Source organism: Talpa europaea, assembly GCF_964194135.1.
Source record: "Talpa europaea genome assembly, chromosome: 11".
Classification (NCBI taxonomy): Eukaryota; Metazoa; Chordata; class Mammalia; order Eulipotyphla; family Talpidae; genus Talpa; species Talpa europaea.
In genome coordinates this window covers 96,496,127-96,639,633 of record NC_140078.1, presented here as the reverse complement: position 1 = coordinate 96,639,633, position 143,507 = coordinate 96,496,127, and the positions used below count along the sequence as shown (strand labels likewise).

Genomic DNA, 143,507 nt, shown 5'->3' with positions numbered 1-143,507 from the left:
AGATGGACCCAGTACATGTATTTGTTCACCTACAGAAGGACACCTTGGTTGCTCCCAAGTTTTGGCAAGGAGGAATAAAGCTGCTATAAACATCAGTGTATGGGTTGTTGTGTTTGTTCTTGTTGTTGTGTACAGTTTTTTGTGTGGACATAAGTTTTCAACTCCTTTGGGTAAATACCAAGGAGCATGAGTTCTACAGCATATGACAAGAGTGTATTTAGTTTTATAAGAACCTGCCACACATGTCTTCCAAAGTGGCTTTACCAAAATGGTAAATGGCATTCCTGCCACAGTGAAGGGGTGCCCCCGAGGCTCCACACCGCTGTTAGCATTTGGCGTTGTCAGCATGTGGGGTAGTGCAGTGGTATCTCCTTGTTGATCTTCTTTTCCCTGATGACCTGTGATGTTGAGCCCCTTTCATGCACTTAATTGTCATCTCCTTCTTTTTTAATATTTATTTTGTAGAACAACTGGGGTGTAAGGCCAGAAGTGAGGGGGGGCATGAGAGGATTCACCAGAGACAGAGTGGTGAGCAGAACAGGAAGATCCACCGAAATACACTGCTGAGGGGAGCAACAGGCGAGACTGGAGAGGTCTGCTGAACCATATGTGGGTCAGCTCCTGGGCCAGGGACTGAACTTAAGCCATTGTGGTGATAGCTCTGAGACTTAACCCCTAGGCCACCAGGGAAGCCCTTGAGATCTTCTTTGGTATCAGTTCAGATGTTTTGCCCATTTTTAAAAAAAGTTATCCCTTTCCTTTTTGTTCCTTGTTCCTTTCTGTAGTGCTGAAGAGTTCTTTGTATGTTCAAAATAGTTTAAAATTTCTCTTGAGACTTCTTTCTTGACAAGTGTGTTACTTAGGAGGGGGTTGTTTAATCTCCAAGAATTCTGGGGGCTTTCCAGCTCTTTTCTGTTACTGATTTCCAGTTAGATTCTGGGTGGTCTGCCAGCAGGCTGAGGTTACCCTGCAACCTTGTGTTACAAGTAGAGTTATGGCCGTGAGCACTGACACACGGAATCCGCTGCATCTGAGCAGAGTCTCAGGGTAACTTTGATCTGGAAGGATTAATCATTAGGAAAAAAGTTCTCAATCTCCACCTTTTTACATTTTTCCCCTACCTTTATATGTTAAACAGATTTATTTAAAAAAAAAAAAAAGGCTCAGTGTTCAATAAAGGAAGACTAAGAAGATTTCTGTTTAAAAAACCTGTGTGGATTATGGGCTATGTTCTCTGTCTGACTTTTCGTTATTGTGGTAAAATATACTTAACCTAAAGCTTGCCATCCAGCCATTTTTTAAATGTTTGTTCAGTTCAGTAGCATGAAGCACATTCGCAGGTTATATAACCGTCACTACCTTGCTCTGGTCAACCTTTTCATCTTCCCAAATCAAAACTGTCCCTGTGAACCAATAGTTCCTATGCCCCGGCTCCTGGCCCTGGCATCCTCCACTCCACTCTGTCAGCCTGGCCACTCGAGGGAATCTCACAGAAGCGGAATCACACAGTGTTTGTCTTCTTGTGACATCCTTTCTTCACTTGCCACCGTATCCTCAAGGTTCATCCAAACAAAGCATGTGGCAAAATCTCCTTCTTTTTATTTCTCTTCACTTCTGAACTTTCTCTTTATTTCTGAACTTTCATCTCTTCATTTTGTTTCAAATTAAAACTCCAACAGTATATAAATCAGTCCTGATTTTGCAAGTGAATGTGCCTGTGGAGAGGTGACCTGGGCATGGCCTGAGGAGAGGGCCCTGGGTTGAGAGGGGCCTGAGGTGAGAGGGGTCTGGGGTGAGAGGGGTCTGGGGTGAGAGGAGTCTCAGGTGAGAAGGCCCTGGGGTGAGAGGGGCCGGGGTGAGAGGGGCCTGGGGCACACATGTCTGGCTAGCTCTCTCCAGAGGCTTCCTTTGCAGTGATGATCATTTGGACACAGACCTCAAAGTTCTCTCTATTGACCGTGACTGAGAAATAGCAGAGCATTATTTTGCTCTCTTTGCCAAAAAGGAAATCTAAATTATGCTGAATCAGAGCAACTATAAACATTATTTGCTTTTAGATATTTTACTTTACCTGACTGAGACTCTGAGATAATCAGCCTGTATTCTGGAGCTGTGTTTCTGAGAAACATTGAGTTGATAGAGTTCATCAACAAACTATCTTAGACCTTTCCAATCTAGAATAAGCAATTCATACCAATCATGGGTTGTGCTGCATTATACAAATCTTTATAAAAAAGTATGCATTAACTGGTGCAAGGAAAGTTTAATTGATAACAACATGGCTATATGTAAATATATATATTTACACACACATAACATCTAGTGCTTTATTCTTGTACTTTATGTTAATATTCTACTATATATACTTTCTTCATATAATATTGTCTTAAATACAGTAGTCCTCTTCCTATAGTAAATTTATCAAACTGAAAAGTCAAAGCAACAACTGCTGGCACATCTAAAAAACACTGTTTTCTTAGATGGTGATACTGCAGAGAATGCACAGCAGGTCCGGGGATAACATTCCATTCACCATTCCAGCCAACTTTGAAGGAAAAAGACATTACTTGAGGATCTGCTCTTGTTCTATTTGGTTTCCGTTTCCAAGAAGCTATCAATGACATTGGTTCACAGATCATTTACTATAGTTATAGTGTATATTTATAAGCATATGAAAATATAGTATACTTACATATTTGTAGCACTATAAAGAATGCATATGAATGTACATATATGTAAAACTATATGGTATTTACTGATTTTGAACAAACTTAAAGATTTCCCCCAAATATACAAGTTGTGACAAATAGGGGATGCCTTGATGGTTTTATCAGATTCCACCATAGGCTGAAATTCAAGACAAGATAAATATTGTTTAAACATGAAGAAAATAAATAATAATAATAAACAATGATAATATTTCAAAAGCTTTTAAGACATAAAGCACCCCTAAGATTTGGACATAAAAATTTAAATATAATCTAGTTTTAAGTGCTCACCATCAAACTTGAAGATATCAGAAGTACTCAAAAAATAAACTGGCCCTCCCTGGTGGCACAAGGGGTTAAGATGCAGCCTATGAAGCTGTCTGCAGCCACTGCAGCACAGCATGAGTTTGATCCCTGGCCAGGAAGCTACCCACATGGTGCAGCAGACCATTCCTGTCTCGCCTGCTGCTCCCCTCAGCAGTGTGTTTCAGTCAATCCGCCTATTCTTGTCCCCACTCTGTCTCTGGTGAATCCTCTCACCCCCTGCACCTTTGGCCTGTGCCCCAGTTCTTGTATGCATAAATATATCTTTAAAAAAAAAAAACCCAAAACCCCCAAAAGATAGATAACAGAACTGTGCCCTTTTTTTTCCCCAAGTAGCAAGATAGGCAGTTTTCTGAAAAAAATAACATAGACATCACACATCCCCTAGTCCTCTACAAGACAACAAGCCCAGAAATTTTCAGTGACTAGCAAGTCACAGAGCCAGGACACCAACCTTTTCCCAGAATCCACAGACTCTAATAAGAAAATTTTCAAGGAAGGAAGAAAAAATATAAAGCGGAAATAGGCCTGAATAGGAAGATCTAATCATTTTGCTGAGAATTTTCATATAGTGGGTTATATTAGGGTTAAGGAGAGAGTGGTGATTGCTACAGAATTAAACACTGACACCAAAAAGAAAAGAAACCCTCAGGAGTGGCACTGCAGTAGCCCAGGAATAGGCCGTTTGCAAGGAAGTAACTTCCTAATCCTGGGAGATTAGGTCAGAAGGGATGTGGCTGGGTAAGGTTATCTTATTTCAGCCTTACTCAAAATCTGCCAGTGGAAGGAATGTAAAATGTTAGCAGCCACACTGGAAAATATCTTGATGATTCCTCAAAAAGTTAAATGTAGAATTACCATATGACCCAGGTATATCTACTCCTAGGTATATACCTGAAAGAACTGAAATCACAAACTTAAACGGACACTTGCACACCAATGTTCACTGAAGCATATTTACAATAACCGAAAAGTGAAAACAACTTAAGTGTCCATCTACTGATGAATAAACAAAATATGATATAATAAATTCAATGGACTATTTCATAAAAAGGAATAAAAGCAGAAAATAACATGTATTAGCAAGAGCATGGAGAAATTGGAACCCCCTTGATTGCCGGTGGGAATTTAAAGGGTGTAGTTGCTGTGGAAAGTTTGATGGTTCCTCAAAAAAAATTAAACAGAATTACCTTATGAGCCAGCAATTCCTCCTCTAGGTACATACCCCAAAGAACTGAAAACAAGGAATTGAACAAATATTTGTACGTTGGTGTTCATAGCAGCATTATTTACAACAACCAAAAGGTAGAAACAACCTAAATGTCCAACAATGAATGAACAGATAAACAATATGTTTATTCAGTCTTAATTACAAAGGAAGGAAATTCTGAATTATGCTACACATGAGTCAGTCTTGAAAGCATTATGCAAAGTGAAATAAGCCAGACACACCAGGGCAAATATTGCATACAGTACTGCCACTTATTTGAGTTACCTAGCACACTCAGTCACAGAGACAGAAAGTAGAAGGGTGGTGACTGCCAGAGACTGGGAATAGGGTGAGGAAGGGAATTGTGTTTAATTTGGATCAGTTTCAGTTTGGGATGAGGAAGAAATTCCAGAGATGGAAGGTGGTGATGGTTGTGCAACAATGTTAATGCTTAATGTCACGGAATCGTACACTTAAAAATGGTGAAAACGGCATATTTTGTGGTATGTGTATCTTACCAAAATAAAAGCAAACATGTATATACAAAATCAAAAAAGAGAGAAACTGATAACGTTCTACAACACAGATGCACCTTTAAAACATTTCTAAGTGATATAAGCCAGACTCAAAAGGTCATAGTCCTGTGAAATCTCTATACTAGGCTATTTCACAGAGCAGAAAGCAGATGAGAAGTTACCAAGGGCTAGGACTGGGAAAGAATGAGGAGTTATTGCTTAATAGGTACAAACTTTCTGTTTGGGGTGATGGGAAAGTTTTAGAAACAGATACAAAGCAAATGCCATCCATGCCACTGAAATGTATACTTTAAAATATTTGGTGAAAATGGCAAATTTCATGTTATGTATATTTTACCACTAAAATAAAAAAACAAAAACAGCAAAACATAAAAACCCTTTAGTGGCTCCACAAATTTGCAGAACTGAAAACCCACACCCTGTGGCTTGAGGGCAGGGCTCTCCACTCAGCCTTTCTAGGCTTCCTTTCCCCTAGTCCTTCTAGTATGGCTCCTCAGCTGCTCCTGGCCAACGCCCAGCCCTGGCTCAGCTCCATGGGCTGCCTCCAATTCCAGGTCAGAGTCCCTTCCCTCCTAAGTAACCGGCCACTCCTGCACCACCTACTACTCCACCCTGACCCCTCCTGGGCCTCAACTCTGAGTCATCCAGGCTCACACAGAGCTGTCTGATCAGGAATCATAGGAATAGGAGTGGACGGAGTGCAGAGGCCAGGGCTGGCCCTATAGAAAGTGCAGAAAGGCCACAGGACTTGACATCAGAAGATGGAGGTTCCATGTCACCTCTGCTATCAGCTAACAGGGTGACCACTGACTCCTCTTCTGTAAAATGAAAGGACCAGACTGGGAACTCCAAGGGGGCTCTCAATTCCAGGGTTTGGGGAGTCAACCTGAGTAACAAAGTATAGCAAGAGGGAAGCTCATTAGATGTCAACCTTCTTCAAAGGAGAAAGTTTGCCTCACATTTTCAACTGATAATGTTATTCTCCCTGAGATACCTGGGGCAGGCGAGAGACACATGAAAAAATATTCAGCTGAAGAGTTCATCAATAATTTCAGTGTTCATTATAGTACTGTGATTTTTCACTGCAGAAGTTATGGAAATGAAATAGTAGCTATATTCTCCTTTCCCACAAAGGTAAGCTTAAGATGTCGAGTAGACTCTGGATATTAGTGATACACAGTTAAATGCTGAAGCAACAAAAAAGGAAGTAATCATGAACATGCACTAATCCCAGTTCCCGGCTACCACACAGGCGAGACCTGCAATCTACATGCTGACAACGACCTTGGTGTGAAGTCCAGAGCAGTATTCCAGTTTGGGTTAACAATTTGGTATTTAAATTAAAATTTGTACCAACTGGAAATATACTTAAGATATGATTTTATTGCAGTTCACATTTGGGGATTTATCTTTTTTTTTTTTTAAAAAGATCTATTTATTTATGCATGCAAGAGCTGGGGTACAGGTCAGAGGTGTGGGGAGGGGGTGAGAGGATTTACCAGAGACAGAGTGGGGAACAGAACAGGCAGACTGACTGAACAACACTGCTGAGAGGAGCAGTGGGCGAGTCAGGAGAGGAATGCTGTGCCATGTGAGTTGCTCCCTGGTTGCCTGGGAGATCGAACTCATGCTGCAGAAGCTGCGGAAGCTTCATAGGTTGCGTCTTAACCCCCTGCACCACCAGGGAGGCCCCCTGGGGATTTATCTTAATAAGATAGATAGTCAAAGAAGTGCCCAAGTATTTAGTTGTAAGGATGTCCACTTGAAGGGTTCTTGTGAAGAGTGAAATGCTTGTGCTCCCCCCATTCATATGTTGAAACCCTAATGCCCAGTGTAATGATATTTATAGGGGAGGTCTCTGGGAGGTCATTAGATCACAAGGGTGATGCCCTCATGAAGGGGATCAGTACCCTTATAACAAGAGAACAAAGAACTTGCTTGCTTCCTTTTGGCCATAATGGATACAATGGAAAGAGAAGCACCTGCAAACCAGGAAGCAAGTGTTCACCAGACATTGCATCTGCCAACACCTTGATCTTATACTCCCAGTCTCCAGAACTGTGAGAAACAAAGGCTTGTTGTGTAAGCCACCCAAACTATGGTAATTTGTTAGAGCAGTCTAAATGGACTATTGGTTACAATACGAAAAAAAGAAAAAACTTAAACGTCTAAGAGAAGAAATTAGTTTTACATATACATATATAAAAAAAACATATAACATCTATAATGTTATTATTAAAACATAATAACATCCACCTATAAAGGTCAAGGTACTGTACGTGGCCCTCTACTCCTATGCCATAGAAATCTGCCTGTGTGTGCTATTGTTTTAGCAGGAAGCTTGGGTCAGTTAAGTCCTTTTATATTGTATAAATCTTTTGTTATGTAGGATGATTTTATAATAAATATGGTATTTATACATATATATGCCACTATATCACAATGCATATGCCAGATATAGATGTATAAATGATTTATAAGTGACATGTAAATTTAATTATATAGATAAGTATTTATTTAACATGTCAGTATAGCGATACAATCGAATTCCATACAGCCATTTAAAATTTGGGAGAATATTTAATCACTTAATAATCACAATTAACATTTACTGGGCCCTGCTAAAGCTCTCCATATGTATTGTCGCATTTAATTCTCACAATATAACTGCCTGTGGAAAATTCTATTTTAATTTTTATAGATGACAACACTGGGGGGGGTGTTAAGTCACTTCTCAAGAACCACCTAGTTAGTAATTGGTGAGCCAGGAATATATAGCCATTAATTCATGTTTAAGTGAAAAGTTGTGGGGCAGTACATATAAATGATCTTGTTTTTATTGTGGTAATTTTTGTTTTAATTTTTTCAAACATGTGTCTGCACAGATATATAAAACATAACACGCACACAGGCATGTAACCTCAACAAAATGTTAGCAATAGTAGACTTACAAGAAATGATGACTTTCTTCCTTTTAGTTTATGTGTGCAGAGTGGGTGTGTGTATGAACTACAGCTCCACGTCCCAGTTCCGGGTAGTAGTTTATCAATTACCAACACATGGGGGCTTCTCTCTCTCAGGGGCATCAGCACCTCCTGTCAGCATCAGCATATTGGGATTGTCTGTTTGTGTATTCAGGAGACCTACTGCAGAGCAAAAGGCACTCTAGTCACAGCTGTAACCAGCACCCTGGGGTCTGTTCATTTGTATGTAGCTCATCAGATCAGGACATGGAAGGGAACACCCCTGAAAGATGAGTCTCGCAAAGCTACTTCCCACATCAGAGTACAAGGCCTGAGCCTGCCGAGCTTGATGGCATTTGCGACCACCCACAGAAGTGGCATGCCATCTTCCTGCTCTCCAGCCCATGCAGGTGGCGGGAGTCTCTGGGTGAAGGCTCAAGCCTTCCCCCTGGCAGCCCTGTCCTGGATTCAACCCACCATAAGCAAGTGCCTAGGCAGCTGCAGGGGGAAGAGTCCCTCACATGACATCCACCTATAAAGGTCAAGGTACTGTACGTGGCCCTCTACTCCTATGCCATAGAAATCTGCCTGTGTGTGCTATTGTTTTAGCAGGAAGCTTGGGTCAGTTAAGTCCTTTTATATTGTATAAATCTTTTGTTATGTAGGATGATTTTATAATAAATATGGTATAAGTGATTTGATATAAGTTTCCACATTCATTATTCTATCAAATCCAGTGGCACGAGAGTAATTTAATTCACTAAATAGCTTTGATGGTGACTATTTTCCAAAGTTTTTCTAATGAGTAGCTAAATTTTTTGCAATGATGCTGTTTTTCTTCTTCTTCTTCTTTTTTTTTTTTTATAGAGGCATGTTTTTATTTATTTATTTATTTGTTTGTTCGTTTGTTTCGTTTATACATGCACTGGGTACAGTCAGGAGCGCGGGAGGGTGAGAGAATTCACCAGAGCCAGAGCCGGGAGCAGAGCAGGCAGAAGGACCGAAGTACACTGCTGAGGGGAGCAGCGGGCGGCAGGAGAGGTCTGCGCACCATGTGGGACCCTCCTCCGGTGGCTGGGAAGCAGCCGGGAATCGAACCGGCGCTGCAGAGGCTGCGGGCAGCTTTGCAACCCAGCGCTCAACCGCTGCGCCACCGGGGAGGCCCGCAATGATGTTGTTTTAATCAAAAGTTAATTTAAAAAAATTTTGAAAATATTAAAAATATGTTAAAGCATTGATTCATTTAACCAATGTTTGGGAAGTGACCACAGGCTGAACTACAAAGGAGAAGAGACAAGATTTTTAAGTCAAGCATTTACAGTGTGTACATACTATACCCGCTTTCTTTTATATGAGCCCCTGCAAGAAAGCCCCAAGATTCTGCCTGTGCCTTTGTGGTGTGGGCCCCCTGTCCTCTCAGCAGCCCATCTCCTAGGCCACTGTCCCAGAGTCTGCCCGAGGGCCTGCCTGAGGCCAATGTGAGCTCTCCTGTCTTGGACTAACTTGCATAGTCTTATAACCTAATAGTTAACATATATGTACTGACTGCTCATTATGTGGAAAGCTCTCGCTCCTCCCCGCAACACAATGTAATTCATACCCCAACGTTAAAGCTGAAAATAACTGAGACAGGGAGAAGTCAAATAACTTAGATGAGATCACTCATCAGGATTTAAGCCCGGGGAATTTGAGACCAGCCCTAGAGCCTGTGTACATTCTCAACCACTTCCCTTGCTTTGACAGAGACTCAATCCTGGCCAACCTTACCAGCTCCATTGCTGACCCCCATCCTGGCCCCACAGTAATCTAAATCAGTGAAGGCACTTCCTGCCCTTCTTTGATAACCCATATATTTACATTATGCTTGTTAAGAAATCCAGAAGCTATAAAAGCAAAGATATTCACATTTGACTACTTAACACTTAAAAAGTTTTATGACAAAAAGCACTAATAAAAAAAATCAGAGACAGAGAAATTATAGAGCACAGAAAAATTATACTATGTACAGTTAAAGTTGATATACTATAGTACACAAATTAAATTAAAATTGAAATTCAACAGAATTAATATTAAATTTTAATTCAATAGAAAGATGGATAAATTATATATACAGATAACTCAGAAAACAGGAGACCCAAGAAGCACATCCGCCAGAGTTAGGGAAATACAAATTCAGTAAATAACAAGATACAGTATTCATTCATGAGACTGGCAACAACAACAAAAAATGTGGACACCCAGTGCTTATAAAGATTCAGGGAAAAAGACATTCCTGCTTATTGCTAGTTGGATTGTGATGTTACAACCTTTTGGAAAGTAATTTGGTCCTCTTAAAATTACACTCAGTAACAAAAAGAAAGAAAATACTGATATGAGCAACAAGATGTACAAATCTTAGGCATGATGCCAAGCGAAGAAAGTTAGAGTGAGTGACTATATACAGGATAATTCTGTTTGTTGATCTTGTAATTTTTTTTTTTTTATAGAGGCATGTTTTCTTTCTTTTTTTTTTTTTTTATTTGTTTGTTTTTGTTTATACATGCACTGGGTACAGTCAGAAGCGCGGGAGGGCGAGAGAATTCACCAGAGCCAGAGCGGAGAACAGAGCAGCAGAAGGAGCGAAGTACACTGCTGAGGGGAGCAGCGGGCGGCAGGAGAGGTCTGCGCGCCATGTGGGACCCTCCTCCGGTGGCCGGGGAGCAGCCGGGGATCGAACCGGCGCCGCAGAGGCCGCGGGCAGCTTCGCAACCCAGCGCTCAACCGCTGCGCCACCGGGGAGGCCCTGTTTGTTGATCTTGTAACTGCCATTTTGGATAATCAGGCCCTCAGAAATAAAATCACCAGTATAAAAGAATATATGCAGATGGATGTTTTATTGCAGCACTGTTTTTGAAAATGGAAAACTGGAAACAATAGGAATATTTACCATTAGGGAAAGAGCTGAATAAATTATGGTAGGTCCTTACCACATAGTAACTATGTAAAACAGCACACCTGGTTTGGAAAAAAACAAACTGATTTGCAAAGAAATGTATACAATATACTATTTTCATTAAAAAAGTGTAGATTTGTTTACATATTGTTTTTGTATGGAAGATAAGAGGGTAAAATGGAAAAAGTTATGTGTTGAGCACTCCAGGCTGTTGAGGGGATGAAATTGGTATAGGGGGCCTCCCCTGGTGGCGCAGTGGTTGAGCGCTGGGCTGCGAAGCTGCCCTCAGCCTCTGCAGCACCGGTTCAATCCCCGGCCACCGATGAGGGTCCCACATGGTGTGCAGACCTCTCCTGCCGCCTGCTGCTCCCCTCAGCAGTGTGTTTCGTAAATCTGCCTGCTCCGCTCTCCCCTCTGGCTCTGGTGAATTCTCTCACCCTTCTGCGCTTCTGACTGTACCCAGTGCTTGTATAAACAAATAAATAAATAAATCTTAAAAAAAAAAAAAAAGAAATTGGTATAGGGTATGGGAGGGACACAATTTTATATATATATGAGATATATATATAAATATATATATATATCATTGTTCATTTTTTGTTTGTTTGTTTGCTTTCTCCTCTCAGGTGTAGTCCTGCTAAAATTCCCACCACCAATTAACCTGTGAACCATAGGGTCAGAATAGAATAGGAAAAGCCTCAGAGGAATAAGGAGGCTCCAGAGACAAGGGCAACGAATTCTAAAGGGGACTAATTCAACACCCAGGACTAGGGGCAACAGGATATTCCTGGGCAAGGACGTTGAAGAGAAAGGACTCTCAGATAAAGGCTGGGACACAGGCACTTAGTTCTAGGCACAGAGACATTTAGGCAGTGAGTGAGCCCACCAAGCACTAACCAATCACAGAGACTGGGGGAGCTTTAGAATGATTGGGGAAAGCAGGTGCATACTCCTGAGGCACAGCTCCTCTACCGCTTCCTTGCCCCTTGCGGCCTGTTCCACTGGCCTGCGAGTCCCTCTTTATTTCTGTTCCTTTTCTCCTTAATAAACTTTTTCTTTCTCTAAACAAATTTGCCTCTTCTCGCTCGCTTGCCTGAGCATCAGCGAAGTTCCTGCTGTGGCTTCGTGAGACACTAACCCGTGCTGTCTAGAAGCTGGGACTCAGCGCTGCCCCTGCAGCCTGGGATCTGTTCCTGGCTGGGAGACCAGGCCTGAAAACCTAAAATTACGGTATCACTCTTCTCTCCCCTGTTTTGATTCCTCTCTCTCTCTGTCCCCTGCAGAATGCCTCTGATTATAACTGCCTGCTAATTTTGGTTTTTATTTATTATTATAACGAGATACAATTTTTTCACGAAATTTTGGATTTTTTAAATAACAAGTGTTAATTACTTTTGCAATTCTTTCAAGTCTTAAAGAAAATTTAAGAACTGGCAAAGACTATAAGGAAATGTTAATTTTTTTATACTTAAAAGAACAGAATAAAATATTAAGTTGCATTCATGCTTTGACTACAATTGTAAAAATAAAATATGCATGTGGATAAGGACTAGTAAGGAGACCATCAAACAGGTTTTCATGGATTTTTTTTAGAGCGCTAGGATAATGTATTCTTTTCTTTTTAAACCTGTGAAAGCTTGTGGGCCATAACTGAAATAGTTCTATTATGTAAAATATGCAAAATATGTATGCAGTGAACAAAGTATAGATAGAACTGTAAAATTTAAAGTTGTTTGGTAAGGATGGCAGGCTTATGAGTGCATTTAAAAAAAAATATGTCCAAACTTTATGTAACATTACACCATCTTTAGAATAAAAAGAAACTCCTCCCCTCTCAAGAGCTAGATTTTTTTTTTTTTTTGAATGAATGACATGAGGAGAAAAGACAGAACAAAAAATTGTGTCATGCCACAATTACAACTTTGCCAAAATTACCCTATGTGGACCAGGAGAAGAAGAGACGGATGCTGAGATTGTTAATGGATTTCTAATTTCTGTTTCTTTTATTGTTATAGTTCAAAAACTCAAGTCAAGAGTGGGGGAGGGGCTTGTGTTTTCCCACTTCCCAAAAAGCTCTATCTTCTCTTTCAAATTATAAAAATTATCTATTTTCAATGCAAGCTGAATGGGTCATCCCTGAAACACATTAACTCAAGCGGCTGACCTTTGGAAAGCAAATCAGAGACTATATTGAGAAAGAATTGTAATCAGGCTGAGCCACAGCAAGTTATTTAGGACGAGGCTCTGTCACAATCCCAACCACTGCCAGCGGGGGACACCAGGACATGTGACCACCTCTGTGTTGTGGACACAGGGGGAGAGGATCTTGAGCAGGTTGGCTCTTGGGACACAGGACTTCTGCAGTCTCAGTCAAGCTGGCTGTTATTGCGCAAGTGTGTCTTAGCCTTGTCTAAACACAGACTGCAAATTGAAGGTAATCTAAAGCAAGTCCCTTTCCCTGCAATTTTAAACTCAAAGTCAATCCTTTATTTAATACAGTTCAAATCAGCTAGAACAGAGGGCTTCTCCGAGGTTGAGAGAAGCTTGGGCCACTTCTAATTTGGTTTTTGAATATAAAAAAATGTCAATCAGGTTTTGAAATTGTGGTTTATTTTAAATGTTATAAAAAATACATAAACAATTATATAAACACTTATAAAAATTATAAACTCTGCACTTATAGTAATAGTGCTATTCTAAAGATGACTTTTTATAGAAGAATTTTATATATCTGTGGCAAAGCAAAGACAGAATTTTATATATCTGAATGGAGATACATCTATTTCCTTTTTGGAATATATAGATTTTTTTTACAGTCAGGAAATAGGATGTTTATTTTTAAATAGAGTATTAATTTCATTTCCAAATAACATATTCAATCTTTCTTTAAACTCTAGTGATCTTTTAAGAAAAGAATATGTCAATTTAAAGCAATAGATCTAATTGATCATTTGAAACATAATAAATACACAGGAACACTTTACATATATGTGTACTATCTATCATCCATCTATCTATATCTATATCTACAGCTATCTATCTATCTATCATCCATCTATCTATCTATCTTTCTATCTATCTATCTACCTATCTTTCTATCTATCTATCTATCTACTCATAGTGAACCTTAGGTATTCGGGTTTGATAAAGGGAAACAAATTCAAGGTAATATGAGAAGCATCTTCTTTTAATCCTGCCACTGTGTCTCTGACTCATGCACACCCTAGTATGGAGATGAAGATCTTGGAGAATGCGCAGTCTGGCCACCGGCCCATGGCAGACTCTACTATGAGACAGCTAGAGCCGCAGGGAGTGGAGGAGGCCGTGACTCGGAATTAAAGGACTCAGGTTGGAATTGCAGTTGTGCCATTTCTTGTGTCAGCTTGAATCTATATGAAGAGTTCTCCACTGGAGGTGGAGAGAATAGTAAAATCTTCTCTCCAGAATTGTGGGAAAGATAAACTGAGATCATGCCTGAGATAGCACTTACCATGGGCTTAGCATGAAGGCTGCTCAAATATTTACTTCTCTGGACTGTTGCTCCCTGACTAGACACAAGGATTACATTGAATGATGTATGCGAAAGCAAATGTTGGTTATAATTAGAAAGGGTGACAGGGGCCCTGAGTCTATGTCAAGACAGCGTGTCTGTCAGTTTCCAGCACAAGGATGTCAGTCTCAAACACTCATGAAACCGAAGCTAAATGGTTAATTTGCTTTCCAACTCTAAGAGCACAAAAGAGAAAGAAAAAAAAAACCTGATCTAAACTCTTCTCTGAAACTCTGAGACTTGCTTTTACAGACACAGTAGAGCCTGGAGACTTATTGATTAAATTTGAATTGTGCTTCAAGGCCAGTTGGACTTAGGAGACACAAATACAGAAGAACAGGGGCTGCCTGCAGACGAGGGGGCCACAAACAGAAGTTCAAAACTCCAGTGTGAAAAATAGCTTCTTCATACCGCCCTGTAACTAGCCAATGAACTTCAGCCAAGATCATATTTCTTTCCCCCTAATCTGCTTTTCAGCCAACAAAATTTAACTCCTTTGTTTCCAACCCTGATTCTCCCAAATGTATATATCCTCATTTCCTTTTTTAATCTGGGAAGCTGACTTGACTTTGTCTGCTGCCTTGCCAGTTGATTTATAATAAAGCTGACTTTTCTTTCCAAAAAAGCTTGACATATTCTGAGCATGAGCTGATCCACACATATCAGTCAGCACCCCCATTGCTGGGTAACTTAGAATAATTTTTAACTTCCTTCCAAGAACCCCAGCCCCTTTTTGGCAAACCCCAGATCTAGATACCTTCTCAAGATGGTTCTGGAAATGCAGGGACAAGTTTATGGACAGGGAGCTATGGGTCACAGCTCCTCACATTCAAAACTGCACCCCCGAGGCCTGTTCCCCTGAACTTACCACACTTTCTCCCATATTTTCTTTCACATCAACCAGTCTGGTCTTTCTGTCCCTAAAACATGTCAAGTTGAGTCTTAGTTGAGGTGGATTCCTGCCTCCTTTGCTCTTGTTCCTTCTTCCTAGAACATTCTTTCAAGGCTGGCTCCGTCTCATCATTTAGGTGTTGGCTATGCTATCCCTCTATGGAATGGGTCTCCTGACCTCCTTGGCTAAAGTAGCCATCTCTCAACCCCTAGTGATGCTCTACCCTAGTGTGATACTTAAACACTTATCATCATCTGAAATTATCTTATTTGTGTACTGTACAGAAGGGCTCTATCTTGTCCTTAATCTACAGCTCCTATACACTTAGTAGTTAAATGGATGAATGAATGAATGAATGAATGAAAATAAGTCCATATACATCTTTCTAGCAGAATGAACAGCTGCCTCCTTGGTGTTCCATGGCATTGATTCCTGCATGCATAGCTTGTCTTCCTCGTAGTAGACTAACGCACTGATGGTCTTCAGTGAAACACTGAAGCATTTATGCTCTTTGTAGTCCCTCACAATTTTTTTTAAAAAAAGATTTATTTATTTATGCATACAAGAGTTGGGGTATAGGCCAGAGGTGCGGTGGGGTGAGACGATTCACAAGAGACAGAGTGGGGAGCAGAACAGGCAGACTGACTGAAATACACTGCTGAGGGGAGCACCAGGTGAGACAAGAGAGGTCTGCTGTGCCATGTGGGTCAGCTCCCTGGCCAGGGATTGAACTCATGTTGCAGTAGCTTGTGATAGCTTCATAGTGCTGAGATTTAACCCCTTATACCACCAGGGAGGCCTTGTAATCCCTCACATATTAACTTTGGGGCTGACCATATGACTCGCTTTGACCAAGAGGATGCTTGCAAGTGTGATGCAAGCAGAAGCTTGAAAGAACATGAATACTGGGACATCTTCTCTTGGGATGCTATCCTTAAGATCCCAAGTTACCTTGTAGAGTCCAACTACCCTGGTGAAAACGCCACATAGAGAGTCAGGTAGGACCAGCCAACCCCCACTTTGCCATTCATTCCAGCTGAAGTCCTAGAAAAGTGAGTGAAGAGGCCCTTCTGGATGTTCCAGTCCCAGCAGATACCAGGTAGAATAGAAGAACCACCCAAGGAAGCCCAGTCCAGATTGCAAAACCATGAGAAATAATAAATTATTTAAAAAACAAGTTTGATGTGGCTTATCACAGAACAATTGGTAGTCAAACCACCAGTTTACCTTCCATTACAAATGGTGTATATGTGTCTACCCCTTTTGTGCTACAGACCAGGGGCCCAAGGCTAACTGTTATAATTCTCTTTGTCTTCCCCATTTTGCCTGGCATGCTGCACAAATTAAAGTCAATCCAAGAGTCTAAATCAATAATTCATTGAAATATTTATTGAGCTTCTCTAAATGTTAGCCTCTGTGCGAATTGAGTGGCTAGTTTTATGTGTGTGGGTGTAAAAAGAACAGTGACTATCCATTCTCCAAACATTCCGTGAGGCTCTTTCTTGTGCCCAACTCCTAGCACAGCAGCCCAAGTGCATCCGTGTCAAGAAAGGTCAGGACCAAGGTCTGTGGGAGTTCAGAGAGGGACTGGCTAACTGCCTCCAGAGATGTGGGGCAGGCTCTGCTGATACAGGGGACAGAGGCTAGCTGATACAGGCAGGCTAGCTGCTGTCTGAAAGTTCGGGGGTCAGGGTTCGCAAAGCAATTGCAGTTATTTTCTCATGTGATCTTTTAGACCATTAGTGAGCTGTCATTAGGGTCGTTTCACAGCTTGCCATAGTCACACGGCTGTGAACAGGTGGACTAAACGAGTGTGCCTTCTGTCAATCTTGAAGCCAACTTCACTGTCCTCTCCCTGGTCTTTGAGGTTCAGGGGCCACGCCCCTAGCCCCTGGGCCCTGAGCAGGCACACACCCCCCCTTACCACTAGGCCTCCTCTCCCATGGTGCAGGCTGCTCCCTGGGAGAGAGAGAATGGGGTAGGTCTGCCTAACCTTGCTGCTCATTCATGTCTCAGAAAACAAACAAAACTACTCTGCACTACTTCTAAGTGTAAGAAGAAAGAATTATTTCTTTTTCCTTTGTTTTTCCCTTTTGGATGGAATCAAGTAAATTTAAAATGCTGACACATTGTGACTAATTAAAAAAAATAAATGAAATGATGACACTATCTTGAGTAGATTAGAAGCTATAATTGGTTATTTAAGAGCAAGGAATTAGTTGAGAGTTAAAAAAATTTTACAGTAAAAAATAGGTCCATAAAAAATTTTAAAGTGGGGAAAGTGGTGATTCTTTTTATTGTAAAACTTTTTATTATAAAACAAATCAAATATACAGAAAAGCTAAAAGACTCAACACTTAGTACATTGCCATATGTAGTCTGTGTGTGTGCATGTATGTTTCCTAGAAGTGGAGGCAACTTTAGTTCTCCTGAAAAACCACTGCAGCATCGTCACACCTAAGACTATTAACTATTGTTAACTCTAATTAGACAGAAGCTCTGAACACGGGACTTAGTGGAAGGAGATAACACCTATATTCTATTTGGGATATGTCTATTTAGGACCCACACCCATGTCTATTTCTTATCTGGGAGCACAGGAAAGTTGGCCGGGGTGGTGGACCAAATGTGGGGGGCTTTGTGATCCTCAAAGGCCAGGACAAGTACATGAAGTTGGCATCATTCAAAAGTGTGTTTAAAACCATTTATGGCAGCTCCTTCGCTGCCTGGATCCTGAGCACACGTAATGAACTGTCTGGGCATTAGCAGGCCCCGCGAAGGCCTCACCACTCAGCAGCATGGAAACAGCATGAAACATAGGAGGGAATGGGGGGTCTTGGAGCGTTGAAAAAAACTGGTCACAAGTCATCTTCACAACCATGGAGGAGCAGAGGGCAGGGGGAAGCAAGAAGATTCGGCGCAGACAATATGAGCTGTGAATGAATCTAGGTTTCCCGGGAGAGATTGGGGTGGGGACAACTTGACTGAGGAAGGAAATAAGGCTCCAGGCAGCAGGAAATCCCTTGCTGTGTTAAGTTAATAAAGAATGTCCTGAACCAATACCTCATTCTTCCCACCTCTGCTGGCTTTGACCACAGGAGAGTCTTCCTGGCCTGGAAGGTTTTTTGCAGGACTCTTCCGTGCATTCTAGGACAGGATGAATCTGGAGTCTCGCTTCCTTCCCCCCACCTCTCTCCCTCTGCAGCGGCCACAGACTGTTCTCACGGAGGCCCTAATATCCTCATGCATATAATGGAGCTGGTGGTGTCTGCTTGCACGGCAGGTCCGCATGGGTGGCGTGTTAAATTAACAGTGAATGTGTCTGGCACAGTGTCAGGCACATTAGAACAGGCCCTAAGTATATGATGTGAGAATCATTTCCTGGGGAGCCCCACCCTTGTAAAACACACACACACACACACACACACACACACACGCACACGCGCGCTCGCACGAACCTGCATTTCCCAGGCTCCCTGGCCAACTGGCTTTTGGCTGGGTTTAGCCAATAAGAGGAGTAAGTGGGGTACTGGCAGGTAGGAGAAAGGCAGGAGTAAGTGTATTTCTCTCTTTCTCCCTTTGCTTGGGGGTGGGAGGGGGGCTGGCTCTCCTCTGTAATTGTGGCTTTGAGCATCCCTCCTCTCTGGCCCCAGTGCCACCAGGTGGCCCCCACACACCAGTCCCCACAGATGACTACAGCTTCAGGGTTTTGGTAACACCACCTCTAATGATTTTGGATTCCCTCACTGTCTCCTGCTTAACTTCCCAGTTTCTCTACCACCTGTATAACCAACTCCTATATTCAATCTGTGTTTTGATTTTCCTGACTGACTAGACCTGGCTAATCTACATGGTAATGACTCAGACCTAGTGTGCAATAAAGAGGTAACATGGCAGGCTTGGGTGGTCAAACCCTACACATTCCAAACAAAGCATTGTCTTTTGACTCCTCTACCCCTTGGAAGATCCTGTCTGATAAGACCGTCTTTGTTTACCTGGGGCCAGGGGACCTGCCAGAGAGTTCGTGCTAACAACATGATTGATGGTCAATGCTTGTTTCATTAGCTTGAGTCTTGGGTCACCTGTGTCAGTCTGACTTGGTTGGGGAGTGTTAGTGGAGACTGAACACCTGTGGTCAGTCATGCCAGAGCTCCATGCTCACATGACTGACCCACGATAAAAGGCCTAAACACTAAGGCTCCAGGGCGCCTCCCTCGTTGGTGACCTTGTGCACATGGTCACACAGTGTTGCTGGGAGAAGGAAGCAGTGTCTGTAGGACTCTTCTAACTCAGGACAACTGGAAGCTTACACCTGGTCTCTCCCCCTTGGACTTTTTCCTTTGCTGATTTTAATCTCTGTTCTTTTGCTATAATAAACTGTAGCCACGAGTATAACAGCTTTTCTGAGTTGTATGAGTCCTCCTAGCAAATCATTGAAACTGAAGGTGGTCTGGGGACTCACAGCACACCAATAAAAAAGTTAAACCTCTTTATTTCCCCCCAGACAAAATGTCTAGGGTCCCTAGAAGTAAATTATCCGAACTGAAAGCAGGTTCTCCCTGACTCCCATCATGCCACACTGTCTTTCATAAGGACAGAGCATGGAGGTGAGCAGACAGAACCTTTGACTGAGACTATGAAGTCAATGGCTGTTAAGACCCCTTTCTAGCTCCAGCAGCTTATAAATCGGTAAGTCAATAAGCACCTATTGAACTCTTAGACTAAGCACGTATTTGTTTGCCAGGGAGTGACTGGAGAAGGTTTGCATGGGCAAGGCCTCTGTAGCTGCAGAATGGAGGAAGGAATGGAGAGAAATGCAACAGGTTGGAGACTGTTGCAAAAGTCCAATGAGACAGGCTAGGGGTGGTGTTAGAAGAGGGAAGGACAGGGTAGATTCAGGAAATGGGCTATTGGACATCTCTAGTGGGAATCTTGTTTTCCACTCCTTTCCCATACTGGGTAGTGTCCTGGCTTCCCCATTTCAATAATTGATATTGGCTTATGAAAATCAGAAACACGGGTGTCATCTCTTTTTTTTCTCTTGCTTTACCCAACCACAGCCAATTTTAATTCGACTTCCAAATACATATCTGATACAAATGCTCCATGTTTTCTCCCTCCTCTACCTTGGTACAGACCAGTATCACCTTTACTTTGTATTGGTTGTTCTCTCCCCCATGCTGGCCTGTCTGGTCCCCTCTCATCCTTCCAGTTTCAGCCAAAATGTCGCCTCCTCTGAGAAGTCTTCCCTGCCCACTCCAATATGTTCTCTTCCACAGTGTCAACTGGCATTTATTAAGCACACCTACTGTGAGCCTGATACTACTGTAAGCACCTTATGTTATATTAACTTATTCAGTCCTCATTTATTTAACTCTGTTGGGTAAGTCCTATTTTAAATTAATTTTACAATCAAACAAGTAAAACCATCACCTCTGCTAGATCATGGACTCTAGGAGGACAGAGATCTTATCTGTCCTGTTTATTTATGATCCCCAGAAGCAAGCATGTAGGCCGGTTCGAGCTAAAAAGAAACTTCTCCAAAGAGGAAATGCAAATGGTCAACAGGCACATGAAAAAATGTTCAACATCACTTGTAATCAGGGAAATGCAAATCAAAACTACAATGAGATACCATCTCACACCAGTGAGAATGGCACATATTAAAAAAACTAGCAACAGGGCCTCCCCGGTGGCGCAGCGGTTGAGCGCTGGGTTGCGAAGCTGCCCGCGGCCTCTGCAGCGCCGGTTCCATCCCCGGCTGCTCCCCGGCCACCAGAGGAGGGTCCCACATGGCGCGCAGACCTCTCCTGCCGCCCGCTGCTCCCCTCAGCAGTGTACTTCGGTCCTTCTGCCTGCTCTGCTCCCCGCTCTGGCTCTGGTGGGTTCTCTCACCCTCCCGTGCTTCTGACTGTACCCAGTGCATGTATAAACAAAACAAACAAACAAACAAATAAATAAATAAAACATGCCTCTATTAAAAAAAAAAATTAAAAAAAACTGTTAAAAAAAAAAAAAAAAACCTAGCAACAACAAATGTTGGCAAGGATGTGGAGAAAAAGGAACTCTCCTGCATTGCTGGTGGGAGTGCAAACTGGTCCAAACCACTATGGAGAACTGTGTGGAGATTCCTCAACCTACTAAAGATAGAGCTTCCATATGATCCAGCAATTCCACTCCTAGTTATTTACCCAAATGACAGAGAAACATTAATTCAAAAGGGCACCTGCACCTCTGTGTTTATAGCAGCACTATTTACAATAGCTAAGTTATGGAAACAACCCAAATGCCCCAAAATAAATGGCTGGATCAAACAGATGTGGTATACATACACAATGGAATATTACTCAACAATCAAAAAAGATAAACTCATGCAATTTGCAGCAACATGGATGGAGCTGGAAGGGATCATGCTCAGCGAAATAAGCCAGAAAGAAAAAGAAAAATACCAGATGGTCTCACTCATAGCAGGAATTTAGAAAACCTAAATAAGGAACCAAGAAAAAGACTGACTATAATAAAGAAAAAATCAAAATCAACAAGCAACTATAAACCAGAGACACACTACGGCGGGGGTGGGGGAGAGGGAAGAGGAAGGATTAGTGTCAAAATAAGAGGGAGTGCAATTGTATGGGGAATATAACCAAAATGAAAATGCATACATTGTGCAAAAATGAAAAATGATGTAAGAATTATATAAAATATTAAAAAAAGAACAACTCTGGATTTATTTGCTGAAGAGACAAAGAGGAATGTAGATGGATTGGCTGTAGAAAATGAAGGGAAAGATATCAAGGATGGTGCCAGGCTTTGACGGATTATGCAACTAGGTGGTGCCATTAATTGAGGTGAGGAAATCTGTGGAAGGAGTTGATGGGTGGGCTGGAGACAAAGTCATGAGTTAGGTTAGGGAAATGTGTGGTTAAAAGTCAGTTATTATGTTGCATGGGTCTGGAGCGCATTCTTGGATGGTGGATCTAGAGTTAGAAGTTGTCAATACGTAGGCAGGGAAGTAAGTAAGTGGAATGAGAAGAGGTCTGGGGTAGAGACCTAATGTTATAATGTTATAAGTAAGGATTTGCAAATCAGTGTGAGAAGCAGCAGTCAAAAAGTGAATGGAAACCAGGGCAGTGTGGCCTCCGTACAAGTCAAGGGAAAAGATGGGTGTGACTCAGGGCTGGCACATCCTCTTTCTGATCTGTGTATTCTTGGCCTGCACTATATTTTAAAATACTTGGAGTTAATTACTGAACTTAAAAAAGTCTCTATTTCTAATATTCTGGTTTCTCTGGAAAAATCTGAAGATTGGCCACTCTGGGCCTGAGCTCTTAGATGCTAACATGGTGAGTCATGGTTGCCCGAAAAGGCTGAGGTGGATGCTCTTCTATTTGCCCTAGACCCCACCTCTCTCTTTAGCATCTCTTACACTACAGGCCTGTCAGATGTCATTTGCCATCTGTCTCAGTGTGGACTGCTATAATAAAATGCCATAGACTGGGTGGCTTCAACAACAGACATTTATGTCTCACACTTCTGGAGGCTGGGAAGATGCCAGCAGATTTAGTTCCTAGTGAGGGACCCCTTTTCTGGCTTACAGACAGCTGCCTTCTTGTTGGATATTCACATGGCTTGTGTGCCTGGGCATGGAAAAAGAGAGGTTGGTCTCTTCCTCTGCTTTACAGTCATTAATCCCACCACAAGGACTCCACCCTTATTACCTTGTCTAAACTTCCTAACACCATCACAGTGGGCTGCTAGGGTTTTAACACATGAATCTTGAAACATTCAGCCTGTGATACTATCTCAAGTGCATCATCACTTTTCTTCTAGTAGAGTTAAAAGAAAGGAGAGGATTCCCTAAGGTGATGTTTCTATTGAAAGTAGGGAGATGAAAGATAGACAAATGGTCAGGCATTTCTTGAAAAATCAAAGGGAGCGTATTTCTTAGTGAACATGAAGAATACTCCTATAAACATACTCCTTTGCCTTCTCTGCCTAAGAGATTTCTGTGATGGCCCCCACTGATCTTGCCTTCTGACATTCATGTCCATGAGTAATCTCCTCCCTCTGGGTCTGGGCAGGATCTGGTTACTCAGTTCTACCCAGTAAGGTATGATAAAGGTAATGGGATGTCAGTTTTAGATTTAGATTTGTTAGCAGATGCTTTCTGTTGCTTTCCTGACTGGCACACTTTAAAGAAGTAAACTGCCACATGGAAGAGGTCCACATGGCAAGGGGCTAAGGGTGGCCTCTGCACAATACCTAGTGAGCCACTGAAGCCCTCAAGCCAATAGCACACAAGGGAGTGAATCCTGCCAACCATCACATAATTCTGGAAGATCTCTTCTCCCCCCACCCGCGTTGAAACTTCAGATGAGACCCACCCTTGTGCAGCCTCCTGAGAGAATCTAAAGCAGCGTACCCAGCCAAACTCTACCTGGACACCAGATCCACAGAAACTGTGAGCTAATATGTGGTTCCAATTTTTATTGTAGTAAAAAGCATATAACATAAAATTTACTATCTCAACTTTGTAGGCATATAGTTCAATATTGTTAGATATCTTGCACCACAGGTCTCTACATCTTCATCTTGTAAACTAAAACAGTGTACCCACTGAACAAGGACTTCCCATTTCCCCCTCACCCTAGACCCTGGTAGCCACAATTTTACTTTTTATGTTTATAAAATTATCTACTGTAGATCCCTTATAGAAGCGGAATCATGCAGTATTTGTATTTTGGTAACTGGCTTATTTCACTTGCCATAATGTTCTCAAGGTTCATCCACGTTGTAGCATGAGTCAGAATTTCCTTCCTTTTAAAGGCTAAATAGTATTCCTTTGTATGTCTAAACAATATTTTGTTTATCCATTCATCTGTCAACAGACACTTGGGTTGCCGCTACCTTCTGGCTATTGTGAATGGTGCTGCCATAAACACGGGTATGCAAATACTTATTCAAGACCCTGATTTCCACTCTCTGGGGTACATACCCAGAAGAGGATTTGCTGATCATGTGGCAGTTCTTTTTAAATTTCTGATGTACAGCCACACTGTTTTCCATAGTGCTTGCACTATTTGTACACTCCTACCAACAATGCATAGGAGTTCCAATTTCTCGACATCCTCACCAACACTTGTTTTCTGCTTTGTTTTGTTTGTTTTGATAGTGAGCATCCCAAAGAGGTGGTATCTCATTAAATGTGTTGTTTATAATGGTTAAGTTTTGGGGTGATTTTTAGATAACAATACATTATTTCATTTTGTGAGTTATAAGCAGGGGATGGTTTCAAATACTCTTGAAAAGTTGAGCAAGAGGACACAGAAACAAAAGTCCCTGGAGTCATCAAAGAGTGAAGGCCATGGACCTCGGACAGAACAGATTTAGTGGGGGTGCAGGGACAGTGGCAAGCTTGTCAGCGAAAGTAGCTGAAATGGAATAAAGGCAACTTTTAAAAAAGATATTGTCTGTATTTTCATGGGTTGTCATGTACTTTCTTGCAAATGGAAAGGGGGAGTGGTCTGAGGGAGGGTTTTTTATTCTCTGCATTTTAAAGACAGGAAAGAATTGATCACGTTTAAAGATCTGTGGGACCCGGGCCTCCCCGGTGGCACAGGGGTTAAAGTCTCAGAACGATGAAGCTATCACAGCCACTGCAGCACAAATCCGATCCCTGTCAGAGAGCTGACCCACATGGCACAGCAGACCTCTCCTGTCTTGCCACTGTTCCCCTCAGCAGTATATTTCAGTAAATTCCCCTGTTCTGCTCCCCACTCTGTCTCTGATGAATCTGCTCACCCCTGCACCTCAGGCCTATACCTGTTCTTGTATGCATAAATGAAAAAATAAATCTTTAAAAAAAAATAAAGATCTAGGGCCTCCCCTGCTGGTGCAGCGGTTGAACGCTGGGCTGCGAAGCTGCCCGCAGCCTCTGCAGCGCCGGTTCGATCCCCAGCCACTGGCAAGGGTCCCACATGGCACACAGACCTCTCCTGCCACTTGCTGCTCCCCTCAGCAGTGTACTTCGGTCCTTCTGCCTGTTCTGTTCCCCACTCTGGCTCTGGTGAATTCTTTCACCCTCCTGTGCTTCTGATTGTACCCAGTGTTTGTTTAAACAAATAAATAAATAAATCTTTAAAAAAAAAAAAAGATCTATGGGACTTATGGCAGGGCTAGAGCAGAACCTAGGTGGAATGGCTCCCATTGCACTTTGCCAGAAGGCTTTGCCAAATTCTATAGCAAAATTAAAAGACATATATATATACCAGTGATGTTCTGATATTTCTTCTGTGATGGACACTGAGTCTTTTTTAGGGGCTAAATATCACATATTTAATTTTTTCAAGTATCTTCTTTCTCCTTCTCTCTCTCCCCGGTGCCCTGGTTGCCTAGGTTGGTACAAATGCAAGCTTACACTGCATCCTGGGCAATCCAGGTATAAGCCTTTCTCCCCACCCACAAGCTCCCAATTCTGGTTTATGTCTTTTCTGAGCGAAGCATAATGTATAGTAGGTCCCTGATGACGTTATTTGAAAAATAAAATCACCCATATGGCTGAGCTTCCTAGGGATTTCTAAATCACACTATAAACAATCTTGGGGGTGGGGGGTACTGCAACTTGGTCCTTGCACAGGAAATGTGCTCCTGATTTACTCCCACAGGCCAGATTCATGTACATTCCAGATAGCATGTGTGTGTATTTTAGCTGTTTCTGTAAAGGCAGATTTGTCAGGGGGTCTTCTGAGTACAAAGTCCTCAGACCTGGGCACGACTCAACATTGACTGCACCTGTGTTATGGTTTGTATATGGATGCTCGCCGAGGGGTGGGTGCAGGCCACACAGCTCATCACAGACACTCCCTGTGGGGTTACTGGACAGTCATTATTCTTCATTCTGCTGGTGGGTGGAGATGTTCTAAACCCTTTTTATTCATTGTCACCAGCTCTGAGTGAGTCACTAATAACTACACAGCTATGCCACCCCTCCTGGAGGGTGGAAGAACCTAGAGATGGCTGGTTCTCCTCCTACTTAGCAGTGACAGGAAAACTGTCTCAGTAACCTTGAAGCTTTGTGGCAGGCTCTTTGGTTTACAGTCACACACTCAGAGAAGAGCAGGTGGGTGTTAATTTTTTTGCTTGGGAACCAAAGATCTGTAAGAAGCCGAGTAGTGCCCTCAGATTCACAGTCCAGCATGCTTTTATCACAAGAAAAGGAAATCACACATTTGTACACAGATATCGATTTGACTTTAGATGTCACATTAGGTTTTTCTTTTTGATGAATAGTGATCAATATGAAGGAATTTCTTATTGCTGATAAAGAATATACATGGAGTTGCTTAGACTTGGGCTGGAATCTGGGTTCTGTCATTCATTCACTCAACTGTTATTTACTGAGCATCTACTGTATGCCAGTGCTGGGGATATGGCAGACAAGCAGCTGCCTTAGTAGCTAAGGGGAGAGAGATGACAATAAACAAATGAGAATGGTTAATTTCATATGACTGGGCCATGGGGGTGCCCAGATATTTGGTCAAGCAGTATGCTGTGAGAGTTTTTATGACTCAGCTATCATTTAAATCATCAGACTGAGTAAAGCAGATTGTGCACTTCAAAATGGGTGGGCATCACCCAATTAGTTGAAGATCTAAATAAAACAAAAGAGCTGACTCCTCCTGCCTGACTGCCTTCAAACTGAGACATCAGCTTTTTCCCTGTCTTTGAACTTGAAAATCCTGAAACATTGGATTTTTCTGGATGATGAGCTTGCTAGTCTTCAGATGGAACTATACTATCAGCTCTCTTGGTTTTCAGACCTGTGGGCTCACACTGGCATTAAATTAAGAATCCAGATTACTGACTCATCCTGCAGATTTTAAGACTTGCCCACTTTTATTACTATGTGTAAAAATTATAATCAATCAATTGGTCAATCTGTCTTTCTCTCCACACCTCTCCCCATTGTTTCTGTTTCTCTGGGAAAGCCCAATTAACACAATAAATGATCAATTTGAAGAGTGATAACTTCCCACGAGGAAAATAAAACAAGATTATGGAAAAGAGAGGGGTATTACTTTAGCTGTGGTAGTAAGGATGGCCCCACTGAAGGTGGGGTGATCTTTCAGCAGAGCAAGAACAGAAATCAACAGCCACATAAAAGATGCGGAAAATGATTGGGCAAAGGCTCTGCACTGGGCAGGATTGTGAGTAGTTGGAGGGAGAGAAAAAATAGCAATGTGGGGCCTCCCTGGTGGTGCAGGCAGTTGAGCACTGCACTGTGAAGCTGTCTGCAGCCTCTGCAGTGTGGGTTCGATTCCAGCTGGCTGGTAAGAATCCCACATGGCACCGCAGACCTCTCCTGTCTTGCCCGCTGCACCCCTCAGCAGTGTATTTCATCAGTCTGCCTGTTCTGTTCCCCGCTGTCTCTAGTGAAGCTTCTCACCCTCCTGAACATCTGGTCTGTACCCCGGTTCTTATATAAAAATAAATCACTCTTTAAATATATATATATATATATATATATATAAAAGAATAGCAGTGTGGCTAGATGGAGGTAGAGGGAGAAAGAGATGGGATACAGGTCATTAGGGCCTCACAGGCCATAGGGAAGAGTTTGGATTTTATTCTGAGCACCAGGGGAATCCTTTGGAAGGACTTGAGGAGGTGTGTAACACCCTGCTTGCTTTGTATTCCTATCTCGCTATGTGATCTTGGGTAAATGAGTAAGTATACCTCCGTGAGCCTTGGTTTCCTGATGCTGTCATGAGATCAAGAAATCATATAAGAGAATGAGTTAATACTACGTCTAGCCCAAAGGAGAGACTCTAGAAATGTCAGTTTCCCTCCCTGGTTGTTAACTAGGGACAATGATTGGTAAATGCTGATACCAAAACAAGCTGGGGAAGTGGAGCTGACATGAACTTTCTGAAGACAGTCTCAAAAATGTTCATATCTGGTAGGACTGTAGCCTAGGAAAACAATGGGAAATGGGAATGTATGCTCAAGATAGTCATCACAATGTCACTTACACATGGGAAAACGGGAAACATCTAATTATTTGGGATAAGGGATGATTTCAACACACTTTGGTAATCGAGTCACAGTTTTGAAGTCAAACAGACTTGGGCTCAAACTCTGACTTTTCAAGTTTGTTTCCTGGGTGACTTTTGCAAGTAAATTCTAGTTTATTTGGAATGAGGATAACAACAGCACCCCCACACATATGCCACTCAGGGTTGTGCGACTTAAACACAGTGCCTAGCACCCATCAGTCCTCTAATACAAGAAAATTCTGTAAGTATATAATTTAGTATACATTATATTGTATAATTACAATTATATAGAATAGATATAAATATGTACATATATAAATGATGGTTATGCTAAAGATTGCCTCAGTTGATCTACTGATTTAATACAATTCTAATTAAAATTTCACAAATTTGTTTATGGAACAAGCTTTATCTGGAGGATTTGTATAGTGGCACAAAGGCCAAGAAGAAGTAAGAATGTCACAAGAAGAATAAGATGGATATCAAGACCTATTCTAAGATTATGATAATGAAGACTGTGAAACTGACACAGGGAGAGACTGATTGACATAATACAGAATAGGCAGTCCATATAAATGGGTCTTTGATATATAACATATAAACAGAATATAAATGGAAGTTTAATATAGGACAAAATTGGCACTATCAGTATGGAAAGAGGATTATTCAATAAATAGTGTTGGGGCCATAGATAATCCATACAGAATAAAACCTAAGAAATTGGCTCCTTACCAAAAAAAGCATAAAAACTGCACTGATCAATACAATAGGTACTAGTTACATATGGCTATTCAATATAATTCTGAAGTAATTAAATAAAGCTTAAAATTCAGTACCTAAAGTCACACTAGCCACATTTCATGTGTTCAATAGTCACATGTGGACAGTCAGATGGGGAACATTTTCAATACTGTAGAAAGTCCTACTGCATAGCACTGATGTAAAAGAATATTTCTTACCTCAAAATAGCGAAATATTTATTTAAAAATACACACAAAAATGCTTTCAACAGAAGGAAATATTGGTAATTCAATACTACATTTTTAAAATTCCACTTATCAAAACATACCATAAGGAAGATGAAAAGACAACTTATGAACTGGGAGAAGAAACAAATATAATCGACAAAGATTTGTACTCGCAATATAGAGAAAATGCCTACATACTGGGTACCAAAGAAAACAACTAAAGACATGAATGGACATTTCAGAGACGGATCATGATTGTCTAATATCCAGATGAACGTTTTCAACTTAGAAATTAAACCCAAATGAGATTCCACTTACATGTAAACTAGATGGGTAAAATCTAAACAGCAAACTGGAAAGGCTGTGGATCTTCTCCATAGTGGGAGTACAAACTGGTACAAAAACTTTGGCAAACAGTTGGCACTGTCTTGTAGGGTTTACTATTCTGGGCAACATCATCCCTAATGTATAACTGAGAGGCATTCCTGCATAGAAGCATCAGAAGACAGGCACAGGAATGTTCATAGCAATATTTTCTTTGTAATTAAAAAATATTGGCGACAAACTAAATGCTTGTAATAAGAAAGCAGATAAGTATGTAATGGTAAATCCACACTGGAATATTATACAGCAGTTAAAAGGATAAACCACAGCTACATTACCACAAAAAGAATTTTAGATGAATGCTGAGTACAGCAAAAGCTAGAATGCCACGTAAGGTGTAATGTCACTTATACAAAGCCCCCAAACGTGGGTGTACAAGGCTCCTTTCAAATTAGACAAGAACAGGACACTTGATGGCCCTGGGATAATAGATATAAATCACAAGGTATGACCAGGAATGCCTAGGGGGGGAGGGGAAGGCTTGACTGATGTACTCTGTGACTGATCAATGGAATGCCTTGTTAATGAGATTGGAGCCATGGGTGGGAATTGGGAGTATATCAGTGGACTCACTCTCCCTAAAGCCCAAAATCCAGTATTCAGTTTAACCTGCCCTTTTCTCTGTCAATAAAAAGGTCAGGATCTTGCTCCCGAGCAGCATCCTGCATTACATAGCCTGCTTCACGACTCCTGTTTTCTTTATCAGTGCAGTGTTTCTAACGCAACACCCAAACGAGCAAAAACCACAAAGTTCATTATTTAAGCATACATATATATGTTTTGTTTTGTTCCAAAAGGCAGGGAGACAATAAGCTAAAAATCTGGGAAGGTAGGGTTGGACAGGGTATGATAGTTTAGGGAGACTATGCCATTGGTAATGCTCTCAATTTGAAATTCATGAGATGAATTCCTGAGTGTTTATTGAATTATGCTTGGGAACACAAGCATTTTTCATATATACTTTTGTATGCATCAAATCTAAATAAAAATGTAGTAATGGGGAAAATTATTTTCTCCTTTTCTTTTTGATATATTATTCTAAAATACCCTCCTCCATACCACCCCCCAATATATGGTATTTTTATGATCAGGAAAAAAAAATAACCTGGGAAACATCTCTTACTAAATTCAGGAACACTTACAGTTGTGCCTGGGTGCTCAGAAGAAACTATGTAAGGAGAGCAGGTTTACGAGTGTAGGGACAGGGCGACCACAGAGCAGGTTTTCTGATCCAGCAGACCGGGTAAAGGAGGAGTGAGAGAGTCCTGGAGCCCTCAGTGGCTTTTGCGGGCTTTTATTGGGATTACCAGGTACACGGCAGGCAGGAGTGCTGGGGGGCCGGGAGACTGGCAGGCCTCCCAGCCCCCAGCAAGTCTTCACTCTGGGCTCTCTGGCCTTCTCTCATGTTCTCTCTGTTCTTCCCATGGCTCTGCTTCTCTCTCCGTTTCTCTGCTCCTCCTCTCTCAACTTCTGCTGGCGTTCCCGTGACACCGCCCTTAAAAGCCCAGTGTTAGCCCAGGTGAATCCCCTCTACATAGGCCCACACCCTACTCCAGCTGCCCGCCATCAGGCATGCATTCGGGATCACAGGGTTCCCTCATCTATCCTAATGGCGGGAGGGCAGAAAAGCCTGATACTTTTACCTTACCCTACAACGAGGCTCACCCAATTTCCCAGGTCATCTGATAAAAATATGTTCAGCTCAAATCCTCCTGTAGGTGCCTTCACTCTGAGATTTCCTTTCTGTTAATGGCTCAGGGTTCAAGAGAAGCAGCAGTCTTTGGAAACCCAAGAACAATTTTTGAATGTCAACTCTGTTGCCCAGCAGCTGTGGGAACTCTGGCAACGTATATAACATCCCTGAGATTCAGTTTTTATGACCGTAAAAGGACAGTGATGTTTACTCTGAACTTTCTTTTTTATATTTTGAAAGGACAAGTTTATTAGGAAAAGGAGAAAGAAAAGAGAGGTACCTGTATAGTCACAGGTGGGCAGGAGAGCTGCCACTACTGTTTTGCAAAGGGAAAAAAAATTGTGACAAGAAACACCTGCTTAGTCACACATGGGCAGGAGAGATTCATCTTTATTCAGAACTTTCTTTGGGTGAGTTAAGGATAAAATCCATGAAGCATCTGTTTCCAGGTAAGGGTCCTTGAAAAAGCCGGCACTTGCAATGTGACCCTGCCCCTCCTCTGACAATGATCATACCTTCACATGGTAGCCCTTTACAGTTTGTAAATGTATGTGTGTGGGATTACACTGATGATCTTGTCCTCAAAAGACATAATTTTTATTAATAATAGTAGCTTATAAGTGAAGTACTTGCCATGCTTAGATATTTTACGTAGCAGTGGATACTCAAAAAGAGCTGATTAAATGAATGAATGCTTTCAAAGGTTGAAGGAGAGATGTGGGTCTGCTAAATATAGCATGCCAGACCCTACAATGCTCCTTTCAAGTTAAACAAGAGGAGGACACTTGATCGCCCAGGGGCAATGGGTATGCATCATGACGTATGGCCAGGAACATGGTGGGGGGAGGAAGGGGAGAAGGGAGGAGGGGTGAGGGGAGAAGAGGGGTGGGGGGGTTGTTGACTGATGTACTTTGCATCCCAGACTCATCAGTGGAATGCCTTGTTAATAAGATTGGAACCATGGGTCTGGGGTCAGGATTATGATTTATCTGATCAGCAGACTCACCCTCCCTAAAGCCCTAAATAACATAATCATATTTCCAGTATGACCTACTCTTATCAATAAAAAGGCCAGGATCTTGCTCTTCTGAGCAGCATCCTGCATTGTATAGCATGCTCCATAACTCTGGTTTCTTTCTTTTATCAGTGCGGTGTTGCTAACACAGTAGAGATAAGAAAGAGGGACTGCTTCTTTGACTGGAGAACACAGTTTATGAGGTTAAAAGCTGTTTCTAAAGCAAAGGTAGCCCTGACTCTCTGCTACACTAGGGATCCTTACGGTAGGCCCAGGACTCTGAAACTGCCCTGAGTCATTCTGGCAGCCAGGACGTGGCAAAGGGCCCTGTTTCTGGCAAGAGGCACTTGTAGAGAGAGCCTCTTCCTGCTCTTGTTTCTGAAAAGCTAGAGGCAGGGAGAGACAGTTGGTGCCACCTGGAGGCCAAGAGTGAGTACCTCAGAAGAAGGCCACAAACTTCATAGATCAAAACAGTTATTTTAGTCCCTGGGCAATGGAAAAGGGTGGTAGTGAGAAGGTATTATAAAAATAATCTTTACTTTTTAAAATGAAATTTTTGAGATTATTATACATTCATGTGTAGTTGTAAGAAATAATAAGAGTTTTAGATAGAGACTTTCCACAAGCCTGCAATGTAAGTAATCCCTGCCTCTTCTCCAGGCCCAAATGCCTGCATGCCCACTGGGGTTCTGGCACCAATGTTGCAAGGGGAGAAGAAGGGGATGTACCAAGATAAGGTGCGCAGGTACTGTGGCCAGGCAGGAATGACAAGAGGCAGGCCCCTGGCATCCTCCACTCCTGAGGTATACGACAAGTTGAAAAGAGTGGTGATGCCACCTTCACCAGCTGGTGCAGCACACCCTTAGTGCCCCAGCCCTCTCTCTCTCCTCTGGCAGTCAGGGTTGTGGATAATAGGGAGGAGAAGGCACCATCTATGGTGTCTTATCCCTCCTGGCTGGCTCATGGCTGGCTCCTCCTCAGGCCTAGGAGGTCCAAGTTCAAGGGTAAGCAGCCAGCTGGACTCAGCCTGGAGGACCAAGGCGGACTACCTGGTTGGAACGGTCTTAGCCTGAAAGCTCCTGAAGTCCACCAATTGGCTAGACTTGAGCTCAGTCTGAGTCTCCTGAAGTGAGGTGTTGCTGATACAGTAGAGATAAGAAAGAGGGACTACTGATCAATCTCATCAGCATCCAGGCTGAGCTCAGCCCTGCCTGCTGGTCGGCCTCAGCCACCTCCAACCAAAGCCCCGACTGGTCAATTGTTGGTCCAAAGCCTTCAGGCTGCATCTGTCGTGGACTGAACTGCCTGCCAGACCCACACCCAGACATGATACAGCCTGGAAGCTCCTGAGCTCCACCAGCTGGCTGGGCAGGTTAAGCCTGTAGGTTCTTAAGGTCAACAGCTGGCTGGACCTGGCCCAGCCTTCAGGTTCCAGAAGTCTACTGCCGACCAGATCCAAAGAAAGACATGAACCTAAACGTACCAGGAAGGCTTCTGAGGTCAAAGTGCCAGACCAAACTGAAAATGATGTGTAATCAGATAGAAGGATACCCTAGTTGAAAATTGTCCTGATATGGGCCAGCATGGTGGCTTCCAAGATCATCAGACAGTGCGAACCAACCCACAGCAGATGCAACCTGAAGGCTTTGGACCAACATTTGATCAGTTGGGGCTTCGGTTGGAGGCGACTGAGGCTGACCAGCAGGCAGGGCTGAGATCAGCCTGGATGCTGATGAGACTGATCAGTAGGCTGAAACCCACTAATCATGGAGGCTGCCAAGATCAACCAGCAGCACAACAGTGGCCAAGCCTGGAGGATGCTACAGTTGACCAGTATTCCAGCCCTTCATTTTGGCTACAGGTTACCAGAGTTGACCAGCAGGCCTGACTGGGACTCAGCACGGAGACTTCCTAGGTTGACCAGTAGCGCAGCACTGGCATTGGCTGGAGGCTGATGAGGTCAACCAGCAAGATGGCCCTGGGATCAACCTGGAGCTGCTGAGGTGGACAAGTAGCCTGGCCTCTGGTTCAGCCTGGCGGCTGCTGAAGTGAATAACACCCCAGCCCCAGCATTGCAGGCTGCCTAGGCCGACCGAGACCAGCCACAGGCAAGGGCGGAGGCTCCTGAAGTTGACCAGAAGAATGGCCGAGGGTTTGCCTGAGGGCCCCAAAGTTTAACAACCAGTGGGTCCTAGACCTTAACTCACCTAGAAGCTGCTAAAGTGGAATACCAAGACTGCTACAGCTCAATCTGGAAGCCCAGGATTTATTTATTTTTTTTTAAAAAGATTTATTTATTTATTATTTATACAAGCACTGGGTACAGTCAGAAGCGCGGGAGGGTGAGAGAATTCACCAGAGCCAAAGCGGGGAGCAGAGCAGGCAGAAGGACCGAAGTACACTGCTGAGGGGAGCAGCGGGCGGCAGGAGAGGTCTGCGCGCCATGTGGGACCCTCCTCTGGTGGCCGGGGAGCAGCCGGGGATCGAACCAGTGCTGCAGAGGCTGCGGCTTCGCAACCCAGTGCTCAACCACTGCGCCACCGGGGAGGCAGCCCAGGATTTAGAAGCTTGTATGACCCCCGGCTCAGCTTACAGACTGGGAAGGTCTACCAGCAGGCAAGACCCAGCCTAAGCCTGGAGGCTATTGAGGACAACAAGCAGACCAGCACTGGGCTAAGCCTGGAGGCTGCAGAGGTGGACCAATGGGCCAGCCCAGGGATGAGCCTGGAGGCTGACGAAGTCAACGAGCACACAGTATTGCCAATACTGTGCTACAGTTAAAGATTCCGGAGGTTAAATGGCAGGCCGGCCCAAGGCTCAGTCTGGAGGATGCAGATGTCGTGAACAGGCTGGCCACAGACTCAAAGAGAAGGCTGGACCCTGAGGATATGGGAGAGCCCCAAGGGAACAGTCAGCTGGTCCTAGATGCTAACTCACCTAGAAGCACCTAAATGTTAACAGCTGAGACCTAGCTCAACAACAATAAAACAGGAGCTCAATAAGCTATATGCCCCCAGTCTCAGCTGAGAGGATAGGAGGTTGACCATGAGGCAAGGCCCGCCCAGAATCAGCCAGAGGCTGATTAGGTGGACCTGCAATCTAGGCGCCCTCTCAGCCCGGAGGCTGCCAGGGTCAAGCTGCAAGTTGGGCCGAGTCAGCCAGGAGGCTGCTGGGGTCAAGCTGCAGGCACAACCCATGTCAGCCTCGAGGGGGCTCATGTACCAGAAAGCTGGCTCCAGGCAGCCTGGAGGAGGCTAAGGTTGATCAGAAGGCGGGTTCCAGGCAGCCTGGGGGGGGGCGGGTGAGGGCAGCTGGGGTCACCAGAAGGCCGGCCCCAGTCAGCTTGGAGGAGGCTCAGATTGACCAGAAAGCTGCTCTGGTCTAGGCTGTAGGCTGCTGAGGTTAGATAGCAACAGACCCCAGCTTCAGGCTGTAGGTTGCCTCAAGCTCAGCCTGGAGGGTGCTAAGGTTGATCAGAAGGCCAGCTTCAGTGAGCCTGGAGGGTGCTGACGTCGACCAGAAAGCCAGTTCCAGTGAGACTAGAGGGTGCTAAGGTCCACCAGAAGGACAGACCAGTATCAGCTGGATTGCAAACTAAGGCTGACCCCTGAGGAGATGGAAGAGCCCCAACAGAACAGCCCACGGGTCCTAGACCCTAACTCACATAGAAGCTCCGAAATGGTAACAGCTGACAGACCCAGATCAACCTCAAAGCCAGGAACTCAACAAGCATCCCCTGGTCTTGGCCAAGAGACCGGGAGGTCGATCCATCAGGCCTGGTCCAAAACCAGTCACAGGCTGAATAGGTGGACCTGCATCTAGGCATACTCTCAGCTGCAAGCTGGGCCCACTTAGGCAGAGGCTGCCAGGGCCGAACAGAAGGCCACACTCATCTAGCCTCAAGGGGGCTCATCGATCAGAAAGCTGGCCCCAGGCAGCCTGTAGGAAGCTGAAGTGCACCAGAAGGCTGGTCCAAGACAGCATGGGGGTACTGGGGTCAAGCAGTAGCTGGGCCCTGATTCACCTTGGAGGCTGGAGAAGTCAACCAGCAGGCCAGCCCTGAGTCATATTGGAAGCTGTGGAGGTGGACCAGCAGCCTGGCCCAGGCCTCAGAATGGAGGTAACGGAGGCTGACCACAGGATGATCCCCAATCAGCTAGGAGGCTGGGGGGCTCCACCAGCAGCCTAGAACAGATTCAGCCTGGAGGCTGGGGAGATCGACCAGCAGGCTAGACACATCCCAGTCTGCAGCCTGGGGAGGTTGACCAGCGCTGGCCAGAGGTCCAATAGAGCACCACCAAATGAAGGGCAGGTGCGTCATAGACTCAAACTGAAATAGAAGTTCCCAAACCAAACAGCAGAATGTACCAGTTCAATTAGGGAATGGGAGTCCAATGAGCTCGAAGCACTAGGAACAGATTGGAGTCAGGACAGGGTACCAGCAAACCAAGCAAGAATTCAGGTTGGAAGCTGCTGAAAATGAACACGAGGCCAGTGATTGGCTCAGCCTGCAGACTGGGGAGGTTGACCAGCAGGCCTGCACCATTGTCAGACCGCAACAAAGAGGGCGACCAGCACAAGCACCATCCTCAGCCTGAAGGTTGGGGAGATCTTCCATAGAGGGGATGCCAGATCTGCATGCAGCCTGGGGAGGTCAAACTGTATGGGGAACATCCTCAGTCTGCTGCTTGGTAAGATGGACCAAGAGGCCGGCCCAGTTTCAGCCCAGAACCTGGGGGGTCGACGAGCAGGCTGGCCATTAGTCAGCATGCAGACTGGGAGTTCGACCAGCAGTCCGGCCTCATCCTCAGCCTGGAGCCCGGGGAGGTCGACCAGTGGTAAGGCCTCCTCCTCAGCCTGCAGACTGGGGAGGTGGACCAGCAGGCCGGCCGACAACCAGCCTGGAGGAGCTGAGGTCGGTCAGCACTCCCGGCACCGATTCAGGGGAGTGGCCTGGGTTGACCGGCCATCCCGGAGCACTCCACCATGAAGACTGCCACAGTCAACCACAGGCTGGACCCAGTCTCGACCTGGAGGATGCTGAAGTGGACCAGCACTCCGGCCCCAGGCCCAGCCTAGAGGCTGGGCAGGTCGAACCTCTGGCCGATCCCTGTATAGCCAGGAGGCTGTGGAGGTTGACCAGAAGCCTGGCCCAGGCCCAGGCCCCAGCCTAGAGGCACGGTAGGTCGACCAGGAGGCTGGTGCCCATTCAGCCTGGAGGCTGGGGGACTCCATAGCAAAGCACCCCTGATTCAAGCTGGAGGCTGCGGAGGTAACCAGCAGGACAGCCACAGGGGAGAGAGCACCCCCACTTGCACAGCCGGCAGGTCATGGGCCCTCAACTGAATTAGAAGTTCCCTAACCAAATATCAGGATGGTGCCAGTCCAATTTGGTACCTGGAGCATGATGAGCACCAAGCCCCAAGACAGGCTGCACACAGTGTCAGATCGGCACATGGACCATGGATCCAGATTGGAGGCTGCTGAGGTGCACCAGCAGGCAGCCCCAGACTCAGCCTGGAGGCTGGTAAGGAAGACCAGAAGGCTGGACCCAAGTCACCCACTAGGCAGGCTGTCTCGATCAACAGGCTAGAACCGAGTCAGCTTGCAGCTGGAGGAAGTCGACCAGCAGGCCGGCCTCACCCTCAGCCTGCAGCACGGGGAGGTCGACCAGTGGGTCAGACTCATCATCAGCGAGCCTGCAGGACGAGGAGGTCCACATGCAGGCCGACCTGCCGCGGACCAGCACAGCAGTAGACAATGAGGCCGTCTCAGGGTTGAGAAACTGCGCAGGGTGGTCAGGGATTCGGTTAAAGAAATGACAAACAGACACACTTCAAGAGAGACCAGCTGGGAGACTGAGGAGATGGACCTGCAGGACGGCCACAGTCCTCCCTAATGATAAGGAGGTAGAACACCAGGCGGGCCCCAGCACAGTCTGGAAACTAAAGAGGTTGACATTCAAACTGCCAAAGCCCACCCCTGAGGCTTAGGAGGTGGACGAACAGACCAGTAAGAGCCCGGCATGAAGGCTAAAGAGGACGGCATGAAGGCTGAAGAAGATGACGTGCAGGCCAGCCTCGGCTGAGCCTGGGGGCTGAGGAGGTTGACTTGCTGGCTGGCGCCAGTCCAGCCTGGGGGCTAAGGAGGTTGACCTGTTGGCCTGCCCCAGCCCAGCCTGGGGACTGAGGAAGTCGACCTGCTGGCTGGCCCCAGCCCAGAATGGTGGCTGACGAGGTCGACCTGCTGGCTGCCTAAGCCCAGCCTGGGGGCTGAGGAGGTCGACCACCCTGGTCCAGCCTGGGGGCTGAAGAGGACAACCAGCAGGCCGTCCCCAGCCCAGACAGTGGGGTAAAGAGTTCGACTGGTTCCAGGCCCCAGTCCAGACTGCGAGCTGAGGAGGTCCACCGGGAGGCTGAACCTAGCCCAGCCTGGCGGCTGAGAACTACAGGTCGTCCCCAGCCACCCTGGAGGCTGAGGAGGTCAACCTGCTGGCCGGCCCCAGCCCAGCCTGATGGCTGAGGAGGTCGACCTGGTGGCCGGCCCCAACCCACCTTGAGGGCTAAGGAGTTCCACCTGCTGGCTGGCCCCAGCCCAGCCTGGGGGCTGAGAAGGTCATATTACAGGTTGTCCCCAGCCAGCCTTGGGGCGGAGGAGGTCCACCTGCTGGCCTGCCCCGGCCCAGCTTGTGAGGTGAGGAGGTCGACCTGCTGGCCAGCCCCAGCCCAGAACGGGGCTGAGGAGGTTGACCTGCTGGCCGCCCCAGTTCAGTCTGGGGACTGAGGAGGTCGATCTGCTGGCCGGCCCCGGCCCAGCCTGGGGGCTGAGGAGGATGACCAGCAGGCTGTCCCCAGCCCAGCCTGCGAGCTGAGGAGGTCCACCGGGAGGCCGAACCTAGCCCTGCCTGGGGGCTGAGAAGGTCCTACTACAGGTTGTCCCTGCCAGCCTGGGGGTCGAGGAGGTCAACCTGCTGACCGGCCCCAGCCCAGCCTGAGGGCTGAGGAGGTCTACCTGCTGGCCTGCCCCAGCCCAGAATGGTGGCTGAGGAGGTGGACCTGCTGGCCGGCCCCAGCCCAGCCTGGGGGCTGAGGAGGTCCACCGGGAGCCCAAACCTAGCCCAGCCTGGGGGCTGAGAAGGTCGTACTACAGGTTGTCCCCAGCCAGCCTGGGGGCTGAGGAGGTCAACCTGCTGGCCGGCCCGGGCCCAGATCGGGGGCTTAGGAGGTTAACCTGCTGGCCGTCCCCAGCCCAGACAGGGGCTGAAGACTTCGACCAGCTAGCAGGCCCCAGCGCAGCCTGGGTGCTGAGGAGGTCGACCTGCTGGCCGGCCCCAACCCATCTTGGGGGCTGAGGAGTTAGACCTGCTGGCCGGCCCCAGCCCAGCCTGGGGGCTGAAGAGGTTGACCAGCATGCCGGCCCCAGCCCAGCCTAGGGGCTGAGGAGGTTGACCGGCTGGTCGGCCCCAGGCCAGCCTGGAGGCTTAGAAGGTCGACCTGCTGGCCGGTCCCAGCCCAGCCTTGGGGCTGAGGAGGTCCACCTGCTGGCCGGCCCCGGTCCAGCCTGGGGGCTGAGGAGGTCCACCTGCTGGCCGGCCCCAGCCCAGCCTGGGGGCTGAGGAGGACGACCAGCAGGCCGTCCCCAGCCCAGACACTGGGGTAAAGAGTTCGACCGGTTTCTGGACCCAGCCCAGCCTGCGGGCTGAGGAGGTCCACCAGGAGGCCGAACCTAGCCCAGCCTGGGGGCTGAGAAGGTCATACTACAGGTCGTCCCCACACAGCCTGGGGGCTGAGGAGGTTCACCTGCTGGCGGCCCCAGCCCAGCCTGATGGCTGAGGAGGTCGACCTGCTGGCCGGCCCCAGCCCAGAATGGGGGGGGGGGGGCGGTCTGAGGAGGTTGACCTGCTGGCCGGTCCCAGCCCAGCCTGGGGGCTGTTGGTGTCGACTGGCAGGCCGACCCCAGCCCAGAAAGCATGCTGAAGAGTTCGACCTGCTGGCCGGCCGAGCCCAGCCTGGGGGTTGAGGAGGTCAACTGGCTGGCCGGCTGCAGCCCAGCCTGGGGCTTAGGAGATCGACCAGCTGTCCAACCCCAGCGTAGTCTGGGGGCTGAGGAGGTCGACCGGTAGGCAGTCGCCAGCCCAGCCTGGGGGCTGAAGAGGTCACCTGCTGGCCGGCCCCAGCCCAGCCTGGGGGTTGAGGAGGTGGACCTGATGGCCAGCCCTGGCCCAGCCTGTGGGCTGGGCTGCACATGGTGTCGGGCTAGCACATGGACCATGGATCCAGGTAAGAGGCTGTGGAGGTGCAATAGCAGACAGGTCCCGGGCTCAGCTGGAGGTTGGTGATTTAGACCAGCAGGCCTGGCCCAAGTCACCAGGCAGGCTGGCCAGCTCCACCAGCTGGTTGGCCCCCAGTCAGCTTCCAGCCAGAGGAAGTCAACCAGTGGGCTGGCCTCACCCTCAGCCAGCATCCCTGGGTGGACGACCAGTGGGCCGGCCTCACCCTCAGCCTGCAACCCGGGGAGGTCGACCAGCAGGACGGCCTCATCCTCAGCCTGCAGCCTGGGGAGATCGACAGTGGGCCAGCACCATCTTCGGCCTTTCTGCTGGGGAGGTCAACCAGCAGGCCAGCCGCCAAACAGCTTGGAGGAGCTGACTTTGGTCATCAGTCCTGGCCCCAATTCAGGAGGGAGTGGCCTGGGGTGACCAGCCATCCCGGCACACTCCACAGTGAAGATTGCCACAGTCAACCACTGGCTGGGCCCAGTCCCGGCCTGGAGGCTGCTGAAGTGGACCAGCATTCCGGCCCCGGGCCCAGCTCAGAGGCTTGGTAGGCCTAACCTCTGGCCGATCCCTGTTCAGCCAGGCGGTTGTAGAGGTCGACTAGCAGCCTGACCCAGGCCTCAGGCTGGAGGCTGGGGGGCTCCTCAGTAAAGCGGCCCTGATTCAGCCAGGAGCCTGTGTAGGTAACCAGCAGGACAGCCACACATGTGAGAGAGCCCCCACTTGAACTGCCGGTGGGTCATGGGCCCTAACTGAAGTAGAAGTTCCCTAAACAAACATCAGGACAGTGCCAGTTCAGTTTGAGACCTGGAACCCGATGAGCTCCAATCTCCTGGGACAGGCTGCATACATGATCGGGTATGAGCAGACGGGCCACAGCTCCCATTTGAAGGCTGCTGAGATGCACCAGCAGGCGGGTCCGAGGCTCAGCCTGGAGGTTAGGGAGGACGACCAGCAGGCCATCCCCGAGTCAGTCTGTAGCCTGGGATGGTCGACCAGTACCGACACCATCCTTAGCCTGCAGGCTGGGGAGTTCGTCCAGCAGATCTGCACCATCCTTAGTCTGCAGTCAGGTGATGTGTACCAGCAGGGCAGCACCATCCTCAGCATGCAGGCAGAGGGTTGAATCAGCTGGCCGGCCCTGAGTTGGACTGGAGGCTCGGCGGCCACTTGGGTCGACCATAAGACTGGTTCCAGTCAGTCTGGGGCTTGGGCAGGTGTACCAGCAGTCAGGCCCTGAGTCAGCCCGGAGGCTGGGCAAGTCGACCTGCAGACTGGCCCCAGGTCAGCCTGCCTCCTGGGGAGTTGAACCAGCAGGCTGGCCCCATCCTCAGCCTGCAGCCTGGGGAGGTGGACCAAGAGGCCAGGCCCAAGTCAGCCTGGAGGCTGGCCGACTTGACCATCAGGCTGCCCCAAGTCAGCCTGAAGCCTGGGGACATCAACCAGCATGCTGGTCCCATCCTCAGCCTGCACCCTGGGGAGGTGGACCAGCAAGCTGGGCCTGAGTCAGCCTGAAGCCTGGGAAGGTCGACCAGCAGGCCAGCCTCATCTTTAGCCTGCAGCCTGGGGAATTTGAACAGCAGGCCGGCACCATCTTTCACTTGCTTGCTGGGGAGGTGGACCAGCAGTCCAGCCCCGAGTCAGCCTGGAGGCTGGGTAGGTGCTGGGGTCAACCAGAAGGCTGGTCCCTGTCAGTTGGGTGGGGTGGAAAAACACACACACACACATACACACACACACACGGGCTGGTGGAGCAGAAGGCCGACTCCAGTCAGTTTGGAGGGGGCTGAGGTTGACCGGAAGGCCGTCCCCGGTCACCCTGTTTGGTGCTGAGGATGACCATCAGATTGCTCCAGGATAGGATTTGAGCTGAGGAGGTCAACCAGAAATCGGCCCCAGTTTCAGGCTAGAGCTGCCAAGGTTGGCCAGCAGGCCTCCCCAGGCTCAGCCTGGCAGGTTTTCAGGGGGACCAGAATGCCAGACCCAGTATCAGAGGCAGCCAATTGCAAAGAGAATGCTGGCTATGGGGGATCTGGGGAGCTCCAAAGTGAACAGCCATTGGTTTGTACATCTTAACTCAACTAGAGCTCCTTAACATTAACAACTGACATTACCAGCTCAATCTCAATGCCAGCAGCTCAATCTGGATGGCCCTGGGCACAGCCTAGAGACTGGGAAGTTGACCAGTAGACTGGCCCCCGATTTAGCTTGGAGGTTGCCTAGGTGGACCTGTAAGGCAGCAGGAGTTCCAGCCTGGAGACTGCCTGGGTCAACTTGCAAGCCAGGCCCAGTCAGACTAGAGGCTGCTGAGGTGCACCAGAAGGCCGGACACAATCTCAGACTGAAGGGGGCTGAGGGCGACCAATAGGAAGAATCCAATCAACCTGGTGGGGGCTGAGTTCAACCAGAAGGCCGGTCCCAGGTTCTTCCTGGAGGCTGTCTATGTCAAACAGTATCCCAGCCCTACGCTAGGGTTAATGGATTCCAAGTTTGACCAGCTGGCAGAACCGGGGTTAGCCTGAAGGCTGCCTACGTTGACCAGCAGGTAAGCCCTGGCTCCGCCTGGAGGCCGCTTACATTGACTAGTAGGCTATCCTTGGATTCAGCCTGGAGGCTGCCATGGTTGAATAGTAGTCATGCTCCGGGCTGTGGCTAAAGACTCCCGAGGTCGAAGGAGGCCATACTGGGCTCAGCTTGGAAGCCACCTATATGGACCAAGTAGCCATAGATGGACTGAAGCCTTTTGGCTTCCACTATTAGTTCGACCATCTACTGGCCAGCTCCTCTGTTTTTGGCCTGGATACTACACACATCAGTAGTCAGCAGTTTGCAAGTAGCAGGCAGGGTGTTGCACGCATTGTACATATTGAGTCTAGGATTGCCGACATTGTAAAGATACATGCTCTCTCTTGTCTGGGAGGAAATCAGACAGGGTGGTCAACCCTGGGAAGATACCTGAGGTTTCTCTGGCAAAGAGTAAGACCTGCTGTACTCCTTGAGTGTTCTCTAGGCTATGGTTCAGGCTCCCCAGGGTGTGCTCACTTATCTGGGAAGCCCAAAGTGGCTTTTTTCTCTCCCATGCTCTCTCGCTCACTTTCAGGGCCTCAGTGAAAGATACTTACACCAGCTGTCCCAGGATCCCCACCCCCACAAAGAGGAACTAAATGGCTCAAGAAAGGTCTCCCCATTTGTATTACAAGTGCTGTGAAATTGACAAAAAAAAAAAAAAAAAAGAACTAATACAGATATCTTTTGTACTCTTTGCCTATTCTCCCGAAAGCAAAAGTACTGTATACAAATCAGTGAACTAGAGTTGAGAATCCAGAAACAAACTCTTACATTTACAGTCAAATGGTTTTTTTTTGTGTGTGTGTGACAACACAATTCAATGGGGAAAAGAATAGTCCTTTCAACAAATGGGGCTGGGAAAATTGGATGAGCACACACAAAAGACTAGAGTTGGGGCCTCCCTAGTGGTGCAAGGGGTTAAGTCTCAGCACTATGAAACTATCAGTAGCCACTGCAGCACAAGTTCAATCCCCGGCCAGGAAGCTAACCCAAATGGCACCGCAGGCCTCTCTTGGCTCACCCACAACTCCCTTCAGCAGTGTATTTCAGTCAATACACCTGTTCTGATCCCCTCTGTCTCTGGTGAATCCTCTCACCACACCCCCACCACTGCACCTCTGGCCTACACCCCAGCTCTTGCTTTATTTATTTGTGGATAAATAAATCTTCAACAACAAAAAAAAAGAAATTGTATCTCTACCTCACATCATTTACAAAAACTAACTAAAAATTCAGAGTAAAAATTTTTTTTTTTTTTTTTTTGTATAGAGGCATGCTTTATTTATTTGTTTGCTGGTCTGTTTGTTTGTTTTGTTTATACATGCACTGGGTACAGTCAGAAGCGCGGGAGGGTGAGAGAATTCACCAGAGCCAGAGCGGGGAGCAGAGCAGGCAGAAGGACCGAAGTACACTGCTGAGGGGAGCAGCGGGCGGCAGGAGAGGTCTGCGCGCCATGTGGGACCCTCCTCCGGTGGCCGGGGAGCAGCCGGGGATCGAACCGGCGCCGCAGAGGCCGCGGGCAGCTTCGCAACCCAGCGCTCAACCGCTGCGCCACCGGGGAGGCCCCAGAGTAAAAATTTAAATCTAAAAGATAAAACTATAAATCTCTTGGAAGAAAATACATGGATAAATCTTCATTATCTTGGGTAAGCAATGAGTTCTTACATTTGACACCAAAAGCCGATATGACAAGAGAAAAATAATTTGAACCTCATCAAAATTAAAAGGCACTGTCTAGAAAATGAAAAGGCAACCCATAGAATGGTACACAGGTACACAATGGCCATATATTGTATGATACCATTTATATAAAATATCCAAGATGGATAAATCCATGGACACAAAAAGTAGATCAATGGTTGCCAGGTACTATAGGGAGGGTGGAAACGAGAATGACAACTCACATGGGCCTTTTGGGAGTGACAAAAACATTCTGGTACTAGTCGTGCTATGTACAAAATTAATATACTACAAACCACTTTATTTTAAATTTGAAAGGGCAAATTTTATGGTATATGGATTATATCTCAACTTTCAAAAACAAATGCCATAAAAATAATATCAAACCAGGCTACAATCTACCAAACTCATTAATATTGCCCTAGTTTCTCTTGTGCTTTCAATACTGTTTCTACAACGGACCTAGCAATTATTTTTTTTAAAGATTTATTTATTTATGCATACAAGAGCTGGGATGTAGGCCAGATGCGGGGGGTGAAAGGATTCACCAGAGACAGAGTGGGGAACAGAACAGGCAGACTGACCGAAGTGCACTGCTGAGTGGAGCAGCGGGCGAGACAGGAGAGGTCTGCTGCACCATGTGGGTTGCTCCCTGGCCGGCTGGGGATAAAACTCGTGCTGCAGAGGCTGTGGATTGTTTCATAGTGAGGTGCTTAACTCCTTGTGCCACCAGAGAGGCCATGGACCTAGCAATTATTGAGTCCAAGGGCCAATTAGGGTTAATTAGGCAGCTTCAGGGACAATGCTGATAGGGACTTCTGAAGGGTTAAAAAGGTGCTAACCAAAACATACTCCAGAGATAAGGACAGAAAATTCTAAGACATGCTAACCAAACATACTCCAGAGATGAGGTCAGAAATCCAGGAGGGGGCCTCCCTGGTGGCACAAGGGATTAAGATGCAAACTATGAAGCTATCCGCAGCCACTGCAGCACGAGTTCGATCTCCATCCAGGGAGCTACCCTCATGGTGCAGCAGATCTCTCCTGTCTCTCCCGCTGCTCCCCTCAGCTGTGTATTTCAGTCAATCCACCTGTTCTGTTCCCCACTGTCTCTGGTGAATCCGTTCACTCTTCCTCCCCACCCCCCCTACACCCCTCTGGCCTGTACCACACAGTTTTTGTATGCATAAATAAATAAATCTTAAAAAAAAAAAAAACCCAGGAGGGCTAACGGGGGCAGTAGATTTTAAGGCTAAACTTTAAGGCTAATGGGGGCAGTAAAGTTTAAGAGACCTTGGGGCAGGGGGAGGTAAACTCTAGATAAGAGCTGAGAAATTGGGCAAATCTGCCTGGATGAGTATGGTCACTAAGAGAAAGCCAATCACAAAGTAGTATGATGACATTTTAGAATAGAGAAAAAAAGGTTTAAATATCCCCTAGGCACAGCACACCTGGAAGTCCTTGCTTTTGTTCTTTTTTCCTTTAAATAAACTTTACTTTCTTGAACAAAGTTTGTGTCTCTCTGTTTACTCATCTAAAATGTCTGTAATTCCCTTTTTATAACTTTATGGGACAAGAACTGTAGCGGTTTAAGGGCTACTGGTGTGAAAAGCAGAAGCAACATCTATAATCACAGTAACAGCGCACACTGGCTTCATTATCTAAATCCATATTTAGAGCTGATCACAACCCATAATTCTCATACTTCGAAAGGCACTGTAAAACAACTGTCTTTGGTATATAGTTTTATATACTTAATACAGAATAAAAGATTTTAATCCAACACAATTCATCTGTATCTCGCCATCTTTAATACAACAACCCAATCTCTGGTGTTCTTTTTCTGGTTTTAAACATGAGGCATATTAATTTCACCTTAACTATGAATACAGTTACACCCTGTTTTTCTCTTTGCATGTCTCACTTATTATAAAAAGTTTGCTTATTGGCTCCCAAGTCATCAGAACGGGTTTGAGGATGCATGCCAATTATCTCATCTGATGGATGTACCTTTATTGCTGGACATTTAGGATATTTCCATTTATCTCCCTGCAAACTGCTGCAGTGGGAAACTTAAATTTTCTTTTTTTGGACGATTTTCTTCGAATAAGGGATGGGGTTACCGGTGAAAGAATTTTGAACATCTCTCTAGCTCTGGACAATCTTCGCACAAGAAAGTTTCTGTTCTCTGCCCTGCTTCTGCCTAGATCACAGCGGAGCTGCCACAAAGCCGGATGTTTAAAGCCTGGTCCCCTCCCCATCATCCCTACCTGCACACTAGGCTGTCACCCCCTCCCCCATCTTCACTATAGGGCCTGTGCCTCAACCCCCAGCCACTCGACTTCACTTCTGGTTCACCAGGGTTCCTCCCCTCCGGGCTTCCGGCAGTTGCAGCGCTTCACCACCTGGACCTGTCTCTGTCGTAGCAGTTTGTCACAGTGGGACACACCATTCTTACCTTGGCCTCAGGGTGTCCGGTGGAGGTCCCCAGTAAGGTAAATCCTGGGTGATATTTTGTTTCCCCTTTCCAGTTCCTTCCTGCCCCCGCCGTTAGGCGGCGCATCTAGAAGGCGCTGGATATAAATATCCAAAGCACTTAAAAAGCAACACGGAGATTTCTCTGCTGATCTTCTACTTCAGTAGAACCCTGAAAGTTAATAAAGTACAAAAGTTTGCACCAGGAGCAAATGTGATAGGGGCTAGGAAAGTACGAATTATAAAGCAGTTTCATGCATTAATTCAATCAACAGCAATTTACTGAGGGCCTCTGTAGGGGCAGGAAGGGCAAGGAGCAGGTTTTCTATGATCCCATGCAAACCCGGTAAAGGAGGAGTCAGAGTCCTCAGTGGCTTCTGCAGGTCTCTTATTTAGATTTACCAGGCATATGGCAGGCAGGGGTGCTGGGGGGCCGGGAGGCTGGCAGTACTCCCAGCCCCCAGCAAATTCTCACTCTGTCTGGGCTCTCTCTGGTGTTCTCTCTGCTTCTCTTCTTCTTTTGGCTTTCATTCATTCTTAGCTTCTGCTGGCATCCCTGCGACGCTGCCCTTATAAACTCAGTCTCTCAGCCCAGGTGTACCCACTTCAGGTGCCCGCCATCAGGCATGCATTCAGGACCACAGGGTTCCCTCATCTATCCTAAGGGCGGGAGGGCAGGAAAGCCTGATACTTTTTACCTTACCCTACAGCCTCCCAGGTGGGGTAGGGGTTAAGTCTCAGCTTTATCGCGTTATCATCCATGGCCGAGGTCTGAGCTCTATCCTCAGCCAGGGAGCTAACCCACACATGGCAGCAGCAGACCTCTCCAGTCTCCAGGGCTGCTCCCCTCAGCAGTGTATTTCAGTCAATCCGCCTGTTCTGCTCCCCACTCTGTCTCTGGTGAATCCTCTCAGCTCCCCCCACCCGTCACCTCTCACCCCACCTCTGCCTCACACCCCAATTCTTGCATGCATACATTTTTAAAAAATTAACTGAGCACCTACTATTGCTAACATTACCCACATAGTGAGTAAACAATAAAAATACAGTATGCTAGATGGTGATTCCAACTAGGGAGAAAAATCAGGTTGGGAAGGGGACTGGGAGTGAGGAATGGTCAGCGAGGCCTCCCCGGGCAGGTGACGCTAACAGCATTAGCAACAGGTAAGGTTAACTGGGTGACTACAGCGGGCACCGGCCTCACCTCCGAAGCCTGTTTAAACTCAGGGCTTAAAAGCACTGAGCAGGGACTGCTAGTCCTCCCGTAGCACAGACAGGAGGGTGCAAGGCGCAGAGCTGGGAGCGCCGGTCACCCGGGTCTCAGTCCTCAGCTCGCCCCGCGACCCGCCATCTCCCCGCCCCTCACGGCGGGGACAGAGTTAACGACGGACGCCGCGGAGCCGCCCGAGTGTGCGCAGGCGCAGAGCGCAGAGCGCGCCTGCGCAGAGCGCTGGGCGACGTGGCCGGCCGGAAGTAGCCTGCGCGGAGCCGCCGGGGGGTCCCCGCAGCCAGCCGCGCCCGTCCCGCACCCGACCCGCACCCGACCGCCGCCTTACGACCCTGCAGGTGTCACCATGCTGAAGAAATTCGACAAGAAGGACGAGGAATCGGGTAAGGTAGCCCAAACCTGGGCGTTGGCGTAGCTCTCAGCGCCCTCCTTAGGAGCCTTTCTTCGGGGCCTCTGTCTAGACCCGAATCCGAGTCCAAATGAGGGGCCGGGGCTCGTGGGAAGGTTGACAGCTGGTCGGTGGTTGGCTTCGGAGTGCCCCAGCTTGCAGCACTGCCTCCCCTACTTGTCCACTCTGCCCGCTTCGCTGATTGACCTTGGTGGGTCACCTGCTTTTCTGGGCCTCAGTTTCCTCGTCTGTCTGGGAGGGGGACCGGCCAGATGCTCTTTTGTTACCTTCTCGGTGCCACCTGTTGCCTGCGTTGGTGATGTTTTGATAGGGACATAGTCTGTAGAGCAAGGGCCCAGTAGCTGAGAACCCTGTCTCCGTTCATTTATTCAGCAGACATATATTGAGCTATGAATGTATGTCAGGTATTGTACTGTGTCTTGGTATTGCAGTATTGTAAATGAGATACTTGGTACCTGATCTGAGAATATTGGATCAGTCGCAGGTATAGTGGAGGAGACAGACATCAAGGGTATCACACATACAATTTCTTTAAAATGTGACATCCACTGTGAAGGAAACCTAGTGATGGGGCAACTGTGGTCCTCCCACATAGTAGGAGCTCACTTGAGTATGCATTGCATAAATGAATATAAGACACCATGAAAGTCACAAAAGGACTGTACTAGGGCTACTGACTGATGAGTGAGTAGTTTGAGATTGAGTGGAGCCCTCTTGCAGAAGAATGGCATGATCTATAGACAGATTTTTGTCTGTAGAGGCATCATTACCATTCCTGAGGAGTTTGAACTTGACCAGTTAGACAATGGGGGCATCTTTCTGAAATCCAGGCTCTACTTAGTTTTCTCTGTTTTCTAACTGTAGGTGGAGGCTCCAATCCATTCCAGCACCTTGAGAAGAGTGCAGTACTCCAGGAGGCAAGTGTCATTTGTGCCCCTCTCTCTTCCATCATAAATGTTCATTATGAGCACCATTAAAATGGACACATCCAAAATGCTGATTTAAAGAACAATAGGGGAGAAAAATCTGTTCCTGAAAGGACAGGAAAATATTTGTTGGTGGTAGTAACATACGTTTGCTAAGTAAGTATATGAGAATCAATAGGTCAGCACATCGCCAACTACCGTTTAGGGACTTCTTTAGGACTTAATGGATGAATTAAGGAAATAAACAAAACACTTTTCCGGAAGAAGACAAGCTTGTCTAGGCAAGTGTATTTTTTTATCCTGGGACTTCTCAAACCCCGAATGTGCTAGAGAGTAGTCGACAGAGGAAAAATTGAGCTAGAAGCTAATATCCTTCGTTGCTTCTTCGTAGGCTCGTGTATTTAACGAAACTCCCATCAACCCTCGTAAATGTGCCCACATCCTCACCAAGATCCTTTACCTCATAAACCAGGTAACCAGGAGAGACTTGGAGGTGGGGAAACCATTGCTGGGGAGTTTAGGGGTGGGTGGTACATCAGCTTATGTGTGGTTGTAGCTAGTGGCCCCTCTAGCTATCCAACTCTAGCTTTGGCTCCTCTTAGCACCCAACTCTGATGGGTGGGCCTGGATGGAGCCACTGTAGTATCCAAAGATCTGGTCTGGGCTCATCTGACAAGAAGAGCCTTCTGACCTCTCTGTCCCATGCTGAGGATTCTTTCTTGATTAAATTTAGGGGGAGCACCTGGGAACCACTGAAGCAACTGAGGCCTTCTTTGCTATGACCAAACTATTTCAGTCCAATGACGTAAGTGCCCTACCCCCAACTTTCTCGAGGCGGAGCAGCTGTGGCAGGTTCATGGGAGGGCTAGGGAAGCTGGTCCTCCAATCCATGTGGACTACCTTTGTGATACTACTTTTTCTTCTTGGCTGTCACTCTGAGCCAGGGGTGAAAGAGGTCTTCCCATCTCTTTCCTAGCCCACACTCCGTCGGATGTGCTATTTGACCATCAAGGAGATGTCTAGCATTGCAGAGGATGTCATCATTGTCACCAGCAGGCAAGTCTTGGATCTGTGGATGGCTCCTCTGATAAGTGTTGATACAGAGGCCAGTTTTTCTCGTGTACCAGCTGTGGTGACTTCTGTTGGACATACTGCCAGGCGCCCATTCCTTTTCTATCTCTCTCATTCTTCAGTTGCTGCTGCCCATCCAGGGAAGTCCCGAATGTGTGCAGTTTCCCTTTAATTCTCTGGCCTTAGCTTAGGCCCAAATCCTTTCTTCCCTTGATTCCTCTTAGTCAACCAAGCAAGCCTGGAACTTTCACAAAGATGTTAGTGAGTGCCAAGTGAGTAGACGTAGAGAATGCAAGAGGTTTAGGAAGAGACTTGCTTACTAAGTACTAGTGTCTGCTTTAGGTTGAGGGATTGATTTAAGGGATGGAGGTGACTAAGATATAATCATTGGCTTTTGGAACTGGGGCTTGGGTGTCTGATTTCTTGTCAGAGCTTTGGGGAGAATGTATTATATATTCCTTTGAAGATTCATTTAGAAAATATTTATTGAATGCCTATCAGCCTGTGTGTGTAGCTCTGAGGGTGTAGCATGAAACCACAGATAGATACAGCTTCTGCAGTCCCAGAATTTATAGAGAATAACCAGGCAGGGCCTGGCCATTAAGATAAATGCAACACAGTTTATCATGGGAGTAGGATTGGCAGTGAGAGCAGACAAGAAGGGCACCTACCTTGAATTTGAATCAGGAAAGGCCTCCCAGAAGAACTGCCTGGCTTCCTAAAGGAGGTATGGAAAATAGTGGGACCAAGGTAAGGGATGGGGAATGCTCCAGGCTGGGGAAACTGCAGGGCCTGTTTTGAGGGGGGCTTCTCTGTTAAGGTTATACTTGATGGTAATAGTAGTAGGAAACCTCAGAAATGTTTTAGTAAAAGCAGGGGAGTTACCTGGTCAGCTTTTAGAGTCTTATGAAAAAATCCCTTTGGCTGCTGTGTGGAGTTTGGCTTGGAAGGGGCAAAAATAGGGAGAATGCGAGTAAGGAGACTCATTAGTGATCCAGGCAAGGTGGTAGTGGGGGCCACAGGAGTAGAGAAGAGCAGGCAGAGATATGGGCTTGGGGAGGGCAGGCCAGGCTCCTCCTTGTGCACAGCACCTTCTACCCCTACAGCCTGACGAAGGACATGACTGGAAAAGAAGACAACTACCGGGGCCCAGCCGTGCGCGCCCTCTGCCAGATCACAGATGTGAGTCTGCCACACTCCCTTACTTCTCTGGAGCCTGCGTCTCATCCTTTGCATGCTTTGGGTCAGCTCCTGTCTCCTGGGCAAAGCCCTGAGCCAGTTGAGTGGGGGCGAGAGGTGAGGTACAGGAATGCAGGAAACATATTTCATCCTTCTTCCTCGTTCTCCTCTTCTTCCTGTCCCCTGCACTCCTGAGGGTTGTTCAGGACTGACTGGAACCCCTCCACCATCCCCTTGTCCCTGCAGAGCACCATGCTACAGGCTATTGAGCGCTACATGAAACAGGCCATTGTGGACAAGGTGTCCAGCGTCTCCAGTTCTGCCCTGGTGTCTTCCCTGGTACGTAGTCGGGGCCCTGTGGGAGGTGAAGGGTGGGGGCAAAGATTAGGAAACCGAAGAAAATACCAAAATTGTTTTCCGATAGAGAAAACATTAAGTCTCACCAGATCAGAGCTTCCCACCCATCTTCTCAGTGGAGAGAGCACTGGGAACTATGGGTTGATTAAGGAGGGACTAACTGGACAACCTCCCTCTCTTGAGGTGAAAGATGCTTAAGAGTTTGAGCCAGGGCAGGGAGAGTGAGTACCCTGTCTCAGAGGACCAGAAAGCACGGGCCTGGGCTGTGTCTGGGGGAGACCCAAAGCTTGGTTGCACTGTGAGCAGGCCCATGAGGTGTGATAGGGGAGCACCCTGCCTGCCCTATAATGTGCCTTGTTGCCCACAGCACCTGCTGAAATGCAGCTTTGATGTCGTGAAGCGCTGGGTGAATGAGGCCCAGGAGGCAGCCTCCAGCGATAACATCATGGTCCAGGTGAGGTGTGAACTGAACAGTGATATTTAAAGGACTCAGGCAGATGGCCTGGTACTGGCCAGTCAGCACAGACACTTGCCACAGCGATCCTGGCAGCCCCTAGCCAACAGGATTTATTTAGTCCTTTTGTCATAAGATTGTGGGGAGGTTTGGGGGGTTTGGAGAAAAAAATCTGAGCCCCTGATTGGAGGACTTGGGTTAAAGACTGCTTACCAGGTGGTGCTGAGATATTCAAGTAATTTGATAGATAACCAGCTAAGTTTTGCTTAGGCGTATGTGATAGGCAGAGGGCCTTTGCTGGTTTTTGTAAGTGATGTGTGGAAATACCTTGGTGGATTTTTATCTAACTCTTTACTTAACCCTTCTTCAGTGACCTAGCCAGGAATTCCTTTTATCTCTCTGAGTCTCAGTTTCCTCATCTGAAAAATGGGAAGCAGAGTTACTGCCTTGCAAAGCTGTGGGGATAGAATGAGGCAGCATTTGTAAGAGCTTACCTGTCTGTGGTGTACCTTGTGTGTTTTATTTTGTCTCTACCTCCTCACCTTTGTCCTGATGCTGTGGCTCCTGGAAACACTTTCTAGGGTCAGAGACGCTTCCCACATAGAAAGCACCTGCAGCCCTCTTGTCTTAGCACTTGATTGCCCTCTGGGAAGGAAACAGGAAGAGCCAAGAGAACAGGAAGTAACTCCGTTCACCTTACATTCCCAGAGGCGGACTCCCTGTGCTTTCAGCCCTTCCGACCAGCTCTGCCAGTGCCAGCCTTGAGGCCCTGGGCAGGTCAGGGCTGTCCTAAGTTTTGACGTTGTAAGGTCTTGGGGCTGGCCTGTCCGGCGTGGCACCTGAGCCCATATGTCCGTGCTCAGGCTTCCCTTTCCCTCCTCTTCCTGTTGGAAAGGCTCTGTGCCTGCTCCTGCATTTTTGTCTCTGGTGCCCCTGTCCCCCCAACACACCTGTACTCATGGTGCCTGTCGAACCTTTGTCAAAACTGGGAGCAGGAATGAGAACCACAGAAACACGCACGCAGTTTGTGGCACATGGTTACCAGGGGGTTGTCATGGCCACTGTGGGTTGGATGCCACGATGCCCATTTGAGAAGTGAGAGGATTAACCCAGAGAGACAGTGTGCCAGGGCCCCTGGCTCGTGCCCTGCCCTGACTCACCTGTCTCCTGCTCTCCAGTACCACGCGCTGGGGCTCCTGTACCATGTGCGGAAGAATGACCGCCTGGCTGTCAGCAAGATGATCAGCAAGTTCACCCGGCACGGCCTCAAGTCCCCCTTCGCCTACTGCCTGATGATCCGCGTGGCCAGCAAGCAGCTGGAGGAGGAGGACGGCAGGTACTGCCCTCCGTGGCCTGGCTGGACGCCGCCACCCTCACCCCCATGCGGCCGTCCCAGCTTCTTGTTACTTCTGGTTCTTTTATAGCCGCGACAGTCCACTCTTTGACTTCATCGAGAGCTGCTTACGCAACAAGCATGAGATGGTGGTGTATGAAGCTGCCTCGGCCATCGTCAACCTGCCAGGCTGCAGCGCCAAAGAGTTGGCCCCCGCGGTGTCAGGTATCAGACATCCCACACCCCATCCTTACCCTCTGGCTAGGTGGGGATAAGCCCTGGAGCTGAGTCAGGAGTGAAAGAACATGCCCTCAGTCTGGTGTTGACGAAAGGAATCAGACCCAGCAACTCCGATGCCAGGGCTTCTCACAATGTTACTCTTAGTCACATCCTGCCATGGAGGAGGGTAGGGCTCTTTAAGTGGCAGAGATGAAGCTCAAACCTCTGCAGCCTATTGGGCTCGCTGCCACAGCAAGAGGGCCCGGGGATGGAACCCAGGGTGTATAACACCAGTGCAAGCTCCTTGGGGCTGAGCTGTCTCAGATGAAGGAGAAGGCAGTGCAGAGGGGCCACTGCATTGCTGGACTCTGGAGCCTGGTCAGTGTCCCTCCTCTGCCACTGAGCCGCCCAGAAAGCCTGGGCAGTCACCCCTCTGCTCCCTTCCTCACTTTCTTCTCTACAACATGAATAGTTGTAGGATTATGGTTGTTCCATAGGGTTACGGTTGGCAGTGAGCTGTGTCATCTATACAGGTGGCTTGGATAGGGCCCAGCATCTTGATGAACACAACAGAAGTGTTCTTTGTGGTTAGTAAGGAGACTCCACCGCCATTAGGTAATCAGTGCCTTGTTTGCGCAGGAGCCTGCCCGAGGTGTTGTCAGTAGAAAGCCCATGATGATCCACTCAGTGGTTGGTACTAGAAAGTTGGGTACATCAAGAGGTTAGAAAAAGAGAGGCTCTTAGGGGTGCGAAATCTCAAAGTGTGGGAGAATGTTCTAGAAGAACAAACCCAATGAAAGCCAAAGATAATATAGCAGGAGACTTCGAGATGCAGATTTTTAGGAATGATTGGACCTCCTCTTTTTCTACTTATTTCCTTGATAAAGGTGTAAACCTGGAGAGGCGGAAGATGGAGTTCATGTGTAGAGAGAGAAATCTCCCTCCCTCCTTAGAAATAGAATTTCAAGAACTAACTGAAGTAATTCACTGACTTGGGTATTTATTCATTCTCACTGCATTCCCCATAGTTCCAAAATAATGAGAAATGTGTGAGATGGAGCCTTCAAAACTAAGGCAATCTTAGTTTAGAAAACAAAAAATAAACATTCAAAAGGCATTAGGGAGTAAAACTCAAGATCTAAAGAGGGGATTGTGGATACTCCAGAAAGCAGCATCCATGCAACGGCTACGAATTGTCCCTGACCTTTTGGACTACCGGGGCCCAGGGGGAGATAAGCTGCCTGATGTTGCAGCCAGGACCCTGCTGTTGTCTGTACAGGCCCTGGTGCAGGGTGGAATTTTATTTCCCAGTGGGCCAGCAGCTCAGGCTTCAGCTGCAGGCAGTCTGGAACTTCAGACCTGGTTCTGCTGCCTACTGCCTGCTCACCTATTATCTGTTACTTCAGTTCTTGACCTTGACTGCCTCAGTCTCTGTCAAGTGGGGTTGAGGATAGGGTGCCAGCAGGGACTTAAACTCAGCAAAGGTTTGAATCTGAGCAGCCTCAGAGCTCTGGCATGCCCCTCAACCCCCAGGGGACTCTTGGGTTTCCCCACAGCCAAGCTGTGAGGGCAGCCTGGCATCTATCTCCCTACAGTGCTCCAGCTTTTCTGCAGCTCACCCAAGGCCGCTCTCCGCTATGCTGCTGTCCGCACCCTCAATAAGGTAAGAGTTTAGTAGGTGGGCTAAGATGGGGGGGTGTGCCTAAGCCAGCAGGAGCCTTGCTTTCCTCTGCATGGTGACATGAGCTCATGCAGAGGACTCTGACTGGGCCAAACCCCTCCAGAGAAATGATAGGAGTCTTTTTTTATCACTCATCCCAGTCTTCCCAAAACAGGTTGCTATGAAGCATCCGTCAGCTGTGACTGCTTGTAATCTGGACCTGGAGAACCTGGTTACAGATTCAAACCGCAGCATTGCCACGCTGGCCATCACCACACTCCTCAAGACTGGCAGTGAGAGCAGCATTGACCGCCTCATGAAGCAGATCTCCTCCTTTATGTCAGAGATCTCTGATGAATTCAAGGTATCTGGCACCTTGGACATGCCCAATCCCAGAGTCAGGAAGACATTGCTGTGCTGGCTCTCCATGTCCCCAGCCCCAGGTTGCGATAGTTCTGAGGGCTGGGCAGGCTGTGACTCCAGGAGAAGAAAGGCGGGTCTGGCCTTGGGATATACACACAGTCCTGTCTATGGGCCTGTGTCCTCAGTACTCCTCTGTACTGCAAGACCGGTAGCTTCTAGACCAGTGGGATTCATTTATCAGTTCCTTAAATATCTATTATGCACTTGCTAAAAACTAAAGTTTCAGGAGAGGAAAAGATTTGCATATAGAAAGATCTGGAACAGCTTGCAGGATCACTGGAGAGAGGCTGTGGAAGCAGGAGAGGAGGGAAGGAGTGTCTGAGCTGTCTTGGAGGAGCAGAGCTGCCTCCCCGGGTGTGGTTGAGAGCAAGGAGCAAATGTCAGAGATGATGCTCTTCTAGTTTGAGTTGATGATGGCTCCATTGATCAGTCTGGGGAAGGAGGGAGTCTTGGATGAGGGAAAAGGACAGGTGGTGATGGTGATTGCAGATGCCTTGACTTTGCGTTGTCTAGTAGATATTTGGAAACCCCAGTCTTAAGCTCATACAAGGGAGAACATAGCGCCTAGAGGAGGTGGCTTGCCATGGAGATGACATGGCCAGAGGGACTGTGTAAGGGGGAGCCCACGCAGCAGATATCCAAAGAGACAGGTTTGGCAAGAGGAGTCAGGAAAGCTAAAGGTGGTAATCTCGAGGGAGGGCAGGAAGAGAAGTAGGATAAGTGGGTGGAATTGAAGTCGTTTTTGGAGATGTTGGGTTTGGAGAGTGGGGTCCTTGGGTTCACTCTGGGAAAAGTTTCACCAGAGCTCCCCCGCAGCACCGGCAGGTTTTCCCAAGCGCATTCTCCACAAGACAGACATTAGTTATAGCCAAAAGAGCAGGTTTATTATGAAAAGGGAGAAAAGGAAAGGACACGTGCAGAGACACAAGTGGGGAGAGCTGCCCCCGATAGGAACAGGTTTGCTAAAAGAGAGGCCTGCATGGTCACAGACCTTGGGAGAAGAGCTGCCTCTGCTGGGGGAGGTCAGAGAAGAGAGGCACTGGCATGGTACAGCCACAGACCGGTGGGGGGGGCTGCTGCCCTGCAGAAGGAAAAGGTTGGTGAAAAAAAACACCTGCATAGGCACAGGTGGGCAAAAGAACTGCTGCCCCTTGCCAGTGCAGAAATTACGCTGATAATCTTTTCTTTGGGAGGGGCTCATTCCTTTGTGGGATTGTTTACTCCTGTTAAATTAATTCTTTCCAGGGTTGGTGCCTAGGGAGTCTTTTCTCTGTTTGCTTTGACTAGGTCAATTGGGAAGGGCCGGGGATTCTTTTACAATAGCCCTCAGTCTCCATATCCCCACCTCCAGTCTTCACCGCAGGGCATTCTTTACTTTTCTGTATGGCTTGTTTAATGACTATGTTAATTATTTTTACCCCTATCTCCAGCTTCTGGCCTTGTGATGCCTCCTTTCCAAATTTTCAATTCTTACCCTCCATGGGGATGAAGAGACAGCTTATAGACTGCCATGAGGTCTGAGCATAAAAGCAGAGTTTGGGGAACCCAGAGTCTAGAACTGAGTCTATTTTATGGCACAAAGGAAACTTAGATACCAGGGCTAACAAGTTTAATTGCACCAGTGCTGACTCAGCGGATTTGCAACTGAAGGCTGAGCCCTGTTTGTAGGAAGTCAGGGACTTATGTACACTCAGTTTCTACACGGTTGCAGGTGGGTTTGCTTTGGCAGCTGTACATGGTCAGGTATGATGTGGCTATATACCAAGAAGTGAGTTGTATGGTTGCATACAAAGGAGTGAGTAAAGGGTTAGTAGTCATGGGACCTCCCCAGGTCCATTCTGCTTCATGGCTAACATCTGACAAGATTCCTACCAGAGGGCCTCCCTGGTGGCACAAGGGGTTGAATCTCAGCACTATTAGGCAATCACCAGCCACTGCAGCACAAGTTCAATCCCAGAAAGGGAGCTGACCCACATGGCACAGCAGACCTCTTTTGTCTCGCCTGCTGCTCCCCTCAGCAGTGTATTTCAGTCAGTCTGCCTCCTCTCACCTCGCCACACCTCTGGCCTACACCTCAGCTCTTGTATACATAAATAAATAAATTTTTTAAAAATTCCTATCAGAAATTAAGTTGCATACCAGGAACTGAGCAAAAGGCCATTACTAAGACCCCCCAAGCTTATCTCAGGTCACCATGCTTCAGGTCTATGCAGGCCACTCTGCCATGCAGGCCACCCCATCCTGGGTTGGCTCAGGGATGATGTACTCCCTGAGGGTGGGGCAGAGTTCCAGTTTCCTTGCTCACATCACATCCAGGGCTTGGCCTGGCTAAAGAAAGAAAGTACTCTGCTCGCACTTAGTGAACTAAGTTAGGTGACCCTGGTGGCAGGAGCTGCTGCTCACATGTCTACTTGTCTCAGGTGGTGGTTGTCCAGGCCATCAGTGCCCTTTGTCAGAAGTATCCTCGAAAACATGCTGTCCTTATGAACTTCCTGTTCTCCATGCTGCGGGAAGAGGTAAGAATAGGGCATGGGACATGCCAAGTCTCTTGGGGTGGGGAGTGACCTGGCTGCTGGCTCCATGCTCTGTTTTTGACCCAAAAACCACCTCTTAGGTGTACCCAGATCATCCTGTTAACCGCACAGATTTACTGGTGCCTGGGGCCCTTTAAAACGCTTAGAGACTGACAATATAAACAAGCGCCAATTACAATAAGCAGTAATAGCCATAATGACTCACCACTCTGACTTTAAAGACAGCAGATGCCCCGAGGCAATGCTTGTGCAGAAGCTGGGGAAATGAGTTCTGTACTGTAAAGTAGAAATATTCTGGATCGCTCCAGGGGTAGTTTCTTATAATTCACGCTGATAATGTGACATTGGTTCTATTTTTGTTCCTGCCTTGAATTAGTGATTCACTTATGCCCTCTTTCTTGGACATCTAAGCAAAACTGATTAGTTCAGACGAACAGAGGCAGAATGTTCATAGAGTATATTTGGTCCTGAATATTTGGTGTCCCCCACCCTGCAGTGGTCTTTGAAGTGGTAAAGGAGCCTTTGCCTGGGGTATATTTTGCTAGAACATGAGCATACAGGTATTTCCTTGAGACCCTGCTTTCAGTTCTTTTGGTCATACACCCGGAAGTGCAGTTGCCACATCACATGGTAATTCTTGTTTTAATTTTTTGAGGAACTGCCATAGCATCTGTGCCACGCATTCTGCCTTTTACCTGAAAGTTTGGCATTAAAATAAGGCCCTTAATGTTTCTGTTAAGCCATCCACTGTTAGAACTACTAGGACCCCAGGGAGCATTCAGTATACACCTTTTGTTTTACACAAAAGCTAGAGGCCCAGGGAGCTGGGTCCCTTACCTCTAGGATCTGTGTTTGGACCACTGACCCTGGTCCTGGTTAGACTCGGGGCCTCACAACTCATTTCTGGAGAGAGCAGCCTGCTTTGCTCAGCTCAACCCCTCCCACCACAGGGTGGCTTTGAGTACAAGCGAGCCATCGTGGACTGCATCATCAGCATCATCGAGGAGAACTCGGAGAGCAAGGAGACAGGGTTGTCCCACCTCTGCGAATTCATCGAGGACTGCGAGTTCACTGTGTTGGCTACACGCATCCTGCACCTCCTGGGCCAGGAGGGGCCCAGGACCAACAATCCCTCCAAGTACATTCGCTTCATCTATAATAGGGTCGTCTTGGAGCATGAGGAAGTCCGAGCAGGTGGGTCTGAGCCGGGATTGAACCTGGACTCATCTTTTTGAGTAGCCCACCTTGATAGGCGCCTGAGTCCCTGGTGGGGGCACAGGTAGGTGCTTGGTGTTCTTGCCTCAGGAGCGCAGTGTTTTGCGTTACTTAAAAAGGGCCTCAGTTGCTTAGGTGTCATCTGGTTACATGGTTCTTACTGATGTTTTGTATTTTCCTTCTATGTTGTTTGTGCTGAAGTTTCTTCGTGTGTTTAGCTATTTGTTTTTATTAACAGCCTTATTGATCTATAATTCACATACTGTAAGCTGACACTGAACCAAATACAATTTTGCTTTCAATTTACTCTTCTCAAGGCCCTGCAAGGCAGACTTTCCTCTTTTGGTGACTGATATTCTTTAAGAAATAGTTGGTTTTCTCATTTATATTAACCTATAGCTTAACTGTAAACTGAAGCCATTTGGATACAGAGACTGATATGCCTCACATTGTGACCAGCTCTAGCCAGCTCAACATAGATAATGCTTGAATGACTCCTAGACCCCTCAGTGAAGGTTTCCTACAGTCAATGTGAAGGTTAGGCTGGGGTGGAGCCAAGACTACCCACAGTCACAGGTAGCAGGTTTGTGCCTGCTGTCTGGGGACTGCTTGGCTCCGGGGCTCTTTTGCCTGAATCCCCTGTCTGAGCACTGGAAGTGCACCAGTGGTGAGCTGGCAGGTGTGTCAGGTCAATGCTATGTGCTTCATAAACACAGGTGCTGTGAGTGCTCTGGCCAAGTTTGGAGCCCAGAATGAGGAGATGTTACCCAGTATCCTGGTGCTGCTGAAAAGGTAAGTCTAGGCTTGTGGGCCCTTGTGAATAACAGTGCTCCTTTGGACCCGCATGACTTTCCTTTGTTTCTTTTTAGCTGCAAAGGGGGAGAAAAATTAACTGGATTGTAGGGAAAATATAGACAGCATAGGAAAGCATGAAAAAAAAAATCATGTAAAAATCCCTCTATCCAGAGGTAACCATTGTAGTTATTTTCTTTTCTTAAAAACAGCTTTATTGATTTATAGTTTATGAACCAAATGGTTAACCCATTTAAAATGTTTGATATAGAGTTATTTTACACAGTTACAGAGTTACACAGCCATCACCATAGTCTAAGTTTAAAACATCTTTATCACCCCAAAATGAAACCCCGTGTTCTTTATAATCAGACCTCCCCACAGACAAAATCCCCCCATGCCCTTTGGACAACCGAGTTGCCTACTTTGGACATTTTATAAAAACATTCATTCAGCACGTGGCACTTTGTGTGTATCTGGCTTCTTCCTGGTGTTTTTGTGGCTCATCCAGCTGCAGCATGTACCAGGACTTCTGCCTTTTTATTGCCAGATAGTATTTCATTGTGTGGCTAGATCACATTTTGTTTATTCATGGGCTAATAGACACTTGCCTTTTGTCAACTTTCTGGCGCTGATGATTACTGCTACCCATTCATGAGGCTGGTTTATAACTAGTTCTCTTGCTGATATGCCTAGGAGTGGAATTGTTGGGTCTTACTAAATTCTGTGCATTGAATACTATCTCTGGGGATGGGCTCTCATAGCCATGAGATATTTGCTTCCTCTCACGAACCTCTGGTGAAGCCCTGCCCTCCTGCCACCTCCAAGAGGCCCCCATCAGGAGTACTTTGTGTCCTGGCTGCAGGTGTGTAATGGACGATGACAATGAAGTAAGAGACCGTGCTACCTTCTATCTCAATGTCTTGGAGCAGAAGCAGAAGGCTCTCAATGCAGGCTATATCCTAAATGGTGAGTCTTTGACCTGCCCCTTTCTCTTCATTCCAGGCAAGTTCACAACAATTCTATGGACCCAGGAGTCCCAGGGTCATATGGATTACACTTGTGTGGGTGGAAACAGCCCTATGAATGAAAACCCTAGTTTTTAATTATAAAAACTTCTAATTTCATAGTACTTTACCCTTTTTAAGTCACTCTTATACATATATTTATTCCCCACATCAATCCCATGAAGGAGGATGTAGACGAGAAAGCAGACGCTCAGAGGGTTAAGTGATTTTTTTTCCTCAGCATGCTACAATATAGACCCCAGGGCCTCAGGCTTCTATGTGGGGGTTGGGGGGGTTGGGTGGTGGGGCCTTCTGCCCTTGGTCTGTTGAGCATTTCAAGCAGTGACCTCTGCTCCACTGGCCTCTAGGTCTGACAGTGTCCATCCCTGGTTTGGAGAGGGCTCTGCAACAGTATACACTAGAGCCGTCAGAAAAACCTTTTGACCTCAAGTCTGTGCCCCTGGCCACCACACCCATGGCAGAGCAAAGAACAGGTAAGTCACACCTGTACTCCTTTCAGAGGCCCTCAGATCCAGGGCTGTGTTGGAGGGTCACATGGGCTGCAAAATCACTAAACCTAGCCAGGATACTTGGGGAGGAGGGATAAGCCTTTCTGCACTGACTCCCGGAAGTAGACACACAAACACTCATTCTCTTTCTCACATGCCCTCTGCTTTCACATTCTCTTGGGAAGCTTGGAAATTATAACCCCTAGGTAATAACACTTGCTAACAGAATGTTGCTGTTCACTGGGGCTGTTGGTCATCATACATGTTTATGCTCCTTCAGAAAACACCCCTGTCACAGCAGCCAAGCAGCCTGAGAAAGTGGCAGCGACCCGGCAGGAGATCTTCCAGGGTGAGTGGCAGTGCTCAGGGGTGTTCAGTATCAGACTTGGTCTCCTTAGCTTGGGGTAATTGCTTTTCTCTGGCCCCAGATCCAGAGATTCTGATGGAACAGATTTGGGATGGGGCTAGGAATATCTCTTTTTAGCAAGCACCCACCCCCAGGTAATTCTGACCCTGAGGACCCATTACCAGAGTTTGGGGAATCCTTCCCCTACCATAGAGACGAGAGGAGCCATAATGGCCATCATTGGCATGTGCAGACATCTGCCAGGTGCTTCATTCACCTGCAAGAAGTACCAGAACAGGTCAGGATGGGGGCCCACAGCCTGGGGCTAGAGCATCCAACCTAGTGCTGGTTTTGGATTGTAAGGTAGACCTTGCCACCACCCATGGATCATTTGAAGTTGGGTTTTCTGCAACACTCTGAATCTGAAACATGTCTTTATTGGACATTTGTCTTAGTCATCAATGTATAGGATTGTTTGTTCTGTTGCCTGATTGTGTAGCTATAACAGGATTTATCTCATTGTCTAAGTCTTTTCCTAATTCTCCTTTTAAGAATTCTTGCTGAGCTTCTAAAGTTGAGTCTAATGCACATGGATTAGGCCCAGAACATTGGGGTCTCCCAGTTTATTGCTTCCAAGATCTTTTATAGAACAGAGGGGAGGAGATTACCCATAGTGGAGACTATTCCTGCTGGGTGGTACAACTTGAGCAAAGTTAGGGAGATAAATGCATCAATATATTTAGGAAATAATGAGTTAACCAGTTAGTTAAATAAATAGCCATCCATCTCAGTGGGGTCCAAAGACCTTAAGATTTTTTGAGCATGTGCATTAGAAACCATCACAGGTTGATCTGGGAATTGAGAAGCTAAGTGACTGTGTGGCTTGTGGGTTTTAGAACAGTTGGCAGCAGTGCCAGAGTTCCATGGGCTGGGGCCCCTCTTCAAGTCTTCGCCTGAGCCTGTCGCCCTCACTGAGTCAGAGACAGAGTATGTCATCCGCTGCACCAAGCACACCTTCACTGACCACATGGTATTCCAGGTGAGCATGGAGAACTGAGGCCCTACGGGGGGATGGGCCCAGGGAGTGGTCCTATAGGGTGATGGTACCCCTTGAAATGAGCTGGCTAGGAACCTAGAACCAAATTACAGGATTTACCATCAGCAGGTATGTCTCTTACATGCTTAATGCGGGGTCACAGTGGCTCTTGAGTGTCAGCTTGGAAAACGGGGTACCTGGGACAGAGGGCCTGGGACGGGAGTCATCTGGCCCACAGATTGAGAAGTAGGATTTCCTGACTCTTCTGCAGCCAGGCCTGGTTCTCTAATAGTTTCTGAGTAACCCCTCTCCTCCCTGTCCAGTTTGACTGCACGAACACACTCAATGATCAGACTTTGGAGAATGTCACAGTGCAGATGGAGCCCACTGAGGCCTATGAGGTACTCTGTCATGTGCCTGCCCGAAGCCTACCCTACAACCAGCCTGGGACCTGCTATACCCTGGTGGCACTGCCCAAGGAAGACCCCACAACTGGTAGGCCCCTCTCCAGAGACCACCCTGGCCTCTTGGGGAGCTCATGGGATCAGAGTCGGGTGGGCCACTTGTGCACCAGTGTTTATCTTTTTTTAACACTTCAACACCTTGATTTCAGTTCTACAAATAATAGTAATGACCAAGTCCAGGATACTTCTTGTGCATTATCTTTTTTTATCTGCGTGGAAGACCTGGGGGAATGATATTTTTTTCCTTTTCTTAAATGAGGCAACTGGGTCAGGTTAAATGACTTGTCTAAGTCCATACAACTTTTTAGAGGCAGAACCTAGGTCTATGTGGCCGTTAAACCAAAGAGCGCAAGCACCAAAACACCCCAAATCCACTCCTCCCACAGAAACCACCAGCTTCCTTTTCTAGGCCTCAGGCAGTGGACCTGTGACTATTACCTTCCTATAGTATCTCTACTTTCCTCTTTTTCCCCGTGAGGGGGCTCCTCGGACCTGTGACCTGCTGCCCCTTCTCCAAGGTGATGCCCTCTGTCCAGATTCATGGGGGTGGTTAACGTGTTGCCACTACTGATAACATAGCAAAGGCCTAGACAGTGGGTTCTATCCTGTGGAGGAGCTCATGCCCCGGTGGCTTTTCAGCAAGCCTTTCTTCTCGGCAGTGGCCTGCACATTCAGCTGCGTGATGAAGTTCACTGTCAAGGACTGTGACCCCAACACTGGGGAGACCGACGAGGAAGGCTATGAGGACGAATATGTGGTATGAAGTTGGCATCAGGAAGCTCATTTTTGTGCATGAGACTGCAGAGCAGCCCCCTCCAGGAGCTGACAGCCACGCTTACAGCATTTTCTTGCTGGTTTTGGCTGTAATTTATAGCTCTCTTTGAAAGAAATTTTCTTTTCAACTTGTAAAAAAATGAAAAGAAAACTCGGGAGAGCTGGGTCTGAGGCATTGCTTTTGATGTAGGAGCTGAGTTCTACTTGTATACCCCTTAAACATCCACAGGAGTAGGGGCTCAGTGAAGACCTGTTGGGTGAACAAATGGGGAACATTTATGTACAGTTAGTACAAGGCTAGGAGGGAAGGTATGTGTCAAGTTCAGGGAGGACCCAACTGAGGGAGGGGGAGGGATCTGCTGTTACGTTATGAGTGACAGCCACAGGAGGCTGACCTCTGTGAGTGCTCCTGGACAGTCCCCGGATCCTTGAGGCACTGGCTCTAGGCAGGTTTCAGAGGGCAGTGACCCTGCAGCTGACACCCTAAGGTGAATACTTGAGTCAAGATGTTTTCTGCTTAAGGGACACAACTTGACTGCGAGCACTTTGGGGACAGGACGCTGGTCAAGTTACCATGTCCCCTGAGCCTCACATACTGCTTGGTACCTAGTAAACACCTAAACATCAGGCCTTCCTGCACGGCGAGTTCAGAGCAGAGGCTCTGAGGTGGGCAGAGCTAGGAATCTCCTGGAAGTGTGTGCCTAACTTCCACCCCTGCCTCCCCAGCTGGAAGATCTGGAAGTCACTGTAGCTGATCACATCCAAAAGGTCATGAAGGTGAACTTTGAGGCTGCCTGGGATGAGGTCGGAGATGAGTTTGAGAAAGAGGAAACATTCACTTTGTCTACCATCAAGACACTTGACGGTAAAGTCCCGGGGGTGCCACTTCCAGCCTGCTTGCCTTTTATCCCCTTCCGCCTTCCTGCCCTGTGCCCACAAGGGTCCAGGGCCGTTTCTAGAGGACATATTTCAGACACCACTTCATTAAAAGCCTCTCAGAGTGGGGTAGGGGATGGGGGAATGGGGCTGGCACAAAGAGAAGACAAGATGAATGACCCTGGGATTTCTGCCTACAGAGGCTGTGGGCAATATTGTGAAGTTCCTGGGAATGCACCCTTGTGAGAGGTCGGACAAAGTGCCAGATAACAAGAACACCCACACCTTGCTCCTGGCTGGTAAGCAGCATCTCCTGGTGGGAAGCATCTCCTGGGTAGGCTGTACCATTGCATCTGGGCTCCCACTGGGAACATACAGGCATTCAAAATTTAGGTATAAAAAGACCTTCAGTGAAAAGTCTCTGCCAGGCTTTGTGACCCGTCAGTCCTCCGGTTCCCTTTTGACAGCCAGTATTAATTACTTTTACAAATTATGCCAATATAGCCTTCCAGTGGTCTTGTGGAAATAAAAACGGCTATGTACACATTGCCCTTCTTCTTTTACTTTTTTTAAAGATTTTATTTATTTATACAGACAAGAACTAGGGTGTAGGCCAGAGGTGCAGGGGTTGAAAGGATTCACCAGAGACAGAGTGGGGAGCAGAACAGGCAGATCTACTGAAATACACTGCTGAGGGGAGCAGCGGGCGAGACAGGAGATGTCTGCTGTGCCATGTGGGTCACCTCCCTTGCCAGGGATCGATCTCATGCTGCAGTGGCTGGCGATAGCTTGGTAGTGCTGAGGCTTTAACCCCTTGCACCACTAGGGAGGCCCCACATTCCCCTTTTTGAACTCAAATGTTTAGGTACAATAATATGTACATTGTCTGCACTTTCCTTTTCGCTTGACTTCACCTATTCTTGGAGATCTTCCCTGACAATCAGTAAAGCTTCCTTCCTTCCTTTTATTTTTTAATTGCAGTAAATGAAATTTACCATTTTAACCATTTTTAGGTGTACAGTTCAATGGCTTTAAATATATTCAGGGTAGGGCCTCCCCGGTGGTGCAGCGGTTGAGCGCTGGGTTGCGAAGCTGCCTGCAGCCTCTGCAGCGCCAGTTCGATCCCCGGCTGCTCCCCGGCCACCGGAGGAGGGTCCCACATGGCGCGCAGACCTCTCCTGCCACCCGCTGCTCCCCTCAGCAGTATACTTCGGTCCTTCTGCCTGCTCTGCTCTCTGCTCTGGTTCTGGTGAATTCTCTCACCTTCCCGTGCTTCTGACTGTACCCAGTGCTTGTATAAATAAATAAACAAGCAAACAAATTAATTAATTAATTAAAAATAAATAAATAAATTCAGGGTAAAAATAAATCTTTAAAAATAAATAAATAGGGCCTCCCTGGTGGCGCAGCGGTTGAGTGCTGGGTTGCGAAGCTGCCCGCTGCGTCTGCGGTGCCGGTTCGATCCCCGGCTGCTCCCCGGCCACCGGAGGAGGGTCCCACATGGCACGCAGACCCCTCCTGCCGCCCGCTGCTCCCCTCAGCAGTGTACTTCGGTCCGTCTGCCTGCTCTGCTCCCCTCTCTGGCTCTGGTGAATTCTCTCACCCTCCCGCGCTTCTGACTGTACCCAGTGCTTGTATAAATAAATAAATAAATAAAATAAATAATAAATAAATGAATAAATCTTTAAAAATAAATAAATAAATAAATAAATAAATAAATAAATAAATACATTCAGTGTCAGTACAACCCTTACCACCATCCACCTGTCAAACTTTGTAATCATCCCAAACTGAATCTTCATTATCTTAATCTTCATTCTGTTTTAGCTGCCTCATTCATATTCAGTGTGCATGTGCCTCAGAACCCAGCCCCTACTGATGAGCATTTATTCTGTGACAGTGAATGCCATAGTGAATGATCACACACACGTACATACAGGAAGTCCTCACTTAACACTGTTGATAGTTTCTTGGCCAATTTTTTCCTTCTCTGAATTGTTTTCATCTTTTGTCTAACTTTCTACTGGGTTGGTTGGTCTTTTTTAATAAAAATGGAATTTCCTATTCTCTTCTAATAGTAATACACAAAAGTTGACTAATATAATGAACCCACTGATCTTCCAGTTTCCACAACTAACAGCATTTATACTCACCCAGATCACTTTAAAGGAAAGTCCAGATAAATTTTTGTACACAATTTTCTGTAACTGTATATTTCTCTAAGAGGTGATCAGCCTTTGTTAGAACAGGGTAATACAGTTATCACAACAGAAACCATGAGCCAACTGAACTATGAGGGTTCTTTTTTTTTTTTTTTTTTTTTGCTGCGTATTTATAAACAGAGTTTAGCTCTGCTTCAGTGCCTTGTTTATAGCTGACAGCCCACAAACCCATCATTTCTGGCCACACTGAGGCGACCCGGTCCCCTGGGTCTTGCAGACACCTGCTCTGCGGTTTTGTTGTGGTGGGCCTGTCAGCTGTGCTCTTAGATTCAACCAACATGTGTGAGAGCCTTGAGCTGTAAGGCACAAGCCTTATATGTCTATTAGTTCAGTTAGGCTTGACAGAAAATTGAAATATCGTTAGTATATTACCTCCTCACATGATGGTTGATACTGCAGCTGAGAGGCAGAGTGGCCTGCACAGACCTCACTTGGGTATTGCAGCCCAGCTCCCCTAGTGTCAGGCTCACTTGCCTTCCACAACACCTGAGTTGTTTTCATCAGTTGCTGCACACTCCACCCTCAACTTCTGCTGCCCCTCCGCCTAACACACCTGTGCTTTTCTTCTAGGTGTGTTCCGGGGTGGCCATGACATCCTGGTGCGCTCCCGGTTGCTGCTTTTGGACACAGTAACAATGCAGGTGACAGCCAGAAGTTCGGAGGAGCTGCCAGTAGATATCATCTTGGCTTCTGTGGGCTAAGAGGCCAGCCTGCATAGGCTCCACTCTACCCTTTCTCCCCAACACAACGTAGAAGTTGCGACTTCCTCCTAACCCAGTGGAAAATCCTTCCCATGCCACTACATTCAAAAACCATTAGAAATCATTGGGGACTTGTTGTTGTTGTTAAATTCCACCCCTACCCCTGGACTGTGAGGGGGGAACCTTTTTCATTTTAAATAGGGGTTGACTTTAATCTTTAATTTGTCCTACAACTTGCTGCCCTGCCTGCCAGGGAAGGAACAATGCAAATAAAATGTTGACACCTCCTCATGAATTTATCCCCAGAAGAAACCATCTTCTCCCTATAAATAAATCAGCATGTATTTATTGAATGACTGCTACTTCTTTATACTCATCATGTGCTCAGGGGCTCTACCTCACCTTGGAAGCCTCCCCAACTCCAAGAAGAGCACCTCCGCTGGGGTCTCTGCACATGTGGCCCTTTGATAAATTAAGGGAGGCAGGACCCTCTCCCACATGTCTGTGTCCAAACCCCATGTCCACAGGAGGGGTAAGGTAGCTAAGACCAGCAGTTGACAGGCACTGAGTTCATGCTCTAACTGTGGCATTCCCATGACTACACTCCTTTTCTGAGAGATAGTGGAGGCCCCAGAGGGTCCGGGTCCATTACCTGGGCTTTCCCTTGCAGGTCTGAGGTGGAGTGTGTGTCGTAGGGTTTACCTCCCTGTTCACTGGATGCACAGAGAACGGCCCTTCCAGAGCATTCTCTGCGAGCTGCAGATGCAGAGAGCTCTGGTTTATGCTGCAACAGGCTCAGAGGCCACCTCAGCTGCGCTGTTAAACCAGCCAGGTGGTTTTATCAACTTTGTGGCTGAAGCGCGTCTGTTTTAAAAAACCTAGATCTCACCCGCAGAGGTTCTGGCTTGGGCTCGGAAAGCGGGCTGAGCGCTGGAGTATCTTACTCTGCGACCCACTGGAACGTGGAGGGTGACTCAGGTAGTTCATGCACGTTTTCCTCATGATTTTGCAATTTTTGCCCGAAACAGTGAAGCAGTTTTGACATCATTCCTACAGCGACCTGGTGCGTGGGCATCACAGCATTCCGGGTCCCTGGGGCGCACCTGGGGTTTCGGGGCCTCCGCTGGCGCCGCGGGGGGGAGCTGGCCCGGCCGGGTCCCGCGCCTGCCCGGGTCGGGGTGAGCCCCGCCGGGGCCCAGGCAGATGTGGAGGCGCGTGGAGCTCCGAGAAAGCCCGAGGCCGTCGTGGTGTCCCGGGCGCCTGGGGAAGCGGCAGCTTCGGCCTCCTCCGCGGCCACCGCGCGGGGACGGGGACGTCGGGGCCCGGGCGCAGGGGCCGGGGCGGGCCGGGGCGGGCCGGGGCGGGGCGGGGCGGGCCGGGGCGGGGCCCGCGGAGTCCGGCGGGCGCGCAGCGGCGCGGAGCGGGGCGGCAGCCGGCGAGGTGGGGTCGGGGGTCAGGAGGGGGCGAGGTGGGGTCGGGGGTCAGGAGGGGGCGAGGTGGGGTCGGGGGTCAGGAGGGGGCGAGGTGGGGGCGGGGGTCAGGAGGGGGCGAGGTGGGGGCGGGGGTCAGGAGGGGGCGAGGCGGGGCCGGGGCGCGCGGCCCGGGCGAGGAGTCGGGGCTGCCGAGGGCGGGGGGCGCGTGGGGACCGTGCCCAGAGCCGGGGGCGCCGTCGCGGGCCCAGACGCCCCCCTGCCGCGGCCCCGTCGGGGCTCTGTCGACCCGCCGGGGAGGCGCCGCCCGGCCCCGCGGCGTCCCTGCGCGGGGGGGGGGGGGGCCGCGGCGGGCGGGGAGCGGCGCGCGGGCGCTTCCGCGGAGGCGGGGCCGGGGCGGAGGCCGCGCGGCGCGGCGGCTGGAGCCCGGGGCGGGGGTCCTTGCGACGCTGGAGCGGTGCCGTGACTAGCGGGCGAGACCGGCCCCTGCGGACGAGCTGACTCCCGCCCTGCGTCCCGCTAGGAGGGCGAGAGCCGCGCCGGGATGTGCGGGCGCACGTCCTGCCACCTGCCCCGGGACGCGCTCACCAGGGCCTGCGCCTACCGCGACCGGCAGGGCCGCCGGCGCCTCCCGGAGTGGAGGGACGCGGAGAAGTACCGGCCCTCGTACAACCAGAGCCCGCAGGCCACCAGCCCCGTGCTCCTGTCCCGCCTGCACTTCGAGAAGGTACGGCCCCACCTGCGCGCTGCTCCGGCCTCCCCCAGGCCACCTGCCTCCGCTGGCGTGCGCGTGCTGAGCCTCCGAGCTGACGTTAAAGTCAGCCTCTACGAAGTAATATATTCTTTTTGTTTTCTCAAAGATTTATTTATTCATGCATACAAGAGCTGGGGTACAGGCCAGAGGTGCGGGGGCAGGGGGAGAGGATTCACCAGAGACAGAGTGGGGGACAGAACAGGCAGAAGGACTGAAATACACTGCTGAGGGGAGCAGCGGGAGAGACAGGAGGGGTCTGCTGTGCCGTGTGGGTAGCTCCCTGGCCCGGGATTGAACTCCCGCCGCAGTGGCTGTGGACAGCTTCATAGTGTTGACGCTTTTAATCCCTCGTGCGACCAGAGAGGCCCCAAAGTAATATATGCTTAAATCACTCTAGAAAAAAATGCATGTCTCCTCCCTTTCTGTGGCTATGCAGATCTCTCTTTTCTTTCTTTTTCTAATAAACCTGACCTTTAAAACATAAAAAAAGATAAAAATCACTTTATAAAGTTGATCATACCCTATATTCTCCTCAGAACTCTTGCAATAATTTGGTAATCAAAACAATCTTCTCTACATGACAAAGATCACATTATTTGAAATAAAAATACCAAATAACATTGATCTTTTTGGGCGAATGAAGCTGTTTACATGAGGTTTTTTTTTCTTCTTGTGCCATTTAAATAGATACATAGTTCCTTCTTGGAACAAAAAAGTAAAAGAAAAAATCAACCTTTTAATGAGAGAAATCAAAATGACATGGGGGGCTTTGACTGGGAAAGAGAAAATAAAACATGTTTCAAAGGAAAGCAAATTCTTTTCACTTTAAAGTGAAAAGAGAGAGAAGGATTAAGTGTATGAGCTGTATTCTGTTTTTGCCTTGGTTCCTTTAATACCAGCTCTTCAGAATTATGGAGTGAATGTTAGCTGAAAGAAAATTTTGTGTAACAAGTATAAAGATGGAAATGCAGAAAGATTATGACTTATCCTGAATTACCCATTAGTGAGGGACTGAACTGGGACTGACTTCCAGAACACTGTCCCACTCCAGTGGATACTTCTGGGCACTAGGAGTGGGGGAGGTAGAGCCCCTGGCAAATGGAGCCCTTCTTTTCTGTCAGTGGTATGAATTTGTTGATGTAGTGTTTTGAGTCTACAACTTTAGTACATTTTGTTCAGATTACTAGGGTTTCCTAATTTTAATAAATATTTGAGGTATCATTTTTCTCAAACCTGTAAATTGTAAAGCAAAATTAAAGTTAGTACATCACAGGAGCTCATTAATCCGTATCATCAACGGCCAGCACATGTGTATAGATTGCAACATTTGCATTTGAAACCACTGATTAGCAAATTACTTCCTTTTTCATTTATCTGCCCCAGTGCTTCCAGCTGTTCTGGTCGCAAATCCAAAAGGGTAAAGATGACTAATATTGAGCAATTATTTTTAGTATTTTGGCTTTTCAGTCACTTTCTGTTCATCATTCCCACTAGGGGGCAGTCACACATTTGGGTTTGGTTTACAGTTGTCCAATGAACACTCAAGTTAAAGATCAGTGGGATTTGTTAAGAGTAGTATTTCTCAATCCCTGCACTGTTGCCATTTTGGGTGGAATAATTCTTTGTTGTGGAAAGCCGTCCTGTGCACTGTAGACTGTTTCGCAGCATCACTGCCTTTACCCAGTAGATGCTGCTAACACCCACCTTCAAATGTGCCTTCCATGCAGAAGGGCCCGCAGTACAAAGCATTAAATGAAGAGAGAGAATATTATATAATGGCCAACTAAATGTTTCACCAGAAATTTGCAAGACAATAATACTCTAAGGTTATCAACATGAGGTGATTTTAACACCCATCCACACCAACCCTAAGACCAGGGGCAAGAAATGGACCTGGGTGCTGCTGGCATATAGTGGGTAGGTTAGGCAATATCAGAAGACATTCTTGGTTGAAATAACATTGGGGGGTGCTACTGGCATTTAGTTGGTAGAGGCTAGAGATCTGGCCCACTGCCTGTTTTTTCGTAAAGAAAGTTTTAGTAGAATAAAACCATGCTCATTCTTTGGGTACTTTCACACAACCAGTGGTGGCAGAGTTGAGGTGCTTGAGTCATTGTGACAGAAACTGTATGGATTCACAAAACTGAAACTATTTACTGGCTGGCCTTTTACAGAGAAGGTTTGTTGACCTATTTTCTCATTATCATGCTGCCTCCTAAGTTTTAATTCCACATCTCTGAGTGCTTGTTGGACATAGTAAGCAGCACCACTTGGATTTTATTCTAGTAAATTAAAACAACCTTTCTATTATGTTTACCAGTGAGAAATTAGGATAAGGCATTACAGGTATGATTTGTTTCTCCCCTGAATTCTAGGGCCTCAGCAGAAGATAGTTGGCCTCTGGAACTCAAGTCCATCTAGAGCATGAATCAGAAAACTAGGTCCCTTTACATTTTGTAATTTTCTGGAACACAACAACATCCATGGCTGCGTTGTCCCTGTAACAGCAGCTGTAATGCAACAGAGACTGTATGGCCTACAAAGTCTGTAACGCTTAACATCTGGCCTTTTACAGAGAAGCTTGCCATCCTTTGCTCTAGAGGCACCTTCACACTCACTCGTCTGACAGTTGATGTTGCCTCTCAGCTGCAGCTGTTGATCAGAGCATGTGCATCTCCACGCAGCGTGGGCGCCTCCCAGCAGGGCAGCCTTAGAGTAGCTGGATTTCCTATCTGGCAACTCAGAGCCCTGGAAGCAGGGCTCAGCAAATAAGGAAGAAGCCAAAACACCTTTTCTGACCTAGCCTTAGAAATCATACATTGTCATTTGCGCTCCATTCTCTTAGCTACAAACAAGTGACAAGCACATCCTGAGTCAAGGGAAGGGAACATAGGCTCCCAGTTCTCAGTGGAAAGAATGTCAAAGATTGTCCAGCCATTTAAACTCCCATAGATTTCCTGTTACTGTCTGAGAGTCAACATTTCCTCTTTCCCCAAATCAAATCCCTCTTCACATTTTTCTCTTTTGTCTAGTAGTACCATCGTTATGGTACTCTTCTAGGCCTGAAAATTTTATCACTCTTTTCTTTTTCCATTCACCACAATAATTGAATTTTTTTCTGATCTTTTGGATACATTTTATTCTCATTACTATCATCAGGCTCATGAACCCTGGTAAAAGCACCCAAGTCTATTCTGCTCATTGGTCTCTTCCAACCCATAATGTGCTATGCAGAATAGTGTGTATATGCATTTCAATATAGATTTCATCAAATTACCAAATTTTCACCAATTATTAACTGGTCAAATTAGACCAGTTACCCAAAAGAAATTTAATGACTATGTTAAACTACCCCCACACTTGGAGATTTTTTTTTTATTTTTTTTATTTTTTTTAGAGGCATGTTTTATTTATTTGTTTGTTTGTTTGTTTGCTTGTTTTGTTTTATACATGCACTAGGTACAGTCAGAAGCACGGGAGGGTGAGAGAATTCACCAGAGCCAGAGCGGGGAGCAGAGCAGGCAGAAGGACCGAAGTACACTGCTGAGGGGAGCAGCGGGAGGCAGGAGAGGTCTGCGCGCCATGTGGGACCCTCCTCCGGTGGCCGGGGAGCAGCCGGGGATCGAACCGGCGTCCCAGAGGCCGCGGGCAGCTTCGCAACCCAGCGCTCAACCGCTGCGCCACCGGGGAGGTCCTTCTTTTTTTTTTTTTTTTTTTAAGATTTATTTATTTATTTAAACAAGTACTGGGTACAGTCAGAAGCGCGGGAGGGTGAGAGAATTCACCAGAGCCAGAGTAGGGAGCAGAGCAGGCAGAAGGACCGAAGTACACTGCTGAGGGGAGCAGCGGGCGGCAGGAGAGGTCTGCGCGCCATGTGGGACCCTCCTCCGGTGGCCGGGGAGCAGCCGGGGATCGAACCAGCACTGCAGAGGCTGCGGGCAGCTTCGCAACCTAGCGCTCAACCGCTGCGCCACCGGGGAGGCCCCACACTTGGAGATTTTTTAGGAACCTTCGGCATAGAAAGCATATCATGGCTAAGGTTTGAAACAGTAGAAGGACACAGAATAAAATCAGCAAGATGGAAAGAGCAGGTCGAAAACTGGAAAAATCCATAACAGGCTTCTTGATGCTCTCTTCTTTCTATGGGGGGACACGCCAAACATATTCCTTTTCCTGAAAGAAAAATAGGAACACATGTAGGTCCTATACACAGGACAGCCTTGACTTCCTAAACCTGGCATCCACGGGCTTGTTGTTAACTCTTTCTACTTCCTACACATTCTCCTTACTCATCTAATTTTGTACCTGATCTTCCCTCCCATCTCTTGTCTGAATCCTGTGCCTCTTACAGAATACAGTTCAAGAACCACTCCCAAGGGCCTCCCCTGGTGGCTCAGTGGTTGAACGCTAGGCTGCAAAGCTGCCTGCAGCCTCTGCGGCCCCGGTTCGATCACCTGGCGAGGGTCCCACATGGCGCGCAGACCTCTCCTGCGCACAGCAGTGTATTTCGTCTGTCTGCCTGTTCTGTTCCCCGTTCTGGCTGTGGTGAATTCTCTTACCCTCCCACGCTTCTGACTGTACCCAGTGCTTGTATAAATAAATAAATAAATCTTAAAAAAAACCAAAACACTCCCAAGCGCAGGCAGTTGAGCGCCACACTGTGAAGCTGTCCACAGCCACTGCCCCATGGGTTCGATCCCAGCCAGCCATTGAGAATCCCACATGGCGAGGCAGACCTCTCCTGTCTTGCCAGCTGCTCCCCTCAGCAGTGTATTTCCTCACTCTGCCTGTTCTATTCCCTGTTCTGTCTCTGGTGAATCCTCTTACCCTCCCGCACATCTGGCCTGTACCCCAGTTCTTGTATAAATAAATAAATCTTTAAAAAAAAAAAAAGAACCACTCCCCAGCCACCCCCACCCCCTCTACTCCTTCTAAGGAGCTGATACTTCTCCATTACATTCTTTAGATCACTCTCCACTGACCTCCTTTAACGTTGTACGTACTGCTTATGGCCTTTCGCATGTGGTATCTTACATTTTTCATTTGCATGGCCTCACATTATAGCACAATCCTTTGAGGTTGTATACCCCAATAGCACCCTGTTTATCCCTGATCATAGCAAATACCCTGCTTTATTATGGTCTATCCTTTCTCTGTGGCAGGGCGCAGACTCATCTGAGCGTATCATTGCTCCCATGCGATGGGGCTTAATTCCATTTTGGTTCAGAGAATGTGATCCTTCCAAACTGAAGTTCAACATGTCCAACTGTCGTAGTGATACCATAATGGAGAAACGGTCATTCAAGGTAGGTAGCTGCTCTAGGGGAAAGCACATATTCTCTTCTTTTTCCTAACAGAGCTGTTAGTATGTTCCCATTTATTAATACTGAGTGCTGTTCTGTTATGTGCCAAACAACTTAGTGGTTTAAAACAAAGCAGTTTTTTATCTCTCATCTATGGGTTGACTGGACTCAACTTCACAGTTTCTACTTGGAGGTGCTCATGCAGTAAGAAACAGATGACAGCTGGGCCAAAATGCCTTCTTCACCCACGTGTCGAACTCCTTATCTGGGATGGCCAGAACTGGAACATAAGCCTAACTGGGAGGAGGCAGTGTGGTCAGGCTTCTTACGTGATGTCTGGCTTACCCTCCAGCCCATGATCCAAGGGAGCAGAGCAAAAGCTTCAAGGCTTTGTGGCGAAGCCCTGGCAGTCACGCAGTATCATTTCTGCTGCTTTCTACCAGAGCCAGCCCAGAGCTGGTGTGGACAGGACTGCGTAGGGTATGACTGCTGGGAGGTGTGGTGGTGGGGCCACCAGCTTTGGAGACTGTCACAAGAGCTGATTTGTTAACGAGCTGGTGCGCTAATGTACACTAATCTTTCAACATTTGTGTGAGTGGTGACTTTATACATAAGTTTGGTAAGATAAATGAAATATTGTATGGCCACACGTTAGTGCACCTGAGATTTTAACTTACATCCAAGGAACATGATTCTATCACTAAAACTGTATCTTGCCCACATTTTCCCTCAGGTGCCTCTGGGAAAGGGAAGACGCTGCGTGGTTTTAGCAGATGGATTCTATGAGTGGCAGCGAATTCAACTTTCAAGCCAGAGGCAGCCGTACTTTATCTACTTCCCCCAAACCAATACAAAAAAGGTATTGTCATCAGCATTCAGTTGATACTTGGAAAGGTACAAAGAAACTGATCCAAACAGGGGCATTTTTTTCTTCCCTCATAGTTTTTTTTTTTAAGTATATTCTAAATTGTACAACCACCATCACTATCTAATTTTGGAACATTACTTATCCCCCAAAAAAGAAACCCTGTATCCATGAGCAGTCACTCTTCATTCCCTGTTCCCCAGAACCCTCTCAACCACTAATCTACTGTCTATTGATTTGCCGGTTTTGGATATTTCACATTATGGAATCATACAACATGTGGTCTTCTGTATCTGCCTTCTTATGCTTAGCATAATGTTTTCAACTTCATGCTTTTAAAGACTGTAGCATTACTTCAGACACATTTTATTCATTCACCAGTTGATAGAAGCTTAAGCTATTTGTACTTTTTGACTGTTGTGAATAATGCTGCCAAGGATAATCATGTACACTCATTGTTGTGCCTATGTGTTTTAATTCCTCTTGGGCTTATGCATAGGAGGAGAGTTGCTAGGTTATTACATGGCAACTTTATGTGTAATGTCCCTCAGAAAGCTTTCATTTTCAGACATAATTTGACTTGTCCATATAACATTAGAGGGACATTGAAAGCAAAACAGGCAGGCCGGTATCATGCTTTCTCTTTAGAATTGTTACTCTTTGACAATGCTAAAATTTTGCTTCCTTATCACAGTTTACTTTGTTAAAATTGGGAGTTGTTTGCTCTTCAGATTACGGCATCACATTTTGGGGACTTCTCAGTCAAGAATGTTTGTACCATCATCAAAAGATCCCCTCTCTAGCCAAATCACACAAAAAATGAAAATAAACATCAATCGTACTAGTTAAATACTTACTGTGAGCCACGTACTCTTTCTTGGAACTTAGAGTGTATTAATTAAGTATTGTAATAACCCTGTGAAAAAAGTACTGGTCTTCTCAGTTACAGATGAAGAAGCAGAGATGACAGGAAATGTAAGAACTCTTGTTCTCCCAAACTTTAACTTACCTAATGACCATTCATTCACCACACAACAGTTACTAAAACCTTTAATTCTGAGTGGTTTGGGCAAGAACCAGATTTGTACTATTTTTTTAAGACTTATTTATTTATGCACACAAGAGCTGGGATGTAGGCCAGGTGCGGGGGGTGACAGGATTCACCAGAGACAGAATGGAGAGCAGAACAGGCGGATCCACTGAAATACGCTGCTGAGGGGAGCAGCAGGCGAGACAGGAGAGGTCTGCTGCGCCATGTGAGTTGCTCCTTTGCTGGCTGGGAATCGAACTTTGTGCTGCAGTGGCTGGCGATAGCCTGATAACGCTGTCTTTAACCCCTGTACCACCAGGTAGGCCCGGGTAAGGGCTGATTTTTCCAGAGGGTTTTTCTCAGTAGCCCTGTTCCCTTCCACTGTGTCTTTCAAGAGGATCTCTCCATGCTCTTGCTCCTTCCCCAGAGGGGACTGCTGCTGCTTGTTACTTGGTGCTTGCTGATCTGAGAGGCGGGGGGATAGTGGGGGGAGTTCTCTGTTGTCTTGCTTCAGTCTTGGTCTCAGATACAACTCTGTGCCCGGCTTTCAGGCTTAACTTTCTCAGCAGTTCTGTACCTTCCCCAGGGAAACAAAAGGGTTTTTTTCTTTTTCCCCTTCTTAGTCTCTAAGGGACTTCAGTATCTCTGGGTGAGAGAATATATTACTCTTTTCCAGATCCCTTAAGGCTTTTGTCCCTTAAGAGAAGTGATCAGGTAAAGCTTTATGCTTTTCCTGAAGCAGATGAGCTCCTCCTCTCTAGGCACCAACAAAGAAGGCTTTCTGCATCTCTTACCCCATCCACTGTCTTCTGAGCAGCTGGGGAGGTCTCCTGGGGAAGAATCTGCCAGCTCATGCAAATTCTCCTGGTGTCTCCAGCTCCCAGGGATTTTGAACCTCCAGGCTAGCCCGCACTCTGCTTTTAGTAATATGATCATTTTATCTGATTTTCTTACTTGCTGTCTGATTCCTTTATCTACCAGTAAGCCAGGACTCGTGTTTCATCTTCCCTTAGAGGCCCCTTTTTTCCATAAAGCTCTAATTGGTAGCCCTGTGACCTCAGTGCATTCATGTAACCTCACCATTCATGCAACATAGTACAATGAAAACCACAGAACTTACGGAAAAAGTGGGGTTAAGGGGACAGTACTTAAAAGCTTCAGTGACACACTAAAAATAGTAGAGATTGAATAAAATGAGAAAAGTTATGATTTTATAGATTATCTAGGTTTTTCTTACTATTGGGGTAGAGGTAACACTTTCAAACTTTCTGTATTCTAGGCCTTGAACCGAATCTTAAGTGGTAAGTAGGAGTTGTGTGATGGAAAAGGGTAGGGAGGACATTTTGAGTTCAAGAATGCTGCTTGGCAAGACTAAGGAGCATGGAATTGCATAAGGACTTAATTTTCCAAAAGCTGGGTCTGGTTCATAGTAACCTTATTAAGTGAAAGCTGGAATGATAGAAGTGAATGTCCAGTGAAGGTGATAAATTGTATTCTGAAAGCATTAAGAAACCATAAATATATAGCTTCACTTGGTATTGGCCACCAAGCCTCTTCTCTTTGGTGATAGTGGATGAAGGGTGTTAATAAGCCTGGGCTAAATGACTTCTGAAATGGTTGCCATGCTCTTAGCCTGTGTGTACCCAGCCTGTGTGCAGAAGGCAGCTACCAAGTATCTCATGTCTGCTCACATTATTTTGCTCCCAGTCAGGCAACACTGAGACTGCAGACAGTCCTGAAGATTGGGAGAAAGTCTGGGACAACTGGAGGCTGCTGACAATGGCCGGGATCTTTGACTGCTGGGAGCCCCCAGAGGGAGGAGACTGCCTGTATTCCTACACCATCATCACGGTGGATTCTTGCAAAGGCTTGAATGACATCCACCCCAGGCAAGTCACACTTCTTATCCCTCGGTCCAGAAGAATTCAGAGCAAGTAGCTAGATGAGATGGTTTTCAGAATTCGGAGTTTCCATATGCACACAGCTAGAAGATAGATCATTCACAAAATGTAGTTAGAGTCGGTTCAGATGGTACATAGCTTGCATTCCTAAAATATCACCATTCATGTGATATAGTATAATGAAAACCACAGAACTTATGGAAAAAGTGGGGTTGAGGGACAGTACTTAAAAGCTGTCAGTGACATGCTAAAAATAATAGGGATTGAATAAAAACTACCATAGTTTTATACATTAAATGATTAATTCATAGATTCTGCAATAAATATGGCACTTTACCTTAAAAAGGCCCAAAGTTTGCTTGTGGAAGTGAATGTCAGAAGAGTTGCAACTTGTGAGTTATTGTGCAGTGGTGGGAGGAAAGCTATAAAAAATTTATGACCTTTTGAGGTCTTTAATCCTTGGGATGTTTTTCCGCATTTGAAATATATTTTCTTTGAGGCATGCATTTATAATAGATGCATATTTCATCAAAGTTGGAACATTTTAATCCAATACGTAGCCTCTGTCAGTTAATTTCTGTATCACTGCTGGAAGTTCTTTGGCAGCATTTTCATCTGTATTCATCCTGTCTCTTTGGCTGTCATCTGACAGCCAAAAGCTTTGGAAATTGCAGCAGTGTTTGAAAAGGAGTTCACTTCTGTAATATTTCAGATATTTATCTATAGATGTACTTCCTTGTGAGGAAAGTTTCCCATTTTCCCACTATTTGGCATTCAGTCCATATGCTAAAGAATCTAATTCCATTTCTTTAGGTCTGATTGGCATTGACTTCACAACACTTCTTAAGGTTGTTCCAACCATGGACATTCTTTTTATTTTTAGTGTCGTCACTAACATGGATTCCTACCATATGTTCTCTTTTTACTTTCAAGATTTTCTTTTGCTTCAAACTTCTGAGTACTTAAAAGTTTTCCATTTGCATGTACTGCTTAGCATATTTTGATCTGGGAAACTGATATGTTGAGATGTTTAAGTGTTTTGTTTTTTTTTTTTAATAGCAAGTCTCAGCTTGGTAGGATAATATGCAGTGAGTGGAGGTAGCTGTCACGTTTGAGGTGTGTGCACGTGTACATTTTGTATACTCCTACAAGGTTCACCTCAGCTGATTGCAGTTCTCTGTGTTCACCTTGTTCTTCTCATAGACAAAACTAGTTATACATTGTCACTGTCTGTGCCATGAATCTCTAAACTCAATCTCTGGCTGTGGAATTTTGTGCCATTTCAAGTTGTGCAGGGAGCACAGGGCAACAGTCAGCATGGTGGTGCAGAGGGAGGGTCAGCTTCCCCTTGTGCTGATTTGTACCATCTGCTGACTCAAGTCTGTCTCCCCGCTCGCCCTATCTTTCCTAACCAATGGCTTGACCCGGCCAGGATGCCTGCCATATTAGACGGCGAGGAGGCAGTCTCTAAATGGCTTGACTTCGGTGAGGTCTCAACCCAGGAAGCGCTGAAGTTAATCCACCCCACAGAGAACATCACCTTCCACCCAGTCTCTCTCGTAGTGAACAACTCTCGAAACAACACACCAGAGTGCGTGACTCCTGTTGACTTACTGGACAAAAAGGTAGGGGTCTGTGACCTGACCCTCCATTTTGAGTTTCCTGTCTTGTCAAGATGGCCTTTTCTTTTAGGATGTGACTGTTTACCCTCAGACCTCTAATTTAAGCCACCAAATACTCATTCCTTGTGCATGGCAAGTCAAGCAGGACAGTGACTGTCCTAGCTGTCTGTGACCGGAGCCCTTTCAGAATGTGAGTGCTGGACCCTCTCTAGGCCTGCTGAGTCAGGTAGACAGGGCGAGGTATGCAGGGCTGGCTTGGGCTTCTGTGTTATTGAGAGTCTGATAATAAGCCAGATTTGGGGCTAATCCAGAGGGTGATTGTGAGAGAGACAAAAGAGCCCTTGACCATAATTGTATCTCCACAACCAATGATGTGATTTTTTGGTCTCTTTTCCATACCTCTGCTTTCCCAACTGCAAGTTAGAGGAGTTCTTCTCCTCACTCTCCTTGAAAAGGGCTTGAGCATTTTCTTGACATGAACTTTAACTTAGAAATGGCAGGAATCCAGAAGATGTAATTTGAAAGAAAGCAGAACAGGCAAAAGGTTTGCATTGGGGAGAGAGGTTCCAGAGCAGAAGGTGGCCCCTACCAACGTTTAGGGATGAAGGTTTGGGAGCAGCCTAAAGTAGGACATGGGTGAGTGCCCCACGAATAGGCATCTCAGAATGCCTATTGGCATTCTTGGCACAGGTAAAGGGTGGTGATTGCAAAAACACCTCCCCCTCCCCCATTTTCCTTAAAGATTTCCACCCCCACAGTCAATGGCCTCTTTTCCTGTTGTCTTGGTTCTCTGAAAACTCCTGTAACTCTGACATATTTTCATTAGCTGCTTCTTAAAACATAATCATCTACATTCATTTTGCACTAGACACTGCCCTGTTTCTACCATGGTCTTTATTCCAAAAGTATTCACATTTTGGGGCCTCCCTGGTGCTGTAGGTGTTATCAAGCTATCATCAGCCACTGTGGTATGAGTTCGATCCCCGGCCAGGGTGCTGACCCATACATGGCGCAGCAGACCTCTCCTGTCTCACCCGCTGCTCCCCTCAGCAGTGTATTTCATTAGGGCCGCCTGTTCTGCTCCCTTCTCTGTCTCTGGTGAATCCCCTCATCCCCAGCACCTCTGCCTATACCCCAGTTCTTGCATGCATTAAAAAAAATAAATCTTTAAAAAAAAAAGAATTCACATTTTGGGGAGGCAGCATTATGTGAATTCAGACCTTCAGTTCAGGTTCAGGCTGTCAGGTGTGAGGGAAGTACAAGGGAGCAGTGCCAGTCAGGGAGAGGCTGGTGGAGGGCTGCGCAGGAGGGAGGCAGTTCCTTCAGCCCGGGGCTGGATCCCCCATCACTGTCTTGAAGCCATACCTCTCCATCTTCACTTCCCAACACCCTGCTGTCACATTGAATGTCTCTTTTCCCTGAAGAGCCTTCATTCTCAGCATGTTTGGAATGCCCGTCTACTCTCTTCTCTGACTGTCCCACACACCTCCGTGAAGCCTGGGACTCTGAGAGTTACGCCCTAGCCCTGCGGAGCACACTCAGTTGTTCCTCTCTCCCTGCTTGGATTAATTGGCTCCATCGGCCCTTGGTAACACTTTCCAAGCCTGGGTCAGTCAGTACCTAATACCTTCACCCTGTTACTTCCTTGAAGTTGACCTTTTTCCAAAAGCTTGAGCTGGGTGGTTTGAGCTTTTTCTCTTTCCTCTAGGAAGTCAAAGCAAGTGGGAGCAGCCAGAAAATGTTGCAATGGCTGGCCACCAAGTCACCCAAAAAGGAGGAACCAAAGACACCTGAAAAGGCAGAGTCAGATGTGCCCCAGTGGTCCAGTCAGTTCCTGCAGAAGAGCCCCCTTCCCAGCAAGAGGAGCAGTGCAGGACTCCTGGAGCGATGGTTGAAGCAGGAGAAGGAGGAGGAGCCCGTGGCCAAGCGGCCTCACTGCCAGTAAAGCAGGACTTTTCCAGATCAAGCCGTGATTTACTGCGGAAATACGATCGTCGAGAAAGGTTCTTGCTCTGTATGTGTGTGGGTTTGCTTTGGGAGGAAATGGGACAGTGCTAGTTGGCAGCTGTGGGTTCACGGAGGGAGCGGCTGTGCTGGGGCCACTGGCATCCCTGCATCCTGGCCATGCTGGCGGAGCCTTCCCTCAAAGCCTGAGCCGGTGCTGCTAGTACAGGGCTGTTTTCTGCTCAGCCTTTGGGCTTTTTCAGTCTTTTAAAATTAAGTTCTAAAAAACATTGTATTTTCTCTGGATATAGTTAATAAACTGTCTACCTTTCAGAAAAAGCTGCTGGTGGGCGGAGTTCCGGGTCATGTTTTCTCTTAGCATCAGCCGTAGGAGTGGATTTGCTACACACAGGGCGCTGGGGCTTACTGTGGACAAAAGCATTTTTGGAAATAGTAATAAGGTTTGCTGGGGGGACACTTTGTCAATCTCTTTTCATTCTGAATTCCTGGAAGTTTGAATCCTTTAGCTTCGAAGCAGCCTGACTACCTGCCAAACACAAGGGGCTGGGTGGAGAATAGGGTGCGGAAGCCAAGACCTTGTCCTCAGCAAGGCTCTGGGTGAGAAGCCTCAGTTCCCGCCCACAGGCCCTCTCTGGACTTCCAGGGTAGAACTGGGAATGGGGCTAATGGGGCAGGTGGGGTGGGGGCAAGGAGCAAGGCTGCCCCAACCTGGCCACAGCTCCTGAGTTGTGCTCTGTAGGCCTCTCCTGGCACTGAGTCGTTTTATTAGGTATTCGGGGTGGTTATCTGTTTTCTGCTCTCCTCCCAGATCATTAGCTCTGTGAAAGCAGGGACCACTTTTCACCATTATTTTTTTTTCCAGTGTTAATAGTCGATGTGCAAGTATATTAATGAATCTAAGAACTTACTACGGGCCCACCCTGTGCTACCACGGGAGGCCACAGGCATCAATCAGATACCGCACCTAACAATTGAGTACGTACTCATAAGTGCGCCCCAAAGGATACCATGAGCAAGAGGGCCGCTGTGGGTACTGGTACTCCAGCAAGGCCAAAGCCACGTCCCTAAAGGTCAAGCTCGTAGAGGCCCAGAGGCAGAGGAGAGGATGCAGGGGACGGAACTGAATCTTCAGATGTGCCACAGTCGGTCAGCTCCTCCTTCTTTGTGGAGTCCAGGAGACGGGAACCTGCAAAATGAGTCCCAGGTGGCTGGACTCAAAGGGGCTCTGAGGCGACCGGGGAGGACTGGGCTTTGGCCCCAGACTGCAGCTGTTCTGCCACCACACAGCACCAGGCAGCCCATGGCCCCTTGGGCCCATTCTGGGCCTGGTGCAGAAGCTGCCAGCCCAGTTGGGGGCCTGGCCTTGGCCCTATGCAAATGAGGGATGCAATTTCCACCAGTCAGGGAAGATGGGTGCTGTGACTGCTAAAGCACTCCCCACAGCTGGGGGTGGGGTGGGGGTTGCAGAGCCAGGGGTCCCAGCATGGATCCTGCAGTAGCTCCTCCGGGCCACCTCTGTGTTCCTCTGTCAGCTCCCTCCCTGTCGGTTGAGGCGGTAGCGTTGGCCCACAGCAGCTGCCTACCCAGTCACTCTGCACTGTGGCTCTAGTTTTGTCTGGACTGATTAGAGAGAGGCTTGGTGTGTGGTCATGGAAAAGAGAGAGAGCAAGAGTTGGCCTTGACTCCTAGGTCCCACTTGGGCCTGCACACCCTCTCTCCTGCTTCTCTACCAGAGTGAGCAGCAGGTGACGGGAAAGGTAGAAACGCATTCCCTGGGGAAAGAAGCTTTGACTCAGGCTGTTTGGATGTCCCCAGTCCATGCAAACCTTTGAACAGGTCCTTTGTCCTCTCTGGGAGACTTGGTTTGCCCAGTTCTGAATCCAGAGAAGGGATACTCACAGCTGAACTCCCAGGAGCCAGAGGGCCAGATGCTGCTTGTCAGAGACCCAGAACTGACCTCTGGGCTGGTGTTCCTCTTGTGGAGATGGGCGGGCATATCCCCCCTCCCCTGGTGTTGCGGGGACTCCTGGGAGAAGAGGCTGCAGGCAACACCACCAGTGGGCAGCAGAAGGCAGAGGACAGTTTAGAGGAATTGGGGGTATCAGTGAAAGGAGTTCAGTCAAGCTGAACAATATAAAACATTTTCAAGGGCAGCCAGGCTGGCAAGGGCCCCAGTTGCACACTTCTAGTCACCTGCAGAGGCAGCCAGAAGCTAGGAGCTGGGAGAGCTAAGAGGAGGTGGGGCCTCCTGGGAGGACATGTCTGCTGGGTGTACGGGGCAAGGAGATCCGTGAAGTCCCAGGTAGAGAGGTGGCTGCCATGGTGCAGACACAGTCAGGGACTTTCTCCAGTTTATGGCTTCCTTTGGTTCCGTTTCCTTCAGGACACCAGCATACAAGGCCCCATATGAGATCAAAGGCAACCGCAGGTCACATTGAGCTCACATATGATTTTATTTGACCCAAATGGTATTTATTTATTTTAAAGATTTTTTTTGTTTATGCATACAAGAACTGGGGTACAGGCCAGAGGTGTAGGGGGTGAGAGGAGTGGGGAACCGGACAGGTAGATTGACTGAAATACACTGCTGAGGGGAGCAGCGGGTGCGACAGGAGAGGTCTGCTGTGCCATGTGGGTAGCTCCCTGGCCGGCCCTGGATTGAATTCATGCTGCAGAGGCTACATATAGCTTCACAGTGCTGTGCCTAACCCCTTGTACCACCAGGGAGGCCCGGTATTTATTTTTAACCATAGTAAATGCACATCAAAACCACCATCTTAACCATTTTGAAGTGCATGGCTCAGTAGGTTATGCATCTCCACCTACTTGTGCATCCAAACTCCAGAACATTTTCATCTTGCAAAACTGAATTTCCCCCTCCCTCAACAACTGTCCAGTCTGCCCCCCCACTAGCCCCTGGCCACCACCATTCTACTTTTGGTCTGTGAATTTGACTATTCTAGATATTTCATATAAGTGGAATCATACAGTACTTATCTTTTTGTGACTAGCTCATTTCACCTGGCGCGGTATTTTCAAGGTTCAGCCACACTGTAGTGAAAGTTAGAATTCCTTCTGTTTTAAGGCAGAATGAGGATGCACTGCCGGGCCCACCCCACGTTTTGTTTATCCATTCATGTGGTGATGGACACAGGTGTCTTCCACCTTCTGGCTGTCGTGAATAGTGCTGCTGTGAACATGAGTGTTCCTGTCCTGACCTTCAGTTCTCTGGGGCATATACCCAGCTGGCCGCATCACAGGATAATTCTATGTTTTCTTTTTTAAGGAACTTCATATTTTTCACAGCAGCTGCCCCTTCTTAGATTCCCACTAGCAGTGCACGAGCGTTTCCATTCCTCGTCCTCACCAACAAGTTCCATTCCTTCTTCTGCTGTTTGGTTTTTATAGCAGCTCTCTGGAGTAGGTGTGTAGAGGAATATTTCTTTTTTAAAGCCCACCTTTTGGAAGTGACATGTTTCATAAAAAGTTTGTAGTATCCGTATAAAAAATTCTCAGTAGGTGCCTCTGACGATATAGCCCCAAGTGGGAGTACGGCCAGGCTGAGGCAGGCTCCAAGGGCACCTGGCATGGCCCAACCCACTTCCCTCAGGAAGGAGCCACAAAAACACTTTTAGGAAATGCTTCTGACAGGAGCTGAACAAGCAGGCGCTCTGGCCATGCTGAGCCCACAGTCGGCAGAGTGGGCCCTTCCGGCTGCACAAGGGCTGTGGCCCATTGGTCAGCCCAGTCTGACCCGGCGCCTGTCCCACTCGGGTATGAGCCCCTCCTCACCCTCATCCCCCACATACCCGTAATTATGGGAACCTGGGGTGGCTTTGCTGTGTCAACTTGGCTAGGCTGATCTACATTTCCCGCATTACCTTGTGTGTTTCTGCTGAGGCAGATTCTTGTCACATTTGGAAAGAAGTGACCATCTGGTTGATGATTTGCTGCTCTACCTCCTGGGGTGAAGCAGCACCTGGGTCCCCAGAGACTACAGTCGCTGCATCCATTTCTCAGTTCCTGGGTCAGACGTGCACATAGTCTCAGTGACTGCAGGATGTCTTCATCCCTGAGGTCAGAGGCAACAAGAACAGACTCGGTTTTCAGTCTGCCCTGCAGTCCAGCTTGTGCTGATGGGGTTCCAGCCTTATAGAAATGGCTTCATCAGCCCCACAAGTGTGCAGGCCAGTTCCCTGTCACCACCCAATACACAGGGGTGGATATGCGTTGCCCTCTCTTCTGACTCTGCCTCTCCCTCAACTCTGACACGGACACATGAGGGCTGGTTCCTGCTCACTATTCTGGCCTCCCACCACATCAGTCTCCTTGTTTTCACCATGCCCTGCCTTGGGAGCTTTTTATATACCCAGTGGCCTGTGTTAGTGCTGCTCCAGTCTGGAGTGCTCCTCTCAGGAAGCCACAGGTGTTTCCATGTGCCTCTTGCACACAGATGGGAACAGGGAGCTGGTCTGACAGCGACAGCCCTGGCTCTGCTCAGCCAGTGTGTCCTCAGCGAAGGAATGTGCGCTAGGCCTTTGATGTTGCAGGTCAAAGGGTTAAAAACTCAGTCTTTCTTGCCTTGCAGACCAGGATTGGAAGTCTTAAACAGACAAGGGGATTTGCAGAAGTTGCCTTGGCCCCTGAGAACTTGGGCAGATAAAGGAATCCAAATGATTGTTACTGAGCCAGGGCTTTAAGGCCCATCTGTGGCCTTTAAAGGGCCTCCCCTGGTGGCGCAGCGGTTGAGCGCTGGGCTGTGAGGCTGCCTGCAGCATCTGCAGCGCCATCGTTCCCTGGCCGCCAGCGAGGGTCCCACAAAAAAAAAAAAAAAGGCTAATGTAAAATCTAAAGGAATGCAGGGTCTGATCTCGGCCTGCCATTCGAGAGGATAACAGCCCGCACAGACATGTGTCCTAAAGGTAGAAAGCCCACAAGTTGAGAGTATAAAAAGTGCTTCAAACTTCCTGCCAGCACAGACACTGAATTCTTTCACCCCCGCATCCCCTCACGGACATTGTTTTCTTCACACGGTGCTTGACACACAAGATCTCAGTCCGTTCTGATACTTCTGCAAGTATCTGCCCCCATTTTGCAAGTGCCAGTGGCTCCCATCTCAGCTGCTGTGGAAAGAACTAGGTCCTCTCAGCTACCTCCTTGGAGCAGCCAGGACAGCCTGTGGCCCTGGGCCACATCCCCCAAGGTCGGATGGCTGGGAGAAAGAGCAGTCAGTGCCCCTGGTAATGAGTGTGCAGACCTTCCCAGCAGGCCCTGTGCTCAGGATAAGCCCTGCCATAGCCAAGGAACAGGTTCAGTTTGGGGCCCGGCGGGAGGTAGCAAGGGGCCCTCTGCAGTGTCTGCAGGACTATGCTGGAGCCAGGGAGAAGTGGGAGCTAGGGAGCTAGGAGGAGGCTCACCAGGAGGCAGGTTCCATGACCTGGGGGTGTAAGGGACCCTGCCTAGTTAGCAGTTAGTTACATGAGGGAAAACGCTTTCTTGGCTCTACTTAAAGATGAGGAAACTGAGGCGTGGGGAGAATAATCTTGTCCCAGACCAAAAGACCATGATGGAATCAGGCCCAGAACCTTGACCTCAGCCTCTGTGGGCCTGGCCCACCTAAAGCCCCTCCTGATCAATGGGTGCAGACAAGAGCCCCAGCCCGGACCAAGCCTACAAGCTTTCCTCCTGGGCATTGCAGTTCACCTGGAATTATGGATCCTCAATGCCAATTACAAGACACAGGGAGAAAATGGTGGATCTTGGACTCCCCAGGCTAGTGCAGAGGCTGAGTGGGGTGCCAGAGCAGAAGATGGGTGGGCTTCTGTTTTGGCCACGTGTTGGCTGCAAGACCTCTTCCCCATCTCAGCACCAGCACCAGCCAGGTGACAAGCTAGAGCGGTCTCGAACCTGAGGCGGCCCAAGCAGCCCTCAGAGTGCGTAGCACACGTCAAGTATTCACATGTTTTGGTTAAGCCATCCATTCTTCAGCTCAGGGGACTGCATCAGGGATTTGGGACCCACCCCAGAGGAGCTGCTCAGCCGAAGGGTCTGAGTAAGAAAGCTGGGGAGAGAGAAGGGCCTCTGGGTAGTGGGATACTGAAGAAGGATTTCCAAGAAAGAGCAATTTGAAGGGCTGGCGAGACCCAGGATGTGAGCATGGGAGGGTAAAGTATGTCAGAGGAGTGAGAGACCAGATTGCAAATGACAGAAACCCAACTCAAACTGATGAAATGTGATTCATCAATTCACAGGACAGTCTGGTCTCTCTAGCTCCAGGCATGGCCGGATCCAGGAGCGCCATCATTGTTCTCAGGCCTCTGGCTCTCCAGGCCTTGGTTCCAACTTTGTCTTGGCTTCTTTTTCAGCTTCTTTTCCTCCCTATTTGATGACAAAGGTGGCCCTGGTGTCTCAGTATCTAGTGATGCCAGGGAGAGGGTGCCTTTTCTCGGTAGTTTCAGGCAAAAGTCCCAGGATTAACTCTCATTAAAACCTTTGAGGGTCAAGAAACCATTTCTGACCCAATCATTGTGGCCAAGTGAACAACTAACAGACCCCACCCTGGGACTGAAGGGGTTAGACCCCCCCCACCCCCGAACCACATGGCATGAGAGTGGGATGTGGGGAGGTTTGGCTTCCTGGATGGAGACTAAAGTGCTCTTAATATTAACACAAGAGTGGGAGGCTGCACTCTGGGAGCTGGTCCACTGGGGAACCCCATGCTTCTGGAGGAGGCAGGCCATAGCACAAAGACAGGATCCAAGTCTTCAAGGGGTGACAGGAGATGGTTGTGGTGGTGGGGGCAGTAGGATCAGCACAGGAGGCTGCTGGGAGAGCCAGGTTATATGAGCAGCAAAGGGCACATTTGGGTGGGATACGGATGATCGGGAGGGCACTTCGCAGCCCTGGAACTCAAGGGATGTCCTTTAAAAACGGTGACTGGGGGGTCCTTGCTTAGGGAGGGCTCAGGCAAAGAGTTGAGCGTCCATGTGGAGAGCGGAGTAGGAAGGAGCAATGTCCATTTGCCCAGTGCCCAGTCACCAGATAGCACCCCTTCCCTGCCCTCTCTCAACTTCAGAGCCTCCTGGGAGCACGTTAGAAAGTCAGGCCCCAGGCCCCAGCCTCGGCTTCCCATTTAGGCAGCTGGGCTGAAGCCAGGTCGCATCTGGGCTCAGCCTTCTTGTTTAGGGAAGGAGGATGAAATATGGGGGGGTCACATTTAGGGGGTCAGGAGGACCCACCCACCCCAAATCCTGGATAGACTAGGGACTCTCAAAACTGCTAACTGCTGGTGGACTGTAGGCTGGCCCTGCTGGTAGTGCGACAGGGCCTAGGCTGCATGAGAGCATTGGGTACAAAGCCCCCCAATCAAAACTGCCTAAGTAGATGAAGTCGTTAATGATCAGCGAGTGCCGGGACACGGGCTATCAGCCCTGGCCCACCACATGGTGCGATCCCTAGCCTAGGCCACCTGTCTGCCTCCTGGATGCCTAGTTCCCCAGACCCCAAAGAGCCACTGAATTTGCTCCTTTGCCCTCAGATCGGTGCCATCACTCAGGTCAGGGCCCCATCTTGCTCTCCAACAGCTCTCTGAATTCCAGCCTACAGGGCACTCCTGTGCTGAGGAATGGGTTTGTCTCCCCCACCTGCTGGGAAATTTGGACGGGGGATGCCTGGCCTATTGCACCAGCACAAGACAGTGCAGGTTAAACACTGGCATCTGGCCCTGCAGGTACCTTAGGCAGGAGTGGCAGGGGGAGCCTCCAGCAGGGTATCAGGTGACGTGAGGGACCACTCACCCAGTGTGAAAGGGTCTACAAGGCTGGTAACCTCACCCGGAGTGTTGGGGGTAGTGGTTGCCATGCTCGTGTCAGCGAGCCCTGCCAACCAGGGCCTCTTCTCCAGCAGCACTGTCCACCCACCTCTGCCCAGTAGTTCCACACACAGGGATCAAGAGATTCCTTGTATTTTTCATCTAACCCCAGACCCCAGCCCAGGCTTGCCCAGTCTAGCAGATGTACATACCCACTGTTCTAGAGCATTCCTCGGCTCCCACTGCCCCAGGGTGCTCGGTTTTGCAGAATTGCCCTTTCATAGGAACTTCTGTGGACATCTGCCCAACCAAAAATCAATTTGATAAACTGGACAATGTGCCCCAGGACTGAGGGGCTTCTCCGTTTTGCCCCAGTAACACCCCCCCCCATCTGCGCCCCCTACTAACCAACACATCGGGGCAGGCCACACCGGGTTGTGGGCTTCTAAACCCCGGGTCTCCGCTCTTCTTGCCACATCATTCTCCTCGGAGTCGGAGTCACCTCTACAAGGAACTAAGGGGGCCCTGGCCGGTCAAGACGAAAAGCCCCCGCCCCTGCTCTTTGCCCGCGCTGGGGGCCATGCCCAGACCCGACAAGCCCACTCCCCCGCATCCCCCCCCTCAGAAGCCGGGTCCCGCAAGAGGCCACCCCCTCCCCCGGGGTTCGCAGCCCTGCAGAGAACCCCAGGCCCCGGCCCCTCCCCCCCAACGCCGAGGCGCGCGCCCCCCGGGGCCCCTCCCGCCGCCCCGCCCCAGTGGCACGACGACCGCGCCCACCAGTCCCGCCGGGAAGAAAACGAGAGCGGCTCCAAGGTTCAAACAATTTATTGTGCCCCCAAAGGCCGGCGGGACGCCGCGAGCGCCGCGCAGCCCGCGCCCCGGGCGGCCGCTCCCCGGAGTGGGGGGTGGGGGCGGGGAGCCGGGGGCGCGTCCCGCGCGGGCGGGCGAGGCCGCGGCCATTGGCGCCCGGGGGGCGGTAACCATGGCGACAGCCGTTGCCAGGGGCGAGAGCCAATAGGGGCGTCGCCGGGGCCGTTTCAAAAATCTAAAGCAAACAACAACAAAAACGCTACGGGGTCGGGGAGGCCCCGGGCGGGGCCGGCGGGCGGGCGGGCGGGCGGCGTGGGGGGGCCGGGCGGGCGCGCGCTCACTTGCGGCCCTTGGGCACTTTGGGGACGCTCGGCTTGGCCGCCTTCTTCACCTTCTTGCCCCCCGCCGCCGCCTTCTTGGCCCGGCCGCCTTTGTCCCGCGCGGGCGCGGCGCCCTTCTTGTGCGGGCGCGCCTCGGGCTGCGGGCCCCTGGGCGGCTTCTTGTCCGCGCGCCGGGGCGCGGCCGCGCCCGGGGCCGCCTTCTTGGCCTTGTGCGCGGCGGGCGCGGGCGCGGGGGCGGCCGTCGAGGCCCCGCGCCGCTCGCCGCCCTCCAGCTTCTTGCGGTTGAGCTTGAAGGAGCCGTTGGCGCCGGTGCCCTTCACCTGCAGCAGCGTGTCGTTCTGCACCAGCGCCTTGATGGAGTACTTGAGGTAGGTGCGGCCGTTCTGCTGGTCGAACCACGCCACCTTCTTGGCCTCCGCGTAGATGCGCGCGAGCGACGAGCCGCCGCGCTCGCCCAGCCGGCGGATGGTCTCCACCACCAGCTGGCTGTACTTGCCCGGCTGGTTCTTCTTCTTGCTGCTCTTGCGCTTCTTGGCCGGGGCCGGCGCCGCCGCGCCGCCCGCCTTGGCCGCCCTCCGGGCCGCCCCCTCGGCGGTGGTGGGCGGCAGGGCCTCCTCGAGCTCCACGGACATGGTGGCGAGCGGGTTGGCGGCGGGCGGGGCGCGGAAGCCCGGGGGCCGCGCCGGGAAGAGGAAGGCGAGGGGCCGCGGGGCCGCCGGGGGGCTGGGGGCGCGCGGCGGCTCCAGGCGGGAGCGGCCGCGGCCGGGCCTGGGGCCGGGCGGCAGGGCTGGGGCGGGGGCCGGGCCGGCTGGAGCGAGAGTCCCGGGCCGGGCCTGGCCGCGCGGCGGGGCCGGGCGGGAGGGCCGAGCGCGGAGCGGCCGGCGGGCGCCGCTGCTGCGGGGGTGGGCGGGTGGACGGGCTGGGCCGCTGCTCCCGCTCCGCTCCGCGCCGGCTCCGGCTCGTGGGCGCGCGCGCTGCGCTCTGGCGGGGAGGGCGCCCCGCGCGGCTTTTATGGCTCCGCGGCGGACCACGTTGAGAACAACAACAGCCTGGTCCGGAGCCAGCGCCGACTTGTGCTTCTTGGAGCCCCTTCCCCGGGCCCTGGCGGCCCGGCCGCGCCTCCCCGCGGCCCCCGCGCCCGCGGCCCGACGCCCCGGGCGGAGCGCGAGCCCGCGGCGCGGCGCAGGGGGGGCCCGCGCCCCGAAAGCGCTCGGCAGAGGGGAACGGAGGGGCGCACCCTAGCCTACGGGAGCGCGAGCGGAGGGGGCACCCCGTTTGGGGGCGAATAGCTCTGGTTCTGGGGGGAACCCCACGGCCCGGAGCTCCGAGGCCGGCAGCCGAGAGTGCGCCGCGGGCACCCGCGCCCGGCCCGCGGCCGGGGGACGCCAGGCCCGCCCGCGGGGCGAGTTTTAATTTGTTCGAACTAACACAGGGCACGCCCTCCCGCGGCCGGCCGGGGCGCTGTGCGGCGAGCAGGAGCCCGCGGGGGCTTCCGCGCCGGGGGGATGGGGGCGCCCGCGGCCCCGCATCCGGGGTCTGGCGCGTCTCGGGGGCCGGGGCACCGCGCGGGAGGCGGCGGGGGACGCCTGCAGGGGCCTCTCTGGGGACACTCCCCCACCCCCCCGGCGCTGATGCTGCTGTTGTAGAACTAAATTCTGGCCTTTTCCCCAGGCAGAGGGAGAACGAGCGGCGCTCCGGGAATGGGGCGGTCGGGCGGAGCTTTGTTACTCAGGTGAGGGCCCGGGCCCGGATGGTCCCGTAAGGTCTGAGCACCCGTTTAAAGACCAAGGGTTCCTTCTATACACAACCGCGTCCCTCTCTGCTACATTGATAACGTCGTTTTTCAGCAGGCGAAGGCCCCAGGCATGGGGGGCAAGGCAAGGGGGGCAAGATGCAGGCATTCGGGGTGGCCTTGGAGGGAGAGGCCAGCTTGGCCGGCTGCCCGACCTTGTAGATAAGAGTGCGGAAGCCCCGGCCATGAATTTTGGAAGGGAAGGAGCTGCGAGTAAGCAAACTTGTTGATGATGCCTGCATTGGAGTGTTCATTGCACCTGGGCTGGAAGTTATTCTGGAATCTTTATTATATTCATTTGCTCAGTAATCTATTTTCTCATCACCCCAAGTGCCCTATTTTATGCCGTCCCAAGGAACCACCACAGTTACTCGCACAGCCGAAGGGCGGCTCCAGGCTGGGCGATTGTAAGGATTGTGGGATGGAGACCCTCGGAGGAGTCCCAGAGTCCTCTCCAGAGGCTCGAGCAAGTCGGGCAGTCCTGTGCTTTTGCGGGTCCATTATTGGTGGCTTAGGGGAGGGGCCTGACAGTCTTTCTCAAAGCCAAAGAAGCCTGGATTTGGGGAAGCTGAGACCACGAGACACACCCAGGGAGGAGAGCAGGTCCCTTTGGGTGAGTGATTTTTGACCCAGACCGTGTGCAGGTCCCAGCACCAGAGTGATGGAGAGGTGAGGGTTGGGCAGTAAGGGAAGCTACAGAACTGGGGTTCCAGGAATGGGGAGAACCAGGAATTGTGAGCTCCCAAACAGGGCGGGAGATTCTGTGGCCTTGCACCCCAGCGGGCCCTCTTAGGAGTGCAGTCACTGTGCTTGCGCAGACCTCCCTTTTACCACCAACAAGCCCCAGGAGGGAAGGAAATTGCTGCTGGGAAATTGAGACTGGGTGTGCCTTTGGGAAGGAATTGGGGGGCTAGTGTGTGTCAGGCAAGGGGTTGGGCCCCAGAGCAGTGAGTCCACCCCATAGAAGGAAGAGAGATAACCCAGACCCCCGCCAAAAATGCCAAGTACCAGTCCCAGGAAGAAGAACGTCGGAGTGGACTGTCTGCGAGGTCTGGAGAACTTGCCCGTGACTTACGACAATCTGAATCTCCTAACAGAGTGGGGAGTGGGCTCTGAGAGTGCTGCTGGGCCGCTCCTGGCTCTGGGGAGGGGGGCTGGGGGTTCTTGCAGAGACTGCACAGCTTGAGCAAAGACCTGAGGTGTTCTGAAGATTCCAGGGCGCGAGGCTGGTGTGTGGAGGATGCAGTGCCGTGAGAGAGAAGCAGCAATGTGGAGATGCTGTGGCTACTGAGGGTGCCTCTCAGGAGCAGAAAGGCCAGCCAAGGAGTAATGGGGCACTTGGGGTAGGGGACAGTGGCTCTGCAGGAGGCGATCAGGGTACATGAACAAGGGATGGGAACAGGGAGACCCAGGAAAGCGACAGTCCAGGTAAACCAGGAAGAGGGGAGACAGCCAGGTGAGCAGCGAGCAGCCGAGAGGGACTGGGGCATGGGTCTCTGAAAGGTCAAAGGGAGACTGGCTGATGCCCCTGATAGAAGCCCAGCCTGGGTAGCAAGGGCATCCCTCAGATTGACACTTGTTGGGCTGCTGCAGGAGAGAAGGTCGCTGGAAATGTGAATCTGGAGCTGGTTGCAGCAGCAGGCTGGGGGTGGGATGCAATGGTGGAGAGAAAACGAAGGACAGGGCAACGGTAGCAAAGAGGCGGCTCCCTTAGCGACAAAGTAAGAACCGTCAGAGTGGGAGGAGGCAGCCCGCAGGGCAGGCCTGGTGTCATGGAAGCTAAGGAGGAGAGAGTTTCAAGAAAGAAGGGGGACGGGGTGTCACATGCAGCTTGACCATCAGAGCAGAGGACAGGTCAGCAGAACTGAGGAGACTGGCAGCTTCGAGCCACTGGCCACCTGTGCCCTGACCTTCCTCTGGACTCTGTTTCACCCAGTGTTTTACAAAACCTTAATCTCTTCGAGAATTAACTAATCCGGCGAATCCGGGCAAAAGTGTAGTTCAGATTTCCCTGGGGAGAAAAATCTGAAGGTTGGCCCTGGGTGGGGATTGATGGGGTGGGGCCTGAGTGGCAGCTCTGCCCCACCCCCCTACATCCCCCCTCCCCGCCACAGGCTGGACTCCCAGCATTGGGCAGTGAGGGCGTGTGGCCCTTGTGAGGCTGAGCAAAGGTTCTCCATCCTGGAGGTAGCTTGTTCATGTGTGGGGAGGAGAAATCGGAGGAGTCAGCCGAGGAGCCCAGGCCCTCGGGGAGGACGGAAGACATGAGTCTGCGTCCACCCAGCCCTCGTGGGCTCCTCGACCTGCCTGGGGAGGGGGGTGGCTTTTGCCAGGATTGAGAGTGGCTTGTGGACCGTAGGGCCTGGGTCTGGGAAGACTAATTCTAGGTTTTGGGAGCTGGCAGGGATCGAGTGGTTTCATCCCACTGGCCTCATTATACAGATGAGGAAACTGAGGCTTAGGAGAGGAGCCAGCCAGGGCTCGAGGCCAGCAGTCAGGAATGTTTTCAGACTCCACCCTCCCTGGTAACTCCTTACCCCCTTCTCGGGGAGCCAGAGGTGCGAAAGGACTCAAAAGGCCAATGACAAATGACAAAATACAAAAGGAGTACTGGGTGTGGCCAGGGCCGAGGAGAGACCCTGCTTCCCAGGACAGGCCTTTCAGGGGAAGCTTGGGGATATAGGAAGCCTACAGGTGTGGGCTCGGGGTGGGTCCTCCAAGGGGTGCCCTTCCAGTCCTGGGGCTCCAGACACCATCCATATGTCAATGATACCCTGCTTCCACCCCGGCTCTGACTGCTCTCTTCTGACCTGCAGACTCACCCATCTGGCTGCAGCTCCCCTGGGATATCTGAAAACACTGCTCTTGGCTAAAAGTCAACTCCCCTTGCAAACCTGCTCCTCCTCAAACTTTTAACAGGTCTAGCCAGATAGTGCATGCTCCTTGATTTCTTTTTCCTCTACCCTCTTATTCATCCCATCAGTTCTTGTCAAATCTATTCACAAATGTGTCGCGGATTCACCAGTTCTCTTCCCCAAGCCTGGAGCTATGCTCTCCACGTTTCCGCTCTGGCCTCTTCTCACAGCAGCAGAGGAAGCGTCTAACACAGAAGTCCAGTCTGTGTGTCCTGCCACGGCCCTGGCCACAGCTCCCGGGCTCTGCCTCAGCCATGTTGGTCTTTTTGTTCTTCACACATGCACCGCGGGTGCCCGCCTGAGCACCTCTGCGCTGTGTGTAGCTGGCTTCTTGACTTCTGGTCTCATCCATAAATATGTCTTTCAGAGCAGACATACCACCCAGGCCTAGACTTGCTATTTTAGGCTTGTCAGAATACCCCGCTAGAATTCCTATCATATCACCCTACTTTATTTTCTTGGTGGCACTTAACAACACCTGACCCTATTTTGCCTATTTACTCTGATACTGGGAGCTTTCTGAGAGCAGGGCCCGCGGGATCTGCCACACTCCCTGCCTGGCTGACGTGCGCCTGCTCACTGCGGCCTGGAACACCCAGGTCTCTTGAAGCAGCAGCAGCAGCATGAAGGTGAACTGGGAGTCAGCTCCTGGTTTGGCTGGGGCCCTGGTACTGCCACACATTCCATGTGAGACCCACCTCTGCTCCCCTCACACTGCCCAGCCTTGGCTCCCCAGTTTGTATACAGGGGCTGGATGTGTGGAGTTTGAATGACCCTTCCAGGTGGGACAGTCTTGGCTCTGGACTTCTGAGCTGAGAAGTCATTCCCTCAAGAATATAGCCTGGCTGGAAGGGGAGATGCACAATGGAGGCCCAGGTGTCAGGGAAGAATTGGCTTGGCCTCCGGGCCTAGTATCATTATCTGGAAGAGCAGCACATGCACCACCAATGGAAGCACCTCCACCTCAGGGTTCTGAAGGCCTGGGCTGGAGCCCATGCCAGGGAGCCTGGAGGGGCTGCAGGGGTCACCAGCCTGGGAGGGTGGGGGGAGGTTTAGAGACCCAATTTTGAAGGCCCAAATGGCTGGGTGTGCTGCTAAGGGTTAAGCGTTGAGATGGGCCAGCATCTGTCTCTCCCAAATGTGTTTTAAACAGAGATTGGCTCCAGTTTTGGGATTTTAAATGTAAACTTTTTTTTTTTTTTTAAGATTTATTTATATGTGGAGGGTGAGAGGATTCATCAGAGACAGAGTGGGGAACAGAACAGGCAGGTTGACTGAAATACACTGCTGAGGGGAGCAGCGGGCGAGACAGGAGAGGTCTGCTGTGCCATGTGGGTTGCTCCCTGGCCAGGGATCGAACTCATGCTGCAGTGGCTGCAGATAGCTTCATAGGTTGAGTCTTAACCCCTTGCAGCCACCAGGGAGGCCCTTAAATGTAAACACTTTTTAAAATGCTTTCCAGCATTTAAAGGGAAGCAAAGTCTTCAGGAGACTGGGAGACTTAGGGGAAGGTTGCCTTTAAGATGCAAATGTGTATTGTGATGCCCTGAATGGGAACTCTGTTTAGGGCCCTGGCCACTCCCTGCTGTGAGCTCTGAGGGGCCTGTGGGTCTGACCCGAGGGTCAGAGGGTGGGCAGTGGAGGCCGCTAGATGAGGGGACTGAGATAAAACAGTTCCCACAGATTCCAGTGGGACAGTCCGTCTAGCCCGGTGGGGACAGCAGCTCCGCAGAAGGGACCACAAGCTCCCTGCCCCCTACCCCTTGGTTGTGATGTGTTTAATATGCATTTTTTTTTTTTTTTTTTGCAAAGAATGAATTCAAGTAGTTCCCGTTATCATAGAACCAGGCCCGCCTTGACCTTCGCGGAGCACCAGTGCCATTTCTACTGGGCATCACTGGGAGAGGGTCAACTCCCCCAGTCTGGAGCTGCTGCCACCCACATGCACAGATCTGCATCAGGCCTCAAGGGAGACCCACCCGCCCCACACCCCACGGGAGTTCAGTAAGAATCCCCAACCCACTGATAGAGCCCAAAAAGCTGAAAGAGTTGCAGGCGATTCAGAGATTTGAACCTGTCGCCTTGAATCTGTACGGTTTTTCATCTCCAGAAAGACATGAGGCACCTCCCTCTGTCAGTTCTCCAAGGGCTGTGAAGGTTGCTGGCCCAGTAACGTGGAGCAGGAAGAAAAAGTGGGAGTAACGCAGACCCTATTTATAACGGGCAGGTTTGGGGGTTCTGGGGTGCCTCTCACCATGCCCTGTAACAGGGGCGCCTGTGCGGGAGCCGGGCTCAGGCCTGCTGTAAGTCACACAGTGCCCTCGGCCCTCCCCCCTCCCCCCTTTCTTTAAAAACCAGTTCGTTTTAAAAGTTTTTCATGGTCTAAAACCCAAACTGTGTAGAAGGAAGTGAGCCCCACCCCCGCCCTTAGCGCCACGGCCTGGCTGCGGCCCTGGCTCACACCAGGCATCTTCTGGGACCTTCTGTAAAAGGCATCGTGTGTTTCTTCCGGCGGGATGGCTCTCAGCTCTGCCGGCCGGGGGTTTCACTCTGGATCTCTAAGCCAGCACGTCCGGCCGCGCGACCTGTTGGTCTCCGCGCCGCTGCAGTGTCGCAGGGCCTTAACCAGGCCGCGCAAGGGTGCGCAGTGTTACCTCAGTGGGGCCGTGACTGTTCATCAGCTGGGGGGAGACCATAGGGTCCACACTCACACCTGGGGTGGAACTGTCCCATCTGGACAGCTCGGGACCCGGGGACCCCTACCCACATTCTTTGTGCCTGTGCCCCCGCTGGGGCTGTTTTCCACACACCTTTGCCCCCCTGGCGTGAGCACCCCCTGGATCTCCAAATAGTTTTTTCACCTCTTTCATGTTCTTCATGAAAGGCCAATTTGGTCTGAGTGTGTCCTCCTGGACCCCCATTTGAGGCCCTGCCGTCACTTTCCCAAACCCCCAGTGACTTGGCCTCTCTGGGCCGCGGCCACCAGCCTTTCTCAGATCTAGAAAAGGGGTGACTTCCCCATCCCTTCTGAGTCTGGCTCCTGCCTGCTTTTCTTCCTTCTGCTTCCATTCTTCATTCCCTTCATAAGTCTCTGCCTCTGGCCTGCCTGAGACTGCCCTGACCCCATGTCTCTCTCACCAAGACTTGCTTCCCCCTGACCGGGGCCTCCTGGGGTTCCTAATGGGGTCTTTTCATCTCTTTCATGGTTTTCAACTTCCTAATGGTCTCCCCGGGCATCCGAATGGGGGGTCTTTGCCTCCAGCCTGAGGACGGCCTCGGCCAGTGCCCTGGCTCCAGGGCAGAAATAGGGCTGGGGCGGAAATGAGCAGCAGAAACCAGAGAATGACTTTTCCAGGCCCTGACTTCAAGAACTGCCTGGCGAGGAGCTGGCAGAGAAGCTCTGCCCAGGTTCCTTCTGGGTGGGAGCCGTGGCGAGAGGAGCTCTTTGAGGAGACTTTTAGGGAGTTAAGCTTCGTGAGCAGAGGCTAGAGCCTTCAGTCCCGACCCCGATGCCAGTTTCCAGGATTAGAGAGCGCGTGCTCACTGGCACGAGTCCCCTGCCCCACGGCTTGTCCCTGTCCCTCTCTGGGAAGTGCTGACCCTGTGGGAGTCTCCTTCAGGGCCTTGGTCCACGTTGGGCAAGGCTAGAATTTTCTTCCAGCCTCAGACCTGTAGCAGAGCTTGACATCTCTTCTCCAGAAGCCCTGTGGTTTGAGGCCCAAAGTGCCAAACAAGATCAAGAGATGATTCTAGAAGGGGGCTCTGGGCCACCAGGACAAACCCCGAGAGAGAAACGATCTTCCAGTATCTGCCTTTGTGGGCGGCCCTGTCCACAGCTGGACCCCGCCTGGCCGAGGTGCAAGTGCGGGCGATCTGGCTCTCTTTCCCTTTTCTTAGCAAACAGCCTGTTTGTGGGGACATTCTTGGTAGGGAAGGACTGACCACCATAAGCGGGGAGGGGCTGCAGAGCCGGGTGCCAGGCAGCATGGTCCACCCATCAGCAATTCAACACTCCCATGGAGAGCAGGGGTATTTCCACCTTCACTGACCACACATGGAAACAGGCTTCAGAGAGATCAGGTAATAATCTCAACATCCGGCCAGGAAAAGATGGCAAAGCATTGGCTGTTTACCCCATTCCAAGTGGCTCCCTGCCACCCTTCGTCACTCTAGTTAATATTTTATACCACTTATCATTTTCTGAAATCCTGTTGCGCGCCTGTTACCCCCACTACAGCAGGGCAGCAGGGGCCCGATCCAATTTGCTGCTGCTCAGGACCTGGCACACAGTAGGCCCTCAATAAATATTTGTTGAATGAATGAGATGGGGTTCAAACCTAGACTGGCCTGGCTGCCCGTTGCAGCACTAACCTCTGTGGTTAGTGTGCGCCCTGGACCCTCCGGGAGAGCAGGCAGGGCTCACAGGGACTGTGGCACCTTTAAAAAACCCAGTGGAAAGCCTACTGTGACCTTTGCAAGGCTCTCAGAATTTTCTTTCAACTCTTAATTGCTTGTCCGGTCTCGGGGGCCTGAAATTCTCTACTAGTCAAGAGCAGGTTAACAGCTGCCTGGAGACTTTCTTCCTGAGGTGAGGTGCAGAACCTCCAAGTTAGGGAGACTCTGCTCCCTAACTGTCATTATCCAAGGCGGGGGGCTACTCAGACTGGGCAGTGGCTGAAGGACTGGCTACTGCAGATGACCACCTGCCCTCAGGCCCAGCCACCACCTTCTCCTGTCTGGCCTGCTGCTGCCTCCCCACAGTTCAATGCGGTACGTTCCCCACTTCGAGGCACCAAGGGTAGCCCTTTAAAAGGTGCCCCAGAGCTTGTGACTCTCTTGCTCAAAACCCCTCAGGCTCCCATCCCCCAGGCCCTGAAGCCCTGCTGACCTCTTCGACTTTATCTCCCCACACCCCACCCTCCCTTCAGCCTCCCGGCAGGCACCCACCCTGGCAGGCACCCACCCTGCGTGGATACACTGGGTGCCGGTGCCGCTAGTCTGCCAGCCTGAACCCCCGTCCCAACTCGTCGACTCTTGATCTCCACTAGGCTCCTTGAAGCCTGTCATCCTGATTCCTTTTCTCCTAAGTTTCTCTAAGTGTCTTTTATTATATCTGTCCCCTGTCTCCAAGACCTTGTCTGTCTCATGTAGCCCTGACTGATGAGGATGTAGGAACTGGAATCTAACTCTTGGCTTCTTCAGGACTCATGTGCATTTGTAAAAGGAAACAAAAAAAATCCAACCAAATGGACCCCTAATCTGGAGCCTGACATAAGTGGTTCTCAAAAAATGCGTTCCTTTCCTTTCTTCCCCTCTAATAACTTGAAAGAGGTGGCCCTTGAGGAGTGTGGGATGGGGTGCAAAGGGTCCTTATACCCTGCTGTGTCCTCTTGTCTGTTCTGCCCCCCTCCCCCCTTACACGAAGAAGCCGAGGTCCAAAGAGGCTAGACCTCATCTGTCCAGAGGGGGCTCTTGCACGGGAAGGGGATAGAAGGCTGTTGGTCCCCCAGAGCCTCAGCCCCAGCCCTAGGCAGAGGCCTGACATCTAACTGCATTCTGGACCTGCCCATTTTGCACCTGCAGCCCACAGAAAATCAAAAAAGCCTCAGAGGGGGTCTCCCTGTTGCTAGATCTTTACAGTCCACTGTTTTCACAGAAACTCTATGGGGGTCCTACCATCCCTGCTGAAACAGTCCAGGGTTTCCCATTACACTTAGAATAAAATCCCGGTATCTCTCTGGCCCAGAGACCCAGTGTGATGTGGGTGGTGCCAGTCTCATCCCCCTTCACTGCTGGCTGGCCGGCCCCACTGCAGCCCTTGCTCCACTGTCCCCTCTCTTCGGAGACTTTCACGGCCCTGTGCCTTCTTGCCAATATTACCTCCTCAGGGGAGCCTTCCCTAAAACATCCAATTTTAAGAGGGTACCCCCCCCCCATTGTTCACCATCACTTTTCCATGTTTTTCTTCATAGCACTTATCACCACCTGGAGTTTTTGCATTTCTGTCTTAGTCTCTGGCCCACCCAAGAAGGTCAGCTTGTCTGACTTAGGTATCGAGTGCCCTCTCTGTAACTGGCACACAGTAGATGCTCAATAAACGTTTGAATAAATGCAAAAGGCCCTCAGGGAGAACAGAGAACAGAGACTTGGCTTGGTCTTTCCTACCCAAGGTAGTAAAGTCCGTGTCTGGAGAGGCCCGGGGTGAGGAAAGAGCATCTCTGCTTAGACAGCACCTTTCCCAGCCCTCCCGCGCGCGAGCTTCGCATTTCTGAGGCCACTTCACCGTCGTGAGGGAGCAGCCTTGGCAAGAGGGAGCCTGTGCTGTGGGAGCCTCTCCACACCCCAGCTGCGCGCTCCCCCAGGAGAGGGCACAACGCGCTCCAGCCGTGGTCTTGGGGCCTCTTTTGTGTCGGGGAGCAGGGGCGGCCCCCCGGAAAGGGGGGAATTTTCAGCCCCGGGTTAAAAAGGCCCCAAGAGGACGCTGCGAAGGCCGGGTAAGTGAAGAGCGCGGCGGGGCTGGCGGTCCTGGGAGCCGTGGAGGAGAAGGGGCCCCGGCGTCCTCCCGGGAGTTACTCGGTGCTCGCCCCGGGAGCTTTCGGACCTTCTCTAAGTCAGGGGGACGCAGAGGTCGGGTCCCCGCTCTTGCCACTGCCAGCTCAGCCCCCGCCCCCCGAGGACGGGAGCGGGGCAGCCCGCGATCCCGCCGGCCTCCGGGCGGTGCTCCCGGCTCCGCGGCACAGCCCGTCCGCCCGGCGCCCCTCGCGCCCGCCCCGCGGCTCCCCAACGGTCGGCGCCGCCGGGCGGGCAGGGCGCGCGGGCAGAGCGCACGCGGCGGCGGCGCGGGGGGAACTGCCGGCCCGGCCGTTGGGAGTTGGGCGCGCGCCCCGCCCCGCCCCGCATCCCCATGGAGACGCGCCCCGCGCCCCGCAGGGGCGGCTCCAGCTTCTCGCGCCTTTTCTGGGCTCGGAGGGTGGGGGGTGGGCAGCGTCCCCAGCACTGGCAGACGATGGAGCCGCCACACACCGACGGGCTGCCAGGCTCCCTCTCATGGAGGGTAAATCGGGCTCCCTGGTGGCGCAAGGGGTCGTCCGGCACCGTCAAGCCAGCGCCGGCCCGGCCCGGCCCGGGAGCCGACCCCGAGGCGCAGGCCTCTCCGGCCCCGCCCGCTGCGCCCCTCAGCGTGTTCCCGGGGGTCTGTTCCGCCTCCCCCGCGCGCTCTGGTGAATCCCTTCACGTTCCCCGCCCCCCGCCCCGGCCCCCATCCCAGGCCTTGTGTGCGTGAATAATCTTCAAGACAAATGCACGACTGACCGTGAGGAAGCACGCGATGCGGCGGCACTGAGTGTTGTACACCACCATTTCCAGAACCTTCCATCATTCTCAAGCTGTGCCAACTAAACAGTAACCCTCGAGTCCCCTCTCCTTACCTCGACTCTACATTTGGTCTCTGATTTTTCCTCTAAGGGGTACTTCATATAAGTGGAATCATACAACATTTAAACCTGGGTCAGGCACATCTTTGAGTAGCTCACGGAGTCCCAGCTTTCAGCTCTTTTGAGCATCCACCTAGGAGTGTAGTTGCTGGATCACATGGTAACTTTAACTTTTTGAGGAATGGCCGAACTACCGTCCACAAGTTGCACACACTTTACATTCCCTTCAGCAAGGCACAGGGTTCCAATTTCCCTACATCCAATAATTTTTTTTTTAAGATTGATTTATTTATGCACACAAGAGCTGGGATACAGGCCAGAGGTGCGGGGGGTGAGAGGATTCACCAGAGACAGAGTGGGGAACAGAACAGGCAGATCGACTGAAATACACTGCTGAGGGGAGCATCGGGCGAGACAGGAGAGGTCTGCTGCGCCATGTGGGTTGCACCCTGGCCGGCCAGGGATCAAACTAGTGCAGCAGACTGTGGATTGCTTCATAGTGAGGTGCTTAACCCCTTGTGCCACCAGGGAGGCCCGCCAATAATATTTTGTTTGCATAACAGACATGCTAATGGATAGTGAAGAGGTTTGGATTTACATTCCCCAGATGACATAAGGAGCATCTTTCCATGTGCGAGCATCTTTCCATGTGCGTATTGACCACATGTGTATGTTCTTTGGAGAAATGCCTATTCAAGTCCTTTGAACATTTTTGAATTACATGTGTTACTGAGTTATATAGATCTTTATATATTCTGGTATTAATCCCTTACAGATAACGATTTACAGGTATTCCCTCCCATTCTGTGGGTCATATTTTCATTCTTGACAGTGTCCTTTGGTACTTTTGATAGGGTCCAGTTTACCTACTTTTTCCTTTTGATACCTGTACTTTTGGTGTCATATTTTAAAAAAATGCTAAATCTAGTCTCATAAAGCTTTCCTGCTGTTTTCTTTGAAGGGCTTTTATAATTTTAACTTAGAATGGGGGCAAAATTAGGCATCCTTAGAGTGATTGCCTGAGCATATTAGCCAGGTAAATTCAGCCATAAACATTCAAGTAAGCAAGTGCTTACTGAGAGTTTGGGCAAGTTAGGATGAGTCTAATTTGTGGTAATGAATATATCTTAGTGTAAGCTTAGTCACAATCACTTGATTTATGTAAGTCCTAATTACATGTTAGTGTAAACAAAGATGGACTTAAGCAGTGCTAAGTATATCTCTAGGGCACATCCTTAATGTGAGGCAGAGTGAATTAGCATGAATCTAATTAGTGCTATTGGAAAGCATTGTTACTATGCAAACAAAGTCACTTTCAGGCATTCTACTCAAAGGGAAACCTCACTGCTGGTTAGTGTTAACTAATGTGGAAATCTGCAATGCAACACACATAAATCTCAAAGATAATTTTACTGAGAGGTAGAAACTTGGATCAACCTGAATAGGAGTTTGGATAAGTATTCTTACTACTGCAGCAAACTCAGTCCTGAGCAACTTTTAGCTTGTTGGAGCAAATTGAGATAAAGCATAGCAATACACGTTCACACAGTGAGACAGAACAAGTTTGGATCAAACTAAGAAATACTGTGGAAACAAATTTGTTACTGCAACAAATTCACACCTTCTCAAAAGTAACTTGCTGTTAGAACAACCTAGGGAGTACTGAAAAGAATGCTTTAGTGCAAACAAACTCAATCCCAGACATTCTTTTCAAAAGCAAATCCTTATTGCTTATTGGAGAAATTGACTTGTTTCTCTCAAAAGCACATGCTTAAGGTGAATCGAAGTAGGAATTAAATTAAAAAAAGGTACCTGGTTAGTGAAAAGGTTCAGTTTCAGTCATTATTTGCTGTGGATAAAGCAAATCTAGACATGGTGTGTACATAATTCCAGGTGTATAAGATAGAAATCAAGCTCAGACACTGGGCTGGGATATTGTTTGTTGGAGAGTAAGGATGTCAAGGTAGGGTTATGCTACCCTGAAGGGCTTCTAAGTAGGGTCAAATTTAAGGTCATCTCAGGGGAACCAAGCGACAAGATGAGGGTGAAGTTCAAGTCCAGGTTTAAAATCAGGCCAAGCTATGAATTAGATTAGATCATGGTGGCTTACAAGGTGTTATTCAAGCTCATCAGATGAGACAGGCCAATGTCAGGATGATCATCAGCTTTAGGATCAGGGTAGAGAGAGATCAGAGGTCAAGGTCCACTTCCATGTCATACTCAAGGCTGGGACCAGAGGAACACAAGCTAGTATGTAAAGATGAGCATCACAGAGGGTCCACAAACCATGGCCTAGTCCCTGGGCCCCCTGTTGGAGAGGACTCCACACTGCTGGAGACCAAACATGAAATGGATTAAGCCCAGCCTACGGAGTTGGGTCAGATTCTTAAAGCCATCCCCACAACCAGTGGTGAAGCTGAGGTTGTGAGCTTCCAAGAATGCTATTTTTTAAAAAACATTAAATATGAGTTAAGAGCAGGCACAAGAAACCAATGGAGAATCCTGACAAATGGAAATGTAGAAAAGCATAGCAAAGCAGGACTCAAGAGCCAATCAAAGAGGTACTTTTGCAAAACCTACTCACACCGACTGAAACAATTTTATAAAATGGGTTCTAGGTAGCAGCTATTCAGTTCCAGCTAGTGACTTTTAATACTGGAATACAAGACCCCACTGCTAAGTCTCTCTTGTGTGAAAAACCAGAAATCCACAACTATGTGATATCTAACTGTGAGCAACTAGATCTATTAAAAATCAAAATAACACAAGGGCTAAGTTACAGTTATACTTACAGGCTACGCATAGCCCATAGGTCACCAGCAGTTTGTGGCTGCTCCTCTATGAGGACAATGCTTTCTGTTTGGGGTTCCTATTTACCTCCCCCAACACTTCATTCAAAAAAAACAGTAACTAGGGACAGGTTTTTGTGCTGATTTTTCACGTGAGAGAGACTTAGCAGTGGGGCCTTGTATTCCAGTATATAAGTCACTAGCTGGAAATGAATAGGTGCGACCTAGAACCAATTTTATAAAATTTGTTTCAGTCAAAAACCAAAAACTATGGGGCTATGAGAAGCCTTTCTGCCTCAAAGCCCCGCACCTGCCCAGTTATGAAGGGCTCTTCTGCTTGATGAAGCATGGCTCTGATTACCTAACATGGTCTCTACTGAGCCAAGGGTCTGGAAGAAGGAAAAAAGACAGGGCAAAAGCAGATCATCTTTGTTCTTGTTACATTTTATTGGCATCACGCTCATCTCTTTACAGAAGAACTCGGCCCACACCCTAGAATGCAGACCTCTGGAAAAGGGGAAGTGCTCCATTAAGCAAGCTACAATGTAGGGGCAGATCCTAGGGAGGCGGCAAAACTGCTGCCGGATTCCATACCAAAGAAACAGGTTAATCAATGAGGCGCAATCCTGGGCCATCGAGGGGAAAAAGAGAAAAAGGTTTGCTAACCTAAGGATACCACAACCTTGAAAAGGAGTGCCTTCTAGAACAAAGGTAAAATCACTAAGGACAGGTCTGTTAGGAGTTTCCTTTCCCGCTTACAAGTAGGATGCTGATCTAACAGGGGTGTTTTGAAGTGTGGAGCAGGAAAAAAAAAAAAAGAAAAATGAATTTTAATTTCTGAAACAACAGCCATTTATCCATTGCACATACCACTGTATTATGCAAATCAACCTTCTGGAAAATTTAGATACAGCAGGGAACTAGACAGTTTCCCCCCTGGAGAGATGAAAAGCTTTTTGGCTCTTAAGTCTTTGATAAAAGGCGTACATAATTCTTGTGTCTACTGTACAGAATACTGCCTCTAGCTGGATTTCTGAATTCTGAGTTGCTAACAATCTGCAATCCAGTCAGGGTTCAACCCTCCATCTTATATGCCTGCATTATAGGACTTAAACACATAATCCAAGAATTTCTTACACTAATTTATACATTTTTAATTGGTTGCATATATTAACATGTACTATAAGATTTTTTTCTAAGAAGCATTACATAATAAATGGATACTGTAAAAAGATCTGATTAGTTAAAAGTAACAAGCATTAACAGATACATACAAAACTCAGCCTGATCAGACTGGGTGTGAGCCTGTAATGAAGCATGGGGCACCAGCCTTCCCAAGTGGCAGCCTTCACGGTGGGGGGGGGGGGTCGGGGGAAGGGGTAAAAAGATCACAAGACCGTTAAAAAAATCAGGTAACTAATCAGACACAGATTAACTGTAAACAGTTCTCTCTCTCCAGTGGACAAAAAGAATAAGCTTCTGATGCCAACTCCACACCAGAGCGATTTCTACAGTGGGCTGTCCTGCCGCATGCCAGGCCGACGTGGTGGACAGACCCCAACGGAGCCATCGTGGGTATGGACTGGAGTCTGTCTGCTTGTGTCAGGTCTGTGTGTGTGCACTGTGTGTGTGCTGTGTGGAGGGGTTTCTTTTGGCAACTGGAAAGGAGAGATCACTTTATGTTCTGTTTGGAAGAGGAGAGGGGCTTGTGTTGGAAGGCCTAAGTGTGTTCTTGGTCTGTGAAGGACTCTGTGCTCTGCTTTCACTGCCCCTTCAGCAACTGCAGCTCTCCGTGGAGGCCTTGGCCCGGTCATTCTTATCCAGTTTGATGGGTTCAGGGAATTCATTGTACAGCTCCACCTCCGTTTCCTGGACAGGGAGAGAAAGGGTCATTACTCAAGGCATGGAAGCATTCCTACACTCCGCTCCAGTCCTGAGTGGCACCTGGCTCGGTGGGTGCCGATCATGGGGGCAGACAGAGCAAAGAAGGGAGGGCTCTGGCAGGGTTGCTCAACCCTGAAAGGCTGAGCAAGAGAGGAAGACAGGTTTTGTGATATGCCCCGGGGATCCTGAAGAGAAAAATGAGCAGGAAGAGTAACAACAGACAGTGAGCAGGAAGGACAGAATCCAACTCACATTTGCCATCAGATGGCGGGGCTGGGGCCCTGTCAGCTCACAGATGCTTTCTGTATGGGCCGCCTAGGAAATCAGACCTTACGTGGCCTGGATTTTGGACAACCCTTATTTAACATTTCTACAAGGTCACTAGTTACCCTCTCAGTTCCCAAAACAGCCCTCCAGTTTCCTATTTGCCACTCGTTTTTCTGACTGGGGGTCCATTTTCTCTTCTTTCAGAGGTTTAGGAGAATTCGGTCTGCAAATGCAGCACGCTAAGAAACCAGCTGCGGGTGAATTTTATCATGCTCTGGGGAGAGAGGTCACAGGCAGTGTGGTCAATTTAAAAGGATGTCTGCTTTCTAGTGAAGGTCGGGTTTCTACCTCCCATCTGTACTTCAACATTGAGCACCTGCGTGCCAGGAAATGCTCCAGTGCCTGGAGGTAAAGCAGGGAATGTTGCTATTCATTAAAAGCTTTCTAGGAAAAGTGATTCTATTCACAATTGTTACAAAAACAAAAATATTCTATGAATACATAATTTACAGTATAGTTTGTTGAAGAAGAACTCAGAATTCCAGAACATTTTTTTATCATGAAAAAGAGAACCCTGTGCCCACAGCAGCCACCACTCCACCCCCCAAGATCTCGGCAACCACTTGTCTACTTTCTGCCACAAAAGACTTATCTATTCTGGACATTTCAGTTGATGGACATTTGGGTTATTTCCACTTTTTTGCTCCTATGAATAATGCTGCTAGAACACTCATGAGTAAGTTTTTGTGTGAACAAGTTTTCATTTTGCTTGGGTATACAGAGTATAACTGCTGAGTCATATGGAAACTCTATGTTTACATTTTTAAGGAATGGCCTATTTGCCAAAGTGACTGCACCATTTTTACATCCCCATCAGCACCTAGAAATATATTTAATATGAAAGGCAAAGGTTGTGAAAAATTTTAAGATCCTAGTGAAGGATTTAAAATAAAAAACAAAACCAAACCGGGCCTCCCGGGTGGTGCAAGGGGTTAAGACGCAACCTATGAAGCTATCCGCAGCCACTGCAGCAGGAGTTCGATCCCCGGTCAGGAGCTACCCACATGGCACAGCAGACCTTTCCTGACTCGCCCACTGCTCCCCTCACCAGTGTATTCCAGTAAGTCTGTCTGTTCTGTTCCCCTGTCTGTCTCTGGTGAATTCTCTCACCCCCCACACCTTTGGCCTGTACCCAGTTCTTATATGCATAAATAAATCTTTAAAATAAAATAAAACAAAACAACAAACACAAGACCTGAAATGATAGCTGTTATGTTTAACTCACCCTCCCTCAAGTGGCTATATTTGGATAAAGAAATTAAGGTTAAATCAGCCCTGGGGGTCTCCCTGGTGGTGCAGGGGTTAAAGTCTCAGCACTATGAAGCTATTGCCAACCACTGCAGCATGCGTTTGATCCCCCGCCACCAGGAGACCCACATGGCGAAGCATGTCTCATCAACTGCTCCCCTCAGCAGTGTATTTCAGTAGATCTACCTGTTCTGCTCCCCACTCTGTCTCTGGTGAACCCCCTCACTGCCACACCCCCCTGCACCTCTGTCCTACACCCCCAGTTCTTCTATGCATAAATAAATAAAAATAAATCTTTAAAAATAAATGAATGAGGGACTCCCTGGTGGCGCAAGGCCTTAAGATGCAACCTATGAAGCTGTCTGCAGCCTCTGCAGCACGAGATTGTTCCCTGGCAAGGGAGCTACCCACATGGCACAGCAGACGTCTCCTGACTCACCCGCTGCTCCCCTCAGCAGTGTACTTTGGTCAATCTGCCTGTTCTGTTCCCCACTCTGTCTCTGGTGAAGCCTATCACACACCCCCCACACCTCTGACCTGAACCCCAGTTCTTATATGCATAAATAAATAAATCTTTTTAAAAATAAATAAATGACAGGATTAGTCATATGTGAGACGCCAGAGAGCTTGTGCGTGCTCACTCACGGTGTGTGAGTCTGTGTGCACACACATCCATAAAGGAAAGGCTATGAGGATACAGGAAGAAGGGGGTAGTGTGCAAGCTGGGAAGAGAGCCGCTTCACTAGAAAAAATAATTTGCTGGCAACCTAATTGTGGACTTCTGGCCTCTTGAACTGTGAAGAAATAAATGTCTGTTGTTTAATCCACCCAATCTGCAGTCATTTGTTATAGAAGCCAGAGCTGACTAATATAACAGCTATAATGCAATGGCAGTCAGGATCTCAATAGGGTTTTATTTTGGGATTAATGGAACTCTGATTCCAAATGGAAAATGCACCAAAATAGCAGCAACAACAACAAAAAACACAAAAAAGAGTAGTGAAGGGAAACGTCTTACCAGAATTAAGACCATAAAATTGAAAACAGTCAAGTCAGGATGATCCAGGCAAGGAACACACACACCCACTAAAACAGTTTGGGGAGACCAGAACTAGATCCCAGTAACACGGACATTTAATACAACAAAGGTAATATTTCAGTCCAACAGGGAAAGCGGTTTAACCACTAGCTGCTAATTGAAACAACTGGTTCTCCCTCTAAAAGAAAAAGGAAAACCCCTCTGATAAAAACCAAAATAAATTCCAGTTCAATGAGACAACATGTAATCCACACACAGGAAACCCAGAAATTTTAAATGGCATAATTGACTAAAACTGCCTTTTCTCCTTCTTTTTTTAATGCCTAAGACTATTTCACCAGATGGCAGAGTTGGAAAAACTCAATTGCAATGCAGGTGAGGTTCATGTCAATTCACAAGGAGCTCAGGGAAAATACTGGGTGTCTACGCCAGTGCGGTATACTGCCGTCTGCAGCAGAGGAAGCACGAAGTGCCAAGCCTGAGGAAAGAGGGCTGAGAGGACCAGCAGCTGTGAAGGTGACTGCTACACACCTGAAGACCACAGGGTGTCGGTGGAGTTAGAGATGAGGCCACTGCTTGCTGGCAGAATGGTTATAGAGGACTCTGGAGCAACGCTGCCCTTGGGGAAAGGGATGTGGCATCATCTCTCAACAAGGCACATATACCTTTCAATCTAACAATCCTACTCCTGAGGCTAGCTCACAGAAATGAAGACATCATAATAAAGCTATAGGGAGAGCAACAGACAGGAAAACTCCAATACCAGTCAACAGATAACTGGTGAAAAACCACTCCCTACACAGATTTTGATTCCCATGCAATTTATATTAGGAAATCCACTAGGTTATTCATCTAGCTGTGAGGGTGGGCTAAAAGGAGAGGGGAAAGTCCTCTCACCCCCTGCATCTCTGGCCTGTACCCCAGCTCTTGTATGCATAAATAAATAAATAAATCTTTAAAAAAAAAAAAAAAAAAAAAAGCCCCAGGTCTGCTGCTTGGTCACTTTCTTACCACTGTTATCAATGTATCTAAGAGGGACTTCCTTCCATAAACCTAGGTTTCTGTAGCTAGCAGAAGCTGCCTGGCCCTTTACAGCCACCAGGCATGTGCTCCTTCAAATGTTCTCTACATCCACCTGATGTGTACCTCACCTGCACCCCACCCCAGCACACACATATGGACCACCACAGGGCACTAACAACCCTGGTCTACCTTGCCTTAACTCAAGGGCCTCAATGTGCTGAATCAAGAGACTTTAATTAATTCAAGTGTACCAACAAGTAACTGTTTTAGAGAAGATGCAGGAAAATTTATTCTCGGCATACATTAGTCAAGCTAATGTGTCTGGTGATTAGATGTAACCATTTATGAGAACGACAAAAGTCAGTCCATCTCACCTAATCTCTACAAGTTGTCTGTAAAGCAGGTGTTCTTATTTTGCTGCTGAGAGGATGGAGGCACAGATGTGATGAAAAAAAAAAACTTTATCTAAGGATGAGGACTGGAGGTGGGATCTGGATACAAATTTCTCCCTCCGTAAATAGAAGGAACTATCTGACCAGGGTTTCCTAATGGCCTGATCTTCCAGTAAGCTTGCACAGAATTAAGAACAAACCCAGTCAAAAAGGGTGGCACCAGTTCAAGTCTTCCCTGCCTCTTTATCTTTTAGATGATTCTCAAACAAGTGTCATTTCCGGAAGTTAACTTCCCAGATAAACATAGTTTTTCTGGCTACATGGGAAGAGTCAGCTTGGAAAGAAGATTCAGGACAAGGAAATCAGGCAGAAACTGTGCCGATGGTCAATCACCAGAGGGAGCCAGACAGTTGTCAGAGACCCACCTGTTTAAGTGCATTCCGTGCAATCGTCTGAAACGCTTGCTCCACGTTGATGGCCTCCTTGGCACTGGTCTCAAAGTAGGGAATGTTGTTTTTGCTGTAGCACCAGGCCTGTGCCCGCTTTGTGGCCACCTGGAAGAAAAAGCAGGGCGCATGGGTGTTCATAACAGAGCTAGTACCGCTAGCCACCCGGACCTCAGAATCAGCCCCCACCCCCTTCCATGTAACCTGCATTACCTGCAGGGGGCAGACATAGCAGAGAGGCCCTAGAGGGGAGGGAGAGAGCTGCAGACCCATTCAAGGACACCTAGTGGGGCTGTGTAGTATAGTTAGGACGCAAGCCCAGACTCTCACCTACACTTACACATCTGACCTTAACCTACATTTATCAGCAACATGTAAAGGGAAAAGTCAGCCCAGTAAGAAATGAATCTTCTCTTCTGGGGCCTCAGAGGTCCAAACGCCTGGCAGCTTGACCTTGAAGTCTGCAGTCCCTTCCATGCTGCTGCTAACATTACATCACCTGTGCTACACAGCCTGTCACCACAGAATTCTGCAGCTGTCACTGGCACCCCTGCCTCTCATACTGTAATTCCTTCCCTCGCCTAAATCACTTAGGAAAAGAGAAAAAAGGCCAGCAGAAAAAACTCTGGCTATAATTAATCAAAGTGGCTGTGTTCCTGAGAGAAATGTTATTTGAGCGTAAACAAGAGCAACTTTACCTGAAGCAATCTTTGGCACACGTGGAGATCCAAACCAGTCCTTAGGTGCTGAGTGGGCACCTGAGAAGGAAGGAACCTAACTCCTTTCTTTCAAGTCAGAAAGAGAACTGAGGCGCAGAGGGCAAAGGCAGGGGCCCAAAGCCACAGCTGGCTGGGGGCCTCCTGGGTCCGGACTCTCCAAGGCAGCTGGCCCAAACGTGCACCTTCAGAGCCTCGTCAGACATGGCACACACTGCAGACATGCCAAGCAGCCAAGTACTGGCCCTCGAGGCAGCTGCTTTTTACCAAATCAGAGCTAAAAACAGCACCTGTCACCTGAAAGTCAGCGGCTGCTTTTAAAAGAAGGCCCATTCTAAGACTCAGTAATCATACTAATATATGCTTCCTGCCATCACTAGCACTTACTTGTCTGTTTTCGAGGTCAATCTTGTTTCCCAACACAACGAAGGGGAAGTTTTCCGGATCACGGGGACTGGCCTGAATGAGAAACTCATCCCTCCAGCTATCAAGGGTTTTGAAGGTATTGGGGGCAGTCACGTCAAACACCAGGACGCAGCAGTCTGCACCTCTGTAGAAGGCCACGCCAAGAGACTGGAACCGTTCCTGTCCTGCTGTGTCCCAGATCTGTGTGAGACAAAGCATTTATTCCTGGAGGTGCTGCACGAAATGGGGTGCATGAGGGGCACACACAGACAAGTGACTTCAGTTCAGGAATTTCAACACCAGAGCATCCAAAACAACCCTGACTAAGAACTTGTCAGTGTGTGAGGAGGCTGACACGGAGTCTTGAATTTTGGGGTGTTAGATATCTTTGGTTTTTTTGATCCAGAAGGCCATATGGGAACACAGTTATGTAAAATTTAAGTTGTCTAAAACATGTCCCAAAATGTTTTCCAAAAGGAATACGAAAACATAACATGCAAACCCAGATGGTTTTGTTTACTCTTGGGGGCCAGTTCAAATGACATAGTGACAAACAGGAGCAGGAGCAGAGTTAGAACTTAAAAACTGTATAAAAGCCTGGAAATGGCAGCATTAGAGCCCCTTAAAGAACATCTATTAAAACAGTGTGACTGCAAAGACGAAACTCTGGCTCACAGACCAATCAGCCAAGAACAGGCCAAGGTAAGGACAGGCTGGAAGGAGCCATCTGTGGTCCCACTGTCAGTCAAGCAGAGTGTGCACATTTCAGCCTTTTGTTGAATAACGATTCCAAAAGCCCAAAGGTTACTTCCACCAGGGGCAGTTCTGAGAAACCCATTTTAGTTATTTCCTTCCTGCACAATCAGCACATGTCAGTCCCGGACAACATGATTGACGGGACAGACTAAGGAACACAGGTCTGAGGTCAGGATGCCGATCTTAGCAGCCCATTCCACTCTCAGGAAATGCGACCCACGACCTGCAAATATCACTTGGAAGTGGCTTTCTTTTCTTTGGTTGTTGTTGTTGTTTGTTTGTTTGTTTGTTTTTTAATTTTTTTTTTTTTAAATAGAGGCATGTTTTTATTTATTTATTTATTTGTTTGTTTGTTTGTTTGTTTTGTTTATACATGCACTGGGTACAGTCAGAAGCGCGGGAGGGTGAGAGAATTCACCAGAGCCAGAGCGGGGAGCAGAGCAGGCAGAAGGACCGAAGTACACTGCTGAGGGGAGCAGCGGGCGGCAGGAGAGGTCTGCGCGCCATGTGGGACCCTCCTCTGGTGGCCGGGGAGCAGCTGGGGATTGAACTGGCACTGCAGAGGCTGCAGGCAGCTTCGCAACCCAGCGCTCAACCGCTGCACCACCAGGGAGGCCTGGAAGCAGCTTTCTGAAACAGAATGTGTCCTAGTGGCCACTGGAGGTCAGTCCTGACTGCAGAAGCAGGCTATCATGAATGTCCACATGTTGCACGGCAGCGCTCAGACCACTGGGTAAAGAAAACAGCCAGTCAGAAGAACCAGAAGGCAGTGAGGAAGGGTGAAGGGCAATAAAACCAATTCAACGTCAGTTATTCTATCTGCAGGAGGACTATGTGCTGCGCTGTCCCAGTACAACAAGCAAAGTATGTTAAGTATAGAGAAAATGGGCTTGAGACTGCAGGTGCGAAGCAGCAGGGCTGGCAATGCTTGCCTTTGTGCTGCTTCAGTTTTCCAAAGCCCTATAGCAAGTAGGTAATTCTACGTGGAAAAACGAGCCTTTTCTCCTAAGAAGGGACCAACATGGAAGAGCAATCAACAATAACTTGGTCATAAAATATAGCAGACATAGGCAACTACTCTATAAAGAAAAAGCAGGGAAGAAAATTTTAAAAATAAATATAGGCTAAATTAAAACAAAATCTCATTAGAGAAGTAACATTACGTAAACAGTTGGATAAGCAGAACAAAGGCCACACATCCACCCACCCAACCCTGGCATCCTGAGATCATCATTAACTCATGGCTTATTCGAGGTGTGCACATCGGAGGGTTTTATGTAGATGAAATATCTTATACCACAGGTCAGTCTGCATGTTTGCCCATATCACCTCTGCAAAACACCACAACACACCCTGGCAACAGCCCACAACTTTATTGTTGCCCAACAAACTCAGAAAACCACTTCACTCCTGATTTTAAAAATATATATAGCTGCCAATTTTCTAAAATTATAAATAACTTAGTAATGAACATGGACACAGAACCTTTTCTACATTTTAGATTGAAAAGGTGAAAAGTTGGGGGGGGAGGTTATTCTTAAAGTTTCCAAAATTGGGCCTCCCTGGTGGCGCAGTGGTTGAGCGCTGGGTTGTGAAGCTGCTTGCAGCCTCTGCAGCGCCGGTTCGATCCCCGGCCACCGGGGAGGGGCCCACATGGCTCGCAGACCTCTCCTGCCACCCGCTGCTCCCCTCAGCAGTGTACTTTGTCCAGTCTGCATGCTCTGCTCTCCCCTCTGGCTCTGGTGAATTCTCTCACCCTCCCCACACTTCTGACTGTACCCAGTGCTTGTATAAATCAATCAATCAATCAATCAATCTTTGGGGGGGGGAAGCTTCCTAAATTAATTTATTTTTATTTATTTATGCATACAAGAACAAGGGTATAGGCCAGAGGTGCGGGGGGTGAGAGGATTCACCAGAGACAGAGTGGGGAACAGAACAGGTGGATCCACTGAGATACACTGCTGAGGGGAGACAGTAGAGGTCTGCCACACCACGTGGGTAGCTCCTTGGCTGGGGATCAAACTTGTGCTACAGGGGCTGCTGACAACTTCATAGTGCTGAGACTTAAGCCCTTGTGCCACCAGGGAAGTCCCCCAAATTAATTAATTTTTTTAAAAAGATGTATTTATTTATGCATACAACAACTGGGGTATAGGCCAGAGGTGCAGTGGGTGAGAGGATTCACCAGAGACAGAGTGGGGAGCACAACAGGCACTGACTGAAATACACTGCTGAAGGGAGCAGCGGGAGAGACAGGAGAGGTCTGCTACACCATGTGGGTAGCTCCCTGGCCGGCCGGAGATCGAACTCGTGCTTCAGAGGCTGCGGATAGCTTCACAGTGCTGTGCTTAACCCCTTGCTCCACCAGTGAGGCCCTCAACATGTACTTTTACTGGTCACTTAGTATACTTCAGTGACTGATTTTTTTCACTTCTTGAAGTCTAAGTTTTTAATATCCTCATTTTTTATAGTGATCTGTTTGTTATGGTATCTATTCCTTTTTTTAAAAGTCTAGTCATTGTGAACATTTTTTGTGGTACCTTATTTCCTCATGTGGCTATAAGCTCAACTTCTGTCCTGAGGTAGTAAGTGCTTCTATAGCTCAGTCTTTACTTTTTGCCAGGAGTGAACAGGATTTGTATTAAATTCTCCTGTACCTGCAGAGTATAAACGCAGAATCCACATACGAGCTTACTGGGACTGGGATTCTCCGGCAAAGAAGTAAAGAGACAAAGTCCAGGCCAATATTTCACACAAAAACTTTGCCACTTCCTTGGGTTGAGGTTTTTCATGTTGGTTTCACATCTTTCCAAGGTTTACATGAGTGTGAGTGTCTGTGCACGCCCCTTTTTCCAACAGTATTGTCTGTTCCAGCTTTCCCTCCTCTGTGTGAGCACATTCCCTGCCATATTGATTGACAAAACCCTAGTCCTTGTTATAAACTTGCAAATAACTACGGTAAGAGCCCTGAAACTTACTTCAGTTCCATCTTTCCTGTAATCTGGAAATTTCCTTTTCTGTCAACTTGGATTATTGAAACTTTGGTTATATTTCATTTAAAGATTTATTTTTATTTATTTATACATACGAGAGCTGGGGTGTAGGTCAGAGGTGTGAGGGGTGAGAGGATTCACTAGAGACAGAGTGGGGAGCAGTACAGGCAGATCTACTGAAATACATTGCTAAGGGGAGCAGTGGGTGAGACAGGAGAGGCCTGCTGCACCATGTGGGTCAGCTCCCTGACTGGGGCTCAAACTCATGCTGCAATGGTTGGCAACAGCTTGATAGCACTGAGATTTTATCCCCTGCACCACCAGGGAGAGTCTTGCTTTGGTTATATTTTAAACATGTCTATGTATGTGGTATGTGTATATGTGTGTGTGTCCCTATTAGGTCTGTCCTGGACATGTGATTCAAGTGTCCAGAGTCCTTTTACTCTGGGACCTTGTCACAGTTTGAGGTCAACACATAAAAACTTCTACCTGTAACCTGTATCATTCAATCACTGCAGTGAGCCCAGGGCTTACTAGGACGACAGTGGGATAAGGATTCTATTTGTCTCTAGAGGTTTACCCTCCTGTCATTTAATAGGAAGGAATAAGTGTTGTGGAGGAGTAATTTCAAAAGACAACATCTGGCTAAAAGTTGGAGACTTCAAGATGCTGGAAGTAGTGACATGGAAGAATAGGTTTGTATGAGCAGCACATGATCTGGAAGAACTGTCAGAAGAAAAAAGTAAGGGAAGAGTCTGTAGCCAGAACGTGAAAGTTTTCAAAAAGTCCTATGAAGGAATCTGTATTTCATTCTAACTGTTGAAAGTGAAGCCCTTGAAAAAATAAGGTGATACATGAAAAACCTAGACCTGCTTAACAGAAACAAAACTTTGGCAGCTACAGATAGGACAGATTAAAAGAAATCAGAAAACAGGGAAGATACTTTAATGGATGTTATAACCACCTAGAAGAGACACAAAGATTTTCTGGCCTAAAGCACGGAATACAGAGACTTATAGACTGCCAAATTTGGTAAATAAACAAACAAACAAGCAAACAGGAAGTCCAGTTAGATTTGAACTCTGGGAAACAAATTTTTTTTAGTATGTCTCATGCAATATTTGAGATGTACTTCTATAAAATATTTAAACATTTACAGAAAAATTATTTACTGTTTACCTGAAATTCTAGTTTAATGGAGTGTATTGTATTTTATCTAGTATACTACCTGGAGCCAATTATGCATGAATAGAATAGTGGGATCTGAAAATCAGGGAGGGAAAATGTCTAGCCATGAAATAAGGTTCATAGTGAATGAACTAACACAGGTTGGTTGGCAAAGTAGAAACATGTGCTTACCTGCATAGTAACTAGTCTGTCATCCACCATCACCTCCTTTGTCAGAAAGTCTGCTCCTATTGTGGCTTTGTACTGATTACTGAATTTCTTGTTCACATACTGGTTCATGAGTGATGTCTTACCAACTCTGAAATTGAAGAAAATCCACAAGTGTAAGTCAATTAGGAAGGAAATGAAAACTGATTGACATTTATAGCTCTGAAGGAACCTGCATGTCTTGAAAGAGAACAAGGAACTACCCTCACAACAGAGAGTGGTGCCAGCAAACTCCCCAGCATTACTCATTTGAGCATGTACTTTCTCTTGGGATAAAAATACAAGATACAGATGTGCGCCAGATGTTGAGAAGTTTCTTATTTGAAAAGCTGTTTTAGTACAGGCAACTCAGATGGTATAATTTTTCCCTCCAGAAGGATGCCAGCAAATAGTCTCCTTCTAAAAGAAGCTTCAGCAGTAAGATCACTCCACTATTCTAAAAATATCCCGCGGTTGCTATTTAGTACAAGGAAGTAATAACAGGAGGCCACTGGCTTTGAGCAGACTTCTATACCAGGCAGCCAACCTGCTGCTTCAACATTTAAAATCCAAAGCAGAAAAAGCAGCAATATAACAGTAAACTAGAATCTACCTCAACATAAGCTCCTGCAGGGATGTTTTTCAGTAGGAAAACTCCGCAGGAGTCAATCGTAATTTTTTTTAGTAATCAGGTCAGTGAGGGCAGGGCTAAAGAAAATACAAAAGCCTTCCTCAAAGTCAATGATTTTCTTTCCCACAAAGAAACATACTCATCTGCATACACAGAGGAACTAGAAGAAGATACATAGCTAAGGTGGTGTTCTTTAACCCAAGTTACCTGAATCAGAATGTCTAAAGGGAAAAAGTCATGAATCTTTAATTGAACAAGGGCCTGGTGATTCTTTTTAGGCAAGTCTGGGTATCACAGGCCTAACAGCAGAAACTTTCCATTCTGACCGCATATCAGTATCACCAGGAATGGGGGGTGGGGGCGGCAGCGAACAGGGAGAGGAAAAGGAGAACATGAGGAGAAGCAACCCAAGAGGAGGTGGGGAGGGGGAGAGAGTGTGAGTTTAAATTCCACCAACAAGACCTACATCTCCCTTCCCAAACACATTACTACCATTTTCAAAATCACATTTCCCTGCCTGCAAGTCAAAGGGATTGGACAAGATCATCTCTAAGCTTCCTCCAGTTCTGCTCCAAAATCCCTAGCTCCAAAACAACACAAAAAAAAAAAAGAAAGAAAAAAAAAAAAGAAAATTACCTGGATTAATCATAACCAAACCATCAATACTGGTTTTCAAAGAATTTGTTTTAAAATAATGAACAAGGTAATTTAAATGTGAAAGAAAAAGTTATGATTACTTTGCTGTGGTTCAATGTAAGTTCTATTAGAAATAATTTGTAAATTAGATTCTATTCTATAAAAAGTTTTAGTTATAAAGTTTCAATAAAATGAAAGTATTTATTAAAAAAAAAAAAAGTAATGGAGGTGACGGAAACAGCAGTAACAGCAGGAAATCACTTGCCTTTTATAAGCCAGATAAAAAACTTTGGAATAAACTTACTAATTTTGCATTATGTAGTGATTCTAGTCAAAGCTTTCAGAGGTCACTTCAGACATTGAGTCTGAAAAGCCTACCACATAATCTTCATTAGCTACTAAAGAGTTAGATTTTGGTTACTGGCAGATCTAGGATCAAAACCCAGTTCTCTTAGTCCAGGTTCTTTCAAACCCAGGGCTGAATCAGGCAGAGCAACAGCATGATTACTATACAGTGAACCCCAAACCCCACACCTGGTAGGTATGATGCCAATGGCAAAACATCTACATAAATGGAACCCCCTGATTCACAAGCTTGGAAAAAAAGGATTCCATGAAAGTATTATTAGTTGAGTTTAAATACTGAAGCTGTTTCACAACCCATGCCAAAAATCAGGGAACAAAGGGTTACAAAATAAAGCATCATTCAAAATTTCAGCTGTGCCCCCAAACAGCAGGTAGATCTAGGCCCCTAACATCACAGCTATTCAAAAAAGAAGTGGCAGACGTCAGCACGGACGGCATGGGCTCTAAAGAGGTGAAGTTTAAATCCAAGCCAATCTTTTTGGCTCAAATGTGTGAGAAACACTTACCCAGAATCTCCCAGGATGATAACCTTCAGCAACACTTTCTTCCTAGAGGTCATCCTTCAAACTAAATGAAGAAAGAAAACAGCACCGTTAGCACAATGGGAAGTGCCAAGGTGAACCACCTCTCTTGGCACACATACTGAAAGAGCCCCAAGTGCACTGTGCCCTGAGTCTCCCTGCTAGCAATTTCACTACCATTCAGGGGGTCCTTGACAATCATTAGAACTCTGGACCAAGAGTCAGGCGAAACGACATGGCACTTGTGGATTTATGCCCCAAATTACAGTAACAGTTTGTTCCTGTTTCGTTCAAGTCTCTGCTCAAATACCACTTCCTTGAGGATGGCTTTCTATCAAGTACCCCACCCTATCCCTATATGCACACTCTTCCCCTTTTGCCTCATTTTTTGTGGGTGCACTAACCACCACAGTACTCTCCCCTTATCCATGGGGGCTATATTCCAAGTCCCCGAGAGATTGGCTGAAACTAGATCTTACTGAACCCTACATACACTGTTTTCCCCCATTCCCACTTACCCATGGTACTTTATAAAAAACATTTATAAAGTTTACTTTATAAATTAGGGACAGTGAGATTAACAACAATAACCAATAATAAAATAGAACAATTATAACAATGTATTGTAACTAAAATTCTGTTAATCTGGTATGTCTTATTGCATAAGATGATATCTTACTGCCATAGTATTTTGAAAGGGCAAGTAAGTAACTGAAACCACAGACAAGCATGACCATGGATGAGAGCTGCTGCACTTGACATTCTTATGGAATGTTTTTGTTTGTCTTCTCCTTTTTCTAATAATCTCCACGAAGACACTTGTATTCCCCACTGCATCTCGTTGCCAAGGAGAGAACTGTCAAATATTGGGTTAGTCTGTGACTAATACTTAACGTTGCTGCTCTTAGGACCATCTTTTTCCAGAAAATCTTTTCAGTAGTCTTTATTACCCCCTGTAATTAACCTGAAGATGCCAAATCCTTGCTCAACTTCCTTCTGCTCCCTTCTGGAACTTGCCACACTATAGTCTGATTGTCACGGATGTTCAGAAGATGAACAGTTTTCAGAAAGGTGGGAGTCCTAAAATCTGGACCCCGACAAGAGTGGCCTTAAGACTGCTGGAGAGCTGGAAATCACAGCAGGAGGCTGCTGGCCTCTAGAATCGGTATTCAAGACTGCGTGGGCGAGTCCTCAAAAATAACACCTCTATCTTCTGAGCTTTGGCCCACTGTCCTCAAGGCAAGACACTATGAGGTACTAGGCAAGGGTCAACATCTAGCTCTGGCTTTCTGTGGAGCCGGGAGAAGTGTATAAACCTAAAATAAGGACAGAGTCTCCCCGGTGGTGCAAGGGGTTAAACGGCAACCTAGGAAGCTGTCCGCAGCTTCTGCAGCATGAGTTCAATCCCTGGCCAGGGAGCTACCCACATGGTGCAGCTGACCTCTCCTGACTCGCCCACTGCTCCCCTCAGCAGTGTATTTCAGTCAGTCTGCCTGTTCTGTTCCCCACTCTGTCTCTGGTGAATCCTTTCATCCCCTGCACCTCTGGCCTGTACCCCACTTCCTGTGTGCATAAATAAATAAATCTTTAAAAAAATAAAATAAGGAGGTAGCAAAGTGGGCTCAATGAAGCCACTGCTATTACTCTTTTATAGTTGGGAGACTAAGACAGTCAGACTGGGTTTCAGAAAGGCTATCTTTTAGTTTCATCTTCTAACCACCTAGCCTCCTGAGGCAGAGGCTGGTAGTACTGCCCAGAGTGGGTGTTACTGTAAGTATGCAAAGACTGATCCCAGGCTATCTAGATTTTTATTCTTCTTTGCCACTTATTAGCTGTGTGACCTGGGGCAAGTTATTTAACCTCTCTGTTGAGATAGGGATATAGGGATAAAAGTTCTTATGTCCTAGGTGTGATGAGGCCTGCAGGAGTCAAATATTCAGGATAGTGACTGGAATATAGTAAAGTGGTTAGTAATGTTGGCTACTCTCATTTTTAATATTTGCCAAAGGCAGAGATGAATAAATAACAGAACATGGAGTCTAGAAGGCCATGAGAGACCCAGTAAGTCACAGACCTAGGAAAGGTAATCTCAGTAAGCTACATTCCCTCCATTTCCAGATGCCTGTCAACTATTCTTTCAACAGATGGTATTACACCAAAGGTGACAAAGTGAAAAGAAACTTCAGAACCGGCTACTGTCCCACAGGGCAGGATTAGATACCTGAACCAAATGCTCTCAAACTGACCTTCTGCCAGTGGATGGCTCCAGAAACTGTGAAGGCAGAGACAGACCACAGGTGCTAATAACCTTCCAAGAGTTAAGTGGCCTCTCTGCCTGAAGCCTCAGCCCCTGGCTGGACTATGAAGACATCCTATCTCAGTCCATCCATCTTTGTGGACTGACTGTCTTAAAAGCATTTACTAGTTAGGGGAGAGTGTAAGATGAGCTAGAATTCTGCAAAGCCCATTTCCTTTATTTTCCCATCATAACTATTCAAGAGGTCTGTTTGTAACACAGAGGGAGGAATACCCCGAGTCATGGTTATCAGTGGATTCCCATAACCCCAGGGACTGCCCTGAACAAGGTGCGTCAGTCCAAAGCCTGGGCCCACACTTTTGGGCTAGAGATTAGATTATGAAGAGTTAGAACAACCTTCAAATCCAAAGAAGGGCAAGTTAAGGGAAAGGATGAAAGCTTTTACAAAGAAATTCTTGAATATTTTTAATTCACTAATTTTGAGACAGGGAAAAGGGATTTGCAAAACGGTTAAATTTCACTGGTATACCAAGTATTCTTTCCATTAAAAAGAAAGCAAATAAACTCTCAACCTCCCTGCTCCCATATGACAGATTTCATGTTTTCTTTTGCATTTCTGTTCACATTGGTTGAAAGCAAGCCCAGGCGGCCAACTTGTTAAGGATACCCCCCAAGCCTTTCCCCATCTACAAAGCTAGGGGTAAACACGGAAACAGCTGAGGATGCAGCCTCAGGCAGTTTTCAGATGCACATCCCCAGCACACAACCTGGCATTCTGTTCCTCCCACATTGTTTATCCTTATTTCCATGACAGTGTTAATGCCCAGTACTCCTCTGGGTAAATTAAACATGTAAGAAACCATTCCTACCTTTTATTTAATATGCCAAAAATTTGGGAATGGGAAAAGTAATGCTGTGAAAGCATGTCTTTGAACTTTCACCTGTGGGATACAGGGGTAAATCTCCATAGAGACCTTTTTGTACTTAATGTTGTCCAGGATCAAGATTGGGACGCTACTTCTAGAAAAGGGCTAAGACAAATGCAAAAAGAGCTTAAACATACAACTTCTGCTGCAGGAAGGTGCCCGAGCAGTGGAGGCCTGATCCTCTCCCTGTGTCTGTGCTGTTATGGACGTCCACCACATCCACGAATTTCAGAAGCTCAATATACTTCCTAAAATTCTGCAAAGTTAGAAATTCCTAACTGGAAAATAGTTCTCTAACACATACCATTTCTATTACAGGAGAAAGCGCAGAAAGCAGAGCAGAAGAGTGAGGTGTGCAAGGCTCCTGACCTATTTCTTACAAATGACCACTTTAGAGAACATCCATTCATTTGTTTACATGAGTATCTTTTAAAACCTTTCCAAAACAAGTTATATTCAGGAAAACATTTCCTTCCTTTTGCTACCCAACCAAACCTCATCAGTGTGCTTTGGAATGAGCATTTTGGGAGTGCAAACACTAACAGTACTCCGATGCTGAACTGATTCTTTCCCTCCAGTATAAAGTTTCTCATGTGAAAAATCAAAAGCTGTATGTTTCCTTCATTAGCCTGAAGTTACCACTTTTTTTCACCTGTGAAACGTGGAAGCCAACTAACTGTAAAGGCACACAAAATAAGGAAACCCCAAGCAGTAAGGAAGGTCAGGGACAATATACCATTGGGTGGAGGGGAGAGGAGCAGGCTCAGTGAGGTCATAAAGAACCGGACAGAGGATGTGAATGGGGTATATAAGGGGAGGGCTATGAGAACAAAGGAGTCGTATGGTAGGGATGAGAAGAACAAGGAAGGGGTAGGAAGCTGGGGTATGGGGGGCTCAGCAGCCAGTTCAGTCTGAATTCTTGGAGGCAGAACAATTCTGTGCGGTATCAGAAAAAGAGGATGACGATGCTCCAGAGGAGGCAAGGCTCTAGGGTGCTGCAGTGACGAGGAGTTGTAAGTGTTTGTAAAACCATCAAGACAATAGTGCAAAATTCAGGGAATGAAACTAAGTGGCAGAGTTGAAATTATCACATGTGATCAAGAATTATCAGCCCGGACCCCAACGGTGAACCACTGAGTCATTCTGAGTGTTCTCAGACCATTAGACATTTTAATTGTCTACAACAGATTAGACATTTTAAAATTTTTTCCTTCCGGGGTATTTGGAAATCCACTTTAACTGCTTCCATGTTATAGTTCACAGAAAACTTCCCAGACTAGGATGCTCTTTCCTCCAACACTGCAGGGCCTCTATTAAAAATAGATTTGATAATAGATTTTACTTAGTTGTATCTTAAATGTCACTGTTCACTGGGGAAGTGCCTGTTTGTGCTAAGATTTTATGACTTCAGTCTAGATGCCTGTGTTAAAATGGGCACATCAGGGCCTCCCCTGGTGGTGCAGCGGTTGAGTGCTGGGCTGCAAGGCTGCCCACAGCCTCCGCAACGCCGGTTCGTTCCCTAGCCGCCGGCAAGGGTCCCACAAAAGAACAAACCACCAACCAAAAAAAAAAAAAAAAAAAAAACAAATAAAATGGGCACATCAGCATTCACTGAACACGAGGGGCAGCGCAAAGTTATGGAACCTCGTCTTGCCTTCTAGAGGTTTGGTATCTGGCAGGCAAGATGACTGAATCACCATGTAGGGCGGCATAAAACACAGTGCTTTAAGAATAATAAAGTAAAGGAGAGAATATTCCCAGGAGAAATACTGAATGCTGTCAAACTAATTAGGATGTTTTGCTTGTTTTCAGTACACACTTCAGAGAAGTTTCCCGAAAGAACAGTGAAAATGTTAGACTGAAATTTAAAAGGGAGAAGAATTACTTCCTGGTGCACAGAAGTCTGTGATCCTTTAGCAGTTAAAATTAAAGGAACCAAAAAAATCTAAAAAACATTAGACAAGACAAATAGAAGTTTGATGATTTTGTCAGGTACCATTTAATAAGGTTAAAAAAAAACTTAGTCCCAACTCCTTGCCCAGCAGGCAGGTTTGGGAGACTTGAATAAGGGAATTGATAATGTTGCTAAAGGAACTAGGCCTTAAGACCAGATCACTGAGCTTCCCTGGTGGCGCAAGGGGTTAAGACACAACCTATGAGGCTATCCTCAGCCCCTGCCAGGAGTTTGATCCTCAGCCAGGGAGCTACCCGCAGCAGACCTCTCCTGACTTGCCCGCTGCTACCCGCAGCAGTGTGTTTCAGTCAGTCTGCCTGTTCTGCTCCCCACTCTGTCTCAGGTGAATACTCTCCCCTGACCACCCCCCCCCAACCTCTGGTCTGTACCCCAGCTCCTGTATGCATAAATAAATAAATCTTAAAAAAAAAAAAAAGGACCCGATCACTGTCTGACTGTGGAAGCAAAGCCAGGACACATCTGTGTCAAAGGTCAATACCCAAGATCTGACGTCCCAGCAAATAACTGGCCCAAACTGGCAACCCAAAGAAGAAATCCCAACAAAACAGAGTATAAGAGAGAGCTCAAATCCTCTCACACAGATCTCGCCTGTCTCATCTCCCACTCCCGTGCAGAGTATTTCAATAATCAGCCCTTTCTGTTCTCAGATACTCTGTCTCTGGTGAATCCATTTCCCCCACCCCCATATAATTCTCCCCACTACAAATATCTCTGGTCTTCTCAACTCCTTCCCAAGTAATGTGGCTTCCAGATCCTGTAACTTACTAGTTGCCTAGCTCTGGTTGGGTTAGGTTCATGAGTTATACTGAACCAAACATCTATCTTTGCACCAATACCAATCATTTCTAAAACATGCTGAAGCCATAAGAATGTCACCTGAGGACAAAAAGGAAAGACAACTGAGAATCTGACAAAACCCTAAAACTTGTATTCTGAAACTCCACTAAAGTTTGAACTTCTGAACTGCACTCATAGATACCATTAGCCTTAGCTGTCATTACCAAGTCATTACGATGTTCCACCTTTTGTGTGCAGTACAGATGTGGTGCTTTTTACAAACTGACCGCTGTGGCAACCCTGTGAGTAAGTCTACCAGCACCATTTTTTTTGAATTGTGTGTATGTTCACTTCACGTCTTTGTGTCATGTTTAATTAAGGCTTGTGTGTTTACTGTGATTGTACATTTAATAGGCTACAGTAAACACACCTCAATGCACTGGGCAACCAAAAATTTGTGAGACTTGTTTTATGATAGCATATGCTTTATCATGGCAGCCTGGAAGCAAACCCACAGTCTTTCCAAAGTGTACTTGTGACTGTCTAGGAAGTAAACTGACATTCAGTTAAGCTTCATCATAATGCCACTGCTTGGACAAATTGAAGGATCTCGTGAAATCCACTTTTAACTACTTCCATATTCAATGCCAACCCTATACTAGTCCAGATACTGCACTCCCAATGACAGCTACAATGGTTTGTGGCCCTCTATGAGTCATAAGACAATGGAAAAATATAAAAAGGTCTCAGGGGATAGTAGGGAGGTGTGATAATGAAAAAAAGATGAGAAATGCTGTTCTAGACCTGAGCTGCCCCATACAGCAGTTACTAGCCACAGGCAACGAATTAAACAAAAAAAAAACAGTTCCACAGCCACACCAGTCACACTAGCCACATTCATGTGCTCAGTAAGCACCGCCAAAGGCTAGCAGTTGCTGCACTGGACAGTGCAGATACAGAACATTCCTATCATCACAGCAAGTTACATTGTACAGTGCTGATATAAACAATTCCAGACATTATAGTAGGATTAATATACAGTCCTCAAACATCTCAAGTCCCAGTTTATGGCTATTACTTGGGTATCTAACCCATCTTCTTTCACTATTGAAAATACAACAAAGATATTAGTTTCTCAAGGGCAAACATTAGGTGTGGGTTAACATCTGAATTTGTCATTAGATGCCACACAATGAGCAGCAGGACAAGAGTGCACCACAATCACTTCTAAATATTTATAGCCATTTCTCCTAGCAGACCGCGGTGTGAAGCATGGAGGAAACAGGGGGGTCCTTCGTAATACACTGAGACTGAGTTCCACTTAACTGTTCCTACATCACTGGATTTCAGGAGAGGTAAATAAGCACATGAGCAAAGGAATGTTCAAATCAAAACATGCAATACCATCAACAAGAGAAGGAAACCAGAAACGCATCTCACTCGGGAACTGAATCAGCTTTTACACATTACCTTGTCTAAGTAAGGCAAAGTTATAAACCTCCAAGTCTTAGGGTCATTCTATTTACTGTGAGACATGGTTAGTGACAGTTTAGTTTCATCAGATCAGGAAAGGTCCTTCTTTAGGAATTGTATGCAATTTTATTTTTTTTTTTAAAGATTTATTCATTTACTATGTATACAAGCACTGGGTACAGTCAGAAGCGCGGGAGGGCAAGAGAATTCACCAGAGCCAGAGCGGGGAGCAGAGCAGGCAGAAGGACCGAAGCACACTGCTGAGGGGAGCAGCGGGTGGCAGGAGAGGTCTGCACACCATGTGGGACCCTCCTCTGGTGGCCGGGAGCAGCTGGGGATTGAACCGGCGCTGCAGAGGCTACGGGCAGCTTCGCAACCCAGCACCCAACCGCTGCGCCACGGGGGAGGCCCTATATGCAATTTTAAAAGGCAGATCCAGGTATTTTATTCTCAAGTACTCTTCCAAGAACCTCAATTCAGGTCTTTCATTGGCTAAATATATATTCCAAAGCAATTTCTTCTTGACCTCATGCTGAAAGAAGATGCCAAAGTGAAAGAAACCCAGTCAGGTAAATAAATGATCGTCTCCACATTTGTATTCTTTTTAAAGCTCCAAGACAAGAATAGCATACAACACAAAACGTAACGCCATGTCTGCTATATGTTAGTTACTTCCATCACTCATGAGCTACATGGTGCAGAAGGAAGTCCAGGTACAGTGGGCACCGCCAATAAGAAGGAAAGAAGTTGAAGAGGCAGTTTCAGGTGAGTTACAGCAGATGAACAGCAAATGTGTTCTTTCCCCATCTCAGTGGAGGCTAATGCAAGACAGATTCAACCAGAGCTGACCGAGACAAACAAGGTGTAAGCAAGGGCAATGTGGAGAGCCTCGCTAACTCCCCCCAGCCCCCATCTTAACACAAATGGATTTGGGTCAAATCCACAGATGGATTTGAAAGTCAAGGTTGCATTAGTTCCACTTCTCCCCCCTTGCACCATATTATTTCCCCACCAGGACTCTCTCTGCAGGCAGCCCTCCCCTCACACATTTAAGAGAAGGACATAAGAGAACGTTCAATGGCTACTGGATCTCCAGGGTATCCAAGAACCCTTTATTTCCAAAGATGTCCAACAGGATGACAAGTTCAACTTTTGCACCATCGCACCCTGTCAATCCATCCACCGCTCCAAAGAATAAGATCAAAGAACTAAAGACCTGTGGCTAGCCACAATTTCTCTGGATCTCTGACAGAGAGAGGAGGGGGAGTTACCCCTCGGGGAGATGGAACATTATAGCAGTAAACCCACGTTTGAGGGTCTACTGATGCTAAACCTTTCCGTCTGTCCTGGAGTCAGATACCTGGAGTGCAGGAGTACAGTCAGTTCTCGCTTAAAGTCCTTGACAAGTTCTTGGAAACGTAACTTTAGACGTGATATATAAGGAAACCAGGTCCTCAAATAACATCTTCTTGGGCCTTCTACTGAGTTCCTGCAACTGTTAAAGGCAAATGGATGGTTTTATCTTCTTGTCGCCCGTGAAGATACAAGAAAGAAGATGTAAAGGAGCCACAGAACACTGTCTAGTAATTACTATTAAACAGTAACATTACTAGTAAGTTCAGTCTCTCACTACCTCTCCACCCCCTGCAGCCACTACTGGTTCTTGGAGAAATGGAGCGAGCCCCTCATTAGCCCAGAGTAACCTCCCCAACTCTTTGTGCTGTGCAATTTGGTGTCCTCTGACCAGCAGAGTTACAGAACTTATTACAGCCTTCACTCTTCCTGTCGAGCTCCACTGCTCAGGTGAGATGAGCGCCACTGAGGAAATTTTCCACTAAGTAAAACAACTTAATAACAAAACATATTTTTTCTTAGCTTAAAAACAAGAAACAGCAACAAGAGTCCAATGAAGAAATGAGCATCGACCATAAACAAACACAGCCCTGAGGGAGACCCAACGTACCTCAGCCAAGACATCTGTGCTCAAAAACGACTCTCAAATATGGGAGCTCAACACAGGCTAGAAAGAAAATGAAGAAGGCAGACAATCCTAAAAATTGGGAACAGCTGGATGACTGGAGCAAGAACACAGCAGAGACATAGAAATGGTTATGTAGGAGCCACTGATTAAATGTTTCCTCATCCAAAGCACAACAGGTTCATTTTCTAACAGTGCAAGCCAGGAGAGCAGCCACGACCCCTTTTACACAGAGTCCAGCCACACACCCAACAATGGAAGATATGTATAGTTCAAGCCCCAAAGACAAAAAAAGCCAGTAACCCAGGAAACATCTTAAAATCACACAAAAAAGTTGTTCATCCATTGATGCTATTCATCCAAAGCAAGCAGGGGCAGGATCTATGCCAAGGCAGTGCTTTTTTCATAACAAGCTGCCAGTTCTCAAATACTTCATGGAAAAGAGGAGTCGTATAATGATTTATTTATGTAAAAAAAAAAAAATTAGGAAGAATATTTTAGGAAGCGAAAGATGGGGAATTTGTATTATAAACTGTATTTTTCTTAATTCAACATTGGTTCTTTATCTTTATGCACTCATTTGACAGCAGAAAAAGCTAGGCTAGAAAGATATGGAGACAGATGTAGGGGAGGGGGGAACGCTTCATCATCTTAATCTAACAGATGACTGTGCAACTGATTACTTGAGAGCTGACTTCTTTATTTCCCCACATTTTCTCCAGCATATATGCTGAGGGAAACTGATCACAAATATAAATGTCCTCTGGGTACCCTAGCTTAGTTTAAAACCTAATCCTATCTCAAAAGATTGACTTAGAACCTTGGGTTAGGCAAAAATGTCTTATCTATGATGTCTCACACCAAAAGGACAATCTATAGAAGGACAACCAAACTGCACCTCACCAAAATTAGAACTTCTAAATTAAAAAAGAAAATCCTATTTACAATCACACCCAAAAATAATTAAATATCTAGAAGCAAACATAACAAAGGAGGTGAAGGACATATACGAGGAAAACGCTAAGACATTGTTAAAAGAAACAATATACAATGAAATGCAGATACCCTCTGCTCATGGATTGGGACAATCGACATTGTCAAAATGGTCATACTACCCACAGCAATTGATGATTCAATGCAATCCAAATAAAAATTTCAATGGCATTTTTCAAAGAAAGGGAACAAACATTACAGAAATTCACATGAACCACAAAAAAACTCTGAATAGTCAAAGCTACCCTGACAAAAAAAGGGGGAAAACAGTACTACACATGTAGACTTCAAACTATACTGTAAAGCCATGATAATTAAATAGCGTGGTACTGAAATAGAAACAGACACACAGACCAATGGAATAGAACTGGAAGCCCAGAAATAAACCCATACATATATAGACAGTTAATCCATGACAAAGGAGCTAAGAATACACACTGGAAGAAGGAAAAACTCTTCAATAAATGGTGTTGGGACTGCAAACACAGAAAACAATGAAACCAGACCCTATCTCACATCATATATTAAAAATCAACTCAGAATGGATAAAAGACTTGGATATAACACCTAAAACAATAAAACACATAGAAGAAAACATAGGCAAACACTACATGACATAAGCTTCAGAGGTATCTTTATGGACACATCCCCAGCAGGAGAAAAACAAAAGAGAATATAAGCAAATGGGACTACATCAAATTAAGAAGCTTCTGCACAGCAAGACTAACTAATGAAGAAACACCCTGCAGAATGGGAGGAAGTATGCAAACAACGTATATCAAACAAAGGACTGTTATCAAATATCTACAAAGTCATACAACTCAACAAAAAGAAAACAAATAACCCAATGAAAAATGGGCAGAGAAACTACAGAGGCACTTCGCCAAAGCAGACATACAGATGGCCACAGGTACATGAAAAAAATGTTCATCATCACTTATCATCATGGAAATGCAAATCAAAACCACAATGAGACACTATCTCACGCCAGTGAGAATGGTCCATATCAAAAAAAAAAAAAAAAAAACAGAAACAGCAAGTGCTGGTGAGTGTCTGTTTAAAAAGAAACCCTCTTACACTGTTGGTGTAAATGCAAACTGGTTCAGCCCCTATGGAATGCAGTGTGGAGGTTTCTCAAAAAACTAAATATGGGCATGCCATAAGACCCAGCAAATCCACTCCTAGGTATCTACTCCCACCCCCCAAAAAACCCCATTAACTTGAACGGAAATTTGCACTCCTGTGTTTATTGCAGCACCACTGACAACAGCCAAGCCATGGAAACAACCTAAATGCCCAACAGATGAGTAGACCAAAATGACATGGTATATAAACACAATGGAATACTAGTCAGCAATCAAGAAAGATAAACTCATGTCATTTGCAACAACATGGGTAGAGCTAGAAGCGAGTAAGCTAAGTGAAATAAACCAAAGGAGAAAGACAAACATCTGATGATGTCACTTTTAAGTGGAATGTAGAAAAAACAAAAAGTCAGACAAAGACAAACTTCAAAAGCAATCTTTAAAAGCTGACCACAGATCTGCCACTTTCAGAGGGGAAAGGGCAAGGCAGGGATGAGAAGTCTGGGGGAGGGGAGATTACGGCACAATGGTCTTACGGGGGAAGACTCTGGTGTATCAGCGGTAGGAGTGCTACCAAGACTACAACTGACGAGGGAATCCCACACTGCAAAAACAGTGGCAGGGATGTAAAAACAGTGGTTCATCAATAATTAAACAAAAACTTAGAATTTCTGTTCTTCTAAAGATGTTGTTAATAAAATGAAGAGACAAAGACTCGGAGAAAATATTCACAAATCTCTTATCGGATAAAGGACTTATAATTAGGATATATAATGAACTCTCAAACTCAGAAAATAATAATCCAATAAAATGGGCAAAAGATTAAACAGATATTTCACCAAAGGCAAGTAAGTATGTGAAAAAAATCAACATTATTATTTAATTAGGGAAGTACACATTAAAATCATGATGAAATACCACTATCCATCTACAGCATGGCTAAAATTTTTTAAAATAGCCATATAAAGTGTGGGGAGAGTGGGGCCTCCCTGGTGGCGTAAGGGGTTAAAGATGCAACCTCAACCAATGAAGCTGTCTGCAGCCTCTGCAGCACAAGTTCGATCCCCAGCCAGGCAGGGAGCAACCCACATGGTGCAGCAGACCTCTCCCGTCTCACCCGCTGCTCCCCTCAGCAGTGTGTTTCAGTCAATCCACCTGTTCTGTTCCCCGCTCTGTCTTTGGTGAATCCTCTCACCCTCCCACAGCGCATCTGGCCTGTACCCCGGTTCTTGTATAAATAAATAAATAAATCTTTAAAAAAAGTGTGGGGAGAAATATGTGCCCATTATTTTTTAAATTTCAAAGATGGCAAATTATATATATGCAGACATAAATAAGATTATGCAATTTTTCCACACACGTGCGCGCACATACACACACACAACTGCTCCTTGACTTAAGCCACAGACCCATCATAAGTTGAAAATATTGGTAAGTCAAAAACGCATTTAGGGCCTCCCTGGTGGCTCAAGGCGTTAAGTCTCAGCATTATGAAGCGATGGCAAACACTGCAGCACCAGTTCAATGCCTCCGCCAGGGAGCTGACCCACATGGTACAACAGACCTCTCCCCTCTCACCCACTGCTCCCCTCAGCAGTAAATCCACCTGTTCTGCTCCCCACTCAGTCTCTGGTGAATCCTCTCATCCTCCCCCGCCATACCTCTGGCTTATACCCCAGCTCTCATATGCATAAATAAAATAAATCTTTAAAAATATGCATTTAATACCAACCACCATAGCTTTGCCTAGCCTACCTTAAACGTTCTCAGCAGACTTAGCCCACAGTTGGGCAGTTATCTTGAGTTTCATCTCAAGAGTAACCGCCTTCCTCTTCCCACCAGCAGCAGGAGACACAGGTGGGCCTTTTGTAGACTGATGAATGTGAAAATGCAAACATGATATTCAAAAAATGCTGGCAACACAGTCCACTTAGAGTACTGGTTATTTACCCAAGTGATCTCTTAGGGATCTCTGCAGCTGGCTGCCACTACCCAGCATGTCACTGTCCAGTGTCACACTGTGTACTGGGAGACCAAGAAAAGCACAACATTCAAAATAAAAGCGCTAGTGAATGTTAATTGCTTTCTATACCTTTGACAAATTTCTAAGTCCAGGAGTGAGAGAGTGAGAGAGTGAGAGAGTGTGTGTGTGTGACTGCTAAACACTCAGGATGGAAAAGTACGACACGACTGCCTCACTAAAAAGGAAAAGGACAGAACATCCCTCAGCTACTAGGTTAGGTTCATGAGCTTTCCCACACACCACCCTGCTGGGCACAGTGTGAGGGAGTAATACATGGCAGCTTAATTTTATTCCCCTGTGGCTAGGGAAGTTGCTTTAGAATAAAGGTTCCATTTACCTGTGGCTGTCCAGCCTGAAATCACTTTTCAGGGTCAGAAAGGTGTGTCAGTTAAGATGCAGTTTGACTTTTATTTTGGAGGAAGAGTGTGTCTGAAGAGAAGATACCTAGTTTCTTAATTACAAATGCAGAAGATAGTAATTTCCTCATTTGTAAGAACAGTGATGAAACCATCACCACTATTTCCAGAAATTTTTCATCATGGCAAACAAAAGCTCTAAACAGGTTAAGCAAGAATCCTCCATTTCCGTCTCCTCTAGCCCTTGGTGAACTCTATACTACTTTATGTCTCTATGAATTTTCCTTTTCTAAGTAGCTCATGTAAGTAGGATATCATACAATATTTGTCCTTTTGTGTCTGGCTGATTTCACTTAGCATGTTTTCAAAATTCATTCATGTTTTATCAGAACTTCAATTCCTTATATGGCAAGTAATATATCACTGTATATATATACCCCAGCTGCTCACACATTTATCTGTTGATGGACACATGGGCTGTTTCTACCTTTAGATTACTGCGAATAATTCTGCAGTAAACAACAGTGTATGAGTGTCTGAGATTCAGTTTTCAAAACGCCATGACCAGTAGAGAGGTGGGGACCAAGGTTGGGAATGTGGAAGGGCTGAACCAGCACCCTGATTTTCCAGGACCATCCTGACCAGTGCATCTGCTCTGCACCTCCAAACTTAAACACACACACCCCCCCACCCCCCACCCCCGCCCAGGGTCTGGAAAGCAATTAGCTTCCATGATAGAATGCTGTGTAAACAAGTCTTTCTCTTGATCTTCCTGAGCTTCTGACTTTGCCTAGCTGGGCCAATACCCGCTTCTTATTTCCCTTTTAGTCCAAGCTTATAATAGAACTTAATCCATTTTTATATGATGTAATTATCAATAAGGAAGGATTTGTTTTTGCCATTTATCCATTTATTTTCTGTATATCTATGGGCTTTCTGTTGTTTTTCCAATTCCTCCTTTACTGATTTTTTTTTAATTTAGCTGAATTTTTATATGCTTTTTTGATTGCCTGTTTTCTCTTCTGTATGTTTATTAGTTGTCTTTTTAGTGGTTACTTGGAGATTACAACTAACATCCTAAATTCATAATAATCTAGTATGAATAATAACAATTGAATTTAATTTCAATAGTATATACTGTTCATACATATCCACCCTGCCTCCTTTAGTCTTATCACAGATTACATCTGTATACATTGTGCCAGTCAAGATAAATTTGTAACTTTTATGTTCCTGTCTTTTAACTCACATATGAAAAAAAGAAGGCAAACTAAAGGACAATAATATCTTTTATACTTTTATGTATGTAGTTATCTTTGCCCATTTATTTATGCTGAGACATTTATTTCTCCTATGGCTTTTAGTTACAGTCTAGTGTTTTCATTTCAGTCATAAGAACTCCCTTTAACATTTCTTGTAGGGCAGGACTACTGATAATGAATTCCCTGAGCTTTTGTTTATCTGAAAATATCCTGATTTGGATATTCTACACAGGTCCAGAATTCTCTCTTAGTTGATATTCCCCTCCCCCCAGGACTTTAAATATGTCGTCTGTAAGGCAGGAACTGGGCACAGTGCAGGTTTTCTGATCCCATGCAGACCGGGTAAAGGAGGAGTCAGAGTCCTCAGTAGTTTTGCAGGTCTTTTATTGGGGTTCAGCGGGTATATGGCAGGCAGGGGTGCTGGCTGGGGGGCTGGGAGGCTGGCAGACCTCCCAGCCCCCAGCAAGTCTTCACTCTATCTGGGCTCTCTGACGTTCTCTGCTTCTGCTTCGGCTTCTCCTTCAGGTTCTGCTGCTACTGGTGCTGCTGCTGCTGCTACTGGCGTCCCCCCGTGACGCCGCCCTTAAAAAGCACAGTCTTAGCTCAGCTGAATCCCATCTACCTATGCCCACACCCTATTCCAGGTGCCCGCCATCAGGCATGCATTCAGGCAAGGATCCATCATCTATCCTGATGGCGGAAGGGCAGAAAAGCCTGATATTTTCTTTACCCTACATCGTCCTACTGCCTTCTGGTCCCCATGACTTCAGCTGTTAAAATCTTACTTGGGATTCCTTGTGTCTATCAAGTTGCTTCTCTTGCTTCTTGCAAGTTCTCCAGCTTTTGACAATTTGACTATGTGTCTTGGGTATGGATCTCCGAGTTTATCCCTAGAGTTCACCAGGTTCTCAGATGTGTAGATTTATCCGTTTTTTGTTTTTTAATAGAGGCATGTTTTATTTGTTTGTTTGTTTGTTTGTTTATACATGCACTGGGTACAGTCAGAAGCGCGAGAGGGTGAGAGAATTCACCAGAGCCAGAGCGGGGAGCAGAGCAGGCAGAAGGACCAAAGTACACTGCTGAGGGGAGCAGCGGGAGGCAGGAGAGGTCTGCGCGCCATGTGGGACCCTCCTCCGGGGCCGGGGAGCAGTCGGGAATCGAACCGGCGCCACAGAGGCCGCGAGCAGCATCGCAACCCAGCGCTCAACCGCTGCGCCACCAGGGAGGCCCTGTGTAGATTTATCTGAATGAAGAAGTTTTTGACCACTAATTTCCAAGAATGTTCCGTTCCCTCCTCTAGTGTTCAGGGATGCCTATGAAGTGTATTTTGGCCAGCCTCACCGTGTTCCAATAGTCCCTCAGGTCGTATTCATTTTTCTTCATCCTGTTCTTTCTGTTCTTCAGTTTGAAAATTTTCAACACCTCCCCTGATTCAGTTTGCTGATCCTTCTGCCTGCCCAGAGCTGCTGTTAAACTTTCTAATAAAATTTTCATTTCAGTTCACGATACTTTTCTGCTTCAGAATGTATGCTCACTTTTTATAATTTCTTTCTTGACAGCTCACTTTGTTTTGACAGTATATTCCCAATTCTTTTAGTTCTTGTCCAGTGGATTTAATTCAGTTGATTTAATGCCTCTGACTAGTACTCCAATACCTGGGTTTCCTTGTGGAGGATTTCTGTCAAATTCATTTTTTTCTGTGAATGGGCCACATTTTTTACCTTTTTATGTTTTGTAATTTTTTGTGAAAAATGGGTACTCTGAGTATTAAAATGTAGTACTCTGAAAATCTTACTCTTCCGCTCCTCAGAGATGACAGATTGTTGCATGCAGAGAGCTGGGGCTGTGAGCATGCCACTCATGAAAGATCAGCCACCTTTCCCCTCACAAGCACCTCTCTCGCCAATCCTGGTCCAGAGATCCAAAATACCAATTCTAATCACTCTTTCCAGTTCAATGGTTGACTTGGCACAGAGGACAGCCTTTAAAACTTCCTGCCCCACCATTTTGCATGGGATCACTGCTGGCCTGTAGTCTTTTACTTTAAGTATCACTGACCCAGTTCACTTTTTAGACTCTGACCAAACTCATTCCAACCCTGAACTGATGACCATTTTCTCAGCAGAAAATATCAACCACATGCATAGTAGATATAAGTATTGGACATAAGATATGATTTGTGTTCTAGCTTTGGCAGGTCATGATGAGTCCTATGTAACTTCTTCCTTAAATCTCTTGTGATTGGAGGAGATTACCACAGGAAAGGATTCAATATACAGGAGAAAACAAAGGTAAACTAATTTATCATCAACCAGTGGCTCCTAGGTTGAAGCAATATTCAAACTGCTAGCAGTGAAATGTCATATTGAGAAAGGTAGTTGACAGAGAGGGTGACACAGAATTTTACTTCGCGAGTCTTTTCCAGGAACAACTGCCCACTGTGCAGAAGCTGCCACTGAAGTTAATGCTTCTAACTCTGTGTGCAGCACACATAAGGAACTTGGAAATACGCAGAAATATTTGACTTCCCTTGTTTTAATGGAAACACCTTTCTGGAAGCATACATAAGAAAGGACACAAAGAATGTTCAATCCAGGTAAAGCACTTAGCTCTCACTCCAGAAAGTTCTCTCTAAAACATGCCCCTTTCGTGGTAATTAATTTATATCCATAGGGTAAATAATTTGTATCAGCAGAGTAAATAACGCAGGAGTTACATATTTGGGAAATTAATGTCCTAACAGCAATTCCCACCAAACAATTCCTTCTCCAAAAACAGTCAAACTACATCAACAACTGACTAATCATTGGCCATGACCATGCCACTGGTGAGCAGCAACAGTTGAGAATGTCTATTCTGAATCACCTAAAACTGACATAATCTGGCCAGAACTGCCCAGGCGTCTTCAGTTAATCCTGTTTTTCTGGAGCAGTTAGCGCTGCTTCCTCTTTCACCAACTCGGCTATGCTTGCCTATGCCTACCCCCATCAGTGTAAAACCAGTTAAAGGGCCTCCCCAGTGGCGCAGCGGTTGAGCGCTGGGTTGCGAAGCTGCCCGCGGCCTCTGCTGCGCCGGTTCGATCCCCGGCTGCTCCCCGGCCACCGGAGGAGGATCCCACATGGTGCGCAGACCTCTCCTGCCACCCGCTGCTCCCCTCAGCAGTGTACTTCAGTCCTTCTGCCTGCTCTGCTCCCCACTCTGGCTCTGGTGAATTCTCTCACCCTCCCGCGCTTCTGACTGTACCCAGTGCATGTATAAACAAAACAAACAAACATAATAAATAAATAAATAAATAAAAAACATGCCTCTATTAAAAAAAAAAAAAAAAAAAAAACTTTAAAACCAGTTAAAAAGGACTCCTTGCTTTTATAGCTAAAGTCTCATCTTAGACAGGTTTGCATACATCATACCTGTACAATTTTAGTTTTAAATTCTTTCAGCTAGAAGTCTCATATTTTCTTGTCATTTCCTTTAAGAGTAGACACACTATCATGATAAAACATGGTCTACGTGAAAATAAGAGTACTACAAAATTGTCATTTAGCCACATCACAGGACTTCCAACCTAAGCTCTTGAAACATGCAAAGCCTGCCACACTTGAAATCACCCGCTTGTCAAGCTAGCTTTCTCGCTGTACGTATTTAGTCCCAATTTCCCCCCTCATTTTTAAGGCCTATCACCACCTCATAACAACCATCGTGTATCAATCACTCTTCATTTCAAAAATCGGTCACTTCCAAGAATCCAGACCCTCTTGTTTCATGTTCTGACACATCAGTGTATTTGCAAGGTCACAGAGTCCCGCTTTTCTGTCTCTTTCAGCCAAGAAAACCCAGGGAGTAAGAGAAATGACCTTGCTCCTACTTCAAAATACATATTCAGAGCATAAAAACACATCAGGCAGCTTACATGCATGTTTTATTAGTGAACATTCTAAAATGTAGGTAGATTTCTTTTTAAAGTACAGAGCAAGTGATGCTCCTATTTGTGTTGATTAGGTTGAAGCCTATGAAGTTCTTCGTTCTATAGGTCAAACCAAGCACTTTACAGGTTCACTGTTGTCACTAGGCAGAAAAGACTGATGATAAAGACTAGCTTTCAAGGTGTCCTTTTATGAAGCTGGATTTGTCAAATATATCATTACCTATTCACACACACAAATGAGAACACCTATCCAGAAGCCTATCAAATCTCGCCTCAAACCACATCATGCCCTTTTGTAGGTGGCTCTTTACATGTCACACCATCAAACAGAAAAATTCCTCCAGGACAGGAACTGTCTTGCTGCATTGGCATTTCCCTACACAGCGCCCAGCACAATGCATGCCATGGGTGCTTGCACGTCTCACTGACTACATTTCCACTTCCCCTGCATCACCAGGGGAACCGCTCGGTGTTCTCTACCACAGCCGTGGGAAGCAGAAAAATCAACATGCTTCTACATTCTGACGTGCAAACAACCACACGAAGTGATTCACTACGTGTGTACACCATCTGCCCAGGAAGGGGTTACAGTACAAGGCTGGTCAACACATGCTCCCCCAGCTTCATCCCACTCTCACAAGGGGAAATCTTTCGAATGTTGCACCCCTCTTCACTTGACTAACAAGCCCGGCCACAGGGTTCCAGCCTTCACAGAAACAACACCATCTCTCTACCAGCAGATGGTGGGTGCTCTGCAACTCTAGACCACTTCGTGGGCTCTCAGAACAGCAGGCCAGAGAAGACTGCATTTGGCAGGGGCAGCTGGACACAGCACAACACGCAGAAATGATTTCATTACACGTCTGGAAGAAGACAGGCAAGGGAAGAATTGGCTGACCCAGTGTAGTTCTTTCCTGTCTTTCCCAATGCTGCCTACTAACATTCCTTCAAAGCCCTGAAAAGAAAGGTCTGAAGGTCTTCCCTTCACCTGTGAAAATTAACCGGTCCCCTCTTTTTCTGTTACATTAATTAATAATAGGTCAGAAAATGAATATTTTTAATGCATACAAAGCTGGGATAATCCTACAGAATCTTTTATTAACAACCCTCCACCAGATAAGTCTAATTTAGCAACAGCACACATTGGCAGCGCAGATTATGAACAGTGTATGTTCAAATACTGCAAGAAAAAAAATCAAAGAAGGTAAATCATGAAATACTTAAAAGCTTCGTGAACATAACTTAAGACCTAATACTTGCTTTCTAAAGTCTTTTTTTCCCAGTCCATTATATAAGAAGTAGGAGTATATGGATTGAAAAATACGTACCATTGTCCCACCACATCACAGCTCCTTGGGGTCAGGAACCAGGCTGAACTGGTTTCTTGCACAAAGCCTAGGACATGGTAGGTGCTCAATAAAATCTATTAAATGGAAGAAGTTATACAGATACACCAGAGGAGGAGGCGCATCTTAGGAAAGGTTTCCTCTAAATTGCTTGATGAATAAGCCTATCAGACAAACTGATTAATAGGCCAGGAAAATGGGTAGAAAGAGCACCAATTTAATCAGAAGCAAGCACATATTAGAGCCAAACTTCAACAGAGTTCAAGCAAAGATGAAAATCTGGCTAGCTTATCAGGATGTAGTATGAAGCAAAAGCAAATAAAACAGTGGTACTGTCCCAGAGACAAAGACTGAAACAGACGAGTTTAAAAAAGACACATGTAGGTGGGAAATTAGTGTGATTACATTTCTAGTCAGCGAAAGAACGACAATACAATGAATTACTGGGACAGCTATGTAGTTGAGAAAAGATTCTGATATACAGAAGAATTCCAAATATGCTACGCACTAGGGATGGGGAAAGCCCAAATGGAATATGAAGCCCAGAAAACAAAACTGACAGATGTGACTATAGAAAAATTTCTATACTACAAACATACACCACCAACCACACCAACTCAAGAGAACCAAGCCTGGAGTATCGGTAAC

At 47.5% G+C, this 143,507-nt stretch overlaps 4 protein-coding genes across 7 annotated transcripts; 2 read left to right on the top strand and 2 right to left on the bottom strand.

Annotated features, from left to right (window-relative positions):
- Window positions 1–48,802: 48,802 nt before the first annotated feature.
- COPG1 (COPI coat complex subunit gamma 1) lies at window positions 48,803–68,963 on the top strand (the record flags this gene model as incomplete). Of its 2 annotated transcripts, none has more annotated exons than XM_084247221.1 (24): window positions 48,803–48,839; window positions 49,730–49,782; window positions 50,183–50,263; window positions 50,525–50,596; window positions 50,768–50,847; window positions 51,969–52,044; window positions 52,288–52,380; window positions 52,766–52,852; window positions 54,031–54,188; window positions 54,277–54,410; window positions 56,000–56,067; window positions 56,240–56,428; window positions 58,908–59,003; window positions 59,972–60,215; window positions 60,953–61,028; window positions 61,894–61,997; window positions 62,404–62,529; window positions 62,825–62,893; window positions 63,787–63,929; window positions 64,250–64,421; window positions 65,050–65,147; window positions 65,891–66,029; window positions 66,241–66,339; window positions 68,833–68,963. In XM_084247221.1, 24 exons carry the CDS (start codon window positions 48,803–48,805, stop codon window positions 68,961–68,963), a joined length of 2,625 nt encoding a protein of 874 aa, XP_084103347.1. The 2 variants fall into 2 exon arrangements, with proteins under 2 accessions (XP_084103347.1, XP_084103346.1); XM_084247220.1 differs by having other exon boundaries at window positions 61,870–61,997.
- A 1,974-nt stretch (window positions 68,964–70,937) lies between these two features.
- HMCES (5-hydroxymethylcytosine binding, ES cell specific) lies at window positions 70,938–84,172 on the top strand (the record flags this gene model as incomplete). 3 transcript variants are annotated; one of them, XM_084248110.1, is made up of 6 exons in its annotated part: window positions 70,938–71,120; window positions 76,310–76,453; window positions 77,184–77,309; window positions 80,053–80,234; window positions 81,679–81,871; window positions 83,577–84,172. In XM_084248110.1, 6 exons carry the CDS (start codon window positions 70,938–70,940, stop codon window positions 83,811–83,813), a joined length of 1,065 nt encoding a protein of 354 aa, XP_084104236.1. In that variant the 3' UTR covers window positions 83,814–84,172. The 3 variants fall into 3 exon arrangements, with proteins under 3 accessions (XP_084104236.1, XP_084104238.1, XP_084104237.1); XM_084248112.1 differs by lacking the exon at window positions 76,310–76,453; XM_084248111.1 differs by lacking the exon at window positions 77,184–77,309.
- Window positions 84,173–92,452: 8,280 nt separating this feature from the next.
- On the bottom strand, window positions 92,453–93,544 carry H1-10 (H1.10 linker histone). The gene has a single exon (XM_084247302.1). It carries the CDS (start codon window positions 93,424–93,426, stop codon window positions 92,791–92,793), a length of 636 nt encoding a protein of 211 aa, XP_084103428.1. The 5' UTR covers window positions 93,427–93,544; the 3' UTR covers window positions 92,453–92,790.
- Window positions 93,545–109,496: 15,952 nt separating this feature from the next.
- On the bottom strand, window positions 109,497–122,521 carry RAB7A (RAB7A, member RAS oncogene family; the record flags this gene model as incomplete). Its single annotated transcript, XM_084248022.1, has 5 exons — window positions 109,497–109,592; window positions 114,062–114,190; window positions 115,186–115,404; window positions 120,315–120,441; window positions 122,469–122,521. The coding sequence occupies 5 exons, from the start codon at window positions 122,519–122,521 to the stop codon at window positions 109,497–109,499; spliced, it is 624 nt and encodes a 207-aa protein (XP_084104148.1).
- Between the last annotated feature and the right edge of the window lie 20,986 nt (window positions 122,522–143,507).

Excerpts from the sequence above, each read along its gene's own strand:
- H1-10 (XM_084247302.1), bottom strand. The coding sequence starts at position 93,426 with ATGTCCGTGGAGCTCGAGGAGGCCCTGCCGCCCACCACCGCCGAGGGG.